The 141,274-nt window shown below is 39.1% G+C and overlaps 1 protein-coding gene across 1 annotated transcript; it reads right to left on the bottom strand.

The window, feature by feature from the left end:
* Positions 1–59,184: 59,184 nt before the first annotated feature.
* Positions 59,185–108,566, bottom strand: LOC129476122 (HCLS1-associated protein X-1). Its single transcript, XM_055268737.2, has 2 exons — positions 108,484–108,566; positions 59,185–60,268 (listed from the first exon to the last, which is right to left on the bottom strand). Exons 1-2 carry the CDS (start codon positions 108,533–108,535, stop codon positions 59,364–59,366), a joined length of 957 nt encoding a protein of 318 aa, XP_055124712.2. The 5' UTR covers positions 108,536–108,566; the 3' UTR covers positions 59,185–59,363.
* Between the last annotated feature and the right edge of the window lie 32,708 nt (positions 108,567–141,274).

Here is a 141,274-nt window from a genome sequence, read left to right on the forward strand (position 1 = left end):
TGAACCGAGAAACTTATCAGAAGCTTCCATTACTGAGCAGAAACTCTCGGATTTGGGATGTGATCCACTTGTTTCTTTTATGTAATTTTTGCTCTCTTTGCAGCCCAGCTGTATTCTCCCAAGAACGTGTGGTTGTTTTTCTCAGTATTTCCTTATTTCAGATTCCAGTGATACATATGTGTGAGACTTTAAAAAATTCTTCTTGTGCCATGTCCTCTTAACATATAGCTAAAACTCCTGGGCATCAGAAACAGTAGGCGAAACTTGAATCAAATCAATTTTTTTTTTTCTATCTGAGAGATCTGTATTTCACAACAATAGTAAAGTAGATGGTTTGGAAGCAGAACATGACATATGGTCCTCCAAACATCATCCAACCTTCTCTATGCAGTACATAGCATGAAACTTGGCATAACACACCTTGGACCAGGTCCAATGGCATTCAATTGCTGGCAATGCTAGAAACACTTTGATGAATCATGGACTCACTATTACCAAACAATTTCATGGCCCTTCCCTAAGGATGGTGTAATAGTGGGACTTCAGTGTATTATATAAAAAGAAAAAAAAATACATATGGGAATATATGGAATAGTCTTGTTTAACCCCTCCACACACACACACACACACACACACACACACACACACAAATGATGAAAACACACTCTTCTTTAGTCCTTCCCATTTGTCCATTTGCAGACTAGTATTTCTGTTTTTTTCAGTGATTGTGTGACTCTTAATGCCCACTCGAAATCAATTTCAGGAAAAAAATCATTACATTCTGCCATCACTGGCAAGGCTACATAATAGGTACTCAGTAAGTATGCATTTGAGTAGTGAATGACTGCATCTGTCAAGATGTAAATAAGGTTTTCCAAATTAGAATCATTTTGTTGGTCTTTCAGCTTTGGTACCTGTAAGTTATTTTTGTTCTTTGAAAATTTGATGGCAAACAATATTGTTATCATTTCCAATTTAAAAATCTTTGACTCATATTAATTGAGAAAATGTATATATGATGTGTCTTGCATGGTTCTTGATACGTGGTAGGCAGGCAGTGTTAGAATGCAAATTTGTTGAAAATAGTGTGATAGGTTCAATTGCATTAAATAAAATGAAAACATTAGAAGGTTACTGATTATAGCACCTGTAAGCTGTAATTCAAACAATGGAATTGTAGGGATACAGATTAACCTTATACCATATAGAATAAAAAGTGAAGGGGAAGAAAATCGAAGAAGAAAGAAGAGAGGGAAGAAGATTGGTTAAATCTCCTATTTATTAAAATTCAATATTATTTTGGACAAAAATAAATGTTGGACTTTATAATTCTTGTTATTTAATATTTTAAAAACTGTGATAAAATACACATAACATAAAATTTACCATTTTATTCATTTAAAAGTGTACAATTGAGTAGCATTTAGTACACTCATAATATTGTGCAATGGTCACCACTCTCTAGTTCCAGAACATATTTATTACCCCAAAAGGAAAGCCCATGCCCATGAAGCAGTCACTCCCCATTTTACCTTCACCCGGTCCCTGGAAACCACTAATTTGCTTTCTGTCCTTATGGATTATCCTGTTGTGGATATTTGATATAAATGAAATCATATAATATGTGGCTTTTTGTGACTGACTTCTTTAACTTAGCTTAAAGTTTTTGAGGTTCACCCGTGTTGTAGCATGCTCATTACTTCATTCCTTTATAGGGATGAATGATATGCCATTGTATAAATAGATGACATTTTGTTTATCCATTTATCACTTGATGGACACTTGGGTTGTTTCCACCTTTTGGCTATTGTGAAAAGTGCTGCTATGAACATTTGTGTATAAGTTTTAGTTTGAACACCCATTTTATATTCTTTTGAGTAATATACATAAGGAGTGGAGTTGCTGGGTGTGATGGTTAATTTTATGTGTCAACCTGACTAGGCAAAGGGATGCCCAGATAGCTCCCTTACTAATATACAGGATCACATGATAATTAGATGTTTGGCTTATGGGGGAACTACCCTAGTGTTTTCCACAGTGGATGCACCATTTTACATTTCCACCAGCAATGTAGGTAGGTTCCAATTTCTCCACATCCTCATCAACAATTATTATTTCTCATTTTTCTTGTAGTCACCCTAGTGGGTGTAATTTTCTTACTCTAAATTTCCTCCCATATTCCACATTGGAAGTATGCAATATTGTACAGGGCAAAGATGAAGTATCATATACTACTAGTGCTGGCTGAGGGCCAAATACTGAAGGAAGTGCTGTTTGACTTTCACGCCTCTACATTCCCATTCTGTATCCTTCCTTTATCCACCTTTGGTGGTGCCTCTTCTTTTTTCAGGTCCTTAGTGTCTGCCTTGGTCAAGGTATGACTTATTCACTTTAAGAGACCTGTATAACATCTCACTCATGTTGGGAGTATTTATATTTTAATAGACAAACTAAACTTCTGAAATTGCCAGCAATTAGCAGGCATGTATTTTAGGAGGCACAGGGTAGACAGTAGGCTTGTTATGAGTCTCTATCATAGATAATGGATGTGAGCTCACAGTCTGTTGACTGATGCTGAGTGTGAATAATGTTCACATAATAAAGCACATGAAAAGGAGTCAATTGGTCAACTCTCAGGAGGGTAGTCAGTCATTCATTTGATAAGAATTGGTCAAATGCTTATTTTGTGCTAGGTACTGGGAATGGCATTGTGGGTTGAATCTGTACTGCATCCTAATTTCAAGGAGCTTATGTTAGAGTGGTGTTTACAAGCAGTAGGGCTGATGTTATAGGGACCCACATTATCCTCTGATAAGGCTACCTTGTGACTAGTGGACAACATGTATGCAGTAGCTGACTAGGTATACAAATATAGTCTGTGCTCCTGAAAACAGCAAAATGAACTTAGGAATACTCACCATGCTCCTGTGACTCATACGCTAAAGTTTTAGGCCCCTATTGCCCACATCTTAGACCTGAACTGTCCAATACAGTAGTCGTATGTGACCTTCAACACCTAAAATGTATAGTGCAACTGAGGAACTTATTAAAATGAATTTCGATTGATTTATATTTTAAAACCGGTACTTGATTCAGTTATTGGAAAACTTTCACATGCTTGGAACAGCATGGGCATATGAATCTACTTTGTCAACTATAAATGTTATTAGCTCTAAATAGAGATAAAATATTTTCAATGAACATTTAGCATCCAAATTGGGGTGTGCTAGAAATGCCCACCAGGTTTTACAAAAACAGACATATAGACCAACAGAAAAGAATAGAGAAATCAGAAATAAGATCAAACTCCTACAACCATCTGATCTTTGACAAGCCTGACAAAAACAAGCAATGGGGAAAGGATTCCCTATATAATTAATGTTGCTGGGATAACTGGCTAGCTATATGCAGAACATTGAAACTAAACCCCTTCCTTACAACTTACACAAAAATTAACTCAAGTTAGATTAAAGGCTTAAATGTAAAACCCAAAACTGTAAAAAAAAAAACCCTAGGAGAAAATCAAGGCAATACCATTCAGAACACAGGCACGGGCAAATATGACGAAAACGCCTAAAGCAATTGCAACACAAGCAAAAATTGACAAATGGGATGAAATTAAACTAAAGAGCTCTTGCACAGCAAAAGAAACTATCATCAGAGTAAACAGACAACCTACAGAATGGGAGAAAATGTTTGCAATCTATCCACCTGACAAAGGTCTAATATCCAGGGTCTAAAAGGAACTTAAACAAATTTACAAGGAAAAAACAAACAACCTAATTAAAATGTGGGCAAAGTACATGAACAGACACTTCTCAAAAGAAGACACATATGTGGCCAACAAACATGAAAAAAAGCTCAACATCAGTGATCATTAGAGAAATGCAAATTAAAACCACAGTGAGATACCATCTCACACCAGTCAGAATGGTGATTATTAAAAAGTCAAGAAGTGTCTGTTCATATCCTTTGCCCACTTTTTGATGGAGTTGTTTGTTTTTTTTCTTGTAAATTTCTTTAAGTTCCTTGTAGATTCTGGATATTAGCCCTTTGTCAGATGGATAGATTGCAAAAATTTTCTCCCATTCTGTAGGTTGCCTGTTCACTTGGATGAGAGTTTCTTTTGCTGTGCAGAAGCCCTTTAGTTTAGTTAGATCCCATTTGTCAATTTTGGCTTTTGTTGCCATTGCTTTTGGTGTTTTACTCGTGAAATCTTTGCCCATGCCTATGTCCTGAATGGTATTGCCTAGGTTTTCTTCTAGGGTTTTTATGGTTTTAGGTCTTATGTTTAAGTCTTTAATCTATCTTGAGTTAATTTTTGTATAAGGTGTAAAGAAGGGGTCCAGTTTCAGTTTTCTGCATATGGCTAGCCAGTTTTCCCAACACCATTTATTAAATAGGGAATCCTTTCCCCATTTCTTGTTTTTGCCAGGTTTGTCAAAGATCAGATGGTTGTAGACGTGTGGCGTTATTTATGAGGCCACTGTTCCATTCCATTGGTCTATATATCTGTTTTGGTACCAGTACCAAGCTGTTTCGGTTACTATAGCCTTGTAGTATAGTTTGAAGTCAGGTAGTGTGATGCCTCCAGCTTTGTTCTTTTTGCTTAGGATTGTCTTGGCAATGCGGGCTCTTTTTTGGTTCCATGTGAAATTTAAAGTAGTTTTTTCTAATTCTGTGAAGAAAGTCAATGGTAGCTTGATGGGGATAGCATTGAATCTATAAATCACTTTGGGCAGTATGGCCATTTCCACCATATTGATTCTTTCTATCCATGAGTATGGAATGTTTTTCCATTTGTTTGTGTCTTCTCTTATTTCGTTGAGCAGTGGTTTGTAGTTCTCCTTGAAGAGGTTCTTCACATCCCTTGTAAGTTGGATTCCTAGGTATTTTATTCTCTTTGTAGCAATTGTGAATGGGAGTTCATTCATAATTTAGCTTTCTGTTTGTCTATTATTGGTGTATAGGAATGCCTGTGATTTTTGCACATTGATTTTGTATCCTGAGACTTTGCTGAAGTTGCTTATCAGCTTAAGGAGATTTTGGGCTGAGACGATGGGGTTTTCTAGATATACAATCATGTCATCTGCAAACAGACAATTTTACTTCCTCTCTTCCTATTTGAATACCCTTTATTTTTTTCTCTTGTCTGATTGCCCTGGCCAGAACTTCCAATACTGTGTTGGATAGGAGTTGTGAGAGAGGGCATCCTTGTCTTGAGCCAGTTTTCAAAGGGAATGCTTCCAGCTTTTGCCTATTCAGTATGATATTGGCTGTGAGTTTGTCATAAATAGCTCTTATTATTTTGAGAAGACATTTATGCAGCCAACAATCATATGAAAAAAAGCTCATCATCACTGGTAATCAGAGAAATGCAAATCAAAACCACAATGAGATACCATCTCATGCCAGTTAGAATGGCGATCATTAAAAAGTCAGGAAACAACAGATGCTGGAGAGGGTGTGGAGGAATATAAATGCTTTTACACTGTTGGTGGGAGTGTAAATCAGTTCAACCATTGTGGAAGACAATGTGGCAATTCCTCAAGGATCTAGAACCAAAAATACCATTTGACCCAGCCATCCCATTACTGGGTATATACTCAAATGATTATAAATCATTCTACTATAAAGCCACATGCACACGTATGTTTACTGCAGCACCATTCACAATAGCAAAGATTTGGAACCAACCCAAATGCCCATCAATGATAGACTGGATAAAGAAAATGTGGCACATATATACCATGGAATACTATGCAGCCCTAAAAAAGGATGAGTTCATGTCCTTTGCAGGGACATAGTTGAACCTGGAAACCATCATTCTCAGCAAACTAACACAGAAACAGAAAACCAAACATCACATGTTCTCACTCATAAGTGGGAGTTGAACAATGAGAAGACATGGACACAGGGATGGGAACATCACACACCAGGGCCTGCTGGGGGATGGAGGGCTAGGGGAGGGATAGCATTAGGAGATATACCTAATGTAGATGGTGGGTTGATGGGTGCAGCAAAACACCATGGCACGTGTATACCTATGTAATAAACCTGCACGTTCTGCACATTTGTCCCAGAATTTAAAGTATAATTTTTAAAAAGTCAAGAAACAGCAGATGCTGGTGAGGATTCGGAGTAAAAGGAACACTTTTACACTGTTGGTGGGAATGTAAATTAGTTCAACCATTGTGGAAGACAGTTTGGCGATTCCTCAAAGATCTAGAAGCAGAAATACCATTTGACCCAGCAATCCCATATACTGGGTATATGCCTAAAGGAATATAAATCATTCTATTATAAAGATACATGTGTGTGTATGTTCATTCCAGCACTATTCACAATAGCAAAGACATGGAATCCACCCAAATGCCCATCAGTGATAAACTGAATAAAGAGAACGTGGTATATATATATATATATATATATACCATGAAATACTATGTGGCCATAAAAAAGAAGGATATTATATTCTTTGCAGGGACATAGATGGAGCTGGAAGCCGTTAACCTCAGCAAACTAAGACAGGAACAGAGAACCAAACGCCACATGTTCTCCCTTATAGCTGAATGATGAGACCACATGGACAGGGTTGGGGGGTGGGGGTGGAAACAACACACACTGGGGCCTATTGGCGGTGGAGGTGGGGTTAGATAGAGCATCAGGAAGATAGCTGAGGGATGCTGGGCTTAATACCTAGGTGACGGGTTGATCTGTGCAGCAAACAACCATGGTACACGTTTACCTGTGTCACAAACCTGCACATCCTGCACATGTACCCCAGAACTTAAAATAAAAGTTGAAGGGGGAAAAAAATAAGTACCTATCAGGTTTCAGAAACTTATTATGAAAAAGGAATGTAAATTGGCTCTTTAATAATTTATACATAGATTACATAGTGAAATATGATTTTGAATTTGTTTAGAAAAATTAATATTAAAATCAATTTCTGTCATTTTCTTTTACTTTTTGAGAATGTGGCTGCTAGAAAATTTTAAATTACTTCTGTGACTCATAATGTGATTGTGTTTCTACTGAATAACACTGCTCTACAAGATTAGGGTTATCTGAATCTATTTTCCTTTTACTGTAATCTATGCGTCTTTTCTTTGTTTTCATTTTACTCCACCTTTATTAAGGTATAATTGACAAAAATTTGTATATATTTATAGTGTACAGTGTGATGTTTGATATATGTACACGTGAAATAATTTTCACAATCAAGCTGATTAACATATCTATCACCTCACATAGTTATTTTTGTGTGTGGTGAGAATATTTATGATCTAATCTCTTAGCAATTTTCAAGTATGGCATACGTTATTATTAGCTATAGTCACCATACTGTACAATAGATATCCAGAACTTATTTATCGTGTGTAACTGAAATTTGATACCCTTTAATCAACATCTCCCTATTCTTCACCTTTGCTCCCAGTCCCTGTCAACCACTGTTTTACTCTCTGCTTCTATGAATCCAAACTTTCTAGATTCCACATATAAGTCAGACCATGTGGTTTTTATTTTTCTGTGCCTGTATTATTTCACTTAAGTTAATGTCCTCCAAGTTCATACATGTTGTCACAAATGACGGAATTTCCTTCTTTAAGGCTGAATAGTATTCCATTGTGTGTTTGTGTGTGTGTGTGTGTGTGTGTGTGTGTGTGTGTGTATACACACTAAACTTTCTTTATCCCTTCATCTGTTGATGGACACTTAGTGTGATTATATCCTGGCTATTGTGACTAGTGCTGCAATGAACATGCAAGTAGATTTGGCATAAAACTCCCCCTTTGGCATCCCACCTTCTTTCATCACAACTCCCAAGGATACCATCACGCTTCTGGAGGCTGACATCCAGCAAATGGCAAATACATGAAGAAACATCTGGGACTTTCTCACAGCCCTCTTTCTAAATACATTTTTTCCCTTTCGGTCCATGGCCAGGTTCACTTATAATTACAATACACTCAAGTCATGCTCCCCTAGGCTTTACTTAAGTGACAAAACCATCCAATAGAGTAATTTACACTAAAATGATCTTAGTTTGATATGTTCTTCCTCTCAAGGGTATTTGCATTTTAAAATTTGCTGCCTGCAGAGAGCAACAGTTAACTCGAAGGGAAGAATTTAAGAGTGATATTTTGAACACTATGACTAGTAAACTTGATCTAGTTTCCTAGTTATAAACAAAACAAACAGACAAAAATCTTAGGTCTTCCTCCATACATTCTCTCCCTGTTCCCCATCTTCTCCCTGAGTAAGTAGCCATTGATAGAAAAATGATCCTTGACTGTAGGTAAATTTATCAGTTTCATACGGTAAAGTGAAATATTTATGATCGATCAGAGGTAAGTTTGGAAACAAATTAATGTGCCTTTTATTTCTTTCTTTGTTCTAGATGTGATAATAATGAGCAGTTTCTCTTTCATAAGACTGTCAGCTCCTCTAGGGTTGGCTGCTTGGAATTGAAAATACCAAATCAGTGTTCAGTCAATTCACTTGATTTTATTATGAGCTCATTAAAAAAAATACAACCAATCTCAGTAGAGCACAACTTATTAGCCCAAAGAATCCAGCGGAAGGTATTGGTCCATTCTTTGGTCTTCCCAAAGAGATTTATAGCTGAAAGAACTAGAAGACTGTTCTGCTGTACAACCTACAGCATGTATTTCTATCTCTTCATTTTATTAGGAAATATTGAATATGTTATCATAAGTATAACAAAGTGGATGTAGTTTCTCCCAGTGTAAGGATAAACGTGTAATCTAATTATGTTTATGAATTTTTCTTACTTGAAATTATCTCTTTTGATAGAAGACTGATACGTTGAATTGTTCTCTGAAAGTCGACAGGGAGTGAAAGAATTTAAGCTTCTCTTCTTTAGGCTGAAATGGGAGGACCCCTTTGAACTGGAAAAAGAGGAACTGTCTTAGGAGTTTGTAAATATATTGTGCCTATCAAGAATACAGGAATGTGATTTTGGAGTATCCCAGAAAGTGCTTATTTTACTGCCCCATTGCCAATGGAAAACTTGAGACAGAATAGGGTTAAGCAGTTTCCCAGTGTTCCACAGTAAATTGGCAGTTGAATTGGGATTAGAATCTAGGTCTCCAAACCTTGGGGACTTCTCTATTAGCTCAGATCATGTACGGCTCAGCAGTTTCTTTCACAAGATCCTCCTGACATGACACATGCCATCAGTCTTATTTTATAACAGATGTTTTGAGGGTGGAGCAGATGGTCTCTTCCCTTCACCCTCCCAGCCCTTGACTCCAGAGAGTCAGAACATGTCAGATATGGCACTCATAGCCTTCTTTCCCCCGGGGTCTCTCTCCCCTTCTGCTCATCCTTCTCATATGCTCATCTTTCCCATAATCAAGAAAATGCTGTTCCTATGGTTTCCTTTTTTGATGAGGCTATGTACTTTTCCCATCAAGTTTTTTTTTTGTCATTTATGTTCTTGTTGTCCTGACTTTCCTTTAATTTTTGTAGTAGATAGCATTGTCTAGTTGGTGGGAAGAACACTGTCCTCTAAGACACTGGCCTCCACGTCACATTATGACTCTTAATATAGCGGATGACCTATGGCCAGTTGCTTCCTACCTTTGTGTTGTGTACATTTTGGACTATCTTTGATCCCCTGGAGTACCCCTATGGATTTCACTTGGGGAGCCACTGTCCTAGAGTACTTAGAAATTTGGAGAAAAAGAAGAAGGCCTCATCAACAAGTTCCAGATGCTCCACTGTCTTTGTCACCCATGGTTTACATGTAGCTTACTCTCTGTATTACCATTTTTATTCTTCAATGCTTTTCTACTATATTTTGCTGCTTTAATGTTGTTAAATGGCCTTCTGACATTTATTTCTTTTTTCTAGCTAACCAGAGAACTTTATGTCCTGAGGGAACCCAGTGTTAGATGTATATGTGTGCATTTATACGTACACACATGTGCGTGTGTGCCTGCATGCACATGTGTTCATGCACTTCTGCAAATTTCAGTACATTGTATTTAATGGCAGAAACATTGACTCTGGTGTCATAGATGCTTTTATTTACCAGCCTTGACATATACAGGCTGTGTGACTGTGGGCAGGTCATTCTACCTGTCCTGTAGAGACACCCAGGAAATCACTGCTGCTGTGGAGAAGCAATTGAATACACAAGCTGTGTTAAAAACAATGAAAACCAAAAAGAAGAAAGAAGGTTCTTCACTTGTGAACCATTGCCCCAAGGATGGAATAACTGCCAACTGACCCATCCCCTTGCCTCAAAGTGAGCAGTCCTGGGAAGACTGAGCAGCTAGGTTCATGTGAACTTGTTCCATTCTGGGAAGTCCTCTAAGGGAAACTAGTCAGTTTTTCTTTCAATGCTGCAGACAAGCTACCTCATTTACATTTTAATGCAAGAAATGAATGGAAATGATGGCCATTCGCTTCTGACCATAGCCAGAATCATTTAGTTTTTTTTTAATTTTGCTATGTTATTACTAACAAAACAACCTTATAATTAATCCCAATGTACTTTCCTGTATTGGGCTGAATGGATATAACCAGAATGACAATGTAGAATTATAAACTGACAGATTCTTATTTTCCTGGTGAGTCTATCACGAAGCTCTCCTGTGCCTTTTTGCCATAACATAGTGCAACACTTTTATCTGCAGCCAGTAACAGGCCTGCCTTGTTTTTATCTTCTATCCTAACTTGGGATTCAGTTGCCTTTTACTCTCTTTATCTCTGTTTGAGGAAGTGCAGAATGCAGATGGCGAATGTTGATTCTCCTTGGACATAACCTTGAAGTTGGACCCTAGAGGGTCCTAGGAATTTTCCAATTATTTATTCCAATGTTAACATGTTTTATGATCTCCCTGGGCTTTTCTCTGCTCACAGTAACTCTGGTTAGGAGATTGGATTAAGTGACCTCTCATTAAGTGAATACCATTGCCCTTGGTTTCTTAATTTGGCCACTAGCCAACATCTGTCCCTTTCTACCTTGGGGTCTAAAGTCTCTCATCTTTATATCCAAAGATGATTCTGAGATTATTCCAAGTAAGAAAGTCTATTTAAAACAATTGAAGGGACCAATTTGTTTTAAACATTTCATCTTATTTTGTCATTGCTTTATCCACTTTTCAGTCTTTTAAAATAAATACTGGTATAATGGCAGCAAAATCTTGTGAGAATATCATCTCTCCTAAGTGTACAACTTCCTTGAAATATACTGACTTTTGTATGGTCCTAGAACTAGAGGAAATTTATGAGGGCTTTGAACCCAGCGTCTATTTTTAAGGCTTCTTCCTCTAAATTCTCCATGATAGATGATTGCTCACTAGGGGTGGAAAATTTTATAATAAAATTTGATGGCCTATTCCAATGTCTGGACAGTTGTTCAGTGGATACTCCTAAGACGTTGCTGTGTTACATTGAAAATCACATTAGACTTTTGCTCTTCTAATTTGTTTGAGTTTACAAAACACCAGCCAATATTCTGTTCACAGAGCCTCAGATGTGAGGGCTATATCATGTATCACCAGAGTTGATTCACCTGCTCTAGCTGACTAGAAGGCTGTCCCCTTCCTCCCTCACTTCTCTGCACTTAGCCAAAGAGGACAACCTTCTCAGATACTTACAGTATTATTTGTACACCAATTGTAATACCAGTTGTACCAATTGGTACTTGGTAGCAATACTAAGCAAGCATCAGCCTGTAAGCTTGAGTTCACAAAAGTCGTTATACTACATTAGAATATGCAAGGGTTTGAGTTCTCACAAGGACCAGAAGGGCTGCATAATGATGCTGTACTGCCTATGTTGACTCCTGTGGAATGCATTTTGTGTACAGTTTTCTAATGATGCTTTAGGGACTTTCCATTCCATTAGTCCTTTGGCACCTTCTAATATATTTACTGACTTAGGACATGCCTCAATGCCCCCCAAAAGGGTTAGAATTGGTTTCCATGGGCAAGGCTGCTTGGTGGGTAATTTAATTCTTTGGAAGTTTTTCATGCTGTTCCTCTTAATTTCTACAACTTTCAATGTTCTCTGTGAGTGTCATCACAAGGAGAAAAATTGAGAGAACCTTGAACATTGCTTTATTTCTTCTACACTCTTGAATGTGGAGGAAATAAAAAGATGGTTGGTTGTCCCAAACCTGGCTTTGGGTCATAGGGTCCCAATTTGCTTCTCAAACCTCTTCTCTTCTCATTTCCTATACTCTGGGCACCAGGGATCTTCCCACCACAGACTTTCACACCTGTTTTTTTTTTTTTTTTTTTTTTCCTGTTTCTCTGTTTTTGATGCTTTTTTTCTTCCTTATTATTTGGCAATTCTCTCATTGGCCCAGCTAGCTCCATGGTTTTGACTTAAATGTCACCTCCTCGGAGCTGCCTTTCCTAGCTCTAGCGATTATGTCAGGCCTTTCTGGACCATTTATCTCCTTAGTTGCGTTTGTCAGAGAGGAAAATTATACCTTTACTTGCAATATCACTTCACATGCTGAAGAATAGAGCACAGCAAAGCTACCCTCAGAGGCAGACGCTCAGTCAGGCAAAGGGATCTGCTTTCCTGTAGCTCATGATATTAACATATTTCTGGATGTTTACTGGGCCACTCAAATCTGGCATTAAATCCATGAATGGCAACAGTCTTTGAGGGTCTGCTGAGTGACTTTAATCTTAATGACAAATTGAGGAACATTTGATCCATTTGATATCAAATTAAATTAATGATCATTTGCCAAACACCCATGAGTAGTATTGTGTTAAGTGCCTTGAAGTAAAAACAAATTTATAGAACATGCTACCTACCTTGTGATCTGGTTGTGTAAGCCTGTGATCTGGTTAAGATGAAACAAACTTCACACACAAAAATTTAGTAACTTCCCCTCCCCTGGTGATTACACAAGTCCTCTCTTCTTGAATATGTCAAACTTAGTTCAGGGCACCACATGTGAGGATACATTTAGCAAATTTTACAATCTTTAGTGCAAAGCCACAATAATTAAGGTAAGAGGCGTGGAAATCATGGCATGTGAGGAACAGTTAAGACAATTGCAGATACTTGGCTGAAGAAGTAAGAACATCAGATGGGAAGTAATTACTAGGGCTCAGGTATGTGAAGATGTGTCCCATGGAAAAGAAGCCCTGCTCATGCACTGTTGCAACCCCATAGGTTAGTTGAACTGGGAAGCCAATGAGTGGGAGATATTGGAAGACAAATTTTGCTTGGTGTAAGGAAGAGTGTGTTTATGGTGATGGTAGTGTGGTTAACAATTATAGCTGCTTTTTGCTCCATGAGGTAGTAGTGAGTTCCATTTCACTTGAGGTGCTTAATCGGAGAAAGGCAACCACTTTTTAAGGATGTAGTAAAGAGGACCTCTTCATTTAAAATGCTTATTGTACAGTTAGGAAAGAGGACAGATACAGAAGATACATATTAACAAGACACTATGCCAAGTGTCAAATGAGATACAGACAACAAATCAAATATACACTATTTTAGAGAAAGAAGTTGTCCTGAAGGCCAAGCAATTAAAGAGGACTTTGTAGAAGAGACTGTATTTGAAAGAAGACTTAAGTGTTGGATAAGTGAATCCAATAAGTGTGGGATATTTCATACGTGAGTAATAGCATGGACAAAAGGGAAAAGTACATTCCAATCTACAAATTACTAGGCCCACCTAGCCATCTCCTGTTTAAAATCACAATGAGCTGCATTCTCTATCTTTGCTTACCAAGTATTTCTGCAGGTGCTCTGCCCAGGTACCTCCCGTCTTTGTATTCATACACCTCAACTTCTTTCTGAGCGTAGAAGTGCATAGACTACCAGAAGCTATTGGTAGATGTGTGTCTTTGGTTTTTTTTTCAATTATAGAAGAGACTATGTCAGAGCACACTAGCTGAAAACACAGTCATTAGTCATGTGCTTTCCCAGCCTAAGCAGTGAATTAATGTGAAATTTGAACACATTTCTTAGCGTCTTGATTTTTTAATTTCTGCTACAAAATGATGATGCTTCTGGGTTTCTCATTGAAACCTCAGGGTGCCGAGTATTAACTAAAGAGAAATAGCAGTTACTGGCACACTCTGTGTTTATTCTATTACCAAAGATGTCACCAACGAAAACAAATCCTAGACCTTCATTCTCATCCACTATAGTGGGTTCTTTAAAGAGCTAGAATGCCAGGGAGGGAATTGATGAAGAATAGTGATGAAGTATTACTTCTTCAGATGAAAAAAAGAGCTCCTCCCATTTCAAAATGAATTCTTGCCTTCTAACATTAGGTAAGTTACTGATTTATGGAGTAGTTTTTGACAACACTGAGGCTTAAAACTCTCTTCACAGCATAGACACCAGCAGCCTGAACTTTTCCCTACCCTATTTCTAGGAACTTTGACCCCAGAGGATCATCCTCTTACCTCCAAAAGGAAATGCATATTTCATTTTATGCTGGCAGAACATTTTAAAGCTAAATAATGTAATTTAATGTCACCTATCTGGAAAAATATCCATTTGAGTAACAGCCAGATCTTTCTAAATATATCATTTTTTTAACTGATTTAAAATTTAGAACTGTCTTTTATTGAGGAAGAGGAAGGCTGTGTCTGGGCCCCTAAATGAATGGCCTTTATTTAAAACCTTTCTCCATATTAACTTCCTTTGACTTTCATGTCAATGTAGAAGACTTCATGAAGTAGTTGTTGCTGATATTTATGTTTTTATCCCTGAAGTCAGGCAGACTCCTTACACTCTCTTAACTTAGATGAGGTAAACTGCCTTATTATCATGAGCTATTTTTAATGGAATGGGCTTCAATCCCATAGAATAAACACAATTACTAATTGAAGGCCAGGGTGTAACCATAGGGCTATTGCCACTAAAGGCAAACGGGGAGGTCTGTACGAGCACTACAAAATAAAGAGATGAATATAGGTGGGCCAATAGTGACAGAGTGAAAATTCATTCTCTACTATTTGAGCTAACCTAAATAAGTTTGATCTGGCAACACCTAGATTGGCAGACAGATATCCTCCTAGTAGGTAAAGCATGGTTCTTCAATGATGAAATACCATTCTTTAGTATTGAAACAATAGTAGGGAGGTTAATGAGTACAGATATACAATTAAATAGAAGGAATAAGTTCTAGTGTTTGATAGCACAACAGGGTAACTATGGGTAACAGCAATTTATTGTGTATTTTAAAATAGCTGGAAGACAAGATAAGAAATATTCTCAAACACAGAGAAAAGATGTTTGAGGTGATGGATATCCTAAATATCCTGATTTGATCATTACACATTGTATGTATGTGTCAAAATATCACATGCACCCCATAAATATGTACGATTATAATGTATCAATTAAAAATTTAAAAGATTAAGATGGCAAATTTTACATTATGGGTTTTTTGCCACAATTATTATTATTTTTTAAAGCAAGTTTCAGAACACTACTGCAAGTATGCTAGGTCAAATCTCTTGGGTAAAGGGACTGGGAATGTGCATTTTAACAAGCTCCCTGGGGATTCTCAGGCACACCCTAAGGTCTGAGAAGAGCTGTGCTTGGCCCCTACAGTTCACAGAGATCTATTCACCCACATCTTCTCATTTAACCCATACCAACTCTGTAGGTGGGTGTTACTGTAATCACTATTTCGCCAATAAGGAAATTAAGGCTCAGAAAAGCTAAGCAAATTGCTTTGGATCATAGAGCCAATAAATGGTGGAGCCAGGGTTCAAATCTGGGTCCACCTGCATCACGTTGATTTTGTTTCATTGTGTATTTCAACTTGTTTCTTATCCATGGACGTGAAAGTTAGACTGAATCCGCCTTCACGTGTCTGACAAAGTATTAAATGTCTCAAAACAGTATTTATCTGATCTTTTGTGGTTATTCCTATTAGCATTTTTAGCAGGTGCTCATTCTTGTTTAGTGCTGTCTGATTTGTCACTCACTCTGATGCCCAGGTATTATTCGATTGAACCGAACCAAGTTTTTCTTCTATTTGGATCAATGCTCTATATCTTTAGCCACCCGATGTATGTATCTTGTAAAATTCCCTATGTAGATTCACCTGCGGTTTTCTGTATTTATTTCCTCTAATTTCAAGATATAACTTTGAATTCTGTTGATATATCTCACAAAAAGTTTATTGAATTAATTAATATTGATCTTCTGCTCACAAATCTTTAGTGGCTCCTGAGTACCAAATTGTCTACTGAGTAATGTTCAAATTCCGTAACTTTGTATGTGAGACCTCTATAATCTGCTGTCAAGCTACCTTTCTAGCCTTTTCTCCTCTACATGCCTGATATTACATCCAATTGGATAAAGAGTATTTGTCACTTTTGACTATATACATTGAACTTTTCTACCTTCTTGCTTTTGCTGCTGCCATTTCCAGTGTTTAGAATGCCTTTTCCAACCATATTTACCGATCTTTAGAAATTTGGCCCAATTCTTTCTGCATATGATCCCACCCTCAGTGACTTCTCGTCTTATGTATTTTTAATGCATTTAATTTGTTTTATGCATAAGACAAATTTTTTCAACTGCCTTGTATTACTGCAATTTGCATTTGTGGCCAATTTTTGCCTATGAGATTATAAGGACTTTAAGACAGACCATAAACTCGTAGTCCTTAGTTTAGCATTACTTTTGAACCTACCGTGTGTCACCCACTCTTCTAGGCACAAGGATCACTGAGATAAAAGAGAATTCCTGCCCTCGTGGGGCTCACAGCATAAAAGAGGGGACAGAGAGGTAAACAACTTTATATGTCATACAAGTATAACTCCTCGCATTCACCCTAAGAATTGCCACTCTGTACCTATCTTTTAAATTCAACAGAATGGTCAGCAATGCAATTTCTTTGATAATTAATGACATATTTCAATCAGATGAAAAACTATTAGCCAACAATCACATAACTTCTTAGCTAAAACCAAATATAAATGGAATTTCACATAACTGGCCTGAGATATTTTAATTCATGTGTCTGAACTTGGATGGGACCTGCTAAATCCTCTTCAATAGTCAATAAACATTTTGCAATGAAAAATAAACATATGACGGTGATTTAGTGAGTGTTTCTTATGTCAAGAGAAGGCTGTAGGTTTTGTGTTCACTTATTTAGTGGGGTTTTCTTTGTCACCTATGATTATACTCATCTGTAACTATGAAAAAAATCAATATGGAATTGGATTGGTTTCGAATGGGAGGGGATGGATTAGAGAATAAGAAAATAACATACACGAACACAGTTACTTTGTGATAAAGAATTACAAACAGAAAATACAGGATGATAAAGCCTTAGAATGAAACTGAAATTATTCCTGCATTCACTTGGTATTCTGTAGTATTTATAACAAAGTTTAACAAAGCCTTTGTTAGCCCCATGGACCATATACTTAAGATAAAATGTCTGCCAGTTGAGGAGTATAAGTGTATTCTAAGTGATGAAGTTTATTGTAACCTAAAATAACAAGAAGCATGGAGCATTTGGGGACCCTTGTTATTGAAAATGACAATAGGTAGTGTTCTTGGATGTTACCTTGATTTTTCTTTAGAAAGAGCCAAGCCGTCATTTGGGCTCCTGGCCCTCTGAAGGAGATGGTTGTCTCTATTACCATGCATTTGCTTAGCACTCCATGCTGTCAAAGCCCTTTCTTTGTTCACCTGCTGGATACGTCAGATGTATTACTGAGATGATTTTAGTCACAATTCATTGGTTTCTTTCCATTTTTGGATCATGATTAGTGTTAAAGGTGGAATTACAAACACGGTCTGGGTATAGGATCACAACAATATCTCTAATTAATGGAGCACCTTGGCAAACAAACACTTCAAACACAAAGAAAGCTGTATTTTGTGATACTCTTCAGATTACTGAAACTCTCTTAGAAAGATTTTCCCAGGGAAACTGATTCCTTTTTAGGTTTCATTTTGTCAATTTGCATTTGGTTTTTAATACGCTTTGTTTTAATTTATGAAGTCTAAAGTGAATGAATGATGAATAAATATGTTTTCTTATGCATTTTAACCCGCATATAAGTATATAAGTCTCCATATGCATATGCATATGTGCGCATATACATGAACCTCTTTTGTTTTGGCCCTGGCCCTTCAAAATCAGATAACCCACCTACATGCCCCATATCCTGAAATTGTGGAAAAGCTTAGAGGATTCTTTATATTCCAGTTGTTGCCTAGGCCTTCTACTTGCCTGCTCCCCATTTGATCCTGATCGTGGCTCTTCTCTCCCTCATTCTGTACCCTGCCTCCATACGTTTCTCTGGCCACCTTTGGTTTTGCCATTTTTCCTTCTAGATGTTCCTCTCACTTCTGCATTTTTGCATATTGTGGCTTTCACAAAATGCTCTAGTCTCTGTGCCTCTCTTGATTTTGGTGTTTTTGTTGCCTTATAAATAAACTCCCTATTCTAACATTTCTCGTTGAACCAGATCCTGGTGTGAGAAAATAAGAGGAATAAAGGGTGGAAAAATATGGCATTTTACTTTGTGTGAAATTTATATTTAATCATTGAGAAAATATTGAGCTGAATGACCGTATGCAGTGCTCTCCTCCTCCCTCCAGTCCAAGTCACAATCCTCTTTTGTCTGAACTACTGCAACACTACTGTCCTCTGAGCTTTAACCCTTGTTCCCTACAATTCATGCACCATGGAATCCATGCAATGGAATGACCTTGTAACATATAAATCAGATAATGCCGGCCGGGCGCGGTGGCTCATGCTTGTAATCCCAGCACTTTGGGAGGCCGAGGCGGGCGGATCACGAGGTCAGGAGATCGAGACCACGGTGAAACCCCGTCTCTACTAAAAATACAAAAAAAAAAAAAAAAATTAGCTGGGCATGGTGGCGGGCGCCTGTAGTCCCAGCTACTTGGAGAGGCTGAGGCAGGAGAATGGCGTGAACCCGGGAGGCGGAGCTTGCAGTGAGCCGAGATTGAGCCACTGCACTCCAGCCTGGGCGACAGAGCGAGACTCCGTCTCAAAAAAAAAAAAAAAAAAAAAAAATCAGATAATGCCATTCATCTGGGTCAAAACTCTCTCCAGAGAAATTGGATAAAAGTAAATTCTTGACCATGGTCTATGAGGCTCTGTATTATATTTCCCCTGCCTACCTTTCTGCCTTATCTCCCAACATCCCTCCTCTCTGCTTCCTCTGCTTCAGCCTCATTGGCCTTCTTGCTGCTTCACAAAAACACTACACTCTTTCACACTTGAAGGCTTTGCACCAGCTCTTTCCTCTTTCTGTAATACCCTGATCCTTGATCTCACAAACTGATTTTTTCTTGTCATTCAGGTTTCAAGTCAGATATCACCTTTTTGGAGAGTTTGCTGGCTTCACAATTGGATGTGTCTCCCAGCACTCTCTACCATATGATACTGTTTTATTTTCATTATATGTTCTTGCTCATTCATATATTTAGCTGTTTACTATCTGTCTTCCCACCGTTAGGATGTGAATTCCATAAGAGCAGGGATCTTGTCTGGCTTGTTCATTTCTGAAAACCCAGCAACTAGAACAATGCCTGGCATTCAGTGGAACTACATAAATATATGTTTATTAATATTTTGGCCTTTGAGTGAAAGCTAGAATATATATATACTTAACATATATTAAGTAAGTGTATTAACACACTTAACATACATTCATTCATTACTTCTTGCGATGGCCTTGTCAGATAAATGACATAATCTGCATTATATAGATGAAAAAAACTAAGGTCCAAAGTGTAAAGTGACACACATATATAGGAAGCAGTGATGCTAGTATTGGACCCAAAGTCTATATGATGCTGTATCAGTCTTCTGTTGCTGCATAATGAATTACCACAAGCTTCATAACTTAAAACAACACTCATTTATTATCTCACAATTTCTAAAGTTTAAATATCCAGGCATGGCTTTCCTGAGTTCTCTGCTCAGGGTGACACAAAGCTGCAATCAAGGTACCAGTTCAATTGTATTCTTGTCTGGAGGCTTGCCTAGGGAAGGAGCCACTTCCAAGCTCTCTCAGATTGTTGGAAGCATTTCTTGTGGCCATAGAATTTGTGGCAGCATGCTTCTTCATATCCAACAGTGGAGAGACTGGATTCCTGGTATGAGAAAATAAGATAGATAAAGGGTGCATTATAAAGGTCTGCTCCTTTAGTCTCTGACTTCCAGGAAGGTCTAGATCCTCTTTTAAAGGATTCACCAGATTAGATCCAGCCCACCCAATATAACATCCATTTTTGATTAACTAAAATGCAGTGGATTAGGGATCTTAATTATGTCTGCAAAGCAGGTCCTACCCAAACTCAAGAGAAGGAGATTATACAGGGTTGTGAGACATTAGGGGTCATCTTAAAATTTTGCCTGTCATATGGTACAAAAGATCTTTCTATTTCTACTCTAACCTACTTTGGGTAGAAGATTGGGTGCAAGATCCTTTAGAGTTTTAAGATACTATAATTACATAAATACATAGAAGAAGGAATAACTCCCAAGTGAATAAATAGTTAAGAAGAGATTACCCAAACCATTGCACTTGAAAATGCAATGCAAATCACAAGAAATAAACAGAGCATTGTATGTGATCAAATCTGAGATTGACCCTCATCTCTCATGTTGGATCACAGTTTGCTTTGCAATTCTCTGCTTCTCTTGGCCATCCCATTTTGTCATTCAGAATGGAGACACTCCACTTGAAAGGTGAACTCATGTTGTCAGATATGTGCCTTACTGAAGCAAAAAGATGGCTTTCTATGGAAAGTGAACAGATTTAATCAGGCAGCTGCATTAAAGACATGCCTTTGAATTGTCTTTTGGAATTTTCTGCTGTGGAAACTAGGAAAAAATGGATGAGCCATGTCTCGAGAGTCTGCATGTATTCATTCACTGAACTTCTACAGAGCATCTCTCGGGTGCTAAACTCCATGGAGCCTAGGCACAGAGGTCCAAAGATGCACAGAAGAGCGTTCCTACCTCAAGGAGCTTACAGTTTAATGGAACAAATAGACCAACAAGCTGAGTAGTATAAAGATGTGTGTAGGCTTAGGCATTGGAGTGGGGGTAGAGAGCAACCACTGCTGCCATGCTGAGAAACAGTTTCCAGAGGACAAGCCAGGTCATGAAAGATGCATAGGTGCTCACTTTATAGTTTAAAAGGGCAGGAGCTTAAGAGACATTCTAATAAGGGGGAACAGCATGTGCAAAGGAGTAAAGACCTGAAAGGGCATAGCATTTGGGGTACTGTGTAAGATTCAGAGGGGAGAGCAGAGAGTGAGTGTGGGGGACAGGAGAACTGAGGTGAGAAAGCTAGTTACAGTGTGTGAGTAGCACTGTCGTTGTGGTATAGGTGGCTTCATTCAGAGGAAGGCACCCCGATCAGACTGGAGGATATGATGTGGTCTGCCATCATATGCCTCTATAAGCAATATTTACTAATGTCAGCAGCATAGTGCAGACCCTACCAAAGGGCCCCCTATAAAGGGTATATGATGTCTAGGACTTTCCCCTATATAGTTAGTCAGTGAAAACCTGAGAAACTCCTACTGCTGCTTTTGTTTTTCATATTATTTTAATGGAAATTATGCATTTGCTTAATTCTAAATAACCAACATTGAATTTTATAACATTGGAGTGTATGGGAAATTAAAAATCCATTTTGTTTTTCTTCATTTTTTTTTACCCAATGAAGACCAAAAAATGTATCTTTTAAAACTTGTAATATTAAATGTCTTTCAGAATGACTATTTTTATATTAATATGAAGCATATGAAATTGGTGCAAAGAACTGTAAGAACAAGCAAGTCTCTTGTATGCCTTTCAGTTCTCACAAGGTGGTTCTGATGGTAGTGCTGTAAGTGAAGTGCCCATCTCGTGTTTAGAGTGTGGGTTTCCAATGATGCTAGAACAAAGCCCAAGAGGCCAATTGCCTTGGTGTACGCGTGTACATTTGCAGGGGTGGGAGAGGATAGCAGAAGAGTTGAAAGTAAACTCAAAATACATAGCTTCATCATTTGTAAGTAATATTCCACAAGGATTACTTTTATTTTTATTTCTTAAATAATAATTCATAATTTACAGATAACTTTAAAATCTGATAAGGTCAGGATTTGGAGCTAGCCAGATCTGGATTCAAAGCCAGATTCACCACTTCCTAGCTATGTTTATTTGTAGATTTGAGTGAGTGGCTCACCTTCTACAAATTTCACTTTCCTTATTTCTCAAATAAGAACACAGTAATTAAATTATCTTGAAGTTTTACTAAATAAATTATGTGAGGGAACAAATATGAAATGTGTAACATCAGGAGCAAGAGATAGAGATTGGGTCATGGAAAAGACAGCATGTAGAGTGGTAGGAGCACACATTTTGGAGTTATTCATTCAGTAAGCACTGATTGAGTCAGGCATTCAGTAAGTGCTAGGTATTGGGTTAGGTTCTACATGCGCAATGATGAATAAGGTTACTTGATCTGTCTTAGAGCTTGACCCTGGTGATTAGAGCACCATCTCTGCCACTTACTAGCTGTGTAAGCTTGGTGAGAGCCATTTCTTCTCTCTGATCTTTGGTTTGCACATGTGTAAAGTGGGAATAATAATACCCGCCTTGCAGTATTCTTGTGAGGTTCAATGAAACAACGTGTGTAAAATGTTACATTTATGGTAGCTGCACAGTAAAACAAGGCAATAGATCCTCATTGTCATCATCATCAGAATCTCATTATTGCCAAAAGAAATTTAAAGTAGTTGGTTCACTGAAAGATATTTGGAGCTGAAACTACAGACTCTTCCGGATTTAAGCAAGTTCTGTGGATTTTCTAATGTCTTTTCTGGTGTTGCAGCACATTGAGTCCCCACCTCCCCAACCCTGCCTTCAGCCCATTTTAGCTTGGGAGATAAACATTAACTTCAACATTATAAGACCATTTAATTGTAGCTCTTGCAGAAGCTTAATCCAGAATCTGTTCCAACCTCCTTAACTGACCAGTGAAAGCAAAGACCGGTTATTGCCATTCAGGAGCAGAGCCCAGCTTTTCTGACTCCAAGCTGAATGCTCCTTCTACTTTCCCACTGCTGCTTACAGAATGAAGAAGCAATGAGGCAAATGTACCTGCAGACTGCACATAACATAAAGGAACTTGTCTCCTAAATGTAACTGAGAGTGGACAGATGGCAAAAAAGAAGGATTGCTTTATAAAGGTATTTTTGTCATCAATATTATTGTGGATGACAATCTTAGTTTTGTAGGTCTTGTGTTGGGAAAGTCAATGTGTAGCCAGTTTTTTTTTTTTCTGTATAGTTATTGGGTTCTATGACACAACAAAAGTCTGGTTTATGATTAGCTGATTTATATTTTCTCCTGCATATTTTACTTTGATCTTTACTTGTAGAATAGCACCATGGAAATACAAAGGTTCTGCAGCTAGTGATAGAGCTAGTGTTAAATCCCAATTCTGTCATTTATTATCTATGTAAGTGACTGGAGGCATGAGGCATGCCACTTGACCTCTCTGAACCTCAGTTTCCTCGTAAGTAAAAGGATGGTAATAATAGTCTTTATACTGCAGGGTTGTTGTGAGGATTCAATGAGTTAATCTGTATAAGATGCTTAGAATAGTTCCTGATACCTAGTATGTGCTCAGTAAATATAAGCTATGTACATATTATTTACAATATTACATTTTGTAATATATGTTCAAAACCTTATCAGTTGGCAGTTGCTACCATCTTAAACTGTATGCAAATATTGAGAAGCCTGAGACATTTAAAATAATTTGCTATGATATCACCTTATACTTGGATGACACATTAACTTTCCAATCTTTTAACATATTAATAAATACTGATTGAGAGCTTGTTCTGTGCCAGGCACTGTTTTATCCCAATGAAAGAAGCAGGATCAGTATAAGTATCTCCATCTGAAAAAGGAAAAAGCACATGTACATAGATGTTAGAGTATTTGCTTCATGTCATGTTGCTTGCTAGGAGTTCAGGAGGACTGGAGCTCAGATCTTTTGAGTTTTTACTCAAAGCTCTTCCAGCTTTATTCTGCTATTGTGTCTGGTGCAATGCGCCTGGCCAGTGTCATGCTGAGTGAGTAACAGGAATGCTCCTTTAAGAGGCAGTGCTGTGTACTTAAAGAGGAGGCTGATTTTTTTTTTTTTAAAGGCGGCCAGGAGGCACCAAGAGCTAAAGGAGAGTCCAAAATCCGAAGTTCAGGAGAGAAACAGAGTTCAGAGCAGCCGGGAGCAGGCAGGTTTCAGGAGCCCACTGAAGGAGCACAGCAAGGTGCAGCCAAGCACTCTTATAGATGGCCTGGCTGACTTGAATGGGCTTCCTGTCTGTGTGGCAGTTTTTGTCCCGGGGCATCGTCAATGCAGTGCTGGGCTTCTGTTCCAGCGAGGCTCTTTCTTTTCCTTGAGATGTTTCTCTGCATGAAGGCAAATCTTTTCTCTTAAAAGGGTGTCTATTGTCTTGATTGTGATAGTATACGCTAGCATCATTGTAAATCAATAAAGCTTGTTGTAACAGGTAGTCAGGTAAGTGCAGGAACTTCAAAGAACTTTGGCAGAAATGATGCTTGTGGATGAAATTTAGTGTGGGAAGTGGAGAAGACAGCAAAAATGAAAATGGGCTCCCCTTTTTATACCAAGATGGCCCTCCTGACTCCTGGTCATTCCTTCTCAGCCACAAGGATGGATTTGCACTGGTCTAGCTACATTTTCTCCTTGACTCTTCTTGTGACCAACAGTACCATTTGCCAGATGATTCAATGGGCGAGAGTAGAGCATGGGACTGTGACATGGCCAAGTTAACTGACCCATGTGGGAACTGGACTGATAGTTTTCACATAAGGCTTCCAGAATCTCATTTCTTATAAACTATAGCATTAAACAAAAGGTTATATAAACAGATCAAAACCAGTTGACTTTGGAGTAAAAAAACGGCATTTGTTCTGACTTGTAATCCTCATCCATTTTTTTAGACAGATGTCTGGGGTTAGGAGTTTGAATGAAGACTTAATTTGAAAATGACAAGGCACTCATATGGACAACAGGAGGACTTTGGTACCTATAAATTGCTGGTGAGAATGTACTATTGACTCTGAGCAGGCAACTTTAAATGTTAAGAGTTTCAGGAGTAAAGGGCTGAATAGCCCCTAAATCAGAGTCTCCAAATCTCAAGATCCTCAATATGATCTACCGCCTCCACTGAAGAAAAATACTAGATTTAAAGAACTCCTTGAATTTCTTAATGTATAAAATTTTTTTCCAGGTTGAAAGTTACTTTACATTTCTGTGCTTCAAATCTATGGAAGTATAAGAATCAAAGTTAGACATAAAGTCATGCGTAAAGTTCAAGTTCCACGTTTTGCTGCAGATAACGAGTCGAACATCTGACAATGCTGCTTTGCAGTTACCTCTGGCTCTTTCCTAGTGACATTGTTAGTATTAGTGCTAACAAAAGTGCCAGCACCATTTTTAGGTTTTCTGTGGTGTTAGCGTCTATCCCTCATCACCCCCCTCCTCCTCTCCCCACCCACTGACTTGCAAGGGTATAGCCTGTTGTTGTAATACACTTGTCCTTCCATTTCTATAAAGAATTTTTCTCCTTTCTTTCTCTCCATTGTCTCTGAATCTAGCCTGATTTTCACAGTAAGGCTCCCACCTGCTTTCGGTTGCAGAATGACCTTGGAATCTTTTGCTGGGGGAGAATCGCTCTCTTGCCTTCTAGCTAGTAATTAGTGTCAGATGATGTAAACTGCATGGGTTACAAATATAGCTAGGAAAGGTCAGACGTGCCTATTGGTTGAAAACATTCACATCATAGAATTGTTGGAAAATTTGAGTATTGAGCCCTTGTATATTACATATATAGTATGAATATATATATATATATATATATATATATATATATAAGTAATTTGTAATAAGATGTGGATGGAGTGCAACTCCTCACTCTCCCATTTTGGAGCTGAATTTCTTTACACTGCAGTATTCGTTTTGATAACCGTGCAGAGACAGATGGCATTTTGTCCGCCTTCCAGAACAGAGGAATAGTTTGCCTAGCTATAGCTAGTATAATGAGAAGCCGTGTAAGTTGAAGATGAGGTAAAACCAGAGCATCTGTCAGTCCTCGCGTGCCAGATTGGAGATGCTGCAGACGAACTAATATTTCAACAAAAAGTTGAAGCGAGTATAGATTTGTGACCAAAATGATTGCATTTGATAACAATGCCATAGCAGATGTCCTAGAGTTCATGCTTGGTTTTTATTACTGCTCTGTGAGTGTTTTTGGAAGCGAGACCTACCAGCACAGCTTGTATGGTGCATGTTCATTATAAAATTTTATTTTACAGAAGACAATGAGATGGAAAATTTGTAGCTAATTTGGTACTTTCCTACTTTATCATGTTTCTTTACTTATTATTTGGGAAAAGGTTCTATTCTTGTTTCATTTACATTGGCGTGTTCTAGCATAATGAAAGAATATCATGTTAATTGGAGGTAGAGAATGAAAACCCAAATGAATGTCCATTATCTAATATTATGTTTTCAGTATGGACCACAGGAAGATATGTTCTAACCTATCTAGGGTCCTCCTTTTCATCTATTTTCTCTTTTTTGTGTGTGTGTTATTTGAGGGTAATTTTTAAAAAGTCCTTTAGGAATCCTGATTAGGAGAGAAACAGGAAATATATTTCAAAACATCATGTAATACATGATAAATATATACGAAGTTTATTTGTCAGTTTAAAAATTAATTAATTTTTAAAAAAGAAAGAAAGAAAAGAAACAGGAGCACAATGGTTTGTTTGCTAACATCTTTCTTCAATAGTTAGATTAGTAGTTAGTATTTCCTCAAGAAAGGAATTGCTTTTGACTTAGATGGTTTAAGTTCTTTATATATTGTGAAGAATGTGTTTCTAAGTGTGCATGATGCTTGCTTGGCCTCAGTGCTATATAAACGGTGTTAATGTGACTCGATTAAAGAAAGTCATGGGCTCAGAACCCAAATCCCACCACATGTGCCTTATATGAAGGACAACTTCTCTGGGTTTTAGTGAAATGGGAAATAGCTATATAACCTGATTGCCTTAAAACATATCCTTATTGGGAGAAGGCAATTATTTTCAAAGGTTGATGTATGTTAATAAAAGGTTACATATAATAGTCAAAATGTTATAGCATCGAGTTTACACACAGAAAGACAGTCCAATTACACACAAAAATACATCCTATTACAGAAGCTGTTAGGACGATTTCTCTGCCATGTCTTGTAAGCAAATTGTAGTTAAGGACAAGTGTTCCTGTCTCCCTGCAACTCAATGGCTCTTGGGAAACATATGGTTTTACTTCTGGCACTCCTCTTTTTGCTTCCCTTCAAGGTCTTAACTCAGATTATTCCATTTCCTAGCAGTTTGTGGTGTTGGAGGCTTTGGGTTACATGGAAACCAGTAGCATGATTTTGGGTTTGCCTGCATGGGTTGGCATCTGCAGTTGTTTTGGAGAGTGCTAAACCACACTCCTGGGGAGTCTCAGTTTGAATTAAAAATGTTGATATAGTAACACACTAGTGTGTTAAAATAGATATGTGTGTAATTAAATAAACATGCCTAGCCGAAAGAAGAAAAAGAACCTATTCAATTTAATCTCATCTACTTAAAGGTAATCTTGCTTGTCTGCTGTCCTTATATTGCTTATTTTCTCAATGCCCTTTTTAAAAACAATTTTCTTATTTTTAAAGGGAATTGAATTTCATATTTTTAAAACATTAAATCTATTATAAATAATTATCAGATAATCTAATGTTCTGAATGGCATATCTCAGATATTAGGCTTCTGAGATTTTAAATTGATTACAATGTTTTAAGAAATATGTACATCGTATTGCAGAAAATTTTAATTTTTTTTTTTTTTTTTTTATTATACTTTAGGGTTTTAGGGTACATGTGCACAATGTGCAGGTTTGTTACATATGTATCCATGTGCCATGTTGATTTCCTGCACCCATTAATTCGTCATTTAGCATTAGGTGTATCTCCTAATGCTGTCCCTCCCCCCTCCCCCCACCCCACAACAGCCCCCGGAGCGTGATGTTCCCCTTCCTGTGTCCATGAGTTCTCATTGTTCAATTCCCACCTATGAGTGAGAACATGCGGTGTTTGGTTTTTTGTCCTTGCGATAGTTTACTGAGAATGATGTTTTCCAGTTTCATCCATGTCCCTACAAAGGACACGAACTCATCATTTTTTATGGCTGCATAGTATTCCATGGTGTATATGTGCCACATTTTCTTAATCCAGTCTATCGTTGTTGGACATTTGGGTTGGTTCCAACTCTTTGCTATTGTGAATAGTGCCGCAATAAACATACGTGTGCATGTGTCTTTATAGCAGCATGATTTATAGTCCTTTGGGTATATACCCAGTAATGGGATGGCTGGGTCAAATGGTATTTCTAGTTCTAGATCCCTGAGGAATCGCCACACTGACTTCCACAATGGTTGAACTAGTTTACAGTCCCACCAACAGTGTAAAAGTGTTCCTATTTCTCCACATCCTCTCCAGCACCTGTTGTTTCCTGATTTTTTAATGATGGCCATTCTAACTGGTGTGAGATGGTATCTCACTGTGGTTTTGATTTGCATTTCTCTGATGGCCAGTGATGAGGAGCATTTCTTCATGTGTTTTTTGGCTGCATAAATGTCTTCTTTTGAGAAGTGTCTGTTCATGTCCTCTGCCCACTTTTTGATGGGGTTGTTTGTTTTTTTCTTGTAAATTTGTTTGAGTTCATTGTAGATTCTGGATATTAGCCCTTTGTCAGATGAGTAGGTTGCAAAAATTTTCTCCCATTGTGTAGGTTGCCTGTTCACTCTGATGATAGTTTCTTTTGCTGTGCAGAAGCTCTTTAGTTTAATGAGATCCCATTTGTCGATTTTGGCTTTTGTTGCCATTGCTTTTGGTGTTTTAGACATGAAGTCCTTGCCCACGCCTATGTCCTGAATGGTATTGCCTAGGTTTTCTTGTAGGATTTTAATGGTTTTAGGTCTAACATATAAGTCTTTAATCCATCTTGAATTAATTTTTGTATAAGGTGTAAGGAAGGGATCCAGTTGCAGCTTTCTACATATGGCTAGCCAGTTTTCCCAGCACCATTTATTAAATAGGGAATCCTTTCCCCATTTCTTGTTTTTGTCAGGTTTGTCAAAGATCAGATAGTTGTAGCTATGCGGCATCATTTCTGAGGGCTCTGTTCTGTTCCATTGATCTATGTCTCTGTTGTGGTACCAGTACCGTGCTGTTTTGGTTACTGTAGCCTTGTAGTATAGTTTAAAGTCAGGTAGCGTGATGCCTCCAGCTTTGTTCTTTTGGCTTAGGATTGACTTGGTGATGCGGGCTCTTTTTTGGTTCCATATGAACTTTAAAGTAGTTTTTTCCAATTCTGTGAAGAAAGTCATTGGTAGCTTGATGGGGATGGCATTTAATCTATAAATTACCTTGGGCAGTATGGCCATTTTCACGATATTGATTCTTCCAACCCATGAGCATGGAATGTTCTTCCATTTGTTTGTATCCTCTTTGATTTCATTGAGCAGTGGTTTGTAGTTCTCCTTGAAGAGGTCCTTCACATCCCTTGTAAGTTGGATTCCTAGGTATTTTATTCTCTTTGAAGCAATTGTGAATGGGAGTTCACTCATGATTTGGCTCTCTGTTTGTCTGTTATTGGTGTACAAGAATGCTTGTGATTTTTGTACATTAATTTTGTATCCTGAGACTTTGCTGAAGTTGCTAATCAGCTTAAGGAGATTTTGGGCTGAGACAATGGGGTTTTCTAGATATACAATCATGTCATCTGCAAACAGGGACAATTTGACTTCCTCTTTTCCTAATTGAATACCCTTTATTTCCTTCTCCTGCCTGATTGCTCTGGCCAGAACTTCCAGCACTATGTTGAATAGTAGCGGTGAGAGAGGGCATCCCTGTCTTGTGCCAGTTTTCAGAGGGAATGCTTCCAGTTTTTGCCCATTCAGTATGATATTGGCTGTGGGTTTGTTGTAGATAGCTCTTATTATTTTGAGCTACGTCCCATCAATACCTAATTTATTGAGAGTTTTTAGCATGAAGGGTTGTTGAATTTTGTCAAAGGCCTTTTCTGCATCTATTGAGATAATCATGTGGTTTTTGTCTTTGGTTCTGTTTATATGCTGGATTACATTTATTGATTTGTGTATGTTGAACCAGCCTTGCATCCCAGGGATGAAGCCCACTTGATCATGGTGGATAAGCTTTTTGATGTGCTGCTGGATTCGGTTTGCCAGTATTTTATTGAGGATTTTTGCATCAATGTTCATCAAGGATATTGGTCTGAAATTCTCTTTTTTGGTTATGTCTCTGCCAGGTTTTGGTATCAGGACGATGCTGGCTTCGTAAAATGTGTTAGGGAGGATTCCCTCTTTTTCTATCGATTGGAATAGTTTCAGAAGGAATGGTACCAGTTCCTCCTTGTACCTCTGGTAGAATTCAGCTGTGAATCCATCAGGTCCTGGACTCTTTTTGGTTGGTAAGCTATTGATTATTGCCACAATTTCAGAACCTGTTATTGGTCTATTCAGAGATTCAACTTCTTCCTGGTTTAGTCTTGGGAGGGTGTATTTGTTGAGGAATTTATCCATTTCTTCCAGATTTTCTAGTTTATTTGCATAGAGGTGTTTGTAGTATTCTCTGATGGTAGATTGTATTTTTGTGGGATCGGTGGTGATATCCCCTTTTTCGTTTTTTATTGCATCTATTTGATTCTTCTCTCTTTTCTTCTTTATTAGTCTTGCTAGCGGTCCATCAGTTTTGTTGATCTTTTCAAAAAACGAGCTCCTAGATTCATTAATTTTTTGAAGGGTTTTTTGTGTCTCTATTTCCTTCAGTTCTGCTCTGATTTTAGTTATTTCTAGCCTTCTGCTAGCTTTTGAATGTGTTTGCTCTTGCTTTTCTAGTTCTTTTAATTGTGATGTTAGGGTGTCAATTTTGGATCTTTCCTGCTTTCTCTTGTGGTCATTTAGTGCTATAAATTTCCCTCTACACACTGCTTTGAACGTGTCCCAGAGATTCTGGTATGTTGTGTCTTTGTTCTCGTTGGTTTCAAAGAACATCTTTATTTCTGCCTTCATTTCATTATGTACCCAATAGTCATTCAGGAGCAGGTTGTTCAGTTTCCATGTAGTTGAGCGGTTTTGACTGAGATTCTTAATCCTGAGTTCTAGTTTGATTGCACTGTGGTCTGAGAGACAGTTTGTTATAATCTCTGTTCTTTTACATTTGCTGAGAAGAGCTTTACTTCCAACTATGTGGTCAATTTTGGAATAGGTGTGGTGTGGTGCTGAAAAAAATGTATATTCTGTTGATTTGGGGTGGAGAGTTCTGTAGATGTCTATTAGGTCCACTTTATGTAGAGCTGAGTTCAATTCCTGGATATCCTTGTTAACTTTCTGTCTCATTGATCTGTCTAATGCTGACAGTGGGGTGTTAAAATCTCCCATTATTATTGTGTGGGAGTTTAAGTCCCTTTGTAGGTCACTGAGGACTTGCTTTATGAATCTGGGTGCTCCTGTGTTGGGTGCATATATGTTTAGGATAGTTAGCTCTTCTTGTTGAATTGATCCCTTTACCATTATGGAATGGCCTTCTTTGTCTCTTTTGATCTTTGTTGGTTTAAAGTCTATTTTATCAGAGACTAGGATTGCAACCCCTGCCTTTTTTTGTTTTCCAGTTGCTTGATAGATCTTCCTCCATCCCTTTATTTTGAGTCTATGTGTGTCTCTGCACGTGAGATGGGTTTCCTGAATACAGCACACTGATGGGTCCTGACTCCTTATCCAGTTTGCCAGTCTGTGTCTTTTGATTGGAGCATTTAGCCCATTTACATTTAAAGTTAATATTGTTATGTGAGAATCTGATCCTGTCATTATGATGTTAGTTGGTTATTTTGCTCGTTAGTTGCTATAGTTTCTTCCTAGCCTCGATGGTCTTTACAATTTGGCATGTTTTTGCAGGGGCTGGTACCGGTTGTTCCTTTCCATGTTTAGTGCTTCCTTCAGGAGCTCTTTTAGGGCAGGCCTGGTGGTGACAAAATCACTCAGCGTTTGCTTGTCTGTAAAGTATTTTATTTCTCCTTCACTTATGAAGCTTAGTTTGGCGGGATAGGAAATTCTGGGTTGAAAATTCTTTTCTTTAAGAATGTTGAATATCGGCCCCCACTCTCTTCTGGCTTGTAGAGTTTCTGCTGAGAGATCAGCTGTTAGTCTGATGGGCTTCCCTTTGTGGGTAACCCGACCTTTCTCTCTGGCTGCCCTTAACATTTTTTCCTTCATTTCCACTTTGGTGAATCTGACAATTATGTGTCTTGGAGTTGCCCTTCTCGAGGAGTATCTTTGTGGCGTTCTCTGTATTTCCTGAATCTGAATGCTGGCCTGCCTTGCTAGATTGGGGAAGTTCTCCTGGATAATATCTTGCAGAGTGTTTTCCAACTTGGTTCCATTCTCCCCATCATTTTCAGGTACACCAATCAGACGTAGGTTTGGTCTTTTCACATAGTCCCAAATTTCTTGGAGGCTTTGTTCATTTCTTTTTATTCTTTTTTCTCTAAACTTCCCTTCTCTCTTCATTTCATTCATTTCATCTTCTATCAGCGATACCCTTTCTTCCAGTTGATCGCATCTGCTACTGAGGCTTCTGCATTCTTCGCGTAGTTCTCGAAACTTGGCTTTCAGCTCCATCATCTCCTTTAAGCCCTTCTCTCCATTGGTTATTCTAGTTATCCATTCTTCTAATTTTTTTTCAAAGTTTTTAACTTCTTTGCTATTGTTTTGAATTTCCTCTCGTAGCTCAGAGTAGTTTGATCGTCTGAAGCCTTCTTCTCTCAACTCATCAAAGTCATCCTCCATCCAGTTTTGTTCCGTTGCTGGTGAGGAACTGCGTTCCTTTGGAGGAGGAGAGGTGCTCTGTTTTTTAGAGTTTCCAGTTTTTTTGGTCTGTTTTTTCCCCATCTTTGTGGTTTTGTCTACTTTTTGTCTTCGATGATGGTGATGTACAGATGGGTTTTTGGTGTGGATGTCCTTTCTGTTTGTTAATTTTCCTTCTACCAGACAAGACCCTCAGCTGCAGGTCTGTTGGAGTTTACTAGAGGTCCACTCCAGACCCTGTTTGGCTGGGTGTCAGCACCGGTGGCTGCAGAACAGCGGATTTTTGTGAGATCACAAATTCAGCTGTCTGATAGTTCCTCTGAAAGTTTTGTCTCAGAGGAGTACCCGGTTGAATGAGGTGTCATTCTGTCCCACTGGGGGGGTGCCTCCCAGTTAGGCTGCTCAGGGGTGAGGGACCCACTTTAGGAGGCAGTCTGTCCGTTCTCAGATCTCCAGCTGCGTGCTGGGAGAACCACTACTCTCTTCAAAGCTGTCAGTCAGACAGGGACATTTAAGGCTGTGGAGGTTCTCGCTGAGTTTTTGGTTGTCTGTGCCCTGCCCCCAGAGGTGGAGCCTACAGAGGCAGGCGGGCCTCCTTGAGCTGTGGTGGGCTCCACCCAGTTCGAGCTTCCTGGCTGCTTTGTTTACCTAAGCAAGCCTGGGCAATGGCGGGCGCCCCTCCCCCAGCCTCGTTGCCGCCTTGCAGCGTGATCTCAGACTGCTGTGCTAGCAATCAGCAAGACTCTGTGGGCATAGGACCCTCCGAGCCAGGTGCGGGACACAATCTCCTAGTGTGCCGTTTTCCAGGCCCGTTGGAAAAGCGCAGTATTAGGACGGGACTGACCCGATATTCCAGGTGCCGTCTGTTTTCCCTTTCTTTGACTAGGAAAGGGAACTCCCTGACCCCTTGCGCTTCCCGAGTGAGGCAATGCCTCGCCCTGCTTCGGCTGGCGCACAGTGCGCTTCACCGACTGTCCTGCACCCACTGTTAGGCACTCCCTAGTGAGATGAAACCGGTACCTCAAGCAGAAATGACCCGTCTTCTGTGTCGCTGGGGCTGGGAGCTGGAGACCGGAGCTGTTCCTATTCGGCCATCTTGAGGATTTCTAGAAAATTTTAATTAACATGCTGCAGAGAATTTTCTCATGCATCCTTCTGAATCTGATCAGATCAGTTCCTTGCTTACAAACTTTCAAAGTTCTAGAAGTGAAGCATCTTTTTATGACATTCAAGGTCTTTCATATGTCTTAAGATCCAGTCCTGTCTCCCATTGCTCTCCTTACCCCTTTCTCACACTGAGCTCTAACCCTCAAAACCCAAGAAGATGTTTATGTAGCCAACAGACACATGAAAAAAATGCTCATCATCACTGGCCATCAGAGAAATACGAATCAAAACCACAATGAGATACCATCTCACACCAGTTAGAATGGCCATCATTAAAAAGTCAGGAAACAACAGGTGCTGGAGAGGATGTGGAGAAATAGGAACACTTTTACACTGTTGGTGGGACTGTAAACTAGTTCAACCATTGTGGAAGTCAGTGTGGCGATTCCTCAGGGATCTAGAATAGAAATACCATTTGACCCAGCCATCCCATTACTGGGTATATACCCAAAGGACTATAAATCATGTTGCTATAAAGACACATGCACACGTATGTTTATTGCAGCACTATTCACAATAGCAAAGACTTGGAACCAACCCAAATGTCCAACAACGATAGACTGGATTAAGAAAATGTGGCACATATACACCATGGAATACTATGCAGCGATAAAAAATGATGAGTTCATGTCCTTTGTAGGGACATGGATGAAACTGGAAACCATCATTCTCAGTAAACTATCGCAGGGACAAAAACCAAACACCGCATGTTCTCATTCATAGGTGGGAATTGAACAATGAGAACTCATGGACACAGGAAGGGGAACATCACACTCTGGGGACTGTTGTGGGGTGGAGGGAGGGGGGAGGGACAGCATTAGGAGATATACCTAATGCTAAATGACGAGTTAATGGGTGCAGCAAACCAACATGGCACATGGATACATATGTAACAAACCTGCACGTTGTGCATATGTACCCTAAAACCTAAAGTATAATAATAAAAAAATAAAATAAAATAAAAATAAAAAAATGGATAAAATGCCAGAGATAGAATTAGGGGGACTTTTTTCTTTTTCTATTTTCTATGTGTTTCTGAGCATATATGTAGACATAATACAAATAAATGTACATTATTTTATATATATTTTTTAAAATAAATTTAAGGAAAAAATGAAAAAAAAAGAATATTTTGCAAGTGTTCTATCAGGAAGTAATATAGTTTACCAATAAAAGAGCAAAAATAAGGCTAATCTGAGACATTTTCTCTGTAACTCTAAACACTAAAGAAAGTCTATAGAGTGTTATTAATAAAAACATTGTATTATAATTTAAGAATTAAAAAAGAATATCAAGTCAGGAAAATCTGTACAATCTGCAAATCATTGGAGAACCATAGGATGTATATATATTTTATGTAAATTGTTACATACTTCATGATTACTTCTGTAATCTCATCATTCAAAAACTGAAAAAAGAAAAGAAATGGTTGCAGGCATATTTTCATGTCAAAAAACATCAGCATTTTTTTTATTGGCTGCTTTGTACTATGAGATGTAGCAGTTGTACGTTAATTTATTTAACCTGTCCTTATTGAGGTACATTTGGATTTCTTCCAGCTTTTCACTATTACAAATAATGCTACAACAAACATTCACAGAAATACTGGTTTTTTGTGTGTGCATTTTTAAAAAACGTTAATTTTAGATTTCAGGGTACATGTGAAGGTTTGTTACATAGGTAAACTCATGTCATGGGGGTTTTTTGTACATATTATTTCATCACCCAGGTATTAAGCCCAGTACCCAATCTTTACTGCTCCTCTTCCTCTTCTCACCCTCTACCCTCAAGTAGGCCCCAGTGTTTGTAGTTTCCTTCTTTGTGTTCGTAAGTTCTTATCATTTAGCTCCCACTTATAAGAGAAAATGTGGGTTTTGGCTTTCTGTTCCTTTGTTAGTTTGCTAAGGATAATAGCCTCCAGCTCCATCCATGTTCTCGCAAAGGGTATGATCTTTTTCTTTTTTATGGCTGCATAGTATTCCATGGTGTATAGGTACCGTATTTTCTTTATCGAATCTGTCATTGATAGGCAGTTAGGTTGATTCCATGTCCTTGCTATTGTGAATAGTGCTGCAATGAACATTTGCATGCATGTGTCTTTATGGTAAAATCATTTCTATTTCTCTGGGTATATACCCAGTAATGGGATTGCTGGGTCAGATGATAATTCTGCCTTTAGCACTTTGAGAAATCACTGTACTGCTTTCCACAAGGGTTGAACTAATTTACACTCCCACCAACAGTGTGTAAGTGTTCTCTTCTCTAGGCAACTTTGCCAGAATCTATTAATAATAGCCATTCTAACAGGTGTGAAATAGTATCTCATTGTGGTTTTCATTTGCATTTCTCTAATGAGCAGTGGTATTGAGCCTTTTTTCATATGCTTGTTGGCTGCACATATGTCTTCTTTTGAGAAATGTCTGTGCATGTCCTTTGCCCACTTTTTAATAAGGTTGTTTTTCTCTTGTAAATTGGTTATGTTCCTTATACATGCTGGATATTAGACCTTTGTCAGATTCATAGTTTGCAAAACTTTTTGCCCATTCTGTAGGTTGTCTGTTTGCTGTGTTGATAGTTTCTTTTGCAGTGCAGAAGCTCTTTAGTTAATTAGATTTCATTTGTCACTTTTAAGTTTAGTTAGATCTCACTTGTCAATTTTTGCTTTTGTTGCAATTGTTTTTGGCATCTTTGTCATGAAATCTTTGTCTGTTGCTATGTCCAGGATAGTATTGCCTAGGTTGTCTTCCAGGGTTTTGATAGTTTTGGATTTTACACTTAAGTCTTGATTTTTTGAGTCTACATCTTGAGTTGATTTTTGTATATGGTGTAAGGAAGTGGTTCAGCTTCCATCTTCTATGTATGGCTAGCTGGTTATCCCAGCACCATTTATTGAATAGGGAATCCTTTCTCCATTGCTCATCTTTGTCAGCTTTGTCAAAGATCAGGTGGTTGTAGATGTGTGGCCTTATTTCTGGGCTGTCTATTCTGTTCAATTGGTCTGTGTGCCTGTTTTTGTAGCAGTACTATGCTGTTTTGCTTACTGTGGCCTTGTAGTATAGTTTGAAGTCAGGTAACATGATGCCTCCAGCTTTCCTCTTTTTGCTTAGGATTGCCTTGGCCATTTGGGCAGTTTTGGTTCCATATGAATTTTAAAAGTTTTTTTCTAGTTCTGTGAAGAATGTTATTGGTAGCTTGACACAAATAGTGTTCAATCTGTAAATTGCTTTGGGCAGTATGGCCATTTTAATAATATTGATTCTTCCTATCCATGAGCATGGGATGTTTTCCCATTTGTTTGTGTCTTCTCTGATTTCTTTCAGCAGTGTTTTGTAATTCTCATTGTAAACATCTTTCACCTCCCTGGTTAGCTGTATTCCTAAATATTTTATTCCTTTTTTTACTATAAGTTCTGGAATACATGTGCAGAATGTGCAGGTTTATTACATAGGTATACAAGTGCCATGGTGATTTGCTGCACCCATCAACCCGTCATCTATGTTAGGTATTTATCCTAATGCTATCCCTCTCTTAGCCCCCTACCCACTGACAGGCCCCAGTGTCTGATGTTCCCCTCCTTGTGTCCATGTGTTCTCATTGTTCAACTCCCACTTATGAGTGAGAACATGTGGTGTTTGGTTTTCTGTTCCTGTGTTAGTTTGCTGAGAATGATGGTTTCCAGCTTCATCCATGTCTCTGCAAAGGACATAAACTCATCCTTTTTTAGGGCTGCATAGTATTTCATAGTGTATATGTGCCCTATTTTCTTTATCCAGTCTATTATTGATAGGCATTTGGGTTGGTTCCAAGTCTTTGCTATTGTGAATAGTGCTGCAATAAACATACGTGTGCATGTGTCTTTATAGTAGAATGATTTATAATCCTTTGGGTATATACCCAGTAATGGGATTGCTGGGTCAAATGGCATTTCTGGTTCTAGATCCTTTAGGAATCACCACACTGTCTTCCACAATAGCTGAACTAGTTTACACTCCCACCAACAGTGTAAAAGCATTCCTATTTCTCCACATGCTCTCCAGGATCTGTTGTTTCCTGACTTTTTAATAATCACCATTCTAACTGGTGTGAGATGGTATCTCATTGAGGTTTTGATTTGCATTTCTCTAATGACCAGTGATGATGAGCTTTTTTTAATATGTTTGTTGGCCACATGAATGTCTTCTTTTCAGAAGTGTCTGTTCATATCCTTTGCCCACTTATTGATGGGGTTGTTTTTTTCTTGTAAATTTGTTTAACTTCCTTGTAGATTCTGGATATTAGTCCTTTGTCAGATGGATAGATTACAAAAATTTTCTCCCATTCTGTAGGTTGCCTATTCACTCTGATGATAGTTTCCTTTGCTGAGCAGAAGCTCTTTAGTTTAATTAGATCCTATTTGTCAATTTTGGCTTTTGTTGCCATTGCTTTTGGTGTTTTACTCATGAAATCTTTGTCCATGCCTATGTCCTGAATGGTATTGCCTAGGTTTTCTTCTAGAGTTTTTATGGTTTTATGTTTTATGTTTAAGTCTTTAACCCATCTTGAGTTAACTTTTGTATAAGGTGTAAGGAAGGGGTCCAGTTTCAGTTTTCTGCATATGGCTGGCCAGTTTTCCCAACACCATTTATTAAATAGGGAATCCTTTCCCCATTTCTTGTTTTTTCACGTTTGTCAAAGATCAGATGTTTGTAGATGTGTAGCATTATTTATGAGGCCTCTTTCTGTTCCATTGGTCTATATCTCTGTTTTGGTACCAGTACCATGCTGTTTTGGTTACTGTAGCCTTGTAGTATAGTTTGAAGTCAGGTAGCATGATGCCTCCAGCTTTGTTCTTTTGGCTTAGGATTGTATTGGCTATACAGGCTCTTTTTTGGTTTCATATGAAATTTAAAGTAGTTTTTTCCAATTCTGTGAAGAAAGTCAATGGTAGCTTAATGGGGATAGCATTGAATCTATAAATTACTTTGGGCAGTATGGCCATTTTCACGATATTGATTCTTTCTATCCATGAGTATGGAATGTTTTTCCATTTGTTTGTGTCCTCTCTTATTTTGTTGAGCAGTGGTTTGTAGTTCTCCTTGAAGAGGTCCTTCACATCCCTTGTAAGTTGGATTCCTAGGTATTTCATTCTCTTTGTAGCAATTGTGAATGGCAGTTCACTCATGATTTGGCTTTCTGTTTGTCTATTATTGGTGTATAGGAATGCTTTGTTATTTTTGCATATTGATTTTGTATCCTGAGATTTTGCTGAAGCTGCTTATCAGCTTAATGAGATTTCAGGCTGAGACGTTGGGGCTTTCTAAATATACAATCATGTCATCTGCAAACAGAGGCAATTTGACTTCCTCTCTTCCTATTTTAATACACTTTATTTTTTTCTCTTGCCTGATTGCCCTCGCCAGACCTTCCAATACTGTGTTGAATAGGAGTTGTGAGAGACGGCATCCTTGTCTTGTGCTGGTTTTCAAAGGGAATGCTTCCAGCTTTTGCACATTCAGTATGATATTGGCTGTGCATTTGTCATAAATAGCTCTGATTATTTTGAGATATGTTCCATCAATAGCTAGTTTATTGAGCGTTTTTAGCATGAAAGGTGTTGAATTTTATTAAAGGCCTTTTCTGCGTTTATTGAGATAATCATGTGGTTTTTGTCATTGGTTCTGTTTATGTGATGTATTACGTTTATGATTTGCATATGTTGAACCAGCCTTGCATCCCAGGGATGAAGCCAACTTGAGCGTGGTGGATAAGCTTTTTGATGTGCTGCTGGATTCGGTTTGCCAGTATTTTATTGAGGATTTTCACATCGATGTTCATCAGGGATATTGGCCTGAAATTTTCTTTTTTTGTTGTGTCTCTGCCAGGTTTGGGTATCAGGATAATGCTGGTCTCATAAAATGAGTGAGGAAGAGTTTCAGAAGGCACAGTACCAGCTCCTCTTTGTACCTGTGGTAAAATATGGCTCTGAATCCATCTGGTCCCAGGCTTTTTTTGGTTGGTAGGCTATTAATTACTGCCTCAATTTCAGAACTTGTTATTGGTCTATCCAGGGATTCAACTTCTTCCTAATTTAGCCTTGGGAGGGTGTATGTGTCCAGGAATTTATCCATTTCTTCTAGATTTTCTAGTTTATTTGTGTAGAGATGTTTATAGTATTCTCTGATGGTAGTTTATATTTCTATGGGATAAGTGGTGCTATCCCCTTTATCATTTTTTATTGTGTCTGTTTGATTCTTCTTTTTTCTTCTTTATTAGTCTGGCTAGTGGTCTATTTTGTTAATCTTTTCAAAAAACCAGCTCCTGAATTCACTGATTTTTTTGAAGGCTTTTTCATGTCTCTATCCTCTTCAGTTCTGATCTGATCTTAGTTACTTTTTGTCTTCTGCTAGATTTTGAATTTGTTTGCTCTTGCTTCTCTAGTTCTTTTAATTGTAATGTTAGGGTGTCAATTTTAGATATTTCCCACTTTCTCCCGTGGGCATTTAGTGCTATATATTTTCCTCTAAACACTGCTTTAGCTGTGTCCCAGAGATTCCGGTTCGTTGCGTCTTTGTTCTCATTGGTTTCAAAGAACTTCTTTATTTCTGCCTTAATTTTGTTATTTACCCAGTAGTCATTCAGGAGCAGGTTGTTCTGTTTCCATGTAGTTGTGCTGTTTTGAGTGAGTTTCTTAAACCTGAGTTCTAATTTGATTGCACTGTTGTCTGAGAGACTGTTTGTTATGATTTCCTTCTTTTGCATTTGCTGAGGAGTGTGTTACTTCCAATTATGTGGTCAATTTTAGAATAAGTGTGATGTGGTGCTGAGAAGAATGTATATTCTTTTGATTTGGTGTGGAGAGTTCTGTAGATGTCTATTAGGTCCTCTTGGTCCAGAGTTGAGTTGAAGTCCTGAATATCCTTGTTAATTTTCTGCCCCGTTGATCTTTCCAATATTGACAGTGGGGTGTTAAAATCTCCCACTATTATTGCATTGGAGTGTATGTCTCTTTGTAGGTCTCTAAGAATTTGCTTTATGAATCTAGGTGCTTCTGTATTGGGTGCATATATACTTAGGATAGTTAGCTCTTCTTGTTGCATCAATTCCTTTACAATTATATAATGTCCTTCTTTGTATTTTGTGATCTTTGTTGGTTTAAAGTCTGTTTTATCAGAGACTAGGATTGCAACCTCTGTGTGTGTCTTTGCACATGAGATGGGTCTCCTGAATACAGCACACTGATGGGTCTTGGCTCTTTATCCAATTTGCCAGTCTGTATCTTTTAATTGGGGCACTTAGCCTGTTTACATTTAAGGTTATTGAGTGAATTTGATCCTGTCATTATGATGCTAGCTGGTTATTTTTCCCATTCGTTGATGCAGTTTCTTCATAGTATCAATGGTCTTTACAATTTGGTATGCTGTTGCAGTGGCTTCCATATTTAGTGCTTCCTTCAGGAGCTCTTGTAGGGCAGGCCTGGTGGTGACAAAATCTCTCAGCATTTGCTTGTCTGTAAAGGATTTTATTTCTCCTTCACTTATGAAGCTTAGTTTGGCTGGGTATGAAATTCTGTGTTGAAAATTCTTTTCTTTGAGAATGTTGAATATTCGCCCCCACTCTCTTCTGGCTTGTTGGATTTCTGCAGAGTGATCTGCTGTTAGTCTGATGGGCTTTCCTTTGTGGGTAACCCAACCTTTATCTCTGGCTGCCCTTAACATTTTTTCCTTCATTTCAACCTTGGTGAATCTGATGATTACATGTCTTGGGGTTGGTCTTCTCGAGGAGTATCTTAGTGGTGTTCTCTGTATTTCCTGAATTTGAATGTTGGCCTGTCTTGCTAGGTTGGGGAAGTTCTCCTGGATAATATCCTGAAGAGTGTTTTCCAACTTGGTTCCATTCTCCCCATCACTTTCAGTTACAACAATTAAACGTAGGTTTGGTCTTTTCGCATAGTCCCATATTTCTTGGAGGCTTTATTCGCTTCATTTAATCATTTTTTCTCTAATCTTGTCTTCATGCTTTGTTTCATTAAGTTGATCTTCAGTCTCTGATATCCTTTCTTCTGCTTCATTGATTTGGCTATTGATACTTGTGTATGCTTTGTGAAGTTCTCGTGTTGTATTTTTCAGCTCCATCAGGTCATTTATGTTATTCTCTCAACTGGTTATTCTAGTTAGCAATTCCTCTAACCTTTTTTCAAGGTTCTTAGCTTCCTTGATTGTGTTAGAACATGCTCCTTTAGCTCAGAGGAGTTTGTTATTACCCACCTTCTGAAGCCTACCTCTGTCAATTTGTCAAACTCATTCTCCAACCAGTTTTGTTCCCTTGCTGGCAAGGAGTTGTGATCCTTTGGAGGAGAAGAGGCATTCTGGTTTTTGGAATTTTAAGCTTTTTTGCGCAGTTTTATCCTGATCTTCGTGGATTTATGTACCTTTCGTCTTTGTTGTTGGTGACTTTTGGATGGGGTTTTTATGTGTACCTCCTTTTTGTTGATGATGATGCTATTCCTTTCTGTTTGTTAGTTTTCCTTCTCAGTCAGGCCCCTCTGCTGCAGGTCTGTTGGAGTTTGCTGGAGGTCCACTCCAGATCTTGTTTGCCTAGGGTACCACCAGCGGAGGCTGCAGAACAGCAAATATTGCTGTCTGTTCCTTCCTCTGAAAGCTTCATCCTAGAGGGTCATCTGCCAGGTGCCAGCCACAGCTCTCCTTTATGAGGTGTCTGTCGACCCCTCTGGGAGGTGTCTCCCAGTCAGGAGGCATGGGGGTCAGGGACCCACTTGAGGAAGCAGTCTGTCCCTTAGCAGACCTTGAGCACTGTGCTGGGAGATCTGCTGCTCTCTTCAGAGCCGGCAGGCAGGAACTTTTAAGTCTGCTGAAGCTGGGCCTACAGCCGCTCCTTCCCCCAGGCCCTCTAGCCCAGAGAGATGGGAGTTTTATCTATAAGCACCTGACTGGGGCTGCTGCCTTTCTTTCAGAGATGACCTGCCCAGAGAGGAGGAATCTAGAGAGGCAGTCTGGCCACAGTGGCTTTGCTGAGCTGTGGTGGGCTCTGCCCATTTTGAACTTCCTGGCAGCTTTGTTTACACTGTGAGGGGAAAACTGCCTAATCAAGCCTCAGTAATCGCAGACACCCCTCCCCCCACCACGCTCGCACATCCCAGGTTGACTTCAGACTGTTGTGCTGGCAGTGAGAATTTCAAGCCAGTGGATCTTAGCTTGCCAGGCTCCATGGGGGTGGGATCCTCTGAGCTAGACCAGTTTGCTCCCTGGCTTCATCCCTTTTTCGAGAGGAGTGAATGGTTCTGTCTCTCTGGCATTCCAGGCGCCACTGGGGTATGAAAAAACAAAACAAAACAAAACAAAACACACCTGCAGCTAGCTTGGTGTCTGCCCAAATGGACCCCAGTTTTGCGCTTGAAACCCAGGGCCTTGGTGGTGTAGGCACCTGAGGGAATCACCTGGTCTGTGGGTTGTGAAGACCATGGGAAAAGTGTGGTATCTGGGCTGGAATGCACAGTCTCTCACGTCTTCTCTTGGCTAGGGAAGGGAGTTCCCAGACCCCTTGTGCTTTCCAGGTGAGGTGACACCCCACCCTGCTTTGGCTCAACCTCCGTGAGCTGCACCCACTGTCTAACCAGTCCCAGTGAAATGAGCTGGGTACCTCAGTCAAAAATGCAGAAATCATGCACCTTCTGTGTTTATCTTGCCAGGAGTTGCAGACCGGAGCTATTCCTATTTGGCCATCTTGCCAACCACAGGTATTTTATTCTTTTTGTGGCAATTGTGAATGGGATTGACATTCTTATTTGACTGTGGTTGGTGTATAGGAATGCTAGAGATTTTTGTACATTGAGTTTGTATCCTGAAACTTTGCTGAAGTTGTTTATCAGCTGAAGGAGCTTTTAGGCCAAGGCATGTTTTGATTATCTTAGGGTTGGCCTTATTCAACTTTGCTAATCTGATAAGGGTGAAACGATATCTCACTGTAATTTTTATTTGTGTTGTTCAAATGTTACTGAAGTTGAATACCCTTTTGTATGCTTAGTGTCGTTTGCTTTTATTTTCTCATTTCAGAAGGTACCCTTTGCCATTTTTTCTATTATAACCTATTTTTGTTCTTTTAAAAAATTTTTAGTTTATAAGAGCTTATTGTATATTAAATAATATATTCTTTTCTCTTATCATATGTAGCTGAAAATATTTTCCACAGTTTGTCACTTTTTAAAAAATTAGTTTGAGGTGTTGTTTGACTAAATGTAATTTTTAATTTTTAGGTTTTTTATATTCAAATTTTCCAGATCTCAAGTTTATGGTTCCTGATTCTTATGACATGTTAGGAATTTCTTACCCTAAGATTTTTAGAAAAACTCAACTAAAGTATATTTTATAGCCTTTGTGGTATTGCTTTTTTAAATTACATTTCTGATACACCTGACTTCAATTTTGATATAAAAAGGTAGAATTTCAACTAGGAATGTAGCTTTTGATTTCATTCTATACACAAACTAGTGTAGTAGGGGTTAAATGTTTTCTAATCTTAACCTTTCCCCCAAGTTGATATCTTGTTGACCAAATATCATATATTAAATAATATTTCATCTTTTCCCGTGATTTTTATCATATACTGAATTACCACATATATTAAGTTCTACTGCTAGATTATATTTAATGAAATACTCATTTAATTTAGGAGGCTGTGTCACATATAGAAAAAGTATAGCTTTGAGGCCAGATTCACGTAGGTGTATGAAATCATTTTGAAGAGAACTTATCTTTCTTGAGCATCCACTATTTGCTAAGTACCTTATATATAACTCTATTATTTCCAAGCTGTCTGACCTTTAGTTAAGTACTTACCATCTCCTTTCTTCTTCACCTGTGTAATTTGAACTGTATACCTATTCCCTAGGGTTTTTCTGGGTTTCAAATGAAATACTGTAAGGCAATTCATGCTTTGCACAATAGTGCAGTTCCATAAAAATGACTGTGTAAACTGAAAACATGTATGGTGGTCCCATTGATTATTGAGAAAAATTATTGTTTTGTGTCTTTTAAAAATTTGGCAAAATGTCATCACAAACTCTTACTGTTTGTTATACATGTATAAGGGAATGCAATAAAATTATGAAACTAATATTTACTCATACACTATAAAACATTAGAAATATTGAAAATTAAAGTGTTTTATATCTTTGTAAAAAAAACTGTTGTATCGGGAATAGTGTGAATAGTGTTCACCTTGTCTTACAGTAACTTTCAATATGGATCAAGAATCTTTTCTACACCTTGATGAGTTGTCATACTCTTTTCCAAGTTTGAATCAGCTTCAATGTCTTATCATTTGCACTGTCAATATTGTGAAATATCTCCAAGAGTTTCTTTAATGTGACAATTTTCACTAGTGTCATTTCTTCAGGGACCGCCCCATCTTTTTCTTATGATAACTTTCCTGATTTTTGTTGATTAGCTCACCTTCACGAAGTTCTCTCTGGCTTCATATCTAGAGTCTCTTGATTGATGGCAGTGTCATACTTTCCATTGTCAGATATTTCTTCCATAAGTCCGTTTATGTTTGATTCTAATTTCACTTTCTGTGTTATTATTTATTGTTTCATTGCTTCTCTTTGTCTTTCTTGGCCAATTCCCTGTTTCAGTTATCATTCATTTATTTCACTCCATACACGTTAGTGTTAGTTGGAGTTAAATATTTCTAATCTCGATTTTTCTCAAAGTTGCCATCTTGTTGATCAAATATCATATATCAAACACTATTTCATCTTTTCCCAAGTGATTTTTATCATATACTAAATTACCACATATATTAGGCTGTTATTATAGATTGTATTTAATGAAATACTCATATTTAAGAGGCTGTGTCACATATTGAAAAATATATAACTTTTATAGATATATATCTATTTTCATAAAATGTCATGGATGTGTCACTGAGAGACAAGGGGACAACACAGCTACACATCTTGCCATATATGTATGAACTGAATAACAGATGATTAGTGACCAATCACTGGCAGACATTGAAAGAAGTGATGAAATAGATCACTAGTCATGATGCACATTGTTATTACATAGTAGATTTGTAGACTGAAGAGCCAGCAGTGAGATTTGTACTTAATGCAATTATTCACAGTATACCGTGAGAACTGAAATCTGAACTGTGCTCTCAGGGAGCTAGTGTTCTTTAAATAAACTGTGGAATCTGAAATATATGTATATCAGAATTGTGAAAAGTTAAGAACTGGATGCAAAGTATATCCCACAGTCCTTGACACAAAGTAGGTGCTCATAAAAGTTAAGCTCCCTTTTATTTTCCCTTTAGATGAATCTAAACAGGCCTACACAAATTTTAGTGTTAACCCCAGTTAGTCATTGTGTCCTTCAGCTACTACTAACCTCTCTACTCCATCCTATAATCATAGTTTCCCTCCCAGTTTGGGGCTCTAGTTATATCTGACATTTTCAACCATTATTTATAAATATGTGAGTTTTAAAATTAAATGTTCTCCCTCAAAAAATGTTCACAGATCACTTAGGCATTGATAATGAAACAAGTGAGTCTTATCAATGAGAGTAGCTTTAGGTAGATGACCAAGCAGAAAGTTCATTCAAGGGTTGATGTTTTAAATTTTTACTTCGAATGATGTTGAATTTGAATTATTTATTGGCTCTAGGAGACTAGGATGTTGAATTTATTGTAGAACCTTGAAAAGTGTTGTTACCTCCTTTTGCTAGCACCTTAGTACAGATACAGCATTGTTGCAGTGCCACTTCCTCTCTTAGAGGTCTTCATTGAGTATGTGAAATGACTCCGAAATACCAATTTCAGACATGCCCATTTTAGGTCATAGTTTATCTTTCACAAAGGTAGGCCACCATTTTGTCATTCTTTAGCAGATGCCAATTGCTGTTAAGCTAAACTTGCTATAAACAATAGTAGTTCTCTGGCATGATGACTCTTATGGCCATCTGTTAGGGTGGCACTGTGCCCACCCATAGGGTGGTATGCCAGTTTCAACAGGGCACAGGTGCCAGCCAAACATAGGTTTAGAAGGCTAGCCTGCAAGAACTCAGCAAGGAGATCCTCCAAGTGGTTAGTGATGCCAAATTAGACCCACATGCTTCATTACAAGGGATCACATCTGTTGATGCTTGTGGGCATTATATTGTCAATTAAGGCTTTTCTTTCTGTTTCTTTATCCATTCCAACTTTGGAATGGGAATACAGAAAATCAGGAGCAAAATTACTCCTTGGCCAGATAAATAATCAGTATTTCCCATGTCATCCCCTGATGTCAGTTTTCTGCAGTTCCAAACGTTATTCTAAATTATGTGAAAACCGAAAGACACATGATGCTAACTTATGATGCTCTATTATTAAAGATGACATTTAGGAAACAACCAGCTAACTCTATCTCTGATTATCAACAACATTTTAAGAATTTATCTGCTGGAAACAGATTTTAACCATAGTTAAGTGTGTGTCTCATGTATCATCTGTTATTTCTTTATTGAAGGATTATTTTCAACCAAAGACAAGATGGACCACAACGAGTCATTTATTATCCAGTGTTCTCTTTCATGTCTGGGCTGCAGTGCATGGCTTGACTCCAGAATAGTGTTATTACACCTTTGTGTGTTTCAAACTACACTACAGGTTAGGTACATGAGACATAAGGGAAATACAGCTACCTATGCCACATAGAAACACAGAAAGAGTTTTTGGAGATTTAGGAACAGAGGCAGGGCTGAGGTTGGAGAGCTTTCTTGTTGTATAATAGAGACCGTGGTAGTGTCTTAAATATGGGATGGTGTTTAAAAGTTCACATCAGGCCGGGCACGGTGGCTCACGCTTGTAATCCCAGAACTTTGGGAGGCCGAGGCGGGCGGATCACAAGGTCAGGAGATCGAGACTACAGTGAAACCCCGTCTCTACTAAAAATACAAAAAATAAGCCGGGCGTGGTGGCGGGCGCCTGTAGTCCCAGCTACTCGGAGGCTGAGGCAGGAGAATGGCGTGAACCCGGGAGGCAGAGCTTGCAGTGAGCCGAGATTGCGCCACTGCACTCCAGCCTGGGCGAGAGAGCGAGACTCCGTCTCAAAAAAAAAAAAAAAAAGTTTACATCAGTCATTTTCATTTCCCCCAAATGTTTATGCACCTAGATTACAGATACATTCATGAAGAATTAATAATACCATAGCTTGTCATGTAAAATAACCTAGAGGACTTTGGAATACATGCTTGACTTTTGTGATTGCTAGCTTAACATGTGTATTTTCCCTCTCTCACTCATTTCCCATGATAACACTAACAAACAGAAATCAAAACTGGGCATAATGTTCCATCCCAGTGTATTATTTCCTCATGGTACTGAGCATTCAATCTATCAATCCTAATTATCAGGCAGATTAGAAGTAACCAAAGCAGGATATATCCCACAAAGGCGCAGAAATTATAGCATGGAAACAGCATAAAGGGACGTGGGCGATGGTGGGGAAGAGGAAAAGATTAGAGTGGTGAGTGCACAGGCATTGAGGTCACAGAGACCTGGGTTGGAATTCCACCTCTACTCCTAACTCTTGTTACTACTACCAGTTACTACTAGCAGATGTGTAAGCTTGGGCAAAACATTAAACCTCTCTCATCCTCATTTTTCTCACCTGTAAAATAAAGACAATTGTGCACACACACACACACACACACACCTACTGGCACATAGTGGGCACTCTGCAAATGGTTGTTATTAACAATATGATTACTATTATTATGGTGTAGAGTCAAGGAAAGGAAGGGGTGGCAGAAGAACAATCTTATTTTGTCAGCGTAATGACTCAGAGGGCCCACCAGGTGCTTCTTCAGAATTATTTTGGAAAGCTAAATGTATTATGATTTCCCAGCATACTCCCCACAGTGGCTGCCCTAAGTGCCATTATTCTCTCCTAGCCCCTAATCCCATCATAATGCCTTCACCATGCACAGCTGACCATCTTTCCTCTCTGCATAATTAACCTTTCTCTCTTTTAGGATTATATTTAACACATACAAATAAATATGCATATATATATATATATATATATATATATATAAAATTTTGGGGGGGTTATCCAGTGCCCCGTGGCATGTGGTTTTCTTTTTTTTATTATTATACTTAAGTTCTGGGATACATGTGCAGAATGTGCAGATTTGTTACATAGGTATACATGTGCCATGGTGGTTTGCTGCACCCATCAACCCGTATCTGCATTAGATATTTCTCCTAATGTTATCCCTCCCCTTGCCCCTGCCCCCTGACAGGCCCTGGTGTGCGATGTTCTCCTCCCTGTGCCCATATGTTCTAATTGTTCAACTCCCACTTATGAGTGAGAACATGTGGTGTTTGGTTTTCTGTTCCTGTGTTAGTTTGCTGAGAATGATGGTTTCCAGCTTCATCCATGCCCCTGCAAAGGACATGAACTCATTCTTTTTCATGGCTGCATAGTATTCTATGGGGCATATGTGCCACATTTTCTTTATCCAGTCTATCATTGTATATAATTTTTATATTCAGTATAAAGAAAAGTGTGATGAACATGCATATACCCACCCTGAAGCTTAATGATCCAAGGTTACAAACATCACTGAAGTTTCCTGTGTGCCACCCCTACCCTCATTATGCCTCCTTCATCCCCATGAGGGCAAACACTATTCTGATTTTATCTTTTCTTCTTTTTCATTGTTTTCTGTTATACTTTTATCACATATGTGTCAATACTTAAATAATACATTGTCAGTGCTTTTGAGCATTATATGAATCGGTGTCATACTGCCTGTTTTTCCCTCTGCAAGTTGCTTTTTTCACTCAACATTATGTTTGTGCAATTCATCCATGTTGATGCATTTTTGTAGTTCATTCATTCTCATATAAATAGTATTTCATAGAATGAATGAAACATAATTTATTCATTCTTCTTTTGATGTCTATCTGGATTGTTTCCCACTTTTTGCTACTAATGAACATTCTTAAGCCTGTCTCTTCATGTACATGTGCAAAAGATTATTTAGGTATATACCTGGGAGAGAAACTGCTGACATTTAGGGTCTGTTTAACTTCAACTTTTCAAGACAATGTGAAACTTTTTTTAAAAAACTATGTTAATTAATACTTTAACCAGCAGTGAACATAATTCTCTTTGCTTTACATCCTGACTAGATCTTAGTATCATCAGACTTCAAAATGTTTGCCAATCCAGTGGTATAAAACTATACCCTATTCCTTCTAATCTGTGTTTCCCTTATTACTAATGAGGGTGGGCATCTTTCCATGTTTATTGGCCATTCATGTTTATTATTCTGTGAAATCCCTGTTAAATGTTTTGCCTGTTTTCCTCCTGACTTGTTAGAAGTGACCCACTTTATCTTAGTAACACTTTTTGCCTTAAAGTTGACTTTATCTAATATCAGTAAACAATTTCAGCTTTCTTTGAGGTGGTATCAGCGTAATAAAGTTGATCACTTTCTGTTACCTTCAACCTTTCTGTTATCCTGTTTTAGGTGAGTCTCTAATAGCTAGCAGATAAACGGATTTTTAAAAATTCAGATACACGATCTTTGTTTTTTAACTGGAACATTTAGTTCACTTTTACTTAATGTAATTAATGACATATTTAAATCTACTGTTCTTATATTTTCAATTAGTCTTGGCTATTCTATTTAATTTTCCTTTCATTAATTGTGGCCTTTTAGAGTGATCACGTGTTTGTATTCCATCCCCCTTCCTGTACTGGTTTAGAAGTTATATATGCTTTATTTGTTATTTCAATTATAAATATATATACTTTACTTCTATTATTTTCAGTTATACTATGTACACTTATTAAAGACTAATGGAAAGGAATAACTTTACCCTTCTCCTGTGTAGTACAAAGAGCTTAAGACAGTTTTACCCTATCATCCTTCAAACTTATATTACTATTAAATAATTTTATTTCTGTTTTTTTAAGCCCACCAGATATCATTACTACAGTTTTTAAAAATTGATACATAATACTTGTACATATTTTTGGGGTACATGTGATACTTTGATACATCCATACAATGTATAATTATTAAGTCAGGGTAATTGGGATTACCATGGTTTTATACAATCAGTGTTCATTATATTTGCCTACCCATTTACTACTACTTTTTTTTAATACTTCTTGTATGTCAGACCTTCTATCTGTGACTACTGTCCTTCTGCTTGAAGTATATCTTTTAAAATTTCCTTCAGTGAGGCTCTGTTGGTGACGAATTTTTTGTTTACTTTTAAATGTCTTTATTTCCCCTTTGTTCTTATAGTACACTTTTTTTCTAAGTATAGGATTTTTTGATTTTAGCACATTGAAATTTTTATTCTACTCTCCTCTGGCTTCCATAGTTAGTATTTCTCTGGGTTAAAGGTTTTCTTGTTGTCCTATGATGTCTCTGGGTATAGATTTCTCTTTGTTTTTGCTGTTTTCCCTATTTAGGAATTGTTGTGTTTTTGGAATCTGTGAATTAGAATTTGTTAGTTCTGGAAAATTATCAACCATTATTTCTTCAAATATTGCCTCTATTCTTTCCAGTTTTCCCTTCTGGGAGTCTGATTAGACTTATGCTAAACCTTCACATACTGTAATCCATATCTTTTAGCTTCCCTTTCATATTTTTATCTGTGCTCCAATCTAGGTAATTTCCTTAGATACACACTAGTTCACCATTTCTGGCTTCAGCTATATGTATTCTATTTGTTGCTTAAGCCATCCATTAAGATTTAACATCAGTGGTTATATTAAGTTTTTTCTATTTTTAATTCTCAAATATTTATGTTCATTGTTGATGATCTCTTGTTTTCTGCCCGTTTTTCTTTTATTTCTTTGAAGATCCAGATTATTGTGCATTCTATTTTTTTCTTTATCAGTAACAGTTAAAATTATTGGTTGGGTGCAGTGGCTCACACTTGTAATCCCAGCACGTGGAGAGGCCTAGGCTGGAGGATCACTTGAGCCCAGGAGTTCAAGACCAGCCTGTGCAACATGGCAAATCCCTGTCTCCACCAAAAAAAAAAAAAAAAAAAAAAAAATTGGCCAGGGGCAGGGCAGGGGGTTGGGAGGTGGTGGCACACACCCATAGTCCCAGCTATGGGGAGGAGGGGACTGTTGCTGAGGCCAGAGGATTGCTTGAGCCCAGGAGGTCCAAGCTGCAGTGAGCTGAGATCCTGTCACTGTACTCCAGCCTGGGCGATAGAGGGAGGCCCTGTCTCAAAACAAGAACAACAACAACAACAACAACAACAGATACTTAAAATTCTTAAAGGTTTAAATCTGTTCTTTCTTGTTTCTTCTGAGTCTTATTCATGGTAACTTGTTTCCTTATGTGGTTAGTGATTAAACACTTGTTTCCTTATGTGTTGTGTGCTTCTATTTGGCTAAACAGTCTGTGAGGCTCCTATAGGTCTGGGTTGAGGATGGTTTTTTCACAGATAATTTTATGTGCTTTTGCTGGCCAAAAGGGATGCTGCTATACTGGAATAACTTCCAGGCTTGGTGTTTTTCAACCATGCTGGTTGAGTAAATTTAAATCCCAGTTTCTTCTAAAGGAGATCTCTGGAAACAAATTTTTGGGTTTGGGGTGTAGTAGAGATTCCTACTATTATTATTAATTCATGTCCTTCTGCAGCTGTGGTGAAGAAAAGTTTCCTTGTGGGCTTGCTCTAATGGCTGACAGATTTTGTTTCTGGCCTATTTTTCACTGACAATGTAGCACCTTGAAGAGAGCCAGATGTACCTGATTATCTCAGGTACCGCTTCTTTATTTGCCTAGGTCCAACGATTAGGATTTCATTTCCAACTTCGAAAACTCTACGTTACTGGCATGAATATCTTCACACTGGGTTTTCTTTACTTTTACATTGTTTACTACCCAGTTCTGGTTTCAGCTTGTTCTTCCTTCTTTATCTACCTCCTACCCCCACTTCTGTTTTTCCCTCCCTGACTACCTTCGATTCTTCTTACTTTCTTCTGAGCTCGGCAATGCATTGTAAAATATATTGTTATAAGTCATCCACAGCATTTAGAATTTTCAAAGTAGTAGGGCTATTTAGAATATCTTGTTCACAATGTTACCAAAACAGTTTTCCTTCTCTTAATTTCTAGTTCTCAAACTATAATGTCTTTTTTTCTTGCAAATAACACCTGTTTGTGTTACTGATCTTATCTCTGCCCAACTCCTCCCAAACCTGGTTCTATTATTTGTCCTGTTAGTCTGTTTCATCTTCGACATTTTTCCCTTCTGTATCCAAATACCTCTGGGTATCCTCTCTCCCAAGAAAATCTTCCCACAATCCTAGTAGCTCTCAACCTACTATTTTATCTTTCTGATTACTGTAACTAATCAATCAAATATTATCTTTCTATGGCTCACACCTGTAATCCAAGCACTGACGGAGGCCAAAGTGGGTGGATCACTTGAGGTCAGGAGTTCGAGATCAGCCTGGCTAACCCCGTCTCTACTAAAAATACAAAAATTAGCCGGGTGTGGTGGCGCATGCCTGTAATCCCAGCTATTCTGGAGGCTGAGGCAGGAGAATCGCTTGAACGCAGGACACGGAGGTTGCAGTGAGCCGAGATCGTGCCACTGCACTCCAGCCTGGGTGACAGAGTAAGACTCCATCTCAAAAAAACAAAACTAAACAAATAAATAAATATTATCTTTCTAATAATCTCCGTAGTGGCAGCATTCTTTGACACCAACACTCTTTCTTCTCTGAACCTTGAAACTCTTGGACTCCTCTCTCAATTCATATACAGGCTGTTGCCCAATCCTATATGATAGGGCTTGCTCTGGAACATATTTCATATCCATTTTTTTCCTGTCCCGGGACACAGCCCCAGTTAATTATTGCAACCTTCTCTAACCAGTCTCTCCAGCTCAATCCTCACCAAAGCTGCATCTTCAATTCAGTAATGGGCTGCCTGGGTTTTCCATTAAAATCACCTGAGGTGCTTTAAAAAATGTTAATACCCAAATCTCATCCCCAAGATTTCTGATTTGATGAATATGGTAGGGGGCTTTGTGCATCAGGCTATTTTTTTTTTTAAAGCTCCCAGGTGATTCTAATATGCAGCCAAACTTGTGATCTATTGTTCTAACCCAGTGGTTCTCACACTTCAGAGTGCATCTGAAACCTCTGGAGGGTTTATTCAAAGTGAGTGCTGGGCACCACCCCCACAATTTCTAATTCAGTAAGTCTGCAGCAGGCCTGAATGTCTCACAAGCACTCAGGTGAAAATGATGACGCTGGACCAGGGACCACAGCTCTAATTCTATATCCGTAACTAAACAACAGATCTCATAATATCACTGCTCTGCTCTAAATCCTTTAAGCATTCCCTATTAACTATCAAAATAAGTACAAGTCACTCTTTATATGGCCTTCAAAGCCCTTTACCATCTCTTCCTAGATTCCTAATTCCTGCTATATTTTCTATTACTTTCCCTATGTACCAATCAAATGGGACTACTGGCTCTTTTTTAAATCCAACAAGTATTATCTCTTGCCTTCATATATTTGCTCATATTGTTTGTTTGTTTTTGAAAAATAAACTTTATTGTGTATATTTGAGGTATATGGCGTGATGTTTTATATATATAGTATAATGGTTACCATAGGAGAACAAATTAACATATCTATCATCCCATTCTTTCCTCTCTGGCAAGAGCAGCTATAATCTACTCAGGAAAAATCCCAAATACAATACACTATTATTAGCTATAATCCTCATATTGTACATTCGATCTTTCAACTTGTTCATCCTACATGTTTTTTATTTTGTACCCTTTAACTGACATCTCCCCATTTCTTCCCCCCACCCTGCCACGACCCTCTAGAAAGACTGTTTTATTCTGTCTCTGTATATTTGACATTTTATTTAAAAAAAGATTCCACATATAAGAGATATCATGCAATGTGATTTTTCTTTCTGCATCTGGCTTATTTCATTTAGCATAATGTCCTCTAGATTCAGCCATGTTGTGGCAAATGGCAGGATCTCTTCCTTTTTTAAGGGCAAATAATATTTCATTGCACACAGACACACACACACACACACACACACACACACACACAGTTCCTTTACCCATTCATCCATTGATGGACGTCTAAATTGTTTCCATATCTTGCCTATCATGAATAATGTTGCAATGAACATGGGAGTGCAGATATCTTATATTAAGTGGTGATTTCCTCTCCTTTGAGTATATGCCCAGAAGAGGGATTGCTGGTAATTGACCAGCAATTACCATAATCATATGGTAATTCTGTTTTTAATTTCTTTAGGAACCTCTATAATATTTTTATAATGGCTGAACCAATCTACATTCCCACCACCAGGGTACAAGGGTTTCTTTTTCTCCACACCCTCAGCAACCCTTGTTATCTCTTATCTTTTTGATAATAGCTATACTAACAGGTGGGGAGTGGTATCTCATAGTGATTTTGGTTTGCATTTTCCTGATAATTAGTGATGTTAAGCACTATTTACTCATATTGTTATCCTGGCTGGTGCTTATGTGTTCACCTGTCAAAATTCTATCTATCCTTCAAGGTTTATCTCACATACCTCCCTCAATGATATTTCCTTTTTCTCAGTCCCCAACTGCCAACACATACTCACACTCACTCACTCATTAACTCACTTATTTATTCAGTATCACAACAGGGTCTCCCCACAATCTTTCTACTATCACAGGCTGCCAAACGATGCACCTCATATATGTGAAAGTCTTTATGCTTAACCACTTCTACAATTCATCCAACTAAATTTTAAATGTCTTGAAGGGAAGGAATGTATTGTATTATTAATACCTTATGTCCTTGCTATTCAAAGTGTGATCCAAGGCCAAACAGCATTGACATCACCTGGGTGCTCAATAACGATGTAAAAATCTCAGGTCCCACCCCAGAACTTTTGAATTAGAGTCTACATTTAAAGGATGTGCAGGTGATTTGTATGCACATTAAATCTTGAGAAGCGGTCTGTAGTACCTAGAACAATGCTTGGCAAATAGTAAGTACACTTATGTGCCGCAGAATGACATTTTGGACAATAATGGACAATATATACGACAGTGGCCCCGTAAGATTATAATACTGTATTTTATGTATCTTTTCTATGTTTGAATATTATTAAATAAACATTTATTATACTATTACAGTTGCCTACAGTATTCAGGACAGTACCTGCTGTACAGCTTTGTAGCCTGGGTGTATAGTAGGCTACACCATCTAGGTTTGCATAAATGTACTCTAGGATGTTTGCACAATGGTGAAATCACTTAAAGATACATTTTTCAGAACGTGGCCCATCAAGTGACACATGATCATACGTGACGAATATATGTTGACCTGAATCATTTAGAATAGGAAATACAGCAGAATAGATCTATGTTTTTTTCTGACCTTCCTCAGGGATACAGCTCATCAAATTGCATCCTGTATCATTGTGCAGTAAACAATAGGATTCACTGAGTCAAGATTGAATCAGAAAACAAGAGTAGGTACACAGAGATGATATCAGAAAGTAGGAACACTTCTGTGGAAGAATTTGTAATCTAACTCAGCAGACTAGACAGACTCACTGAGAAGATAATCTCAGTTTGGAGTGACTAGATAACAACCTTGTTGTAGGACATTTCTGCTGAAATGCAAAGCCCCCACCACCTGTGGGGCAGCAGCATGGTGAGGACTGCTCAGTTCCCAAGAATTTCTTTCTCTCCTTATGGAGTTTTGGGTTCCTTTATTCTTGAAAATTTAGACTTTTTAGTTTGAATCCTAGGAGAGAAAGATTGGTCAGGAGGAGTATTGCCTAGTGTTATTAGTCACTTCAATGTAAGCGACCACCTTGAATTAGTGCACAGGTCAGTGAATCATGATTATCTGGCAGACATTTTATTATCCCATACTTGATGGTATATTTTGTGTATATAGTCCATTCCCACTTTCACTGACAGGAATTAAATGATCATTTATCAATCATAATTTTAAAATATTTATATCACACTTCATTCTGCAGAGGATTTAAGGCCATTTACAACATTTATATATACATGAATCAGATATGGGGGAAATATAAATCAAAATTTTAAAATATTAAGATTATAGAAAGAACAACACTTGTACCTAGATAAAAAAGATCAACAGAATTGTCATAGTTGAATTTCAAATTTGCATCTGAGCTCCCTGGAAGCTAAAGTGAAAAAGGGAGGCATCAGTTCTACCAGTTGTTTTTACACACTCAAATAATGAAAAGTGCCCTTTAAAGGGAAAAATAAATTACTACAAAACTTATCTGTTAGCCTACTTTTACTATACTGTTATCATACTATGGAAAAAATAAAAGTGAACACAAACTTCTCATGTCTATGGTCTTAAACAACTATAAAACTGAATATATATATTATATATTATATATATAACATATATATATAAAGCAAAACTACAAAACCAATGACATCCAAAATAATTACATGAATTTAATGGACAGAAGATGATGTGCTGAAACTAAATTTTGAATGTTGGGCCAAGTAGAGAAAAGATGTATTATCATCCTATGTTTTCTGCTTGTTTGTGGATTTGATCTTTCGGTTTTCTGCATGATGGACCATCATTTGGGTCATCATTGTTATCATGGTCATTATTTTTCTTCTTTAACAAGGAATTCCTTTTATAACCACCCAGCCATTTTGTGTTAGGCAAGGAAATTTAACAGTGCATTCAAAAATCTATGAATGATTTACCAAAAATAGAATTTAAATTAAAGTTATTCACTGCATATTTTTTACAACTCTTACAGTGAATGAATTTAGAGAGTGGATGGAGTACATATTCTCCAAATATGCTGCACTATGTGGCATGGCATAATGCTGAAAAGCCAGGGTTTGAAGTTTCAGGAGTAGGGTTGAATCCTGCCTCTAATATATATGAGCAGTGCAACTTTGAAATTACTTAACTTTTCTGCTCCTCTGTTTCATCATCCGTAAAATGGAGGTAATGATAATACCCTATTATTAAGACTGTTGAAAAGAATGAATGAGATAATGCATGTAACATGCTTGTATCAGTCAAGATTTAACCAGAGACCAGAACCAGCAGGAGATATATACTAAGAGAGTCACTGCAAGGAATTGGTTTGCATAACTGTGGGAGTTGGCTAGACAATTCCGAATAAATAGGGCAGGCTGTTAGGAAGGGCCTGGAACCCTTGGGCATAGGCTGAAGCTGTGGCCCATAGACAGCAGAATTTCTTCTTCAGGAAAGCCTCAGCTCTGCCCTTAAGGCCTTTCACCTAACTGAATCAGGTCCACCTATATTATCTAGGATAATCTCCTTTACTTAAAGTTAACTGATTATGGACTTTAGTCACATCTGCAATACATCTTCATGGAATGCATGGGTTAATGTTTGACTAATTGGGGACTGTAACCTAGCCAAGTCAACATACAAAACTATCACAGTGCCAAACATGGAGAATGACTTATAATGACTACTTGGTAGATGGTAGACAGAGATACTGTTGGAATGCTTCACGACCATGAGCAAGACATAGAAGTGTTTTGAGAAGTAGCCTGGGGTAAAACATGAGATTCGGAGTTGGAGAGACCCGAATTCAGATCCTGTTATAGCAATTTACTAGCTGGATACATTCAGGCAAATGACATTTCCTCTCAAAGCCCTTGTTTCCTCATCTGTAAATAAATGTGAGATAGTACTCCTGACAGCTGCCCTGTGAGGTAAGTGTTACATGAGATTAAGCAAAATGCTTAGAATGTATAATAATTCAACAATGGTAGAAATTCCACTTTTCCCATTTGTTTTCTTCTTAACCTCTCTGGTCATCTGCCTTCTTATCTATAGCATGAGAAAAAATATAATACCTACTAATAGTTTTTTAAGGCTTGAATGAAATAATGCATTGGATCTTTAAATGTGTATAGTAAGCACTCAATAAATGTTAGCTGTAAATATTCATATTTTTTAGTGTAAATAAAGGTTTTATTGGTCAGTTTGGGTGAGTGACAAACTGACATGCCCCCAATTCACTATTCCACATATCCAAGCCCCTGAGGGGGAAAGAGGAGAAGCTAAGCTTATTGATGGTGCACAATGGATGAGAGGTGGAAAGGACTTGAAGGCCTCTGAGGGTTAACAAGGCTACCGGGACTGGAACCAAAGTCCTAGGAATAAGTCCAGGATGGAGAAGGCATCATCCAGGGCTGGAGGTCTTGGTGATTCTGGATCATCCTAGGACTGCTATCTGCTTCGTGTTGGGTTATGGTGGTCTCTGTCTGGCCCTCACTGTCCACCACAGTCCAGTGCTCCTCCACTGTCCCATCTGGCTTAGTGATCTTGGTCACAGAGATGCTCTTGAAATAGAATCTGGGCTGGGGCTGTAGAACCGGGCCAAGACCCTCCTGGGAAACCCGGGAATCAAGATCATTGTCCTCTCTGGCTCTAGGATGGGGATCCACAGGCCATACGTCATCAAACCTGTGAAATGGTCTCTGGGAACCCCAGTCTGGTGCTGGTTTGGGGGATTCACTTCTTGCATCACTCTCCAAGACCCTCTCAAAGATCCTGGGCTGGCGACTATCTGGATACTTAAGCATTGATTCTCGAAGTGCCTGTCCCTCCCGCAGTCTCTCACCAGGTGTCTCTGACTCAGAACCTGGAAGTTCAGGAGGATGGAAAGGCAAGGTCCAGGCCCCCGTATTGCTGAAGATGCTATTGAAATCTTGTACTAGGTCATCAAAGCCAAAGTTATCATGGAAACGTATCCCTCCTCCTGGGCTGAAGCTGAAGCCAAAGCCAAATTCCTCGGTGGGGTGGGGGGGAGGGGCGGGGTGCTGAGGACTATCGAACCTTGGGTTCCCACAGCCCCATGAGCCCCCTTCTTCCTCTTCTTCCTCATCATCATCTTCATCTCGAGTCATCCCTCCAAAAAAGGGATCTCTGTGGCTCCGAGGTCCAGGAAAGCCGAAAAAGCCCTGGAAGAGATCAAAGAGGCTCATTCCCATATTAGGACTCGAATCTTTGAACCCCTCCAGTGGTCCATTCGAAGAAAGGGGAAACCTGCGCAGCCCTGTGGGAAATTGAGCGAGGTGGCAGCCCATATTACTATTCTCTAACCATCGCTTCTTGCAGTTGGGCTTCCAATAAGCACAGAATAGCAGATAGCTTGAGATTGTCCACTCAGAGGAAGCCTGGAACCAAGGATTTCTATGTTGCTAGTTGAGGGCAGATTCATATGCTTAGGGATCTAACCAAAACCTTGTTTTCTTATGTGAAATTGGGGACCTGCCTTCAAAATTGTAGATATTTTACCTCCTTGTATAGTATCTACAGGCAGAGACAGATTTTTCCCTTAGGAGGTAGTTAGGAAGTTTCCCTTAGGAAGTACTTCAAGTGAATAAGTTTTTAGGATTAAGTCATGGAAGTTGTATCTCATGAGGCTCTTCCCAAACTAGGGCACAATTTCCTATTAAAATGAAACCAATATTTTGCAGATTAACCATGCACACCAAACCTGAAGCCTCCTCTCCCCTATCCCTTATTTCAAACCTATTCCCAACTCTTATAGATTCCCCCTACAATATACTCTGAATCGAACAATTTCTCAGCCCTGCTGCTACCACTGTAGGCCAAATCTCTATTGCCTCTGACCTAGCTGCTCTCTGCCCTCCACTGTAGCCTCATTCTAATCCATTATTTACAAATCAGCCAGAGGATCCTCTAGAAATGTAAGCCTGATCATGTTATTCCCTTCTTCCTGCTCAACAGCCTCTGCAGGTTCCTTACTGCACTTAGGATAAGGGCTAATGTCCTTTATGACACACAAGACCCTTCATGGCTTGGTCTCTGCCGACCTGTAGTGGACATTGTTGGTTTGGAGCAGCTCAGTATTCATTCTTTCTTCCTAACTACATTCCACTTCCTAACTACATTCTACTTTTCTTTTAGGAAATGATTTCTTTCCCATTGGATATAGTCTGGGGGTACCATCAGACAGGCACTCTGTCCTCCCCTAGGTGGGGGCAAGCTCATATTGAAAACAAGACAATTAGGATACTCCAGGAACTGGAGCAGAGGGACAAAGAGGCAGAAATTGGTTAAAGTTGATTCATCCAAGTGGGTAGCACCCAGACCTGGCAATTTGTATGCTGATACTCTTCCTGGACTTCCTACTCCCTAGCTCTTTGAAGCTTTCTAAATCCTGTTCATTTGAAAACTTTTCTATCAATCCTTTAAGCTCCCAATATCCTTCCCCAAACTGTTTCTCCTCTGTCATTTGTATCACTTTTCCTCTTTCTCACTCTGATCCAGTTATATTGCTTGTATTAGTCTGTTCTCATGCTACTATGAAGAATACCGAGACTGGGTAATTTATAAAGAAAAGAGGTTTAATTAGCTCACAGTTCTGCATGGCTGAGAAGGCCTCAGGAAACTTACAATCATGGCAGAAGGGGAAAAGGCACATATTACATGGTGGCAGGCAAGAGAAAGCATGTGTGAATGCAGTAAAAACTACCATCTATAAAACCATCAGATCTTGTGAGAATTCATTCACTATCCTGAGAACAGCACGGGGGAAACTGTCCCCATAATCCAATCACTTCCCCCCCTCCATATGTGGGGCTTACAATTCAAGATGAGATTTGGGTGGGGACACAGAGCCAAACCATATCAATATGCTACATTACCTTTGCTCAGAATCTTCTTTCCCCACCTACTTTAGTCAGGTACTCACTCTCAAGATCTCAGCTCAAAGTTATTTCCTTATGATGCCTTCCCTAATTTCCCTCATTAGTTCAAATCCTTCTATTGGAGGTCTTGTGGAACTCCGCTTTTCCTCTACGTAGCTCTTAATGCAGCTGTTATTTTACTGAGTTGTGTGAAACTTTGTTTCTCTTGCTCCTAGAATGCTAATTCCAAGAAGGCAGACATTATATTCATTTTGTTTACTGATGCACCCTTGGTAGTGGGGCAGTGCCTACCATATACAAGGCTCCCAATAAATATTTGTTAAATAGATGAAAGCAAAATTTGTGTAGAAACTTAAGCCAAAATATGATACTTCTAAAACAATTCATGCTTGTTGGCAGTATAGCCATAGGAAAACACAGTCAGGCTTTTCTATAGCCAGGGGTACCTTAGTGGAAAAAATTAAGACATACTGAAATAGTTGTGACTCACCTCAATAAGACAAATGCTTGGAGATTATGCCCGCAGAAGTCATATTTCTTCATTCATTCATTTACTCATTCCTTTATTATCTACTCATCCATGTAGTCAGCAAAAATGTGTTTAGAACTCAATTACTGGGGCTCCAAAGATGAATAGTGAGATCAGATAAGCTTTGAGTATTAAATATGTATTTTTTGTTATAAATATAACCAGTTAATACAGAGAAAATATAAGTTATCTAGTTATTTGATGTAGAAATGGATATGCAAATAACTGATATTTTTTTCCTAAGATAATTGCCCTCATACAGTCATCAAAATAATGTTCATTGGGTTACTATTTTTATTTTCACTTTTAAGACAACCTTCCTAATTATTTTCCCAATATCATGGCTCTTTATCTCAGTATTAGCAGAGACATCTCCAGCTTTCATTACGTGATATCCCCAAGTGTCTCCAACTAGATTGTGGAACATTATGAAGGTTTTTACCATGTTCATGCTACATAATTTTCATTGGCCGTGTTTCTTAAAAAAAAACACACACACACACATACTGCATATTTTAAGAGAGGAGATAAGTAAGTTATCAAATAAAATAACAAGATAAAGTTCTGTACTCCAAAAAGATTGGAAATTAATCATGTTATCTTTTAAGAGTCAGCTTCCATCTATGATTTTTCTAGTCTCTCTCTCTCTCTCTTTCTCTCTCTCCCTCCCTCCCACCTTCTCTGTCTCTCCTAGGGTTTTAAAAATATTCCAGCCCAACTCTGTCCATACACAATGAACATGTTACTCTAAATTCAATAATATTGCAGTTTTTAAAACAGCATAAGTGATTGCTTCTTTGTTGTTAATCACTTGCCCTGCTTCATTCATTCATTATACTCAGAGACTCTGAGATTAAGCCCCCAGGCTGGAGAGCTTCATATGAATCCTTTCTTTTTTATCTGTTCCAAGTTAGATTAAGTCTAGGTCCTGTTTAATGAGGTGCCACTGCTGGGTTTTCATGCAGAAAGAGTTCCTCATCCTCAGTGGTATGTATATACCAAATAAATTATCTTTTATTTCTTGAATCTCTGACTACTGCTTCCTGTATGAAAGACTATGATTATGAGCTCCCTGGGATCTGGGCAGCTGGATTTCTTTGATATGGATTTTTTTTCCTTTTCATCAAAGCCCTATCTTGTTTTTTTTATTATATTTAGGGTGTGTGAGATTATGAAGAGTTTTGTAGACAGCACCAAGTGCCATGCCATGATGAATTGAGTCAAGTTATTGAGTTAGGACTCTCCATGCTCCAGTCAATTTATATTCTTTGCTATAATCTGTTTATAAATGAGCAAAACTACTTTATGTTTCTGCCACAAATTTTATTGTGTGTGTGTGGTCACATGTGTGTTTGTGTGTGTTTTGGTGGGAGGAATTGCTAATGTTTTTATTTTTCTTGCATGGCTGTGCACACAAATTCAATAATTTAATTTCCCCTTAAATACTGCTTTCCCGAACATCCAGTTTCCAGATTAAAAAATGCATATGTAGGAGTGTTTGCAGTGTGCACTACATTCCTTGAAGACTAGTCTCACAAGGCTCTCTCATCACAACTAAGAGTTGTCATCCTGGCACTACTAAAGTGTTCACTGCTGCTGCTGAGATAATGGTACTGCTTCCCCATGGGCCTGCTTGGATAGACTGGGACTCAGCAGCCCCATAGTAAGGTTAGGAAATAGTCAGGGAGGTGAAGAAGACAAAAAAAAATAGAACAAAAGGGTGGGTGGTGGAGGTAGAAGGGAGGAGAAGAAGTTCCCATGGAAGGCAATAACACATCAGTACTGCCAACACATTACCCCCAGTGGCACCATTCCCAGCCCACAGTAGACAATCTGGATCCACAAGTCTGCTTTTTGGGACAAATTAATGTGTTTGGTAAGAACTCACTAGTAATGAGGCCAGTGTCTTGGGTGATGTTATCATACGGTCCACTTGGCTTTGTATAGAGGAAAAATAGTTTCCACACACTCTTACTGCTGCTAATTACCAACAAAGAAAACCAAGACAGAGAGTAAATGGCAGAGTACAGATTTCTACCAATAACCACAAATCAAATGCTGCAGCAGGTTATATATAATTACAGCCTATCCTTACAAAACCAATTATAAGAGAACAGGTGGATTTTACCAAGCTTAATATTCTGCTAATTTAGAGCTCTGTTGCAACACCATGCCAGAGCAGTGAATCTCAAACTTTTTCATACCATGCAGCAACAAGAATGCCTATCCAAACTCTTTGAGTAACCACATGAGTCTGTTCATGATTAGAAGCTACAGATCCGGGGGCTCCAGCTGTCCCAGGTCTCACCCAACCAATATGAGAACTGAAGGAATGAATATAGGGCCACCACTGTACCCTACTAGTTAGATGATCTCTGTTCTAGACCTTTTCAGCAAAATGGGATTCTACCACTTCATTTTAAAGTCAACTTTGATGGAATTACTCTAATAAGCACGTTTATCGATTTAAACTCTTGGATATGTATGCACGTGTGTGTGTGTGTGTATTTCTGTGAAAGCATTTCTATTTTTTTTTGTTGTTGTTAAATCATTTCTCTTTCAACTTTATACTTCCAAGACTGAGTCATAAGGCTTATTGCCCCAAGGGAGGAGAGGACAAAACCTGCTCCAAACAAAGAGGTTGTTGATCAGCTGTAAGTCTTAAAAATTGACTATTTTGAGACCATAGAAAGACCATTGTCTTGAAAAACCAACTCTGTTGACAGATACAATTATTTGCTATTTTTTTTTTTTTAGTTCTCATTTAACATATGACAAACTGGGCATAGCTGCCTGGATCATGGAGGTTTACTATATTCTAAAAATAGAGAAAACTCAGGAAGTGAGAAAAAAAGTTGAAATAGTTTTTTCTGTTCCTAGTTAGTAAGGGAAAAAAAGAGAGAAGAGGGAAGGAGAAGGAAGAATTCACATGCTGGAATGTTTCTTGTCCCTACTCTTGACATACTTTGGATTGGCCTTGGGACTCTTGCACAGGCCCACACAGGGCCACATCCAGCATGCTTCAAAAGTAATAATAATACGGGATGAGCAAAGTAAGGAAGCTGGCCATGTGTGCTGAAGGCAGTGATCAAGGATCCCCATGGACTGGATAAACTGGAAGATTCAACATATCCTGGTGAGGGAGTGAGGAGGGGCTGAAAATGCCTGTAGTTGGAACAAAATTGTCTCTATGATTGAGGACTTCCAATCTGAAGAAAGGTGATTAAGACTATGGACCCTAGTGCTGAGTGTCAGCTGGTTGCCTCGAAAGGTCAGATGGAACTCACTGTACCTTAGATGTCACTAGTCCAGGGGGCAGAATACAGCACGGAAGTCTTCCCTTAGCCATGGTTTCACTTTCTATGGTTTAACTTAGCCACCATCTACCACAGTTTAAAAATATTACAATATTTTGAGAGAGAGAAACCACTTTCATATAACTTTTATTACAGTATATTATTGTAATTGTTCTACTTTATTATTAGTTATTGTTGTTAATCTCTTAGTGTGCCTAATTTATAAATGAACGGTTATCATAGGTATATATGCATACAATGTATTATGTATTCGATTTTATACTATCTGCAGTTTCAGGCATCAACTGGGGGTCATGGAACATATCCCCAGCAGATAAATGGGAACTATCATAGCTGTTCTGTTACAGACACTAGCTAGGATCTAGGAAACATCATGTGGACTCAGAGACGCTATCTCCTCTGCCACCTTAGAGCAGATTCTAAGGTGGCCTTCTATGATTCCCAGCTGCTGGTGGTCACAACCTTGTGTCATCTCCTCTAGTTGATTATGGGCCGTACCTGTGACTTGCTTCCAACCAACAGAATGTGCCAAAGGGGATGGGGTGTTTACTCCCATGATCACATTATGTCATATGTCAAATATGAAGGGATCTCACTCCTGTGATTATGTTATATTATACAACACTCTGTCTTGCTAGCAAACTGTCTCAAGAGTCTCTTATTTTCTGCTGTTGGCTTTGAAGAAGCAAGCTGTCATGAACCCTACTGCCACAGAGAAATGAATTATGTCAACAACCTGAGTGACCTTAAAAGTGAATCTTTCCCCAGTGGAACCTACAGATTAGAACCCAGTCTTGCTCAGTACCCTCATTTACAGCCTTGTGAAACCCTGAGCAGAAGGCCCAGTTAAGCTGTGCCCAGCTCTCTGATCCACAGAAACTTTAATACGTGTGTGTTGTTTTAAGCCACAAAGGTTGTGATAATTTGTTATGCAGCATAGAAAACAAATATACCTAAGGTCACATAAGCCTCGGCCCCCTTGTATACCTACAGACCACCTTCTTTTTTTTTTTTTTTGTGAGATGGTGTCTCGCCCTGTCGCCCAGGCTGGAGTGCAGTGGCTGGATCTCTGCTCATTGCAAGCTCCACCTCCTGGGTTCATGCCATTCTCCTGCCTCAGTCTCCCGAGTAGCTGGGACTACAGGCACCCGCCACAATGCCCAGTTAATTTTTTTTTGTATTTTTAGTAGAGACGGGGTTTCACTGCGTTAGCCAGGATGGTCTTGATCTCCTGACCTCGTGATCTGCCCACCTCGGCCTCCCAAAGTGCTGGGATTACAGGCGTGAGCCACCATGCCCAGCTAATACCTGCAGACCACCTTGAAGAAGAGGAGAGGAGGAGAAGCTCTGAAAAAGAAAACATTTATCCAACAGAGACTGAATTGAAAAAAGACCATTAAAAGCAGAAGACATTGAATTGGACTGGGTTTACTCAACTGCAAGACATTTTTCCTAATACCCAAGAGTGTGGGGGTTGCCAAGCTCATGTGGATGTTTTGATAAACTATAGAGAAATAAGGTACTTTTTTTATGTCTGAGTCTAGTGAGAGTAGATTAGTGATACACACACATACCTGCATACACAAACGCTTCAGACACACTATCGTGGTTATCTTGAAATTTATGTTTGGAGTCATTTTTGGGAGTTTCAATTCTTCTTGGATCCAGAGCATTCATGTCTATGATAACTCTTTACTTTAACCTGATGTTAAATCGAGATCAACTTGTGAACATCGAGGAGAACAAAATATATTAATGAGCCCAATAAAGATCCTGTTTCTTTTCTTTCTTTTCTTTTGTTTTTTCCCCCTGAGGCGGAGTTTTCCCCTGTTACCCAGGCTGGAATGCAGTGGCATGCAATCTCGGCTCACTGCAACCTCTGCCTCTGGGGTTCAAGCAATTCTCCTGCCTCAGCCTCCCAAGTAGCTGGGATTACAGGTATGTGACACTATACCTGGCTAATTTTTTTTTTTTTTTAGTAGAGACGGGGTTTCACCATGTGGGTCAGGCTGGTCTCGAACTCCTGACCTCAAATGATGCACCACCTCAGCCTCCCAAAGTGCTGGGATTATAGGTGTGAGCCACCGCACCCAGCCCAATCCTGTTTCTTTGAACACAGTTTAATAAAATGAATAAAGCCTGGTATCTATGACTTCTGTTTGTGGGGTTTGGACTACTCAATATAATGAGCCTTCATTTGGAAAACTATCTTCATCTGTAAGAAACTTTAAGATATGGAGGAAGCATTAAAATGGCCCAGTTGATTAATTATACTTGGACGGACTTCAGAATTGTTTATGGCAACGCAGCTGGGAAACAGCCACTGGCAGAGTTCAGGTGTCCTTCGGCAGCCACACGGCTTGTGTTGACAGTGTGAAATGAAAGGTTTGCATTCTGACAGGGAAACTGGCATAGGTCACAGGCACCATCCAGGATATTGTTCACTTGAAGTTCCCTGAGTGGACTCAAATCTCTCCAAAAAGAGATGCACTAGTAGAGATTGTTAGATTCAATCTAACAATCTTGCCTCTAACATTTTGTTAGAGGCAAAATGATGGTTGGCACAGTATTTGTCTTTCCTACTCAGCTGTGCCAGAGCCGATCATTCATAAGTAGCTGCTCCCCCATCACTTTATAGCAGGGGAATTCCCTTGTTGTGTACCAGATACTTTGCTTCCCTGATCCCTTATTCAGTGTGGGCAGGACCCATTGAATTTCCATCCATTTGATACATGAGGAAAGATTCATCTCTACACTCCTCAAATGAGGACCCAGGACTCCTGTGAGTCCTGGGCTAAGAAATGCCTCTGGGCAAGAATAGGCCAGAAGGAAATAAAAGGATATATTGTTTTCCTTCCAGAAATGGACATGAGGATGGGTGCAGAGTTCATCTGTCTTTAGGAGTGAGGTCTTGGCAGTGGTCACACAAGCAGCTGGCCACTCCAAGGGGTTGGCAAGCTGCAGGTGCAGCCCAGGGCTTTAAATACAACAATGCCTACAGTGCAAGGAGAGAGGAGAAATCAAACTGCTGGTAGTGTTGTGAGGTTCTTCCTCTTCTAGTTCATTTTCAGCAAAATTAAATGATCAACTGCTCATTTGATTTTTCTCACAAATGCATAAACCACTAACAAAGAAGTTATGGAACACAATAGATATGCACTGAGTTCACTGAGTTATGCTAATTTCCTCAAAAAATTGTGCCTTTTGAAAGAGAAAATAATCATTCTTAGGACAGTGTGGAACAACTTCCTTTAATAAATTTAAATCTACTTTTAAATATAAAGTTTTAAGTTGAGTAGAGTGGGCATGGAGATAGGGAAAAGGGAGAGAATTACTTATGTCCATGAGTTCGTGTGTGTGACTGTTTTCTTGAAACAGACACGGTGGTTTGGCTACTGCCCCATCCATATATTATACTTCCTAGAGCTTAGGCAGTCTACTTTTTCAAGAGGAATAGCAAACAGTTTGCATTCCTCTACATCTGGGTATATATTGGGGGCACTGAGCAGGAGGCCTTCTTCCCACTGACTCCTTTAGAGAAAAGAACAGTAACATTTCAGCTCCATAGTGGGCTGTTATCAAACATTTTGAACGATAATCTTGTAACTGCTATTAATGTTGCATTAAAAGATTATTTAATGAAGGAGATCATGCCAGGAACAAGCATTATAATAACTCCAAACAGCCTGCCTTCCACGTACCTAGAAAAATTCCCTACTACAGTGGAAAGTGAAGATGAGCACTGCTTGCCAGTTCTAAATAATAGGCTTCACACCAGAATTATTAAGACCTGTTGCTTTTGTCATGTGCTCGCACACGTGTGCACATGCATGCATACACACACACACCCCTCATAGACAGAAGTACAAAATTGATACCAGTGGCTCACGACAAGTCGAACAGAAGTTTCTAGCTTCAACTGCAGTATTTAATCTGAGATAGTGGGGTAAGAACTTTATATAGAGAAACTCTATGGAGTCAACCTTAAAGTATGTTTTATGTACAAAAAGATTTCCTCTGCCCATCTCTCCCCAGTTTCTAGGTCCTCTTTTCTTTGGCAGCTAGGTTTTCAGAGGCTTGCATCTAAATCTGGAGGAAAAGCCATGTTTGGACTGAGAAACTGGGTGGCAAAGCAGAAGAATTACCTGATTGCAAACTAGTATAGGTATTTCTGGGTGGCAAAGCAGAACAATTACCTGATTGCAAACTAGTATAGGTATTACCTGATTGCAAACTAGTACAGGTATTTCTGGGTGGCAAAGCAGAAGAATTACCTGATTGCAAACTAGTATAGGTATAGAATTACCTGATTGCAAACTAGTATAGGTATTACCTGATTGCAAACTAGTATAGGTATATCTTTTTAGGACACACATCTGGTTGGTGTATTTTACAACCCTTGCTTTGGAAAGCTACTTTAATCTTCACCTGTGTGGAAAAGCAAAACTGAGACTGAGAAACAAAATTTCTGTACAGCAAACCAGACTTTGGCTTCTGTAAGCAAGTCCCTCAAACACCAAGAGCTTGTCTGTAGTTACCAAAGAAAAGGAACTATCCTTTATCGAATTTTTGTCATGCTGTAGGCTTTGAGATCAATGCCACATACATATCTGACTAGGGCAAGGTTTCCCAACCTCATAATTATTGACATTTGGACTGGAAAACTCGAGGGGCTGTAGTGTGCCTTTTAGGATGTTTAGCGTCATCCCTGACCTTCACTCACTGGATGTCAGTAGCACCACCCTCCCCCCAGTAATAACAACCAAAAATGTCTGTAGACATTGCTCAATGTCCCCTGGTGAGGAGCATATTTGCCACCAGTTGAGACCCACTGCTTTAGTGTGATTCTCAAATCCTATGCATCAGGTGCTATCATTATTCCCATTTAACAGATGGGGGAACCTGAGGCACTGAGAGGTAGTGGCTCACCCAGGATCATATGAGTAATGTGTGTCAGAGCTCCCAGCTTCTTCTCTTCTGTGCTGTCTCCAGCCTATTAGGTGATGAGAACAGCAGAGTGGATGATATGGTTGGGCTCTGTGTCACCACCCAAATCTCATCTTGTAGCTCCCATAATTTCCCACATATTGTGGGAGGGACCCAGTGACATAATTAAATCATGGGGCGAGTCTTTCCCATGCTGTTCTCATGACAGTGAATGGGGCTCACGAGATCTGACAGTTTTTAAAACAGGAATTTCCCTGCACAAGCTCTCTTCTCTTCTCTGCCACCATAAGAGACATGCCTTTTGCCTTCTGCCATGATTGTAAGGCTTCCCCAGCTATGTGGAACTGTAAGTCCAATTAAACCTTTCCTTTGTAAATTGTCCAGTCTCAGGTATGTCTTTAACAGAAACATGAAAACAGACTAATATAGTAAATTGGTACCAGTAGAGTGGGGTGTTGCTGAAAAGATACCTGAAAATGTGGAAGTGACTTTAGAACTGGGTAACGGGCAGAGGTTGGAACAGTTTGGAGGGCTCAGAAGAAGACAGGAAAATGTGGGAAAGTTTGGAATTCCCTAAAGACTTGTTGAATGGCTTTGACCAAAATACTGATAGTTATTATGGATGATAAAGTCCAGGTTGAGGTGGTCTCAGATGGAAATGAGGAACTTGTTGGGAACTGGAGCAAAGGTGACTCTTGTTATGTTTTAGCAAACAGACTGGTGTCATTTGGCACCTGCCCTAGAGATTTGTGGAACTTTAAACTTGAGAAAGATGATTTAGGGTATCTGGCAAAACAAATTTCTAAGCAGAAAAGCATTCAAGAAGTGACTTGGATGCTGTTAAAGGCATTCGGTTTTATAAGGGAAGTGGAGCATAAAAGTTCAGAGAATTTGCGGCCTGACAATGCAATAGAAAAGAAAATCCCATTTTCTGAGAAGAAATTCAAGCCAGCTGCAGAAATTTGCATAAGTAACAAGGAGCCAAATGTTAATCCCTAAGACAATGGGGAAAGTGTCTCCAGGGCATGTCAGAGACCTTTGCTGCAGACCCTCCCATCACAGGCCTGGAGATTTAGGAAGAAAAAATGGTTTCCTGGGCTGGGCCCTGGGTCCCTCTGCTGTGTGCCCTGCAGCCCAGCTGCTCCAGGTGTGACTAATAAGGGCAAAGGTACAGTTCCGGCTGTTGCTTCAGAAGGTGGAAGCCCTAAGCCTTGGCAGCTTCCACATGGTGTTGAGCCTGCAGGTGCAACCTTTCTTTTGGAAATTGTCTAGTCTCAGGTATATCTTTATCAGCAGTGTGAAAAGAGATTAATACAGTGGGCCTGACCATCAGTTTGGGGCCATCTAGGAAGTAGGTTACTTCACATGTTGACACCTGAGTTTCTGTCCAAGCTTTAAAGGAAGCAGCACTAGAATTATGGCTGGAAGCCTGAGGACCTACCCCAGAATCCTTTGCTTCACACTCAGCAGTGACCATTATCATCATCATCATCATCACAGGCATGGAAGAGATTTCAGGTTTTGAAGATTATCTCTTTTCTAGCGCTAGGCCTCATTATCTTTCTGGATGTCTGGGTTTCAACTACAGCCAAATAGAAAGAAAAGGAGTGAAACACCAGGAAGATTGGGTTCTGATCTTGTGTAACTTTGGACAAATCCTTGCCCTTCTCTGTACCTCATTTGGACATGTGTGCAAGGAGAAGGTTAGACCTTATTATCTTAAAAGGCCATTTTAGCTCCAACATCTTATAAGATAGCTTAGCCAATATTAACTGTAACTTGTATTAGGTGCCCTTGGGACTCAGCATTGCTGGCTTAATGGCTATGAATTTGGTAAATGGTTTGGAGAAGGCTTATTGAAAGCATCTCAGAAATACCTTCCTTCTGCAGACTTAGGAGGACCTAGGCACAGACTATTTCCGAGGGAGAATACAGAGAGAGGAAAATTCCTTGTCACTGCTTATTTTTCTACATTTTAAAAGCCACTGCCACCAACCTGGGGAAATGCCACTGATTTGGCATCATGAAAAGAGTATAAAGACTTTTGCTCACAGTGCTATGGCTTTTATTAGATTTCTGGGGAAAGAACAGCAAAGCATTCCTTATTATATATCTTCAGGTCAGAATTGTATTGCTTTTGGCCAAAGGCCATTGCAAGACTTATAGAGCAAAGGGTAGATTCAATGTGATTTTTAGAAGAAATTGTAAAGATCAGAACAGAACTAAGTTAGAATAAGTCTCTGAGTATAAGAATTATCAACATTATAGTATTTTTTCCTAAAAGGAATAATCATTCTTTGCTGTTTGAACAAGGGTCTACAATAGCTTATGCTTCAGTATTTGAATAATTCAACACAAATAGACACTTGGAATATATGTCTGCAAAATGCCATAAGTAGTTAAAATTAGCCCCCAAACTTTTGAGCTATATTCAGAAACAGATGACTTTGTGTACAACCATGGACTTAGCTCACATATACATGTTTCCCAAACTAGGAGATTCTGGCTGGTTCTGCCTTCAATCATGAAAGTTAACATGCCTTGGAAATAGAGTGCTGTAAAGGACTGGTTCTCCACCTTGACTGCATGTTTGAAACACCTGGGAGAGCTTTAGAAGCTACTGTTGCAAAGGTCCCACTACCCAGGATTCTTACTCAATTGGCCTGGCATGTGGCTTGGGAATTTGGGGTTTTTAAAAGTCCTGCAGCCGAATGAGCAGGCAAAGTTAAGAACTACCCTGTAAAGGCTTTTCTGGAAGGTAAGTTTTTCCAAGTGATTCCTTTTTACCATCCCACAACTATCTGGGAAATTATATGTGGGAATGAAAACAGTTTGGGACATGCAATAAGTACTCAGTCAGTGTGTGCTCAATATGAATCTGAATCTGGAAGAAATATGCCTTTAACATAGCCAGGCCATCAAATGGAGTGTCTGATGAAATATAGTTTTCCATATTTTCTTTTTGCCTCCACTTCTCACCTCAACTCCAGGTGTATACATCCAGTTGTCCAATGGACATCTCTTACAAGTCCCATGAGGACCTCACTTCCCATACACCTAGGCCTGGACTTGTGCTTGTCTTTCACAAAACCTGTTTCTCTTCCTCGGTTCTCCATATTGGCAGTGAAAGACACCCGTCTAACCAGACACATAACTCATCTCCCTTCTCCTCTCTCTTCCCCACATCCACTCATGTATAGCCTTTTAAATTCCACATTAGAAATTTCTTTTTAATATGCCTCCTCCCTCCTTTTCTCTTTTTTTCTCCATCACCATCATCACTACTTTAATAGAAGGACTTCTCATCCCTTATTGCCTTCCAGAGGCTCAGGATATTTCAATGCTGGCTGCTAAATAGAATCATCTGTGGGAACTTTGAAAACATCCTGATGTCTGAGATCACCTTCAGATATTGGTTTCAAATGTTCTGGGATGGGTCGGCATATAGACTATTAAAAAGTAAACTCCCTGCTTTATAATATGTGGCTGAAGGTAAGGATCTCTGCATCTTATAGACTTCTCTTAATAACTTCCTGCCTCCAAACATGTGTTATCTGCTACCTGCTGATATAATCTTATGAAATTCCTGTTTAAACCCTTCAGTTGTTCCCTATAACCTCTATGGTAAAGCCCAGAGTCCTTTGCAAGGCACTGGTGGTCCTTGGAGATCTGATCCCAGCTGATTTTTATGCTCCATCCCTTACCAGGTCCCTTTTGCATATTACTTCATCGGCTCACATCCCTTGAGTTTGTTCACACTGCTCCCTCCCCTGAGTGCCTTTTCCTCCTTCTCTGCCCAGCAATAATTCATCTGGATCCTTTTCTCCTGGGATCCCCAAAATACATTGTTTAATCTTTGTTCTAGCACTGATCACATTGTAGACTAATCAAAATTGCTTAAGTGTTTGTTTCTCTACCTCACTCTGCTTCAAATTTATTTTTATCTCTTTGAGGACAGGGACCATGTCATACTCATCTTTTATCCCTACTGTGTGGGCATTGTAAAGATTCAATAAAGTGATTAAACCAATAGGCCAGTGCCTAGTTCAACCCTGTACATCAAAAGGAATAATATTGACACAATACAAATTATTTATGAAATTTGTTCTTCCTATTATGAGGCTGAGCCCAACATAAATTTGATATCTTGTTCTCAGGGGGAAAAAATGACAGTTTCTTTAGGTATTTTATTATGATCTCACAAATACAGTTTCTGATGTGAGTTCAAAATGACCATATTAATGTTTGCAAGGTACTGGAGAGGTGAGGGTAAGGGTAAATATAAGAGTGCTTTTAGAAAACTCTTTTGTAATGTTTCCAGGTTTGCACTCTGTTCATTATCCCAGCCCCATTCCTTTATTCAGATAGAATTTGGGTCACTGAATTACAGTATGGAAGAATTTTAGAGGAAGATCGATTAAGTGGCCCCTTTTGGTGCAAGAGAACTTCAGTCTGGCTCCTATGGCTTTAGTAACTTTGGCTTTTACTATCTTACCATGTCATTTCCAGGAAAGTGCTTAGTTAAAATAAATACGTAGCTATTTAAATACCCAGTATCAATCAACTGACTGACGATATGGAGCCCATCAAATTGTCATTTGTCCCTCTCCCAATCATCAATTTTTGTGATAATTAATATTTCATGATAATTCCTTAAGTGAATTATTCTATGCAGATATATATTTGGGTTCCTTGGTGAGTATTTTTGTATGTATTTATATTATACCTCATTTCACAAAGGAATTAAGGTAACTTGTAAGAGGACAAAAAATTACATAAAAATTAAGAAAAAATTCCAGGGTTATAATGGTTGTAAGTTTTAATAAAATATTGGCAACCACAGGGATAGAGGTTTCTAGGGTCACTTGAGGGAGGAAAAATAATGCACAAGATAGCTTTTGAAATTTTGATATTAGATTGTTATCTTGGATTTTATAGAACAAAAGTAAGGCATGTATTTTTTATAAAATATTTACTATAAAGGAAAAAGTTTCATGACTGCTTATTCTGTACTTTACTGATTTTATGTTAAAAATGTAAACAAAGATTATCAGCAGTATTTATTACAAATATTTCTAGGACTCTGTTATCAAGTAACAAACTGGAACATTATCCAATAATACCTCGGCAGGACAGACCAGAGCCCAGGATTACCTTACTTTTTAAAAATGGCAGAGAATGGGAGGAGAACACAAGTATACAAGGAGAAAAGTCACTAGGGACAGCCAACACAGTAAATAAACAGAATAATAATAGCAGGCCAAAAACTTAGTTTATTACTTGTACACAGCAGCAATTTAGAATTTGTGCAGAGATAATGAAATGCCCTATAATCTGATTTCCAGATTAAGTGTGTCATTAAGATAAAGGTTGAATAGAAGCAGGACTAAGGTATGCCCTTGCTTCACTCATGGTCAAAGAACTGGCAATTCCTACCTTTATTTCATCTGGGGTGCCGGCGAGAACCTGTTGAAGCAGAACTGAGAGACGCCTATCAATGATGATGCAAGGCTATTTGTCCAGAGCTGATTTCTTGTGACACAGCCAGAGGCTGCAGCAAAATCTACAAATGCAGCAGGGTAGTGTTTAATAGGGCTTCATATACTTTGTTGTACAAAATAATAAAGACGTTTTATTATGTGTAAAATTCTTGTGCACTGAGAGCAAGTCATACTAAACTAAACTTAATGCCCTAACCATCTATTTAAAAAGAGTTTTCAAAGTGTTATTAGAGTCATTTGATCAGGAGATTGTTATAGATGTAATACATCTGGTTTTCTGCAGTGTTTGATATTTACTCATTCAACAAATATTTGTCGAATAGCTGCTATCTGCTACTCCATGCCAGGCACTTCTCTAGGCACTGGGGAAACAGCAGTGGACAAAACAGTTAAAAACCCATGTTTCTTGGAGCTGACATTCTAGTGGGAAGGAGAGAAAACAGTCAAGTAAATAATATAGTGTATCTGCTGATGTCAGTGCTGGGGGTTACAGAATACTTGGCCAGTGGGGCCTGAGATGGGATGGGGGATATTATTTAATATAAGATAATCAGGGCAGGCCTCTCTAATTAAGTGACTATGAGCAGAGACTTGAAGGAAGGAAGGGAGAAAGTCATGTGGCTGTCTGGGTAGAGTATCCCGGGTGGAAGGAACAGCAAATGCAAAGGTCCCAGAGTACAAATGTTAGTGTTTGAAATGTGGCAAACATTTCTGGACTACAGCTGATCGTGCCACGAAGAGAGCGAAAGGAGAGAGGAGGAAAGAACAATGGCAGGAGGCGAGAGGAAGGGCTCAGTTGTAGTGAAGACCTTGGGGTTCACTGGGAGCAGAATGGGATGTCATGTTGTCCTCTGGCATCTTGAAGACGGAGAAATGAAAACTGAATAGAAGTACAGGTAAGTGAATTCCTGGCTGATGAAGCCACTACATCTGAAGTGATGATTAATGGATCAATGTAACAATGGAGCGAGGTCTCCAAGTGGCCTATCATGGAGTTCTGCACTTGGCTGTACCATCATATGCAATTCCTTTGACTTGGGTAAGTAATCATGATTATATTAATAATAGCTAATACTTACCCAGCACTTACTGCAAGCCAAGCACAGTTCCAATTGTTTTACATGTGTTCCCTCATGTAATTCGCACAACAGCTTTATGATTAAGTGCTGTTATAATCATCACTGATAAAGCTATGGAAACACTAAGATGCAAAATAAAGTGCCCTGCCTGGGTCACAAGGCTAGCATGATGGTGACCTGGTTCCAGAGTCTGTCCTCACAATCATTATACCACACCCTCAACATAGAACACATACATGGTCACCAAATTTTCAGATAAAACAAAGCTGCCATAAATGATAATATGTTCGCTGACAGAAGCAGGGTTCATAGGAGACATATTTTTCCGTGGTGATCTAGAACATGAACACACACACACACACACACACAGACAAGACTTATATAGCAGTATTCACTTTTACTATGTGAGTTGTACTCTATCTTTTCTTTTTCTAATGTTAATTTTTTTAAATAAGACATGACAACCAAACAAATTTTACATCTCAATAACAGGTCCCAGCCCACAGTTTGAAAAACAGTTACCTACAACAATGTATTAGTGAAACCTAAGTCCTCCCAGAATACAAAGTTTCACTTGCATTTATCACCCAACTCACCTATATACATATGTGTACCCCCTGTCCAGATATTCTCTGGTAGTTCTACTCTCTAACTGAATAAAGAAGAGCCTTATGAATGGGCTGTGGGGCAAATGGTATTCTGGCTATATTAAAAAGTTGACCCACAGAATAGAGGGACAAGCGCCCAGCTTTTTCATTAGGGAGAGCTCACATAACTGAACCAATGGGCAGATAGCCAGAAGGCAAGTTCTATGTCCAGCTGTATAGCATAGACTGGAGCATGGAATACATTGTTCACTGACGTGTCAATGACTTTGTGGTTGCACTTGACAGAAATTCCCCCATTATTTTGGAAACAGGTTTGTCATCAGCCCTAGTGTTCTGTGAGTTTCATTTTTTCTTGAGTGTCTTTATACGTATTTTAAGAGAAAAACTGCATCAAGAGCTGATAATCTTAACCATGATGTGGTAGATAGTTTTTGCTAAAATTCAAATCTTATTATTGAATAGTAGGAAAGATAAATTTTATGTTTTATAATCCCCTTCCTTCATGTCTTTTTTTTTTCTTTTTAGCATAACACACTATCATTTGGGTCCTGGTCATTTATTGTCACTATTTTTCATTTATGACAGGGAACTAGATCTTAGATGATCATTGATTTATTTTGATGAAACAGTAAATTTCCTATCCCTAAACACAACATAGAAATATAAAAATACCAATTAGGCCAGGTGCGTGGCTCATGCCTGTAATCCCAGCACTTTGAGAGGTTGAGGCGAGTGGATCACGAGGTCAGGAGATCGAGACCGTTCTGGCTAACATGGTGAAAACCTGTCTCTATGAAAAATACAAAAATTAACTGAGTGTGGTGGTATGCGCCTGTATTCCCAGCTACTTGGGAGGCTGAGGAAGGAGAATTGCTTGAACCAGAGAGTGGGAGGTTGCACTGAGCTGAGATTGCACCACAGCACTCTAGCCTGGCAACAGAGTAAGACTCCATCTCAAAAAAAAAAAAAAAGAGAAATTCATCTTTACATATTTAAACTACCATTAATGTAATGACTTGGGAAGTACATCTTTTTGCAATATGAATTGGTCTGTCTGCTATGCCACAGGCTCTTGAGAACTTGCCATGCCTGTAGAACAAAGGCCACATGTCATCTCAGTCCTCTTACCTCTCTCTCTTCCCCTCTTTGAATGACTCTCTTTTCTCTTGGTCTTTCATGATAGCATTTGCCCTTCACTTGGTACCAAAGCTCTTGTATAAAAATGCAAGTTCTGAAAGTTATATTAGCATTTAATTACAAGGTGGCCACTAGATGAAAGTGATACTTTTATAATAATAAATGAAAATATAAAACTAAATAATTTTTATAAAACTTCAAGATCCCTGAAAATTTGTCATTTGGTTCCAGTTTGAGAAACATTGAGTTACACAATTGATATATTTCTAATGAAAGATGCTACTATTTATTCAAAGGAAATAAAGTATTTTATGGTGGGAAATGTTAAGTTTATCCTGTGGCTTTCCAGGGTGAAAACAGCAAAAACAAGGCTGATGTTATATAGTTCTTTCTCATAACAATATGAGCACACCAAAAGTGACTTTGGTGGAGCAAAGGCAATGTGGTTCAAGCAGGGACCATTCTGGTGGCCAGGCTTAATCCCAGGGAAGAGTGTAAAGAAGCTAGTAAGGTGGCTAGTGGACTACAGGTCCTTCAGCTTGGTGTCTGGTGTGGCACTGTGCTTAAGAGCATAAGCTGCCAAAAAGAAGCACGGACTAGAGAGTCACAGATCTGGATTTCAATCCTGGCTCCACATCCTGTGCTGATTTCTGTTATTTTCTCATTAGCCTGAGGTATTTAAAATATTTCTAATTGGCAGCAGTGTGGCTGTAAACACAAAAGCCAACATGGGCACTAAAATCACAAAGCAGTGCCCAGTTATAGGGGGTCATCCAGATGGTTTCTAAAATTCTTACCCTGATATTAATATTTTAGATCTTCTATCAAAGTTAAAATCCACACTTTAAAACATTGTTATGTAACTACAGAACCTCGAGAATATAGCGGTGGACCTTAGCTTAGGAAAGTGGGTTCAGGGAAGTCCCAACATTCTGTAGTAAACCTCAAGTCAGATTAGACCTTGCCTTATTTGAGGATGAAGTAACTGAGCACAAGATCTAAGAAAACAGTATATCTAAACAGGACTGAGACAGAATGTACCTTACAGCCTGTCTACTCACACTGCAATATGCATGATAATCCCGGTGTATCGTGTAAAATGCAAATTGCCATTCTGCAAGACTAGGCTGGCCTAAGATCGTGCATTTCTAACTAAGCTTCCAGGTTATGCCATGCTATTGATCTGCAGACCACTCTTTGAGTAGGAAGGGATTAGAGCTCTGGTTCTCAAATTTGGCTACATATTTGAATCCCATGGAAAGATTTAAAAAAATACTTACAACTTGGGCCCACCTTCTGAGATTCTGATCTAATTGATATGGAGCCTGAGCTAGGCATCATGGTTTGTAAAAGCTCTCAAGGTGATTTTTATTATGCAGCCAAGTATGAGAAGCACTGCTTTAGAGAAAGCACCCAGAAGTAGGTGAATAGAGGGGTGGCAAGAGGTCTAGAAATCATTCCACATAAGAGACAGCTGAAAACAAACCAGGTTATTTAGCCCAGATTAAGAGAAGTATGTGTGTGCATGTGTGCATATAAGGTCTCTGTGTTCTTATATTTGATGGCAGATAAGTAGACTGAGTCTGATTGTTGCAGAGGGTACAGCTAGGGCTGAAGGATGAAAGCTACAGATTAACCTGATTTCAGCTTTTCAGTTTAGCACAAGTTTGTGCTTTCTGACCTATTGGGCTGTCCAGTAAAGGAACAATCTCTCTGACAGAGTAGTGAGTTCCCCACCTGTCAAAGTGGAAGCTAAGTGCTGGTCTGCTGGCTGGGTTTCAAAAGGCTCTGTATTAGTCCGTTCTCACACTGCTATAAAGAATCACCTGAGACTGGGAAATTTATAAAGCAAAGAGGTTTAATTGACTCAGTTCTACATGGCTGGGGAGGCAGGCCTCAGGAAAATTCCAATCATGGCAGAGGGCGAAGAGAAAGCAAGCACATCTTTACATGTCGGAGCACAACAGGGGTGGGGAGTGAGGGGTTGGGGGTGGTTTGAGGTGGGTGGGGTGTGCCACACTTTAATACCATCAGATCTCCTGAGAACTCATTCACTATCGTGAGAACAGCAAGGAGGAGGTCCACTCCCGTGATTCAATCACCTCCCACCTGGCTCCTCCTCCAACACGTGGGGATTACAATGTGAGATGAGATTTGGGTGGGGACACAGAGCCAAACCATATCAGGCTCACTGCAAAGGTTGGGAGTTTGAGCTATCTGACCTCAAATTTTCCTCCAGAGGGGCACGGCTCTCAGAAGCCCCCTGATTGGACCCTAATGTCTGCCCTAACCATGTCAGGGTGTGATTCTGGAAGTTACTTTATTCTTTAAAAGTTTGAGCAACTGGAGAATAGATATAGCCAAAGAGACCTCATTATATGACTAGGGCTTTAATTATAAGATGACTTTTTTCCTTTTAAATTTGAATAGTACATCATTTTTATGCAGTTGATCAAATAATAAACCTACCTTCTCACCCTTATTTGTGATTGCATTCATAAGCCATGAATAATTAGAAATAATATTTGAAACAAAGGTCTTCTGGGCTTATCTCATAAAAAAATAATTAAACCATAATGAAATTTCATAAGAATAATCAGCCTCCCTACCCCCATTCCCAAAGACCCCCCCCCCACACACACACACACACACTATATTTAATATTTCTCAAAACCAGGAGAATTAGTGTGGGTTGTTTGTTCTTCCATGTGTCTCAGCATAGTGCTGTGCGTGTGTGTCTGTGTGTGTGCATGTATGTGTGTAGTCTTTGGGTGATGTTGTTTATCTCTGTTAGATTTACCCTCATTTTGTGTTGACCAAGTGGTCAAATCTCAGACCTCTCAACAGAGGCAGTGTGGGGAAAGCAAATGGGCTTGGGAGTCAGAACAGGGGTCAATCCTGGAGCTGCCATTCCCTAGCTGCCCCATGATCTTGGGCAAAGTGCTCTAAGTCATGATAATAATGCCTTCCGTATAGAGCTGTGGCCGTGATCGCTAAGATAACACCTTTTAAGTGCCTAGTGCAGAGCAGTGCTGGGCACATTTAGGGGCTCCACAAAGGGCAACTATTATTGATATACTGCCAGTATGATTTATAAGCCCCTGACTCCCAGGCACTACATACGTATAAATGAGTAGTATGTAATCGTGAATGGGCAGCTGACATTCCCCAAAATGGCAGCTGTTTTGTGTTTGCTGATCCAGAATGCCTGAAAAGTGATTTACCTACAGACAACGCAATTTTTGGAAAAATGTGGAGAATTAACAAATCCAGATATCTGAGATTCTCTGCCACCACTCAGTCCCTTCTAGCTCCCACTGTTGCAGATGGTAAAAATGATACTAATGATGACCTGCGCAGCAGCAGCAGCTATGGAGATGACATTTCTTGAGCTCTTACCACATGTCAGGTACTGCTCAAAGCTTTCCATGCACTGGCTCTTTAATATGAAGTAACTATTGTTGACTCCATTTTACAGATGAAGAAAATGAGGCTCAATGAGATTGGAAAGTTGCCCGGGACTACACAACTGATATGTACATGAAAGTATGAGTTCACAATCCCTTGTCTGCAATTCTGAAATCCAATATGGATTAGGAACTGAATTTCTTTTTGCAAGTTTCCAGCAAACTTCTTTGGTGTCCTAACTCCTTCTGAACAGACTGTATAGCTATTTGCAGCCTATTTATTCTACTTAATCTGACCATTCATCTGCTTCACGTCAGAAAAATTATTGTCTTGATTCCAGGGTGCTACTCCTGACTCCGCTAGTGGTGTTACATCACCTACAGTTACATACATTGGATTGCATTTGTAAGACCTAAACAATTCTGATTTTTGAAACATTAGGCACCAAGTGTTTTGGGTGAGGAATCACAACCCTGCTGTTGAAAATAGCCATATTTAAGTCACATGTGCATTGATTAACCATTTGTGAGTTCGACTGGTAGGCTCACCGTGGAAGGGATTGACTTACTAATGGACTTCTGCAACACAGCCCTTCTCTAAGCTTCTGCATATAAAAACCAAGGAAGAGAAATTGTCAAAGCCCTGCCCACTGTGATATGCTGGTGCTATTTGGGGGAAGCGCCTAGAAGGATACAAGGCTAAGGACAAGGAAACCTAACTGGAGAACAGCTGCAAACAACACAATCTAATTTCCATAATTAACGTTAAATGAGACATTTGGGAAAGGTGAGAAGCATAGTTCCATTCCCCAGCTCCTTGAAGTACTTTTACATTTCTCTTTCTCTTTTGCAGCCATGGTTGGTGGAGAAGCTCAGTGGTGTGTGGAAAAAGGAGGCCCCAGAGCTGTCCTTCTTTATCCCAGGGCCACAGCCGTTCCTCAGCTCATAAACAGCTGAGTCTTGGGGATTCTTCAGTGCCTCTGCTTGGACTAGGCACTAGAAAAATTTGCTGCTGTAAGTTGCCACAACCGGACCACGGCTATCCTACATTTATCCTTCTGTTGCACGACTTCAAAGGTAAGTGTTTGTTTGAAATAGATAGACTTTTTAAGGGAAAGGGAAGGCAGGACATAGAAGAGGGGCCGCACAGAAAAGACATGAGCAGAAATATCTTCCTGATGATTAATCAATTCCCCAAACGCAGACGGAATTCTGTATTTTCCCACCACAGGTGGTATTGCCCTACAAAATATTGGTTTTATTTTGCTTTTTCCTCTTATTTTCTGATGCAATTTGGCATGACTTACTTTGTGTTTCAGATGACAGGATGCAGAGAACTTAACAACTTTTGGGAAAACACAATAAAATCAGAATGAAAATTGAACGTGATTTCTTGTGATGCCCAACCAAGAACCAATATCCTTAGCCCCTTCTGGTACAATTTTTTTCTAACTTTTTAAAACATAAAAATAACTAAGTTGTATTTGTGCCGACCATGTGCCAGGCACAGTACTTGGCATTTTGTTAATTTATGCCACGACCACCTCATGTGGTGAGGCAGTAATTTTTTATTTTTTAAAAACTTTTAGGTTCGGGAGTACATGTGAAGGTTTGTTACATAGGTAAATTCATGTCATGGGGGTTTGTTGTACATATTATTTCATCACCCAGGTATTAAGACCAGTACTCAATAGTTTTCCACTCCTCTCCCTCCTCCCACCCTTCACCCTCAAGTAGACCCCAGTGTGTATCGTTCCACTCTTTGTGTCCTTGAGTTCTCATCATTTAGTTCCCACATATAAGTGAGAACATGTGGTGTTTGGTTTTCTGTTCCTGTGTTAGTTTGCTAAGGATAATAGCCTCCAGTTCCATCCATGTTCCTGCAAAAGACATGATCTAGTTCTTTTTTATGGCCTGAGACAGTATTTTAAAAAACTATTACTATTACTGAGACAGTATTTTAAAAAACAGATTTATTGAGGCATAATTCACATGCCATAAGATCCACCCATTTAAAGTCTACAATTCAATGGTTTTTATTGTATTTACAGATATGTGCAATGATCACTGCAATGAATTTTAAAGTAATCCATCACTCCAGAAAGAAACCCCATACCCATTAGCAGTCATTCCCTATTCCTTCTCCCCTCCGCCCCTGGAAACCTCTGGTCTATTTTCTGTATTAATGGATTTGCCTTTTCTGGGCATTTCATATAAATGGAATCATACAATATATGGCTAATTCTGAGTGGCTTCTTTTACTTAGCATCATGTTTTGGAGGTTTTCCATATTGTTGCATGGATCAGTACTTCATTGTTTTTAAGACTCAATAATATTCCATTGTGTTGGTAGATTTCATATTGTTTATCTACCCATCCATTGAAGGACATTTGGATTTTTTCCAGTTTGGAACTATTATCAGTAATACTGCCATAAACATTCGTATACAAGTTTTTGTGTAAACATATGTCTTTATTTCTTTTTGGTATAGACCTAGGAGTGGAAGAGACAGTACATTTATTGTCTTCATTTTACAGGAGAAGGAACATAACCACTGAGGTCATATATCTCTATTTCATCAGAAGGTCAAGGCATTTAGTCAGCTGATCTAGTTGAGCATAGTGGCTTTAAAGTCACACTGATGTGGGTTCAAATTCTGGCTTTGCCACTTAATCACTTTGTGACCTTTGGTAAGTCAGTTAATCTCCATGAAGCTTGGTTTTCTTTTCTGTGGAATGGCAGTGAAAACAATAGTAGCTATATCATGAGTCACTGTTGTTGTGAAGATTAAAGGAAATATTACATGTGATGTGCTGAGCATAAGACTTGCCTAGCACATAGTGCTGAGAAGGTTTTAGCTGCTATTATTATTAGCCTCTCCTGAAGCACCTAGAACATTACTGATAAAGCCTAGTTCAAAGTGATATTAACAATGAGCTCTGTGGTGTATGAGTTGTCGCTGAGTCCAGAAAAGGGTGAGAGTCTTCAGAAATAATTGCAGAAACTAAAGTAAGCATCTTCTAAGCTTAGAGACTGACATTTGGAAAGACATGCATGACTCAGAGTCAGGCTGACCCAGGGGCAGAACAGCCCACGACTAAACTGTCTGGAAGCACCACTCCAGATGGATTTTGTGGGCATGAACAGGGCCAGGAAGCCAACTCTATAGCCATCATAAAGGCTTCCTCCCAGCAAACCAGTGTTTCAGGACGTCCAGACACATTGGTGAGGTTTCTCTTACATATTTGATAGGAGTGAGGTTGTATAGTGCAGTGACTAATGGTAGGAACCCTCACACAAGACCACCTGCATTTAACCCTGCTTTACCACTTACTCGCTATGGGAGGTTGGGCAAGTGACTTTATCTGTGCCTCAATTTCCTCATCTGTGAAGTAACTAATAACAGCCCCTACCTCACAGGGCTGTTATGAGAATTAAATGAGTCCATATACGTAAGATAGTAGGAACAGTACCTGGCACAGTGTAAGTCCTATACAGGTTCAATGTTGCTGTTATTACTATTGTCCTCTTGTCTTGTAGCTGAGGGTCTTTCCAAGGGCCTGTTGGCCCAGAGAAATGATGCTTATGTGGGTTGCTTCTTACTTCTATTACCGTTGCATAACAAGTGATGCCAAAACATAGTGACTTAAAATAACAACCATTTCATTAGATTCATTTGCTCCCTGTGGCATCAATTAATGTCATTCAGTAATATTCAACTTGTATATGGGCTAGTATGAAGAATTCATGATACCTTTATTCCCATATCTGGTGGCTCCTGAGGATGACTCAAAGATCAGGACTACCAGCAGAGGACTTTCACCTGGCCTGTCCTTGTGGCTTGGGCTTCCTTACCCCATGGCAGACTCAGGGTAGTCAGCCTCCTTCTATGGAAATTCAGGGCTCCTAATGCAAATGCCCCAGTGGTTGGGCAGAAGCCGCATGGCATTCTATGACTTAGTATTGGAAGTCTTGCAGTGTCACTTCTGCCACAGAGCTTGTAAGTAAATAAGCCAGGATTTGAACCCAGGTCTGTTTGTCAGCAGAGTTTGTATTTGGAATGAGTCTTTCTCCTTACTCTGCGGAAAAATGGGATGTGTAGAAAGATGTCTCATTGGTATGGTACAAAGCTAACTGCATATGGCAATTTTCACTGAAATTATTCATTTGGTTTCCTCCCATGGTCACTTTATTACAAATAAATACAGCTGATGTCTCCACAGCATGTGATATGATTCTGGTAGAAGGGAAAGGAAATAAAAGAAATTCCTTTTTCTCAAAGACAATCAGGTTTATTCTTACTCCCAGAGAACTCATAGTTTTCACTTAACTCAAAAAGAAAAAAAGGAAAAGTACTAACCAAGAGCCAACTTGAGGAAGCAGCAGTTGGGAGCCATGAAGACATTTCTCTGAATTACCAAGTGTTGTGTGTAGGGGGAAAATGGATTTATTGAAATGCAAAAATATACAGTACACATTATGCTGAAAATTGCCTATGTTGTAATTTAAATTTAAGGATGCTATAAAAAAATCAAATGTGGAGCAGGCCCACTTTCTCCACATTCAGATTGAGTCTGCCTTATTACAATAATTACAGTACTATACAATCATTATTTAAAGGGATCAATGATTTTAATGTGACTGATGTCATATGTAGCACAGTCATTGGAAAATATTATGCTTGTGAATGAAACAAGGCCAAGAACTATTGAAATTCAGATATAGGCAGCTTTCTTTGTTTCATTAAGATGGCCTTGTCGGATAACATGGAAAAATGACAATTCATATCATCTGTTCCACTCTCTTAGTGCTTTCAGTTATGAATGTGAGTTTTACCAAGCTCTCAAGAAGAAGAGAGCTGAGAGTTTAAGGTTATTGTATTATCTTAGGTTATGGTTCAAGAGAAATTCTCAGTAGATTCAGAGTCGGGTTATATTTATTTAGTACCTTTCCTGTCCCCGGCACCATGCTAGGCATTTTTACCTCACGTTTGCTTAATTAATCTTCCTAACAAACTGTTGGTGATCAGTATCCTTAGCTCTCGTTTTATAGATGAGGCAACTGAGACTCAGAGCACCTTTTGGAGGGAGGGATACTGTGGCTTGTGCCCTGACCAAATTTATCTCTATCACTCTCATTCTACCCTTTCCCCATTTTCAACTGCTTCAGAATTCTCAGTTCTTCAGTGCACTCTGTTTATTTTCAGTTCTTAGCTTTAGACCTGTGGTTTCCTCTGCCTGGAAGGCTGTTCCCATCTTGCGGAGATCCTTTAAGTTTCCATTCAAAATGACTGTTGTCAAAGCCCTTCTCTGGTTCCTCAGATGGAGTTAGGCCTATCCTCTACCTGCTTCCAGAAAGCTCATGGTCCATATTCATTCCCAGTTCTTTGCAGACATGTAAGTATTAAAGTATCTGAGTGACTCTTTAGATGTTAGTTTGTTTCCCGCATTAGCATTATCACTGTAATAAGGCATGGGGTTTTGTTTACCTTGTGCTTCACCACACCCTTGTACCTAGTGCATTTCCTGGCACACAGTAAGTTCTCAATAAACATAAATTGACAGGCTGATCCAGAGAAACTATTGACTTGCCCATAAGCACACAACTGGTTTCTGCAACAGGGAAGAGCAATGAGCAAATTCATGATTCATCCTCCCATTTATACTCTAGCAAACAAGCTGATAGTTTTAGGATTAGGTTCTGCCTGATTAGAAGTATGAGTGTAAGTAGCATTGGCTGAGTTAGATTTTCTGCATGAGAAATTGAAATAAAGTTTACCTTTTAAAGTTATTCATGGTAGATTAGTACAATGGTCTGGAGCACAGTTTTTGGAGCCAAGCTGTCTTGGTTTGAATCAAGCGATATGTGACCTCAGACAAGTTACTTAAACCTCACCGTACCTTACTTTCCTCATCTGTAAACTGGGGACAATAATAATAGTATCTGTGTCATAGAAAAGTTGTAAGGATGAAGTGATTTAATACAAGTAAAATGCTTAGAAACATGCCTGGCACATGGTAAGTGCTACGTAACTTCTGTTTGTAATGCATAGTATCCATCAGAAAAATCAAGTCCACCTAGAACCTCAGAATGTGATCTTATTTGGAAATAGGGTTTTTTGCTGATGTAGCTTGTTAAGAACCTCGAGATGAAATCATCTTGGATTTAGGATAAGCCTTGCATTCAATGGTTGGTGTTCTTGTAAGAAAGAGGAGAAGACACAGGCACACAGAGATGAAGGCCATGTGAAGACAGTGTCAGAGATTCGAGTAATACATCTATAAACCAAGGAATTCCAAGGATTGCCAGCAACTGTCAGATGCTACAAGAGAGGCCTGTAACAAATTCATCCCAGTGAGGGTGAGAGAGGCCAGAGTGCCATGTGGTGACCTGAGGCCAGGTGCTTCCCCTGTTACCTCACTATCTCTGCCAGGGCCCAACTTGCAGGCCTCTCTGGCCAGAGGTTGTCTGCCCTCTTTTCTCAGCAATCCTGCTCTGTGTTCCCTTCTCTGCTTATCCTTCCTTGGTAACTTTCCTTCCAATGTTTCTTCCTTAGGACCTTTAGAAGCCTGGTCCTGAGCTTAACTATTTTCCTTATCTAACATCCTTAACTAACACCTTTCACAGAATGTCTGCCCAACTCCTGCCTTGCTTCAAATCTGTTTCCAGTGCAGGCTGCTGGTTTTCCATGGGGATGGCAGCTCTTTCCTCAGACCCCCATTGACACTTGTTTCCTATGGCAGCTGTAACAAAGTTGTACAAATTACGGGCTTAAAACAAAAGAAATTTACTTTTCCACAGTTCTGGAAGTGAGAAGTTTGAAATAGGTTTTACTGGGCCAAAATCAAGGTGTCAGCAGGGCTGGACTCCCTCTGCAGGCATTCAGGGAGAATCCTTCCTTGCCCCTTCCAGCTTCTGGTGGCTGCTGGCATTCCTTGGTTTGTGGCCACATCATCCCAACCTCTGCCTGTTGGGCACATTGCCTGCTCATCTTCTGTGTCTCTCCCTCTGCCTCTCTTATAAAGACATTTGCAGTGACATTTGGGGCCCATATGGATAATCCAGGATCATCCCCTCATCTTAAAATCCTTAATTTAATTACATCTGCAAAATCCCTTTTGCCAAATAAAGTCACAATCACAAATTCTGTAGATTCAGATGTGAGCATGTCTTTGGGTTCCATTCTCAGCTTCCTATAATCCTTCCGACCCTCCTCTCCTCCTTTGTGGAAGATGTCCTCACCTTAGTACTGGACCACCTGCTGGCTGCAGTCATCTGTGGTGCCCTGCTCGTGCCCTCACAGCTCATTGTTTGGGGTCTTCCTGTCCATTATAAGGTCTGCCATCATCCTTCCTGGGTGGCTTCAGTGTTCTTGCAGAAAGCCTACCCATTACCCTGGTCTCACAGCTCTCAGACCCCTTTTGTTCTCATGACCTCTGTACTCCAGAGGCTTCCATCTTCATGGTTAATTTCTCCTTTGAAATTTGAAATTTCAATATCTCATTCTCTTGCCACAACTACCAAACTATTCTGGTTTCTCATGTCCTTACTTCCCTCTTCCTGCTTTTATGATCTCAATTTGATCTCTGGTCCAGTTAGCCCTCTCTGACTTCACTGTCTTCCCTGTTCAGAAGTGGCCTAGCACTCCAATAATCCATTTACCTGTTGCCAACTATGTATTGCATTTTTTATTTTGTGGTACAGAACTCCAACTCTGGGAATCTGAACTATCTGGAGGTTTTATACATCAGAAACCTTGACCCCACCCATATCTTAGCCTACACTGTCTCTAGGCTTTAGATATTCTTAGTAGTTTTAATCTTTCCTAATGTACTTTTTATAAGGAGTATTTACATTTTTATAAGGAGCATTTACATTCCCATTATCCTTAGAGGAAAGTAGCAAGTTTGTCCTATTAAAATACAAAACAATGAAGCTGAACTGTGTGATATTTGAATACCAGCAGAACTTGGGTAAGGATTCAAATACTTTGAATCTAAATGGGCTGCTTAGTCTGTCCTTTTTATGAGAGGAGAAAAATAAACATGGTTAGAAAATGGCAGTTCTGTTTGAAAATAACTTTAACACCATCAGTAGGTTTTTCCAGGTCGTGTTTGAAAAACTTCCAAAGAAAGATTGTTTCTTCATTTTGCAACCTCATTGTACTGATGGAACGAGAAGTGGGAATGTTGGAGTCCAAACAGTTTTCAAGGCCATGTGAGCAATGAAGGGCCACAATGCCATCCTCTGTCCCTTTGTCCCACCTTTACTACTGTAAGTGGCATTTTGAAACAGCCCATGGCATTTTCATTGTATAATCTTGCCTCATCCCTTGCTATCCCCATTCCTTGACTCACACACGGGGGCATTCCAACAAATAGGACAAAATTAACCCAAAGAATCCCTGAGGCAGTAACATCAGGCATCTGAGACCAACTTGGAAGGTTGTTGCCCTGGCATTTAATTCACCCTCCCCCTTCCATTCATCCTGCCAAGAACAGGACTTCAGCATTCTGGGGCTTCATGGAAGCTCCTTTTAGAGCTTCACTCCAGGATATGGATTTAAGTGTCTGTGTTGAGGTTAGGATTTACCTTGTGCAAAGTCCTGAGCTGGGTGCACAGAGATAATTGAGGACACAGAATCCTTCAGGGAGTTTACATAGTGATGTGGAGAGTGGAGACAGTAGCATGCTGGAACTGCCTTAAAGAGATTACAAGAGCTAATCATTACATTTTTAAGAATTCTGAGAGCTGGTTGTTAAATGCAATCACTATTAAAAATTCAATCATATAAACATATAATGAAATGCATTTTATTAAAAACAAAGTAAATTCTTTACTTTCTAACTATTTTATGATATTATTTGTGCAATTGGGATTATTTACATCTATTGGTGTAGTGGAAACAGTATATAGTCATTAACTACTGTGCAATCCTCACAACCCTACATTCAGTGACATCATATTGGTAGCTTGAAATTGACCATGGAGTCATGGTAGGAGTATTTACACCATTGAAATCAGCAAACACTATAAATCAGGACTTTTTTCCAGAAAGTCAGTTATTCAACATTTATAGTGTCACCCCTGGTTGGGCAGGGAGGGAATGCCTTAGTAATGACTGAGTGCAATAATAGAAGTTCAAGCAAGTTCTCTGTGTTGGGAAAATGCTTCAAAATGGTGATGATATTTGAGAAAGACCTTGAAGGATGAATCACATTTTATCTGGCAGAGATTGATAGGTATGGTATCCCTGAAACACAGAATAATGAGCAAGGTCATGGCAGGGATAAAGCATTGGACGTACTTGAGCAATAGCCAGGAATGTATCTGGCTGACATACATGACCTGTGTAAGGCAGTAAGAAAATGAGGATGAGAAAGCCAGTCAAAGACTAAATATAGAGGGTTTAAAAGCTACAGTTAGGAGCTGGAATAAAATTCATAGGAAAATAGGGGGCCAGGGGAGATTTTAGAGTGGAAGCAAAGCATCTTGAGAGCTGTGTTTTGGAATATTACTATACCAGGAGCATGCAATAGGGCCAGAAGCAGGAGGCTGATTAGGAAATCACTGCCTCTGTACTGTGGAGCTAACAAGGACCTAAAGTGGGATTCTGACTCAGGAAGGAGAAAGGAGGCTTCTGATGCAAGAGACATTTTGAATGTGTATTTCACAAATCTTGGCTAAAGTGTTGTTTCTATCTTTGAATGCTTCCAACGCTAGCTTTTGTATAAGTTTCTACTGTTATCTGAGTGGTCTCTTAGCCATGTGATAAAAGAAAAAATATATAGGTAGATATAAAATTCATGCTTTTAATGGCAACAATTGACAAGTGTTTCACTAGGTATTTTCTGATTCAACTTCCCTAAGGATGTGCCTGATATCTTCAATGTGCATTCAGGAGGATAAATAACAATATTTTAAATGTTTCATATGGTTAATTTAATTATAGGAGCCAGTAGCCAAGTAGCAGTGTAGTAGGCAGCTTCTATGACAATGGTTTCATAGCTTGACCTCTAGAAAATTAGTATAGAAAAAGATTAACCTGAGGCCAGGAAAAAAATCTCTCTCTCTCTCCCTCTCTGTCTCTCCCCCTCTCTCCCTCCCCCTCCCCCTCCCTCTCTCCACCTCTGTCCCTCCCTCTCCTTCTCCCCTCTCTCCCTTCCTCTCCCTCTTCCCTCTCTCTTCTTCTTCTCTCTCTCTCCCCCTCTCTTCCTCTCTCTCTCTCTCTCTCTCCCTCTCCCTCCCCTCTCCCTCTCCCTCTTCCCTCTCTCTTCCTCTCTCTCTCTCCCCCTCTCTTCCTCTCTCTCTCTCTCCCTCTCCCTCCCCTCTCCCTCTCCCTCTTCCCTCTGTCTTCCTCTCTCTCTCTCCTCCTCTCCCTACTCCCCTTCTCCCTCCCTCTCTCCTTATCTCCAAAAATTAAATGAATATATTTTTCATTAGCAATACTTATGAAATTTTGCTGTGGAGACATGGAATTCCAGGAGAGAAGTTTGGTTTCCTCACCATAGTCTGAGAGGGAGACCTGCATCCAGTATGAAATACTTCAATCTAGGAAGGATCATTTAGAGACAGGGTCTCTTTCTCTCTCACCCAGTCTGGAGTGCAGTGACACCATCATAGCCAGCAGCCTCAAACTTCTGGGCTAAAGCAACCCTCCCACCTCAGCCTCGCAAATAGCGAGGACTACAGGCATGCCACTACAACCAGGTAATTTTTAAATTTTTCATAGAGATGAGGTCTTACTATTTTGCCCAGGCTAGTCTCGAACTCCTGGCCTGAAGCAGTCCTCCTGCCTTGGCCTCCCAAAGCACTGGGATCACAGGTGTAAGCCACACCCAGCCCCAATTTTTCTGTCTTTCCCTTCTCCCCATCCCCTGTTCTTTATTGAAAACCTGGGTTTCTCAGTTGTTTCAAAAAGTGCCTGAAAGCCTTGCAAAGTTGTGGTTTAGAAAACTCGTGGTTGGACTTCAGCAGACTTGAAGTTGGCACATCAGACACCCAACCCTTAAAAACACCAAGTTCAACACCTCACTTCTGAGATTTATCAGAAAAGGCAGCTCCCTACGGTCTTCCATCTTGAAATATAATGGAGATAAGGCTGCTACTGACACCGATTAAAGATGGTTGTGATTAAACTTGCTGATGTTTGTATGTGGAATTTACATTCCTCTTGGGGGGCGAGAAGAGTGTGTGGCAATGTTTCTTTTCAGTTGCAGAGGGAGCTTTGAAAATGCTGGGTGGGTTGGAACAGGGATACCTGAGGATATTCAGAAGAGGCAATGGAAAAGATTGGAGTGGATGTTCTAGAGGTAGAGTGGATAAGAACTGGAGAAGAATGGATTGGATGTAGTGTGCTGTGGATGATGAGGGCCTGTGGTGTGGTGAGAGGCATTGGGTGGGCATGGATACTGTTCAGGAGGCAGTTAAATAATTGCTTTATTTCTTGCTGTCAACTTTTTGGGGGTGATACTGGGAAAAGACTATGAGAATGATCTGGCCCTGGACATAGTTTTTCTTAGAGAATGAGTCATTTATAGAAGATTACTCTGAGAAATAAATTGGAGGAAAGATAACAATGGGTGCAGGTAGAACAACTGGGGAACTATTGGTGACAGTTTTGGTGAGAGATGATGGGGACCTGGGGCTAGTGTATTGATGATGGAAATGGAGAACCTCAAAGGTGGAAGGCAATTGTGAAGATAGATGCTGAGTGACATGAGGGGAAAAGAAATTTAAGAATGAAATTTTAGAAAGAAGGCCTCTGATACATTTATTTGATGCCAAAAAGGGTCAGCTTCAGACAAAAAGCTGGGAACCTTGGCACCAGAATGGAGTGATTTGGGGTAATTACTCTTTCTCAGTTGTGGTCTGTGACTGTCAAAGCTCACAGGCAATGGGCAATGTTTGAACCCCATTTTCCTCTGAACTCTTCAGGAGCAGATGTGTTTCCAAACGTCAGTCTCTTCTGTAGTGGGCAACAACCTTTTCCCCTTTGTGTTTTGTTTTTTCCAAAACTTACCCCAAGACCTCGCTTCACATAGTTTTCTAACCTTCTGATGTCAGGGGCTGTGCCCTGGAGAGGCCCAGAAAGCCTCAGCTGGGGAAAAGAGGGGTCTTTGATTGGAGCAATCTCCAGCACAAAACACCTTGTCTTCCATTTGTATCTCGCTGGCTTTGGGAGCTACATGCTAACTTCCGCGGACAATTCAAGAAAACCTTTTTGTCCGTGGTTTTCACAGGTAACCTAGTGACAATGTTCTCTTTACCTGAAGAAAGACTTGTGCCTATTGTCACTGTTTATAATTCAAAGTACAAGCTTCACACCTCTGATTCTCATAGTAAAACTACCATTGCAGTGGAAATCTTTATATGACAGGATTCCCAAGCCTAATCAATGGCACACTTATTCCAAGTAGCAGTTGATGTGATTACTCTCAGGACAAAAAAAGCACTTGGACTACATCTAGGACTTCATAATAATGAAATTGGATATAAAATGAACCAATGCCAAGCCAGCTTTAATTCTCTGCTGTTTCAGACCATGGTTCTAACCGGGGGTTAGAGGGGATATCCCTCACATTCTGTCCTTGAATGGTAACTACTGTATGAAAGTTTACCTTTTCCAATATCATGTTAAATATTGGAGATAGTCACCAAGTAATCTTTAGTATATCCTAAAGCCAAGCCTTGGACTGGCTTGTGTTAGTCCAAGGGTAATAACCAGGGAGCAATGAGAAGAAAGGAGGAGCTTGGCAGCAAGCAATATTAGTGGAAATTTTCTCCTCAGCAGGAGTTGGGAGCAAAAAGGGGGCCTCTATACGGATGTTTGTTTCTTGATCCTGGACATTTCAAAAACTGGGAGCCAGGCAAGCCAGTATTGGAATTCTGATGGCATGACCAGAGAATCAGTTTTCCTATCAATAAAACAAGGATATAACATTTTCTCACAGTATTCTTAGATTCCCCCATTCCATCACAAACTTATTCTTCCCTCAGTGCCTCATTGCTTCCCATCTCAGAAAATGGTACTACTGTCCAATCAGTTGCTCAATCCCAAAACGATTTAGTCCTTTCTTGTCCCTCCACCCACATCTAATTCATCAGCAAGTCCTGCAAATCCCACCTCCAAAGCATAGCCCAAGTTTACCTACTTCTTGTGAAAGATCCGTATAATGAAAACTATAAAACACTGATGAAAGAAATTGAAGAGGACATCAAAAAATGGAAAGATATTTCATGTTCATGGATTGGAAGAATCAGTATCTTAAAAACGTCTATACCACTCAGAGCAATCTACAGATTCAGGGCACTCCCTATAAAAATACTAATGACATTCTTCACATAAATAGAAAAAACAATCCTAAAATTTATATGGAATCATACACAAAAGACCCAGAATAGCCAAAACTATCCTAAGCAAAAAGAACAAAACTGAAGGAATCACATTACCTGACTTCAAATAATACTACAGAGCTACAGTAACCAAAACAGCATGGTACTGGCATAAAAACAGACACAGACTAATGGAACAGAGTAGAAAACCCAGAAGCAAATCCACACACCTATGGTGAATTCATTTCTGACAGAGGTGCCAAGAACATACACTGGGAAAAAGACAGCCTCTTCCATCAATGGTCCTGGGAAAAGTGGATATCCATCTGCAGAAGAATGAAATTAGACCCCTATCTCTTGTGATATACAAAAATCAAATCAAAATGAATTTAAATACATACATCTAAGATTATGAAACTACTACAAGAAAACATCGGGGAAACTCCAGGACATTGGCTAGGCAAAAATTTCTTGAGTAATAGCTCACAAGCACAGGCAACTGAAGCAAAAATGGACAAATGGGCTCACTTCAAGTTAAAAAGCTTCCACACATCAAAGGAAACAATCAACAAAGTGAAGAGACAAACTACAGAATGGGAGAAAATATTTGTCAACTACCCATCTGACAAGGAATTAATAGTGAGAATATATAAGGAGCTCAAACTTTAAAGGAAAACTAGTAATCTGATTTAAAAACTGGAAAAAGATTTGAATAGACATTTCTCAAAAGAAGACATACAAATGACAAACAGGCATATGAAAAGGTGCTCAATATCATTGATCATCAGAGAAATGCAAATCGAAACTACAGTGAGATATCATCTCACCCCAGCTAAATGACTTCTACCCAAAAGAAAGGCAATAGCAAATGCTGGCGAGGATGTGGAGAAAAGGTAGCCCTTTTACAATGTTGGTAGGAATGTAAATTAGTACAACCACTATGGAGAACAGTTTGGAAGTTCCTCAAAACCTGAAAATAGAGCTACCATATGATCCAGCCATCCCACTGCTGGGTATACACCCAAAATAAAGGAAATCAGCATATCAAAGAGATATCTGCACTCCCATGTCTGTTGCAGCACTGTTCACAATAGCTAAGATTTGGAAGCAACCTAAGTGTCCATCAACAAATGAATAGGGAAAGAAAATGTGATACTTACACACAATGGAGTACTATTCAGCCATATAAAAGAACAGAATCTAGTCATTTGGAACAACTCAGATGAAACTGGAGGACATTATATTGCATCAGATAAGCCAGGCACAGAAAGACAAACTTCACATGTTCTCACTTATTTTGGGGAGCTAAAAATTAATACATTGAACTTATGGAGGTAAAGAGTAGAAGGATAGTTATCAGAGGTTGGGAAGCGTAGTAGTGTTTGGGGGTGGAGGTGGGGATAATTAATGGGTATAAAAAAAGTAGAGTGAATAAAACCTAATATTTGATAGCACAACAGGGAGATTATAGTCAATAATAATTTAATTGTACATTTTAAAATAAGTAAAAGAGTATAACTGGATTGTTTTTAACACAGAGGATAAGTGCTTGAGAAGATAGATACTCCATTCTCCGTAATGTGATTATTATGAATTGTATGTGTGTATCAAAACATCTCATGCACCCCATAAATATATATGCCTACTATGTATTCACAACAATAAAAATTTTAAAAATTTAAAAAAATTATTGTTGTAGACAAAAGTTTACCTACTTTTCTTCATCTCCTCTAGCCATACACTATCCAGTTCCTGGACATATCTCACCAGGTCTCCACCCTGACTGTTCTCCATTCACCCACTCTTATCCCCCTCCAATCTATTTCCCAGAGTAATCTTCTAAGAATTCAAATTGATTTACAATCCTCCAGTGGCTTGCCATTGCACTTAGAGTACAATCCATATTCCACACTCCTTTCCACTGGTTTCAAGGCCCTCACTAATCAGTTCCTGCCTGTCTCTCTGGTTTCATCTCATGTACACTTCCATCTGGCTTGCTAAGTTCCAGCCACCCTGGTAATATTCGTCCAGCTGCAGGAACACAGGTGACTCTTTCCTACATGAAAGCATTTGCCTGGCTGTTCCCTCCACCTAAAACACTCTTGTCCCTACACCAACCCACCTCCCATCTTTGCATGACTGGCTCTTTCAGGCCTCAACTCAAATATAACCCTCATCCATATACACTCTATTGAAAGGAGCACCTGTACCTTGATACAATCTATGGCATCACCCTATGTCAGTTATATTCATAGGACTTATGCTTTGTACATATTTTTATTTGTGTGATTTTCATGTTTATTGCTGGCTTCTCCTCAGACCATATGCTGTATAAGAACAGGGACCTTAACTGTCTTATTCCCATGGCTTTTCCAGCATCTAGAATGGTGCCTGACACATAGGAGGTACTGTATACATATTGGTTAGAAATGAATGAATGAATATAAATGAGTAAGATGAATAAAATTTCATGAGGATCAAGTGAAATAATCGAGGATGAAATCACCTGTAAACTGTAGAGTTCCATATTTTGCAGTCGTTTTTCTTTGTCCCATTATAATCCTTGCACTGCTTATTCTCAAGAACTCCTCTCCACGGAAGATGGAGAATGGTCAATTCTTTGCTACTGCTTTCTGCCTTATGCATTGGCCACACATGCTGTTAATTTGTTTGGTGAATTTTCAGTAGTTGCTTCTTCCGGGCCTCAGCATATCCAGCATTTATTTTGGCTTAATGATCCATCAGCACATTTTATATTTCTGAACACTGTAATGCCTGAATTATTAGGGGAAAGAATTAGAATTTACTTTAGGGGATAGTTTGTTTATCCATTCACAGTGATTTTCTGTCCCTTTTCTAGGTAAGCTGGTTTAGAGATGCCCGAGGCCCATAAACTACAAATTTTAAGATGAACTGTGTCAACAGAGCCCTTTTTTCTTCCATGGTAGATAAAGTGACCAGTTGATTCTCTCTGTTAGAGAGGGTCTTTCAGAGAGCAGCTTAAAGACAAACCGCTATCATCTTTGTTTGAATAAATATTAAAAATCCTAGGGCTCTTCTCCCAAGAGTGCTGCTTATGCCTCCCAATTGTGTCCTTCCCCAAAGCATGGAATCAAGTACTTCCAATTGGTTGCTGAGTCATCTGCCATGGGCCTCTCCAAATAGTAATTCTTACCTTAGCTTTTTCAGCCAAGCCAATTCCTAACCTCATACCTAAAGGTACTGGTTGAGACGATGGCTGCTGCTGTCTTGAAAGGTAATGAGGGAGGCTGGGCTGCCTGGTAGACTCAACATCATCACAGTGGCAACAGTGATAGTGCCATGTCATCAGTATCACCGAGAATCTCATGTGCTTTCCAAAGCTTTCCCATAAACTGGATTTCCTCAAGGACAGTTTGAAGAAGCTGCCTCCAGAAAAGGATAGCTGGGCTATTTTCTGCCTGCACAGTGTATCAATAAGGGAAACTAATTGCGTATTTCCTAAAGCCTCTAACCTTTGACTATGAGAAAAATCTAGAAATCCTAATTTCCAGCACTCAGGTGTTTGCTGCTCAGGGAGCAAGATTATTTTTCTTGTTGGTCTTAAATTTCTGTTTACATCTCTATAGATATATTTGTCTCATTTGTTTGAATTTAGGTGTATCTCTCAGGAATTAGATTTTCTTTTGCCTGATTCCTTTGGTGTTTGTTGTTGTTACCCATGGTAATCCTTACAGAAAGACATGATATCAGTTGCAGGATTGTGTTCATTTTCGATGAAATAAAAGCAGAGAATACCATAAAACACAGGCAGCCCATGATGTGAGCTACAAATTTCTTATAACCTTAATTATGATCTTTTGTATTTTTCATTGTTTATCACTTCTCAGATGACATTGTCAAATCAATTAAGACTCCTACTAACTTAAACATTTAAAAATCCTATTCTCTATCTGAAGAGACTAACAAATGACATCATTTATTCTGAGAGCCGATTGGGTTTGGGCTTCTCAGTCAACATATTTGCAATCATCTCTTGCCTTTTGACTGTTAATTTTAGGGATTACCATAGTTAGCATTCTGCCAGTCTTCACTAGAGAAATAAATGTCCCTCATGAAAGAGAAAGTGTACACTAAACTGGAAACTGCTGCCTAGCTATAAAGATTCTGAGGGTCAGGGAAACAAAAATCTGAATGTTTGCTAAAGCAAGCTGTTCTGATCTATTTGCCACGAAATCTCTCCTCACTGTTTTCTCTTAACCCCAATCTTGTTGTATATCCTTAAGTCAAATGCCTTATTGCTGTGAATAAGAAATCCTCTTTTATAATGTGCATATATCCTTGCAGTCAGGAGACAGCCTGGCCTGGCTATAGCTGCAGGGGCCTCTGCAGGTCTGAGGTTAGTGGGAGGAATGTTTCATGCCCAGAGTATCTGGGACTAGGGAAGTCAAGGAAGGGTAGCTGAGGTCAGTACACCGAAGGGGAGTAAACAGGTTACCAAAAGGGGAGAAAGGTTGAGATACCACTGTGGAGATAGAGAAGAATAGAGCTGGGGAGAAGAGGATTAGAGGCCATGGGTCGAATGCTAAGTGAATGGGTGGGCCTGGGAACATTCTTTGTGGCAGAGGTACTGGGCTATGACTTGCATGTGGCTTTTTATTTGAATTCCTTGTTATTTGCATGGGAGAACCTGATCAACTATATCCTGGACATGGCAAGAACATGCCTTCCTCTTATGATGAGCAAACTTTTGTGCATAGGGAAGAATTATTTTGGAAAATAAAGATATTCATCATATTAAATATTAACTATTTCCCCATTAAAAATGAAAATTGCTATACAGTCTCATGGCAAAAATGCAAATACTTACAACTTAGATTACCTACTTTATTGAAGAGCTTCAATGAGAAAATTGGCGTTACTTTTAGTCACTGAAATTAATATCTGGATATAAGCATTCCCTTTGAAAACTGGCACAAGACAGGGATGCCCTCTCTCACCACTCCTATTCAACATAGTGTTGGAAGTTCTGGCCAGGGCATTCAGGCAAGAGAAAGAAATAAAAGGTATTCAAGTAGGAAAAGAGGAAGTTAAATTGTCCCTGTTTGCAGATGACATGATTATATATTTAGAAAACCCCATCGTCTCAGCCCAAAATCTCCTTAAGCTGATAAGCAACTTCAGCAAAGTCTCAGGATACAAAATCAATGTGCAAAAATCGCAAGCATTCCTATACACCAATAACAGACAAACAGAAAGCCAAATCATGGGTGAACTCCCATTCACAATTGCTACAAAGAGAATAAAATACCTAGGAATCCAACTTACAAGGGGTGTGAAGGACCTCTTCAAAGAGAACTACAAACCACTGCTCAACAAAATAAGAGGACACAAACAAATAGAAGAACATTCCATGCTCATGGATAGGAAGAATCAATATCGTGAAAATGACCATACTGCCCAAGGTAATTTATAGATTCAATGCCATTCCCATCAAGCTACCAATGACTTTCTTCACAAAATTGGAAAAAACCTACTTCAAAGTTCATATGGAACCAAAAAAGAGCCCACATTGCCAAGACAATCCTAAGCCAAAAGAACAAAACTGGAGGCATCACGCTACCTGACTTCAAACTATACTACAAGGCTACAGCAACCAAAACAGCATGGTACTGGTACCAAAACAGAGACATAGACCAATGGAACAGAACAGAGCCCTCAGAAATAATGCCGCATATCTACAACCATCTGATCTTTGACAAACCTGACAAAAACAAGAAATGGGGAAAGGATTCCCTATTTAATCAATGGTGCTGGGAAAACTGGCTAGCCGTATGTAGAAAGCTGCAACTGGATCCCTTCCTTACACCTTATACAAAAATTAATTCAAGATGGATTAAAGACTTACATGTTAGACCTAAAACCATAAAAACCCTAGAAGAAAACCTAGGCAATACCATTCAGGACATAGGCATGGGCAAGGACTTCATGACTAAAACACCAAAAGCAATGGCAACAAAAGCCAAAATTGACAAAAGGGATCTAATTAAACTAAAGAGCTTCTGCACAGCAAAAGAAACTACCATCAGAGTGAACAGGCCACCTACAGAATGGGAGAAAATTTTTGCAATCTACTCACCTGACAAAGGGCTAATATCCGGAATCTGCAAAGAACTTAAACAAATTTACAAGAAAAAGTCAAACAACCCTATGAAAAAGTGGGCAAAGGATATGAACAGATCCTTTTCAAAAGAAGACATTTATGCAGCCAACAGACACAGGAAAAAATGCTCATCATGACTGGTCATCAGAGGAATGCAAATCAAAACCACAATGAGATACCATCTCACACCAGTTAGAATGGCCATCATTAAAAAGTCAGGAAACAACAGGTGCTGGAGAGGATGTGGAGAAATAGGAACACTTTTACACTGTTGGTGGGACTGTAAACTAGTTCAACCACTGTGGAAGACAGTGTGGCGATTCCTCAAGGATCTGGAAGTAGAAATACCATTTGACCCATCAATTCCATTACTGGATATATACCCAAAGGATTATAAATCATGCTACTATAAAGACACATGCACATGTATGTTTATTGCAGCACTATTCACAATAGCAAAGACTTGGAACCAACCCAAATGTCCATCAATGATAGACTGGATTAAGAAAATGTGGCACATATACACCATGGAATACTATGCAGCCATAAAAAAGGATGAGTACCTGTCCTTTGCAGGGACATGGATGAAGCTGGAAACCATCATTCTCAGCAAACTATAGCAAAGACAGAAAACCAAACACTGCATGTTCTCACTTATAGGTGGGAATTGAACAGTGAGAACACTTGGACACAGGGCGGGGGACATCACACACCTTGGCCTGTCGTGAGGTGGGGGGATGGGAGAGGGATAGCATTAGGAGAAATACCTAATGTAAATGACGAGTTAATGGGTGCAGCAAACCAACACGACACACGTATACATATGTAACAAACCTGCATGTTGTGTACATGTACCCTAGAACTTAAAGTATAATAAAAAAAATTAACTACTCATATTAAAAAAAGACTTTTTGAAAGTCGTTTTAAAGTATACATACACACACATGCACACACACACAAACAAAAGAGAACCTAATTTCAATGGGGTTAGGTCTAAAATTTTAAACTAATTTCAGTGGGGTTAGGTTTAAACATTCAAGTGTTTCATTGGCTACAGGATAATGTACAAAAAAAATGGCCACAGGTTAATATACAACAGCGTAATTACAATAAAAGGAATGGAGAGCACTGCCCATACAGATTCTGATGGGGATGGCATCCCTGAAAATTGGGCAGTATGGTAGCCCTGAGTGAGCCTTAGCAGGTGCCCTGGGTGAATGACCAAAGTAGATAAGGATAGTGATTCTGCATTCTTCAACTCTTCATTTACTCTTAATTTCTGAGAGAAGTATACATCAGGAGACACAATGAAGACAAATATGTGTAAAGGACTGATTGACCTATTAAAATTGGAAGTTTCAAACTGCTAAAAGTAAAAAGGAGTGCAATTAATAGATGCACAGGGCCAAAATCAACTAGCACTGTTTCAGAAACTGGAATCTATGTTCACCCTAATTAGCATCCTCTGTAGCAAGAAGTCTTAACCAACCTTGACAGGAAGGAGAGTTTCAAAAACAAATGTGATTGATTCACAATGAATTTCTTTTCAGCACTTTTACCTCTAAAGTAGTTTTCTGTGGAAATTTATGGCTTTATATTAATTATCAAGTTAAGAGTCGGTCTCTATATAAAAAATCTTGAGAATTATTTTATTTAACACATATTTCTTCCATATCTCCCAGGAGAAAATATCTAGCAATTTCTTTTTTGTGTTTTTATTTTTAAAAATAAACTCACTTTCATATACACACATATCTAGGGATTCCTAAAAGAAAAATTCAAATCATAAATTTCTGGGACCTTATCTATTCTTTCCTTGATTATCAGAATATTAAATGTTGATGATTTAAAAAAAAACATCTGGACATATTTGAGAAATAGCACACTGGGAGGCAATCTTCTAATATTTCTCCTGAGATGAGAGAACATGTCATAGTAAGGACAGAAGCCCACCATTGGCCTACCAGTCCTGAGTTGCTCATCACTCTTGGGTATACTAGAAGGAGTGATGGATATACTCTAAAATGGTTCCTGACCAGATGCTGGGACATGCAGTGATTTCCAGAGCTCTGGAAATTAGATCTCATAGAGCAGGTGCCATTTGAGAAAAGACTTACAGCAAGTAAGGAAGTGAGCTAAGGGGTTATCTGTAGATGAATATCTGAGACAGAGGGACCAGTAGGTACAAAGGTCCTGAGACAGAAATTTGACTGGCGTGTTTGAGGAACAGTAAAGAGGCCAGTGTGTTACGTCCCCCAGGCATTATTCAGGTAGATGAGAGTGCTGCCAAGCAGGAAAAACCTTTGGCCACATTACTTTTCATTGCTGTCGGTGGCGCCCTCTGAGGAGGCCCTCAGTGGGTGAGAAATGCAGGACTCTAGAGATCACGGGTGACAGTTAAAGGGAACATATATAGAAAATTGGGGTAAAAACCAAAGGCTTTGTAATTTTTTAAGTTGCTCTGAAGAGGACACTGTTAAGAGCATGAAGAGACAAGCCAAGACTAGGAGAATATATTTGCAAGTCACATATTTGACAAAGAGCTTGTAAAGAAACACACAGAAACTCAACAACATAAAAAAAAATTAAGAAGGCAAAATATTTAAACAGATACCTCACCAATTAACAAAAAGTTTAAGAGGGCAAAATATTTAAAGAGACACCTCACCAATTAACATATGCAGATGGCAAAAAAGCACATAAAATTATGCTCACCATCATTTATCGTTATAGAATTGTAAATCAAAATCACTGTGAAATACCATATATACCTATTAGATTGGCTAAAATCCCCAGCACTGACAACACCAAATTTGGATAAGGATGCAGAGCAGCAGGAACTTTCATTCATTGCTGGTGGGAATGCAAAATGGTATAGCCATGTTGGAAAGCAGTTTGGCAGTGTCTTACAAAGCTAAACTTTAGTCACTTTAATGTTACTTCAGCAATCACACTCCTAGGTATAATCCAAGTGAATTGAAAACACATATCCACAGAAAAACTCGTGAATGTTCATAACAGTTTCATTCATAATCACTAAAAACTGGAAGCAACGCAGGTGTCCTTCAGTAGATGAATGAATAAACAAATATGGTCCACCCATACAATGACATACTATTAAATCAGTCTGAACAGGCGTGCTTCCATTTATATTATACTCTGGAAAAGGCAACATTTTAGAAAAAACAGATTCTTGGTTTCCAGGGATTGGGGAAGTAGGGAGGGTTGAATAGGTGAAGCACAAGAGATTTTACTAGGGTGGTAAAATTAATGTGTGTGAGTTGTATTGGTGCATTTCACACTATGCATTTGTCAAAATCCACAGAACTTTATGGCATGAATAGTAAACGTTAATGTATACAAATTTTAAAAAATCATTTTGGAAATCAGAGAATCCCAGAATGGAATAGAGAACAGGACAGAAGAACCCAACTGTATTATAAATGTATGAAATAACCTTACTGAAGGGAATGGGGGAAAATGTGCTGCCCTAAGTAACAACGGAAATGGAGTCTTTAAAAATAAAGGCCAAATAAACTGCACCTAAGCACTAACTTCTACTTAATAAAGTCATTCCCCATAGAGGTATAGATTAACAATTATGACACTGCTATACATGTATACTTGAACAACTAAGTAAATTTATGGTAGATGATGGGAACCAGGATTTTCACTGTTGAAATGGGAGCTTACAGATAAGCAATGGGAAGAAGCTAGAATGATCCATCTGATAATGAAATGGAGTTGAAGACATGGTATGAACTCATGTTTAGCTTAATTTAGATACAAATGGTTACATATAGAACTATATGTAGATATGTATATATACAGGCATTAGTAGAGATATACACCTCCTTGCTCTGTTGGCTGAGAGTGCCAGTAGCAATGAGCATACTTAGTGCTCATATTTCAGTTTCTAATACCACCCTCCAATACAAGGAACCCAGAACTCCTTTGAGAGATAGCTGATTCTAGAACTGGGTCAGGAAATATCTTAGGGTGACCCTGGGGCATTTCATAGTAACAGAAATTAAGGAAATACTTGAACAAATTTGATAGGTATATTTCAAAGGGGCACAGGGGCCAAATGAAAGCACCCCTAATAGCTAAAGCCAGAACAATATAGCCAACAAAATAAAGTAATATTGGATTATAACTCAATGGGTAAAGTAAATATCTATGAGTCCATACTGATAAAAATTAAAAGTTGTATAGGTAAATAGGGAGAGAGACAATTCTCCCATTCAGAAGAATTCTCTGGATACTCTGTTCTCCAAGAGGTGGAGCATGACTACACACTCCTGCAGTGGGTGAGGAGTGGCTTTACAGTGGAAAAACTTGATATATGCTACATCAGCCAGGTCATCAAGGTGAACATCAACAATGATAAATCATGTTGATAATATGCTCCATCGATATGATGTGATAAGAATGGCACTTTACCTCTGTGGTCTTCCTCCCAAAAACCCATAACCCCAGTCTACTCATGAGAAGAGCATCAGAAAAATCCCAATTGGGAGACATCCTGCAAAATACCTGATCAGTACTCTTCAAAAATGTCAAGATAAAAAAAAAAAAAAAAAAAAAAAAGGAAAGCTTGAGAAACTGTCACAGCCAATAAGATCCTCAAGAGACATGACCACTAAATGTTATTTGGTATCTTGGATGGGATCCTGGAGCTGAAAAAGAACTTTTAGGAAAAATCTAAGGAAATCTGACTTAATAATAATGATGTGTTTATACTAGTTCAGTAGTTGTGACAACTGGATTATACTAATGTAATTGGAAAACTGGGTGTTGAGGGTGGGTATACACAGGAACTCTTCATGCTATCCTTGCAAGTTTTCTGTAAATCTGAAAACGTTCTGAAGTAGAAAAGTTTATTTAAAATAAACAACAACAATAAAGCCCACATAAGGCTTCTGGAGTCAGATTCACCTAGGTTTAGATCCTCCCTCTGCCACTTACTAGCTCTATGAACTTGGGCAAGGTACCACATCTCACTGGGCCTCTGTTTCCTCCTGCATAAAATGGAATATGAAAATCGACCTGATAGGGTTGTTGTGAGAAATGTCATGAGGTAAGTGTGATAGCATATATAATGCACATGGCTATTAGTTAGGAAACACTCAGTGAATGGAAGGTATGGTTAAAAGCCAAGTGTGCTTTTGCTACCTGGTGGGGAGGCAGCAGCTTGCAGGGTTCCTGGAGTATGGCAGAAGAGATCAGTAAACTTTAGAAGAGAGCTGAAGCAGGAAAGAGAGCCAGCCAGGAGCATCTACCAGGAGCCAGAGTGTGGAGCTAGGAAATGGGAGCACAGTTCAGATGAGAACAAGCAGCATAAGTCAAAGGGGCTCTCAACATGAGGCTGAGCTGTTGCCCCAGACTCATTTTTAGTTTCTCTCCATATTTTCGAACATGGGAAGGCCACCTGTGTTTAAAATCTCTCAGGTGGTGTAAGCCAAGTGAGGCAAACCCTTTAAAGTGGCACTGTCATTATCTTCATTGGTATTTCTCTCACCCGCTCCCCTCTTTCATTAGTTCAATCTTTTGGTCTGATTCAATCTTATGCCAACTTTTCTAACAGGATGAAAATAAGCCATGGCTTAGAGATCTGAAGATATGTTGCTTATTGATATTATTTGAAAGAAAGTGTCGTTGATATTATATTATCCAGTCCCATCTTGGGAAATAGTAGATAGGTTCTCAAAGTACATGGAGGCCAGGCTACAAATTTGCATGTACAGAGTTACTCTCTGAAAATGAGCTCTAGTAGTCCCTACTTCATTAATTTTGTGGTGCTAACTTCATTTACTAATTTAGTTTTTGCTTTATTAATTTGCTTAGAATTGCTTTAACATTTTAAATGCCAGTAGCAATTCCTCTTCCACAACTATACAATGAAAACGCGTGCTTGCATTTTCCCTTCCCATTTACTCTCTTACTTCTGCAATCTCATATACATGCCACACTTGATTTTCCAGTTTGCTAATTATCCATGGGAAATATTTGATCTCATGTTTATTCTCACTCTCCTTAACACAGGCTTCTAGCGGTTTTTATTCTTTTCCCTCTTTCTTTCAGGGGAAGAACCTAAAGAAGACCTAAAATGCTTTGGCTTTAAGATCAATACCTCTCAATTAGATGTTTCTGAGACCTTTGAATATGGGTGATTACCTCTTCTAAGAAAAGAACTGTGACATATTGCTCTTTTGAATTCACACTGTGACAACGATGTGATACACGCACAACTACTACGCAACAGGCACTAGATGCTACCATCACAAAATCCAAAGCTAACTAGTAATGGGAGAAGGGAATTATAGAAAAACTCAGAGTCTGTACTTGGAAATGATGTGCAGGCTCTACACTTTTCCATAAAATGTATGGCACTGGGCATGGCTAAGAGAAGATACAAAATAGGGAGAAGTCAGTTGTTCAAGTTTGGTGCTGCATACCTATATGCGCTCTCCCTGTAAGACAATAGCTACTCTGGAAAATGTGCTGGTATATTCGTCCATTTTCACACTGCTGATAAAGACATACTCGAGACTGGGAAATTCACAAAAGAAAGAGGTTTAATGGACTCACAGTTCCATGCAGCTGGGGAGGCCTCACAATCACGGCACAAGGTGAAAGGCATGTCTCACATGACAGCAGACAATAGAAGAGAACTTGTACAGGGAAACTCTCCTTTATACAACTATCAGATCTCGTGAGACTTATTCACTATCATGAGAATAGCATGGGAAAGACCCGCCCCCATGATTCAATTACCTCCCACCGGGTCCTTCCCATGACACATGGGAATTCAAGATGAGATTTGGGTGAGGATACAGCTAAACCATATCAGCTGGTATTCTTAGCTCTCAGGGAATTCAAGTTGCCTAGGAGCAAAAAAAATTCTCATTCTCTCATTACTGTACAGCAGATGCTGTTCATTGATGGCCGAGCTGAGCTATGAGGAGTCTCAAGACCTTCTTCAGTGGGCCTTCATAATTTAGACTTAATTATATACTCTTAGTGCTGCCTGGTACTTTTTTTTGAAAGAACATTTTTTTGATGCAACCCACAGCTGAAATACAAGGCTCAATTTAGTGTGTTTCTAATGAAATATCATATATTTGAGGAAATTACTAAGGGGAAAGCCCAAATACCATACTGGATGGATGACTTGTCTGACCACGTAGGGGCTTCCCATTTGTGCAATAGACCACTGTAATGTGTGTTTCTTGGCAGGGCTGGTGTCTTAGTTTTTTAAAAAAAAAACACCTAGTACATATGAGGGCACTCAATCTTTGAAGAACAAATGAAGCTATCATAGAAATGTGTTTATGTAACATATGTAAATATGTTACAGAAATTGGAATATTTAAAAAGTTTTAAACAAATTTGCTTCCTAGCTAAAGACAGAATAAAGAAAGAATAAGTAGCAGAGTAATAAATTTCTTTGTTTTTTTCTTCAACTTTTAAGTCCCAGGGTACATGTACAGGATGTGCAGGTTCATTACATAGGTTGACATGCGCCATGGTGGTTTGCTGCACATATCAACCCATCACATAGGTATTAAGCCCGGCATCCATTAGCTATTCTTCCTGATGCTCTCCCTCACCCCACATGCCCCTTCCTACAGGCCTTGTGTGAACCCCAGTGTGTGTTGTTCACCCCCATGTTTCTATGTGTCCTCATTGTTCAGCTCCCACTTATAAGTGAGAATGTGCAGTGTTTGGTTTTCTCTTCCTATGTTTGGCAAAGTGATAAATTTCTATCCTGTGCAAATGACAGCCTGTGCTGAGGACAGCCTCTTAACAATGATAGCTGCTTTATTTCCTAAGTAAGTTTGATAATCACAAATCAGGCATTCATAATAAAGCCAGGATCATCCCATTTTTCTTTGGTTTAAGACGTTTCATAAGGCAGGAGGATATAGTTAAACAATGATTGGCTTTTGGACTAAGAATATACTCACAAACACCGTGAATTAATTAAAAAAACAAAATAATTTGAGCATTTTTTCCTGCTGTGGCTAATATTTGACATTAGGTACATTCATTGTAAAGTTATCAATTCCAATTTTTACTGCAAACTGAAGTGGCTATTTTATTTCTCTTTCTTTCTCTTTTTAATTTTAAACAAATGTACCAGTATTATTTTCTTTCTAAATGAGTATTATCCTTCAGACTAGTCTCCTTACTGAAAATACACTCATTCCAATGATGTCCCAATTGTTCAAATAGTTTTTGTTGCTACTGTCTTCATTCATTTATTCCATAAGTGTCTGTGCCAGACACTATGGTACATCCTGGAGACAGAGTGGAGAGCAAGGCTTGGCCTCTGACTTTCCAGAGTTTTCAGTCTAGTCTCATGGTGCTGCCCTCCAGACAGTTGTGGTTCTCATAAGAAAACCACTCATTTAATAGTTTCTTTCTCTCACTAAATCCTTTCTGTCAGCCTGATTACAGAACCGATATACGTGTATCTGAATGAGTTTTTACAAATCAAATAAAACCAAAAAAGCAAACTACCTGCCACCTTAGTAGCCTTACTTCTATCCATTAGTCTCCCTCCTCTGAGTTATCCCCACTGGTCTCCCTGCTCACTATCTTAATCCACTACCATTTAAAACCCTTTAAAATTTTTATTTCTTCATTGTCCTTAAGAGAGGGTCAACACTACCCTTCTGATCTCATCTCTTGCCTCATCTCCTTCTTTTCATGTTTGGTAATCTAGGCTACCTCTGTGATGGGCATTATCTGAGACCTTGCAGATCTCAGGCTATCCTTCTGTTGCTTTTTACATGTGAAAGACAGGCTTTGATGGCTCTAAATCCTTAGGCCACTGTCATCGTCCCTGAAAACCTTGTAGACATTGCTCCTTTGTCTTTTGGTGTTTTTTTGTTGAAATGGACAAATAATAGATAACTTGATTTGAGTCTTTGCTGCTTGAGTGCTAACAGGAATCTTTTTAATAATAATTTATCAGGTTGTATCTGGATTATATATTGATCTTAGTTCAATTTTGTCTGAAATGTGGAAAATGGCAAACCTCTCCAAATCCAATTTCAGATAATTTTTCTGAACTGAAAATTTTCTTCGATTATAACTTTGATTGTTGTTTTTAATCCATTTGCTCCATTTATTTCCTCAGAAGCAACTGGTACTGGTAGGTCGAATATGTCACCTGTCTTCCACAATGGTCATTTTGTTCTCTAATCCCTACCAAGCATTTTAGAGACGTTTTTCGATATATTTCTCTGTTTCAATGATTCAGCTTTCTGTTGTGTCAAGTCTATTTACTCCTTTTGATTTATTCTTTCATCTTGATTATTGCATTTTTCTGTTTGGTTGCATCACGGGAATCTGGGATGGAAGACTGTATACATTCCTAAATGATCATGGAATGTGTTTGCTCCTTTATTTTCACTTTTATTGCAGATAAACCTCATTTTTTTTCTGATTGTCTCATACCTGTATTAAAGGCAATTTGGGAGGTTTTCTGGTGACCTCACTCATCTCACTGTCTTCCTGGAGGACAGATGTATGCATTTAAACACAACATAAATGCTGAATTCTGTGAATTTTGTTAGCATATCTTTAAAAGCACCAACATGCATTTACTGCAACTGCATTAGCCATAACCTGGATAGGTGTCCCATATTTTGTAACTATGTTCACAGTCCTTTTCTATAAATTGTAGTACTTTATGTTGATTCTTATTTTTAAATTACAAAATGCATAACTAAAACTCATTTTTCCTCTCCATGTTCTTGATGTTTTCTTGTTCTTTCCATGTCTCTTTACCATGTCTCTTAGTAAATGTAGCACCTTATATACATCTGCTAATAGCTCAATTAAAACACTACATTAAATTTTGGTCATTAATTTTATTTCCTTCAAAATGAAGATAACATTTTTTCTGATCACAAAAGTAATACATACTCTATAAAAACTCGGGCAATATAGAAGCAGGTCACATGTTTTGAAAAGAAGTTCATAGAAGGGAAAAATGATATAGGTGATAATCGTTCAATTTCTAGGGAGAAATTGATGGAACTAAATTATGCCGCCTAGGAAAGAAGTAGTTAGACCTGTAGGTGCTGTTTTATTCATTTTTTGAAATTCTTAAGATAATGTCCAGGCTCTTAGAAAAGGAAGAAAATCTTTTGCCTGATAACTCTCAGAAACTGCTAAATACTTAGGAAATACAGTTATTCAAGGCTCAAAGAATATGTAGTTCAACTATCCATTTAAAAATCAGATGTTGTACATGTTTCTAACTATCTGAAATGCCTGTATGTTTATGATAGAGGGAGCATTTAATGGGGTTGGACAGACCGGATTTCCAGACTCCAAAATACAGATGATGAATTGCAAATTCCTTCTACCTTATCCCTATGGGCTATGGTTTCCTCCTTAAAAGCTGTATTTGAATGATATATAGTGGCTGGTAGTAGCATCTAGCTCCAACCTTGGAACTCCCTTTGGAACTCTGTAAAGCTGATGGTTTTTGTTCATATTCGTTTCTTTTAAAAGAATAGATCCCATATTCTATTCTGAAGGACTGTTAGTTGGAGCAGCAATTAGTAGGACTATTAATAAGTCCTTTCAAATATAAATGTGTATGTATGCAGTTACAGATGTGACTATAAATGTGAAATGCATATATAAATAATGCATATTTTCAAGAAAAATGCAAACTTTTCTTTTTAATTTTTTTAAATTAATAGATACAACTGTACATATTTGACATGTGCAGCATGATGCTTTGGAGTATACCTACATTGAAGAATGACTAAATCTAGCGAATTAACATATGCACTACCTCACATAGTTATCATTTTTGTGCTGAAAACATTTTGCATCCACTCTCTGTATTTTTCAAGAATACATTATTAACTATATTCACCATGTTGTACAATAGATCTCTTGAACTTATTCCTCTTATCGAACTGAAGTTTTATATCCTTTGACCAACATTTCCCCAGCCACACTATAGCCACCTCAGCCTCTGGTAATTACCATTCTACTATGTTTCTATGAGGTCAACTTTTTTAGCTTCCACATATGACGGGGATCGTGTGGTATTTGTTTTTCTGTGTCTGGCTTATTTCACTTAGGTAATGTCCTCTAGGTTCATCCGTGTTGTTGCAAGTTACACGATTCCTTCTTTTTTATGACTGAATAGTATTTGTTTGTGTATATACCACATTTTCTTTATACAGTCATTAATTGGCAGACACTTAGGTTGACTCTATATCTTGGCTATTGTGAATAATGCTGCAATGAATATGGGAGTGTAGGTATCCCTTTGACATACCAATTTCATTTCCTTTGGCTATATACCCAATAGTAGGATTGCTAGATCATCTGATAGTTTAATTTTTTGAGGAATCTCCATATCATTTTCCATAATGGCTCTACTAATTTACATTTCCCCCAGAGTATGCATGTGTGTCCTTTTCTCCACATCCTTTCCAACACTTGTTATCTTTTGTCTTTTTTATTATAGCCATTCTAACAGGTGTAAGGGGATATCTCATTGTGGTTTTAATTTTCATTTTCCTCATCATTAACAATGCTGAGCATTTTTTCAAGTAACTGTTGGCCAGTTCTATGTCTCCCTTTAAGAAATATCTACTCGGGTCTTTTGCCCATTTCTAAATTAGATTACTTTTTTTTTGCTTTTGCTATGGAGTTGAGTTCCTCATATATTTTGTATATTAACCTCTCATCACATACATAATTTGCAAATATTTTCTCCCATTCTATAGATTGTCTCTTTACTTTGCTGATTTTTTCCCTTGCTGTGCAAAGCTTTTTAATTCAATGCAATGCCATTTGTCTATTTTTGGTTTTGTTGCCTGTGCTTTCAAGGTCATATCCAAAAATTATCGGCCAGAACAATGTCATGGAGCATTTTTCCTATGGTTTCTTCCAGTAGTTTCACAGTTTTGGGTCTTTCATTTAAGTCTTTCATGCAGGTTAAGTTGATGTTTATATATGGTGTGAGACAGGGCCTAATTTCATTCTCCTGCATGTGAATATCCAGTTTTCCCAGCACCACTTATGAGACTGCCCTTTCCTTGTTTTATGTTCTTGATACCTTTGTGGAAAATTAATTGGCTATAAATGTGTGAATTTATTTCTGAGTTGTCTATTCTGTTCCATGTGTCTGTTTTTATGCCACTCCTTTGCTGTTTTGATTACAATAGGTTTATCATATATTTTGAAGTCAGGTGGTGTGACGCCTCAAGTTTTGCTCTTTACAGTGAAGATTCCTATGGCTAATCAGGACCTTTGTGTCTCCCTATGAATTTAAGGATAGTTCTTTGTATTTCTGTGAAGAATATCATTGTTACGTTGATAGAAGTAGTGTTGAAACTGTAGATAACTTTGGGTAGTACAAATGTTTTTAAAATATTATTTCTTCCAATTTGTGTACAGGTGATATCTCTGCATTTATTTTTGTCTTTTTCTTTCATCAATATGTTGTTGCTTTCAGTGTACAGATGTCTTACCTCCGTGGTTAAGTTTATTCCTAAGTATTTGTGGGGTTTTGGAAATGAGATTGTTTTCCTGATTTCCTTTTCATATTGTTTGCTGATAGTGTATATGAATGCTACTGATTTTTGTATGTTATTTTGTATCCTGTAACTTTACTGAATTTGTTTATTAGTTATAGCAGTATTTTGGTAGAGTCTTTAGGGTTTTCTATATATAAAGTCATGTCATCTGCAAACAGGGATAATTTCAATTCTTCCTAATTTGAATGCCTTATTTTTTTTTTTTTTTGTTTTATTGCTCTAGCCTCAGACCTCTGTTACTATATTGAATAAAAATGGCAAGAGTGGGCTTCCTTTTCTGATATGGTGATATGGTTTGGCTGTGTCCCCACCCAAATCTCATCTTGAATTATAATCTTCAAGTGTCCTGAGAGGAACCTGGTGGGAGGTAATTGAATTGTGGGGGCAGTTTCCCCCATGCTGTTCTCATGATAGTGGTGAGTTCTCATGAGATCTGATGGTTTTGTACATGTCTGGCATTTGCCCTGCTGGCACTTCTCTCTCTTGCCACCATGTGAATAAGGACATGTTTTCTTCCCCTTCTGCCATGATTGTAAGTTTCCTGAAGCCTCCCCAGACACGTGGAACTGTGAGTCAGTTAAACCTCTTTTATTTATAAATTACCCAATTTCAGGTATTTCTTCATCCCAGCATGCGAACGAACTAATACAGTAAATTGGTATTAAGGTAGTAGGGTGCTGCTATAAGGATATCAAAAAATGTGGAAGTGACTTTGGAACTGGGTAACAGGCAGAGGTTGGAACACTTTGGAGGGCTCAAAAGAAGACCGGAAAATGTGGGAAAGTTTGGAACTTCCTACAGACTTGTTGAATGGTTTTGACCAAAACGCTGATAGTGATATGGACAATGAAATCCAGGCTGAGGTGGTCTCAGATGGAGATGAGGAACTTGTTGGGAACTGGAGTAAAGGTCACTCTTTCTATGCTTTAAGAGACTGGAGGCATTTTGCCCCTGTCCTAGAGATCTGTGGAACTTTAAACTTGAAAGAGATGATTTAGGGTATCTGGCAAAAGAAGTTTCTAAGCAGTGAAGTGTTCAAAAGGAAGCAGAGCATAAAAGTTTGGAAAATTTGCAGCCCAACAATGCAATAGAAAAGAAAAACCCATTTTCTGAGGAGAAATTCAGGCTGGTGGCAGAAATTTGCATACATAATGAGGAGCTGAATGTTAATCAACAAGACAATGGGGTAAATGTCTCCAGGGCACATCAGAGACCTTCATAGCAGTCCCTCTTATCAAAGAGAGAAAAATGGTTGCCTGGCCAGGCCCAGGCTCCTCTGCTCTGTGCAGCCTCAGGACATGGTGCCTTGCATCCCAGCTGCTTCAGCTCCAGTGGTGGATAAAAGGGGGCAAGGTACAGCTTTAGCCATTGCTTCAGAGGGTACAAGCCCCAAGCCATGGTGGCTTCCATGTGATGTTGAGCTTGTGGGTACACAGAGGTAAAGAATTGAGGTTTGGTAACCTCCACCTAGATTTCAAAGGTTGTATGTAAATGCCTGGATGTCCAGGCAGAAGGTTGCTGCAGGGGTAGAGCCCTCATGGAGAACCTCTGGTAGGGCAGTGCAGAAGGGAAATGTGGGGTTGAAGCCCCCACACAGAGTCCCCACTGAAGCACTGCCTAGTGGAACTGTGAGAAGAGGGCCACTGTTCTCCAGACCCCAGAATGGTAGATCCTCTGACAGCTTATACCATGCACCTGGAAAAGCAGCAGATACTCAATGCAAACCCATGAAAGCAGCTGGGAGGGGGGCTGTACCCTGCAAAGCCACAGGGGCAGAGCTGCCCAAGGCCATGGGAGCCCACCTCTTGTATCAGGGTGATCTGGATGTGAGACATGGAGTCAAAGGAGATCATTTTGGAACTTTAAAGTTTAATGACTGCCCTATTGGATTTTGGACTTGCACAGGGCCTGTAGCCCCTTTGTTTTCACCAATTACTCCCATTTGTAATGGGTGTATTTACCGAATGCCTGTACCCCCATTGTATCTAGGAAGTAACTAACCTGCTTTTTATTTTACAGGCTCACAGGTATAAGGGACTTGCCTTGTCTGAGATGAGACTTTGGACTTGGACTTTTGAGCTAATGCTGGAATGAGTTAAGACTTTGGGGGACTGTTGGAAAGGCATGATTGTGTTTTAAAATGTGAGAACATGAGATTTGGTAGGGGCCAGGGGCACAATGATGTGTTTTGGCTGTGTCCCCACCCAAATCTCATCTGAATTGTAATCCCCACAATCCCCACATGTAGAACCTGGCAGGAGGTAATTGAATCATAGAGCTGGTTTTCTCCATGATATTCTCATGATAGTGAGTGAGTTCTCATGAAATCTGTTAGTTTTATAAGTGTCTGGCATTTCCACTGCTAGCATGTCTCTCTCCTGCCACTATATGAAGAAGGATGTGTTTGCTTCCCCTTCTGCCATGATTTTAAGTTTCCTGAGGCTTCCCAGCCATGTGAATCTATGAATCAATTAAACCTCTTTTCTTTATAAATTACCCAATCTTGGGCATTCATAGCAGCATGAGAATGGACTAATACATTTTCTTATTTTGAATCTCTGGGGAAAAGTTTTCAAATATTCCTGTATGAGTGTGATGTTAGCATATAATATATGACCTTTATGATATTGAGGTATACTGCTTTTATATCTAATTTGTTAAGAGTTTTTACTATAAAAGGACGTTGAATTTTTTCAAGTACTTTTTCTGCATGTACTGAAATGTTTTTTTCCTTCATTCAGTTAGTGTGATATATCACATTTATTTATTTGCATATGTTGAACCATTTTGCATCCCTGGTATGAATCCCACTTAATTATGGTGAATGATCTTTTAAATGTGCTATTGAATTCAGTTTGCTATAATAGTATTTTGCAGAATATTTTTGCATCTATGTTTCTTAGGAGTTTTGGCCTGTAGTTTTTTTTTTTTCAATGTCTTCATTTGACTTTGGTATCAGGGTGATGCTGGCCTTGTAAAATGATTTTGGAAGCATTCCCTCCTATTTGATGCTTTTAGATGATTTGGGAAAAATTGGTATTTAAAAAAAAATTTGGAAAGATTCAGCAGTGAAGCCATCATTTCCTGGGCTTCACTTTGATGGGAGACTTTGTATTATTGATTCAATTGCTTTACTCATTGGTATGTTAAGATTTTTTATTTCTTCACAATTAAGTCTTCGTAGGTTGTATGCATCAAGGAATTTATCCATGTCTTCTGGGTTGTCTCATTCATTGGTGTATAAGTCTTCAAAATAATCTCTTACGATCCTTCGCATTTTCATGTTATGAGATGTAATGTCTCCTTTTTCTTTTTCTCTCTCTCTCTTTTTTTTTCTTTATACTTTAAGTTCTGGGATACATGTGCAGAACATACAGGTTTGTTACATATTGGGAGAAATTCAGCCCCGATATTTCACGTAGGTTCTCTTCTAATTTCCCTAAGTGTTGGCTGGTCTGAGAAATAAAGGGACAGAGTACAAAAGAGAGAAATTTTAAAGCTGGGTGTCCGGGGGAGACATCACAAGTTGGCAGGTTCCATGATGCCCCCAGAGCCGTAAAACCAGCAAGTTTTTATTAGTGATTTTCAAAATGGGAGGGAGTGTACGAATAGGGTGTGGGTCACAGAGATCACATGCTTCATAAGGTAATAGAATATCACAAGGCAAATGGAGGTAGGGTGAGATCACAGGACCGCAGGACCGGGGAGAAATTAAAATTGCTAATGAAGTTTCGGGCACGCATTGTCATTGATAACATCTTATCAGGAGACAGTGTTTGAGAGCAGACAACTGGTCTGACCAAAATTTATTAGGCGGGAATTTCCTCGTCCTAATAAGCCTGGGAGCACTACGGGAGACAGGGGCTTATTTCATCCCTACAGCTGCAACTGTAAAAGACAGCCAACCCTGAAGCGGCCATTTCAGAGGACTACCCTCAGGGACACATTCTCTTTCTCAGGGATATTCCTTGCTGAGAAAAAGAATTCAGCGATATTTCTCCCATTTGCTTTTGAAAGAAGAGAAATATGGCTCTGTTCCGCCTGGCTCATCAGCAGTCAGAGTTTAAGGTTATCTCTCTTGTTCCCTGAACATTGCTGTTATCCTGTTCTTTTTTGAAGGTGCCCAGATTTCATATTGTTCAACCTCACATGCTCTACAAACAATTTGTGCAGTTAATGCAATCATCACAGGGTCCTGAGGCAACATACATCCTCCTCAGCTTACGAAGATGATGGGATTAAGAGATTAAAGTAAAGACAGGCATAGGAAATCACAAGGGTATTGATTGGGGAAGTGATAAGTGTCCATGAAATCTTCACAATTTATGTTCAGAGATTGCAGTAAAGACAGGTGTAAGAAATTATAAAAGTATTATTTTGGGGAACTAATAAATGTCCATGAAATCTTCACAATTTATGTTCTTCTGCCATGTCTTCAGCCAGTCCCTCCATTTGGGGTCCCTGACTTCCCACAACGTCTACATAAGTATACATGTGCCATGGTGGTTTGCTGCACCCATCAATGCATTATCTACATTAAGTATTTCTCCTAATGCTATCCCTCCCCTAGGCCCCCACCCCCCAACAGGCCCCAGTGTGTGATGTTCCCCTCCCTGTGTCCATGTGTTCTCATTGTTCAACTCCTACTTATGAGTGAGAACATGTGGTATTTAGTTTTCCCTTCTTTTGTTAGCTTGCTGAGAATGATAGTTTCCAGCTTCATCCATGTCCCCACAAAGGACATGAACTCATCCTTTTTATGGCTGCATAGTATTCTATGGTATATATGTGCCACATTTATTTTATCCAGTTTATTATTGATGGGTATTTGTGTTGGTTCCAAGTCTTTGCTATTGTGAATAGTGCTGCAATAAACATACGTGTGCATGTTTCTTTACAGTAGATGATTTATAATGCTTTGGGTATATACCCAGTAATGGGATTGCTGGGTCAAATGGTATTTCTGATTCTAGATCCTTGAGGAATTGCCACAGTCTTCCACAATGGTTGAACTAATGTACACTCCCACAAACAGTGTAAAAGCGCCTCCTATTTCTCCACATCCTCTCCAGCATCTGTTTCCTGACTTTTTAATGATCACCATTCTAACAGGCATGAAATGGTGTCTCATCGTGGTTTTGATTTGCATTTCTCTAATGAGGTGATGCTTAGCTTTTTTCATGTGTTTGCTGGCTGCAAAAATGTCTTCTTTTGAGAAGCAGCTGTTCATATCCTTCAGCCACTTTTTGATGGGGTTGTTTGTTTTCTTTTCTTATAAAGTTGTTTAAGTTTCTTGTAGATTCTGGATATTAGCCCTTTGTCAGATGGATAGATTTCAAAAATTTTCACCCATTCTGTAGGTTGCCTGTTCACTCTGATTACAGTTTCTTTTGCTGTGCAGAAACTCTTTAGATTATTTAAATCTCATTTTTCAATTTTGGCTTTTGTTGCCATTGCTTTTGACATTTTAGTCATAAAGTCTTTGACCATGCCTATGTCCTGAATGGTATTGCCTAGGTTTTCTTCTAGAGTTTTTATTGTTTTCGGTCTTAGGTTTAAGTAGTTAATCCATCTTGAGTTAATTTTTGTATAAGGTGTAAGGAAGGGGTCCAGTTTCAGTTTTCTCCATATGGCTAGCCAGATTTCTCAACACCATTTATTTAATAGGGATTACATTTATTGATTTGCATATGTTGAACCAGCCTTGCATCCCAGGGATGAAGCCAACTTGATCATGGGGGATAAGCTTTTTGACGTGCTGCTGAATTAGGTTTGCCAGTATTTTATTGAGGATTTTTGCACTGATGTTCATCAGGGATATTGGCCTGAAACTTTCTTTTTTGGTGTGTCACAGCAAGGTTGTGGTATCAGGATGATGCTGGACTCATGAGTTAGGGAGGAGTCCCTCTTTTTCTATTGTTTGGAATAGTTTCATAAGGAATGATACTAACTCCTCTTTGTACCTCTGGTGGAATTTGGCTGTGAATCTCTCTGATCCTGGGCTTTTTTTGGTTGTTAGGGTATTAATTACTGCCTCAATTTCAGAACTTGTTATTGGTCTATTCAGGGATTCGACTTCATATTGGTTCAGTCTTGGGAGGGTGTATGTGTCTAGGGATTTATCCATTTCTTCTAGATTTTCTAGTTTATTTGTGTAGAGGTGTTTATATTATTCTCTGATGGTAGTTTGTATTTCTGTGGGATCAGTGGTGACATACACTTTATCATTTTTTATTGTATCTATTTGATTCTTCTCTCTTTTCTTCTTTATTAGTCTGGCTAGTGGTCTATCTATTTTGTTAATCTTTTCAAAAAACCAGCTCCTGGATTCATTGATGTTTTTGAAGGATTTTCAGCCTTTTTGCACTGGTTTTTCCTCATTTTTTGGATTTATGTACCTTTGGTCTTTGATGTTGGTGACCTTCAGATAGAGTTGTTGTGTGGATGTCCTTTTTGTTGATGTTGATGCTATTTCTTTCTGTTTGTTAGTTTTCCTTCTAACAGTCAGGCCTCTCTGCCACAGGTCTGCTGGAGTTTGCTGGAGGTCCACTCCAGACCTTGTTTGCCTAGGTATCACCAGCAGAGGCTGCAGAACAGCAAAGATTGCTGTCTGTTCCTTCCTCTGGAAGCTTCATCCCAGGGGGGCACCTGCCAGATGCCAGCCAGAGCTCTCCTGTATGAGGTGTCTGATGACCCCTATTGGGACGTGTTTCCCAGTCAGGAGGCACCAGGGTCAGGGATCCACTTAAGGAGGCAGTCTTTCCCTTAGCAGAGCTCAGCATTGTGCTTTGAGATCTGCTGCTCTCTTCAGTGATGGCAAGCAGGAACATTTAAGTCTGCTGAAGCTGTACCCACAGCTGCCCCTTCTCCCAGGTGCTCTTTCCCAGGGAGATGGGCGTTTTATCTATAAGACCCTGATTGGGGCTACTGCCTTTCTTTCAGAGATGCCCTGCCCAGAGAGGAAGAATCTAGAGAGGCAATCTGGCTACAGTAGCAAAGCTGCAGTGGGCTCCACCCAGTTTGAACTTCCTGGTGGCTTTGTTTACACTGTGAGGGGAAAACCCACCTAATCAAGCCTCAGTAATGGTGGATGCCTCTCCTCCCCACCAAGCTCGAGCATCCGAGGTCCACTTCAGATTGCTGTGCTGGCAGTGAGAATTTCAAGCTAGTGGATCTTATGTTTTTGGGCTCCATGGGGATGGGATCCACTGAACTAGAGCACTTGGCTCCGTGGCTTCAGCCCCCTTTCCAGGGAAGTGAATGGTTCTGTCTCACTGGCATTCCAGGCACCACTGGGGTATGGAAAAAAAAAAAACTCCTGCAGCTAGCTTGGTGTCTGCCCAAAGGGCTGCCCAGTTTTGTGCTCGAAACCCTGGGCCCTGGTGGTGTATGCACCCAAATGAATCTCCTGGTCTGCAGGTTGCGAAGATCGTGGGAAGGGTGTAGTATCTGGGCCAGAATGCACTGCTCCTCATGGCACAGTCCCTCATGGCTTCCCTTGGCTAGGGGAGGGAGTTCCCCAACCCCTTGTGCTTCCTGGGTGAGGTGGTGGCCCACCCTGCTTTGGCTCACCCTTCATGGGCTGCACCCACGGTGTAACCAGTCCCAATGAGATAAGCTGAGTACCTCAGTTGGAAATGCAGAAATCACCTACCTTCTGCGTTGATCTGGCTGGGAGCTGAATTTTTCAGGTTTAAGATGCACAACCAATAAGTATAATGTGAATACTCCAAAACTGGTCCCAAGCATTTTGGATAAGGAATACTCAGCCTGTTTAAGTAGAACTACTCTTGTAATTGTAAATATCTATGAATCCAATGTTGTAATATCTTTTCTTATCCCTTTACTATGTCTATTTTATTTATTTATATTATATTATTTATTTATATACTATTTTGTGTATGTGTGTCCGTAAAGGTGAAATGAGTTTCTTGTAAGCAACATATAGCTGGGTCATATTTTAAAAAATGTATTTAACCACTCTGTGGCTTTTGATTGGAGAATTTCATCCATTTATATTCAAAGTAATTATTGACAGGTAAGGAATTACAACTACTATTTTGTTAATTGTTTTCTAGTTATTTTACATATTCTTTGTTTCTTCCTCTCTTGCTGTATTCCTTTGTGACTAAATGATATTCTCTTGTAGTGTGTTTTGATTCCTTGTGTATCTACTATAGTTTTTTGCTTTGTCATTACCATGAGGCTTATAGAAAACATCTTATTGTTATAACTGATTATTTTAAGCTTGTGACAATTTAACACTGACTGCAAAAAGAAAACCCACCTTTATACTTTTAGTGCACTCCCTTTCCACATTTTGGATTTTTGATGTCACAATTTACAATTTATATCTTTCTATATTTCATATATCATAACAAATTATTGTAGCTATTATTGTTGTGTTTAATAGCTTAGTCTTTTAATCTTCATACTAAAAATATCAATGATTTAAACACCACTATTATGGTATTAGAATATTCTGAATTGAATGTGTGCTTACTTTTACCAGTGAGTTTTATACTTTTAGATGTTTTCTTTTTCATTAGTGTTATTTTTCTTGTAGCTTGAAGAACTTTCTTTAGCATTTTTTTGTAAGACAGGTCTGGTGGTAGTGACCTCCTTTAGCTTTTTTTCATCTAGGAAAATATTTATCTCTCTTTCATTTCTTAAGAACAGCTTTGCTGGGTATAGTATTCTTGATTGGCAAGTTTTTCTCCCCTTCAGCAATTCAGTATATCATCCCACTCTTTAATGGCCTGTAAGGTTTCTGTTGAGAAGTCTACTGTTAGATATATTGGATATCCCTTATGTCATTGGCTTCTTTTCTCTTGTTGCTTTTAGGATCCTTCCTTTGTCTTTGATCTTTGACATTTTAGTTATAATGTCATGAGAGTCTTATTCAGATTGAATCTTATTGGAGACCTTTGACTTTTGTTTACCTCAATGTTTATATTTTTATCCATGTTTGGAAAGTATTTTTTCTATTATTACTTCAAATAAGCTTTCTACCCCTTGATTTTTCTCTTCTCTTTTTATGAGACCTATGACTCAAATATTTGTTCTTTCGGTGTTCTCCCATAAATCTTTTACCCTTTCTTTATTCCTTTCCGCTTTTTTCTCTGACTGTATAGTTTCAATAACCTGTCTCTGAGTTCACAGATTCATTCTTCTGCTTGGTCAGTTTTGCAGTTGATGCTCTCAATAGCATTTTTCATTTTGTTCATTGTGTTTTTCATTACCAGGATTTCTGTTTGATGTTTTTCATTGTTTCAGTCTATTAAATCTTTTGTCCTGATCACTTACTGCTTTCCTTTTTTGTTGAATTGTTTCTCTTTATTTTCTTGAAGTTTGATGAGCTTCCTTAAAATTGTTGTTTTCAACACTTTTTCAGCACTTCATACATCTCAATTTCTTTAGAGTCAGTCACTGGCACCTTATTTGATCCCACTGTGATGTCATGTTTCCTTGATCCTTGTGGTTGTGCATTGATGTCTGTGCATTGGAAGATGAAGATACTTATTCCAGTCTTCACAGACTGGCTTTGTCTAGGAAAGTCCAGTTGCAAATATGTCACTTAGGTGCATCAGAAGCCTGGGGCAGCTGCAACCAACATGGCACTGCCAGAAACTTGGGGTACCCTGTGGAAGGCACAGCACTGGGTTGGACCAGAAGCCCAAGGAAGATGCAGCCAGCATTAGACTGGGACACAAATGAATCCAGGGGCCAGTGAGGCCTGCCTACTGCGAGGGCCGCCTGAAGCTGAGGGCTGTTGATGATGGCCTGGCCGTGGTACAGGCTAGAGATTGGGTTTGCTATGCAAGGCTGATGTCTAGAGGAGCTGTGTGGCACTGTCTGGCACTGGGACAGGTCTAGAGGCTCAGTTTGTGGGTACTGGCCTTGTATATGGGGTCATGAGGATCTGCCCAGGTCTAGGTTCTACTGCAGCAATCCCAGTGTTGGGATCCCAGAAAAAGTCCTGCACTCACTGACATCTCTTTCCCCCAAGTAAAGCGTATCTTTCTTTATATTGTGCTGCCTGGTGTTGGCAGAGGGTGACCTGGCTAAGGTAAAACTGTCCTCCCTGTCCTCTTCAATGTGTCTTTTATTATTATTGTGCTAAAACCAGGTACTCTGATATCTCACCTGTTTTCCTTAACTCTTGTGAAGGTATTTTTTTTGTTGTTGTTTGAATAGTTGCTTAAATTGATGTTTCTGCAGGGGGGCAATTACTAGAGAGTACTACTCCATCATCTTGCTCTGTCCCTTCTCAAACTTACCATTTACTAGTCAAATGATATCTTAGTACTGAGCAGGTACCCAATGAAACCATTCTTATTTTCATGTAAATGGATATCTTTAGTTACTTGGCCGATTGTCCATAATTTCCAAGAACATAAACTTTACTGTGAGGAAGTTGTTTCAATACTCATTCATTCTTTCACTCATTCACTATTTTATTGAGAATCTGTTGTGTATCAAGTATTGTACTAGCTTCTGGATAAATAATAACAAAAAGAGTAAAAGAGGCTTTGTTTCCTATGAGCTAGTAATACTCCAGTGGAGTCTACAGGTAATTATAAAATTGTACAATAAGTACAAGGACAGAAATGGCTACATGGTGCCAGTAGAGCACATAGTATAGACATCTTACTTAGAGGGATGGACTAGAATGTAAAAGGCATGTTTATCAATGATATACATTGGCTCAGTTTCTATCACAAGGAGGGTTTTATGCTGAATTCTGAGTATTCAAGAGGTATATGACCTCAGTGGGCTTAAGATCAAATTGGTGAGAAGGAATATTTACATATTTAGGGAATAACAAGAAGACAGAATTCTTGTAGGACAGGAGTAGGAAATAGAGTTGAAGAGGTAGTTTGGAGCCATGTTGTAAAGATCCCTGAATGCTACAGTAAGAGGTTTTAAAATTTATTCAATGTACTAATGAGTAAAAAAGGGCATTGAAGGATTTTAAGAAGGGATGAATGAAAATGTCTAACTTCTCTGCTATAATATAAGCTCAAAGAATCCAGGAACTGTGTGTCCTGTGTTTGGCACTGTCAATCCAGAGCCTAGCTCAGTTTTTATCCTATAGCATGTACTCAATAAATGTATATTGACCAACAGCCTATATACAAAGTGCTGCCTTAGAAAGATAACTCTGGTTGGCCGGGCGTAGTGGCTCACGCCTGTAATCCCAACACTTTGGAGGGCCGAGGTGGGTGGATCACAAGGTCAGGAGATCGAGACCATCCTAGCTAACACAGTGAAACCCCGTCTCTACTGAAAATACAAAAAAATTAGCTGGGTGTGGTGGCAGGTGCCTGTAGTCCTAGCCACTTGGGAGGCTGAGGCAGGAGAATGGTGTGAACCTGGGAGGCGGAGCTTGCAGTGAGCTGAGATTGAACAACTGCACTCCGTCCTGGGCAACAGAGTGAGACTCTGTCTCAAAAAAAAAAAAAAAAAAAAAAGAGATAACTGGCTGTGGTTAATAGCAAGTATTGGGTGGCAGACTAAAGTCAAATGAAAAAAAAGTCTGGCTGTTCTTGAGTAAAGTAATGAATGTCTGGGCTATAGAGAAAATATTGGAAACAGAATGAGGAGATGCTTGCAAGGAAGAAGTGGGTAGCACTTAATGACTGGATAGGTTAATGAGCAAGGCAAATGTTGGAAACAAGGGTTATTATAAGGTTTTAAGAGGATAATAGCAAAGAGCTGTTGGCAGAAATAGGGGAGTCTAGCAGAGAAACTAATTTGGGGAGAAAAATTATGAGTATGGGCTTTAAAAATACAAATACACTAGTCCAAAAATTGTCAACTAATTTCCAATAGACTAAGTGTCTAAGAGATTGTAGACAACTAGTTTGTCTGTTGTTATACTACATAGTGGTTATGTTCAAGCCATCAGTTATAGTAATGGTCTTATGCCAAGGCTATAATATTTTCCACACACATCAATAGGCAGGAACTCCACTATGCCTTTTAAGATGGAAGCTTTTTGAATGTGGAGTGTCTTAGTCTGTTTTGTGCTGTTATAACAGAATACCTGAGACTAGGTAATTTATAATGAATAGAAATTTACTGGCACACAGTTCTGGAGGTTGGGAATTCCAAAGTCAAGATCTTTCTTAAAGGACCTTGGCAAAAGCCTTCTTGCTGCATTATCATGGCTGAAGGCAGAAGGGCAAAAGCACAAGAAATGAACCCATTCCTATGAATACCTTTTATGTCAGCATCAATCCATTCATGAAGGTGGAGCCCTAATGACCTAAACACCTCCCATTAAGCCTTACCTCCCAACATTTGTTGCATTGAGAATTAAGTTTCCAACACATGAATTCTGGGGAACACATTCAAACCACAGCATGGAGCAAATGAATCAATCAAATGAAAGTGTAAGTGACTTCAACAGCAACTCAATAATAATAATAATAAATCATACAGAATTTTTGAAATACCTAACTATTGAAATACTATCTTTTTAAATTCAGTACTGCAATTTCAGGGTCCTGTTTCATTAACTAAAAATAATGATATGTATGTCCTTGCAGAGAACAGGAGTTGAATGGTGTTTAAAAAAATAGTAATAAAATACAATAGCAATTTACTAAGCCAATATGTCATAACTTTGATTATGCAAAAAGTGAAGTGGAGTGTAGTGCATTTGAGGTCAACTTTTCAAACAAGTCATCAGGGAGAAAGTAAGAAAAATGGCAAAGAGCTAAATATGCATGAAGCTGCTATTGAAGTTTAATGGAAAAATGGGGCTCTTGTCAGCTAGCTGAGTACTTAATAATGTTAACACCACTACAAACAAGTTGTGGTTTATTGCTTCAATTTCCTACTTACTGGCAAGAGAATTAACAAGACTGATGCACTAAGATCTTAGATTTCAGTCAAATTAGGTGACTAAGAGGGTGATGAAAAAACACTTGTTCTTGAAGGGAACACAACTCTATCAGGAACTTGTTACATTCTGCATCAGATCATTGGATAAGCTGCTGATTTAACAGTTACACTGAAAAAAAACCCTTTAATCAGTCCTTTCTATACAAGAGTTATTATGTGTTACTTTATTTAAAGGAATCATATGCAGAAGTAGGAAATTTAAGTACATCTTTAAATATTTGTGTGTGGATTCAGAGATGAATAAAATACAATGAGTTGGTGAATATCCCTGATTCATTCAGAGTGTAAGATACTAGTGAAGTAGACTTTTTAAAGGTGAATGTACTTTAGTTTTCCCTGAGATTTAATGGAGGCTCTCCAAGCAATTAAACGGCTCACCTGTAATGTCTTAGTCAAATAGAAACTTTCTCCTTCAAGCTCTTTCTCAGCACCAGTATGGATACTACCCAATGACAATCATCAGTGTTCGTATCTACCTTTTCTGGCTCATAAACCAGACAGAGAAAAGAGACTGGTCCATTACAAAATAGCAAGTACAGGCCAGGCATGGTGGCTCACACCTGTAATCCCAGCACTTTGGGAGGCTGAGGCTGGTGGATCACTTGAGGTCAGGAGTTCAAGACCAGCCTAGCCAACATGGTGAAACCCCATCTCTACTAAAAATACAAAAATTAGCCAGGTGTGTTGGCAGGTGCCTATAGTCCCAGCTACTCGGGAGGCTGAAGCAGGAGAATCACTTGAACTCGGGAGGTGGAGATTGCAGTGAGCCAAGATTATGCCACTGTTCTCCAGCCTAGGTGACAGGGCAAGACTCCATCTCAAAAATGAGTAAATAAAAATTTAAAAAAAATCAAAATAACATATACATATGGCCTCTTTAGAAAAGAGTAAAACAAGAGGTAAAAATATGAGCCCAATTGATGAAGAGCTAAAGATGTTGCTGAGGAAGTATCACCGCAGCTTCAGCTTATTCAGTGAAAAATATCCATATTGGGTATACAAACTGATTAAAAGTCACCTAATAATAGTATATGGAGAAGAAACAGACTGTCATTGTTTAAAATATTAAGTTTTTCCATAGAATATGGGATGCTTTTTTAATTTGCAAGTTGATTTTTTTTTTTTACTTTAAGTTCCTGGATACATGTGCAGAATGTGCAGGTTTGTCCCATAGGTATACATGTGCCATGGTGGTTTGCTGCACCTATCAACCCATCACCTAGGTTTTAAGCACCGCATGCATTAGGTATGTGTCTTATTACTCTCCCTCCCCTTGGCCTCCAACCCCTGACAGGCCCCGGTGTGTGTTGTTCCCCTCTGTGTCCATGTGTTCTCCTTGTTCAACTCCCACTTATGAGTGAGAACATGTGGCATTTGGTTTTCTTCCTGTGTTAGTTTGCTGAGAATGATGGCTTCTAGCTTCATCCATGTCCCTGCAAAGAACATGATCTCATTCTTTTTTATGGCTGTATAGTATTCCATGATGTATATGTGCCACATTTTCTTTATCCAGTCTATCACTGATGGGCATTTGGGTTGGTTCCAAGTCTTTGCTATTGTAAATAGTGCAAATTTACAAGAAAAAAACAACCCCATCAAAAAGTGGGCAAAGGATATGTACAGACACGTCTCAAAAGAAGATATTTATGTGGCCAACGAATATGTGAAAAAAAGCTCATCATCACTGATCATTAGAGAAATACAAATCAAAACCACAATGAGATACCATCTCATGCCGGTCAAAATGGCGATTATTAAAAAGTCAGAAAATAATAGATGCTGGCGAGGCTGTGGAGAAATAGGAATGCTTTTACACCGTTGGTGGGAGTGTAAATTAGTTCAACCCTTGTGGAAGAGAGGAGTGTGGCAATTCCTCAAGGATCTAGAACCAGAACTACCATTTGACCCAGCAGTCCCATTACTGGGTATATGCCCAAAGGATTATAAACCATTCTACTATAGAAACACATGTACATCTATGTTTATTGATATTTTTTCTTCAGAAGATTTACCTGGTTTGATTCTTCTATTGGAGTAGAGGTTATAGATTCATTGAATGATAGGTTATTAGACCTTAGAAATCCAGTAGTTTAAAACTTTTAGTCATGGAATTATTTTTAAAATGAAATCTTATGTGAAAGCCCAATATATCTATGGATGAAAACAGAGCTGCTTGGGTAAAAGTGGGGAAAGGAGCTGGCCCCACCAGCCGTCCCTGCCATCTCTGCAGCAGCCACTCCTAAGGCACATTAGAGGATCCCTAGAATAGTAGGTGTGATTAGAAAACACATAAATTTCACAAATAATAAAACTAAGGCTCAGAGGTAATAAAATGACTTGGCCAAGGTCACACAACCAAGAAGGCAGAGGTAGTATTTAGGTCTTCCAAGCTGGGCTAAAGTCAAGATGTTTATAGCCACCCACTGGATGGTAAAAGGTGGCTTACCTCATCAGGCCTCTCAAACTATCACTTTTTGGCAATTTTTAGAAATAATTAACACAAAAGAGAAAGTTACATTAATTTTCCTCCCATTAAATATATGGCTTAAGAGCAAAAGGCAAAACAACTTTTGTCTAGTGCTTGGTAGCTCTCAATTCCATGGAGGAAAGGAAGAGGCTAGGCACAGTCATTAGGAGGGCTTCTTACAGAAACCGAAGTTGCTTGGGAAATTACAGAACCATTGACTAGAATACATCAAGTACAAAAGGGATATGCAATAATAGAAAAGTAGTTATGCACCTAAGTCCTGAAATGTAGTATTACATCCATCCTGAGAGGTAATCACTCCTGTCATTGCTAAGCTCTGCAATCATTCAGTCTAGCATGATAGATGGCTTCGCACTCAATCCCATCACAGGCAGATCTTGCTTCAGAACCCTGGGCTCTTATGGCTCAGCTGAGGTTCAGGCAGAAGAGAGAAATAGCCATCCTGGCAGTTTTTCACTAACCTTTAGGTATTGGTTATTGGCCTACTTAATTGAAATAAATGATTTTTTTTCATTAGTGCTTTATGGAGCCATTTAAAATTATAATCTTTCCTGTCTCAGAATTAGCTTAATATGATCCACTATGATTACCTCTAATTGGATTTAATTTAGATTAAAATGTTTGAGCTCGTATAATGGATAAGGCTCTACTGCAGTGTGTGTGGGGAGGGGGGCATGTGGGTATGCCTGCTTAAATTTCAGGAGATTGATTTTTCTTGCTATTGACTGCTGCAATTGTATGTTACTAAATCCTGGACTAGCAAATAGTCAGAATGTCATTTTACTGCAAAAATAGTTTGTCCTTGTTGAAAGTTGTAGTTAGAGAACACAGAGTGTACTAAAATTCTATCTTGAGAAGAAATAAAATAGAGGCATGCTATTTTCTTCTATCCCTTCCCCAACCCCCATCACTGAGTATATGCTGCAACTTTTGCCCTAAAATGTGTATTTGTACCTATATATCTCTCTAAAGCTCTTGAGGTTTTGCTGGCCATTCCTCACGTGGATACTGAAGAACCCTTGTTAATGGGCAAAATGGTAAATGGCATAAGCATTTGATTCAGGGAGTAATCATGGTAGAAACAGTCTCGGGCTCTAAACAATAGATGAAATGCTCCTCGTTGTGAAAGAGTAGGGGCTGATGGTTAGCATTGCATGAGAGCCCATTCCCGACACCTAACAGTGGTGTTTGCTTTCTGCTTGCTTCTATGCCCGGAGTGGATCCTTGCTCGTGTCTTGCTGCTTCCTTCCTCTATTAGGGCTATAAAATGACTTAGTTTTGCCATAATCAGGTGACTAAAACATTGTGGTGCTTTTCCCAACATGTATTTTTAAAGCCATTTACACAGTGACACTGTGTTTTAAGAGCTCAGTGTGACTCTCCAGGGGCCTGGCACTTGCAGCTCACTAATGCACTGGCTTAGTTCCCTTTCTAACAGGAGGCACTGGTTAAGAGCCTGCTCCCACCTCAGACCCATTGATTCTAAAACCTGACTGGCCTAAAGGAGCCTTATTTTAGTGATTAAGACTTCAGATGGATTACCCTTGACTTGAATGCTATGGATGGATTTGGTTATCACAGTGTGCAGATTTAAGGTTTGCTATTGAAAGCCACAGAGATGAGATATCAGAACTGTTCCCTGTAAAATTGGAAGCATTATATACTGACTAAACATGCGCTTTAAATCCAAAAGGGCAGGAGAAGCAAATCTGGTTCTAAACCTGATGAGCATAATGCCTCCTTCCTCTGGTTTCTTTCCAATCTTTCCTAGCATTCTGGGAGCCAGAATTTACAGCCTTGGGAACCTATTAAAATGAGTTTCAGAGTATTATGGAATTAAAAATGAGGAGTTAGGAGGAAAATTTGCTTGGAACCAGGCAAATTTATCAATACTTGCATTCACTTTGATTTTGTTCCACCTTGAAACATCTGAGCATAGAAGTGATAGAAAAATTGACTCGTCGGTACAAGTGAGATACTAATATTACAACTGAGAAGCTGACCTTGATAACCCTGAAGGGTGAGTTGGATGTTTGTGCTTCCTCTTTTATCCTTCATAGGTTGAGTCCCCTTAGAAACTGTTACTTTTGGGGTTAGACGTTGATTATAATCAGACTTTCCACTTGACTCTGGGTTGTTATTTTCTTGTTGAAGGATAGACAGGAAACATCAAGATAGACACCATTGTTGTCAAGAGGACTGGGTAATCCCCATTCACTATCAAGAGAAGGAAGGAAGTCCAGTTTTCATTTCCTTCTGTGAGATGGAGTATATAACAAATATAAAAACCATCAAAGAATCTATGGAGGCTTCTGTTTAGTCTACAGCCAAGAATAAGTTAAGTCTCAATGTGAAGAGTAAAGATACATCTTTAGTAACTCATATAATTTAACAAAGCAGCTCCTGAATGAAATAAATGTGAGGAAGTGTGATGTGAATCTTAATAGAAAAGAGGAACTGGTAGCACAAATAAACAGTTTTCTAGATTGTCAGGACACATGTGTTCATGTAAATCCAATCCAGAATATGAGCTAGGGATTCCCAACTCTCCTTTTGTGGCGGTACTCTCTTACTTAACAATCTTCTGTCCCAGCCCCATTCCTCTAAATAAAAGTAGTGAATGACATTTGTTTGTTATATAAGATCACTGGAGGCATTCTGAGGTGTCACAAAACCAATATTGGGAAACTAAACTAACTCTTCTGTTAAATTGGGTTTAAAGAGTTGGCAACTTTCAAATGTGTAATAAGTATGTTTAGAAATTATGAGGACAAACTTCCTTTGGGTTTTTACCAATTTCACCTTTCACCACAGCTCTTCCAACTCTGTGGCCATCTGTTTTGAGGTGGAGACTGATAAGTCCCACAGGAAACTTCAGATTCTTATCTATTCTTACTGATGCAAGAGACATCTCAGTCTCAGGGGAATTTTGTGGTCTAGTTCTTTAAATAATAGCATCCATATTAAAATGCACATTTGGTGATTTGGTGCATCTGAATAGACAAAATAAGAGGCTATATGGATTGGTTGATTGTTAGTACAGCCAGCCAAAGAGAGCACAGCGAGCAACCTACTACTGAATTTTGGAAAGGGTGAAAATAGCCAGTGGAAGCTGTTATCGTCCTTATTATTATTATCATTGTCATTGTTATAAAATAATTCACATAAAAATCTAATAAATAGTATAAAATTAAAAGTAAAGTTTTCTTATCTCTCCCCTCAACCCCAGTCCCATTTCCTAGAGAAGCTACTTTTAGCCTTTTTAATGATTCTAGAATATCATAATACTAAAAATATAGTGTTCTTTCTTGCTTTTTCATTGTTAGATAGTACATATTGGCAGTATTTTCTGCTGCTTTTATATATGAGGAATTTAGGAAACTACACTCGCTGTTTTCCACATTTCATCTCAACTTCCTGATTTTATTAGTTATATTATTTTTAAAACCACCAGTGATTTCATTTTCAAATTTGAACAATGTATATCCAGCTCTATTTCTTGTTTCATCAAATTTTGACACTATTTATTTACTCCCTACTTCGTAAACAAAATAAACTAACACATACACACATATCCCACGTCTCCTTCTCTCCTGCTGCCTCCTGTTGTCTCCTACATCATTACTCTCATGTTGTCAAGGTTTGTAACATTTACAACGTATTCTGTAACTACTGATTTGAACCATATGAAATTGTCATTTATGTTGGTCAAAAATAGTTAAATATCAGCAATTTTATGTGGTTCATTCCATGTTTGCAGATGATATAATCTTATATTTGGAAAAACCCAGAGTCCACCAAAAAACTATTAGAACTGATAAACAAATTCAGTAAAGTTGCAGTATACTAATACAATTATGTTTCCTTTGCTTGCCTATAGCTTGATTCTAAAAGTTGAAAGCCAATAGACATTCATAATATTAGATATATGTATGTTTCTCATGACAACAAAGTTTCATAAGATCCATGGTTTTAAATAGCATTTAATGACTTTCATAAATAAATTCCCAGTCTCAACCTGTTCCCTGTAGTACAGACTGATATCTAACTACCTACTTACCTGTGCATTCTAACATGCTATCTCAAACTTAACTTGTCCAAAACATCTTTTTCTCTTTTTTATTTATAATTTTTGTGGGTACATAGTAGGTATATATATTTATGGGATACATGAAATGTTTTGATACAGGCATATAAAATATTAATAATCATCGTCTGGGGCCAAGATGACTGACTACAAGCAGCTACGGTGCATGACTCTCATGGAGAGGAATGAAAAGGACGAGTAAATATGGCACCTTCAACTGAAACACCCAGGGACTCACATTGGGACTGATCAGGGAAACAGCTCGACCCACAAGGAATGGAGAAAAGCAAGGCAGGGCGACAGCCCACCTGGGAGTGACATGGAACCAAGGGAATTTCCCCTGCCCAGAGAAGCAGTGAGTGAATGTGCAACCCAGGGAAATCATGCTTCTCCCATGGATCCTTGCAACCCTTGGGTCAGGAGATCCCCTCATGAACCCACTCCTCTAGGGCCTTCAGTCTGACACACAGAGCTGCATGGAGTCTTGGCAGAGCAGCCACTCAGGCATGCATGGAGGCCCAGGAGCTTTACCTACTGTGGCACCGGGCTTCCCGGCAAAAAAGGCTGCCACTCTGGTAAGGTGGGAGGTGGGACCTCCATACATACCCCTACAGAGGGGGCTGAATCCAGGGGGGCAGAGCAGCGATGGTCTGCGGGCCCCACCTCCACTGTGTCCCACAAGATAAGACCCACTGCTTTAGAATTCCAGCCCCACCAGCAACAGTATTGAGCCTACCTGGGATGGAGTTCTAAGGCGCGGTGGAGGAGGAGGGGTGGGCTGCCATCTTTGCTGTTTGGGCAACTCAGCCATTCTACCCTGTGAGCTTTAGAGAGTCCAAACCAACTGTGGACCAAAGGTATCTCACAGCACAGCACAGCTGCTCTACCACAGCATGGCCAGACTGCTTCTTTAAGTGGATACCTGACCTGTTCCTCCTCACTAGGCAGGACCTCCCAACTGGAGCCTCCAGTCACCCCTATTGGTGTTCTCTGGCTGACAAATATTTGAATTCTCTCTGGGATGGAGTTCCCAGAGGTGGAGGTAGGCTGCCATCTTTGCTATTTGGGCAACTTAGACATTCCAGCCTGTGGGATTTGGAGAGCCCAAGCCAACCAGGGTAGAAGTGATACCTCAGCATAGCACAGCTGCTCTATGAAAATGTGGTCAGACTGCTTCCTGAAAAGGGTTCCCAATCCCATTTCTCCTCCCTGAGAGGATCTCCTAACCAGGGCCTCCAGCCACCCCTGCCAGTGTTCTCTATGGGATTGAGTTTCTGGGGGAGGGGTAGGCCGCCACCTTTGCTGTTTGGGCAACCCAGATATTCCAGTCTGCAGGCTTTGGAGAGTCCAAACTGACCAGGGGTGGAAGGAATCCCCCAGCCCAGCACAGCTGCTCTACCAAAACATGGTCAGACTACTTCTTTAAGTCTGTCTCCAATCCATTCCTGCTCACTGTGTGGGACCTCTCAACTGGGGCCTCCAGCCACCCCCACTGGTGTTCTCTGGCTGACAGAGATTTGAAAACTTCTTGGACAGGGCTCCCAGAGAGAGGGGCAGACCACCATCTTTGCTGTTTCGGGAACTCAGCCATTCCAGCCTCCACACTTTGGAGAGCCAAAGCCAACTGGGGGCAGAGGCAGTACCCCAGCATAGTGCAGCTGCTCTATGAAGGCGCAGCCAGACTGCTGCTTTAAGCAGATCCCTGATCTCCTTCCTCCTGACTGGGCAAGACCTCCCAAAGGGGGTCTCCAGTCACTCCGACAGGTGCATTCAGGCCAGCAACAGGTTCATACCTCCCTGGGATGGAGCTCGCAGAGGAAGGGATGGGCTTCCATCTTTCTTGTTTTGCAGCCTTCACTAGTGATACCTCCAGGTACTGGAAAATGCGAGGCAATTAGGGACTGTAGTGGAACCCCAGCAAATGGCAGCAGCACTATGGAAAAGTGGCCAGACTATTAAAAGAAAAAAAAAAAGCCATCCAAAGGTCAAGAACCTCAAAGATTAAAGTTAGGTCAGCCCACAAAGATGAGAAGGACTCAGTGCAAGAATGCTGAAAACTCAAAAAGCCAGAGTGCCCTCTTTTCTCCAATGACTGGATCACCTCTCCAGTAAGGGTTCAGAACTGGGCTGAGGCTGAGATGGCTGAAATGACAGAAGTAGAATTCAGAATGTGGATAAACACAATCTTCACTGAGCTTAAGGAGCACATTGTAACCCAATGCAGGAAAGCTAAAAATCATAAAATATTGCAGGAAGTGACAGCCAAAATAGCCAGTATAGAGAAGAATGTAACGAACCTGATGGAGCTGAAAAACACAATGCAAGAATTTCATAATGCAATCACAAGTATTAATAGCAGAAAAGACCAAGTGGAGGAAAGAATTTCAGAGTCTGAGGACTGTGTTTCTGAAATAAGACAGACAAGAGTAGAGAAAAAAGAATGAAAAGGAATGAACAAAACCTCCAAGAAATATTTGATTGTGCAAAGAGACTGGATCTGCAACTAATTGGTGTGCCTGAAAGAGATGAGGAGAATGGAGCCAATTTGGAGAACATATTTCAGAATATCATCCAGGAGAACGTCCCCAACCTAGCTAGGATAGATCAACACTCAAATTCAGGAAATGCAGAGAACCCAAGTAAGATACTCCATGAGAAGATCATTCCAAAGACACATAATCATCAGATTCTTTAAGGTTGAAATGAAAGAAAAAACATTAAGGGCATCTAGAGAGAAAGGTCAGGTCATCTACAAAGGGAAACCTATTAGACTAACAGCAGACCTCTCAGGAGAAATCTTTCAAGTCAGAAGAGATTGGGGGCCAATATTCAAAATTCTTAAAGAAAAGAAATTCCAACCCATAATTTCTTGTCCAGACAAACTAAACTTCATAAGCGAAGGACAGATAAGATCTTTTTCAGACAAGCAAATGCTGAGGGAATTCATTACCACCAAACCTGCCTTAAAAGAGATCTTGAAAGGAGCACTAAACCTAGAAGGGAAAGACCACTACCAGCCACTACAAAAACACACTGAAATACATAGACCAGTGACACTATAAAGCAACCACGTAAACAAGCCTGAAAAATAACCAGCTAACAGCATGATGACAGGATCAAATCCACACATATCAATACTAACCTTAAATGTAAATGGACTAAATGCCCCCAATTAAAAGACACAGAGTGGCAAGCTGAATCAAGAACCAAGACCCATTAGTACGCTGTCTTCAAGAGAACCATCTCACATGCAATGACACACATAGGCTCTAAATAAAGAGATGGAGGAAAATCTACCAAGCAAATGGAAAACAGAAAAAAGCTGGGGTCACAATCCTAGTTTCTGATGAAACAAACTTTAAACCAACAAGATCAAAAAAGACAAAGAATGGCAGTACATAATAGTAAAGGGTTCAATTCAACAAAAAGAGCTAACTACCCTAAGTATATATGCACCCAATACAAGAGCACCCAGATTGATAAAGCAAGTTCTTAGAGACGTTCAAAGAGAATTAGACTCCTACATAATAATAGTGGGAGACGGTAACACCCACTGACAATATCATCATCAAGACAGAAAATTAACAAAGATAGTCAGGACCCGAACTCAGCTTGGGATCAAATGGACCTGATGGATATCTTCAGAACTGTCCACCCAAAAACAACAGAATATATATTCTTCTCATTGCCACATGCCACTTACTCTAAAGCTGATCACATAATTGGAAGTAAAACCTCCTCGGCAAATGCAAAAGAACTGAAATCATAACAGCCTCTTGGACTACAGCATAACCAAATTCAAACTCCAGACTAAGGAATTCACTCAAAACCACACAATTACACGGAAATTGAATAACCTACTCTTGAATGACTTTGTGGTAAATAAGGAAATTAAGGCAGAAATCAAGAAGTTTTTGAAACTAATGAGATGAAAGATGCAACATACCAGAATCTCTGGGACACAGTGAAGGCAGTGTTAAGAGGGAAATTTATAGCACTAAATGCCCACATCAAAAAGATCTCAAGATAACAACCTAACATCACAAGTAAAAGAATTAAAGAACCAAGAGCAAACAAATCCCAAAGCTAGCAGAAGACAATAAATAACCAAAATCAGAGCAGAACTGAAGGGGATAGAAACATGAAAAGCCATTCAAAAGAGCAGTGAATCCTGGAGATGGTTTTTTAAAAAATATAATAAAATAGATAGACTGCAAGCTAGAATAATAAAGAAGAAAAGAGAGAAGATTCAAATAAACACAATTGGAAACGAAAAAGGGGATATTACCACTGACCCCACAGAAATACAACCAACCATCAGAGAATACTATAAACACCTCTATACACACAAACTAGAAAACCTAGAAGAGATGGATAAATTCCTAAACACATACACCCTCCCAAGACTGAACAAGGAAAAAATTGATTCCCTGAGCAGATCAATAATGTGCTCTGAAGTTGAGTCGGTAATAAATAGCCTACCAACCACAAAAATCCCAGGACCTGATGGATTCACAGCTGAATTCTACCAGATATACAAAGAAGAGCTAGTACCAGTCCTACTGAAACTATTCCAAAACATTGAAAAGGAGGGACTCTTTCTAACTCATTCTCTGAGGCCAGAATCATCCTGATACCAAAACCTGGCAGAGATAAAAACAAAAACAACAAAGAAAGAAAACTTCAGGCCAATATCCTTGATGAACATCGTTGCAAAAATCTTCAATAAAATACTGGCAAACTGAATGCAGCAGTACATCAAAAAGCTCATCCACCACGATCAAACAGACATTATCCCCAGGATGCAAGGTTGGTTCAACATATGCAAATCAAAAAATGTGATTCATCACATAAATAGAACTAAAGACAAAAACCACGCGATTATATCAATAGACACAGAAAGGCCTTCAATAAAATTCAACATTCCTTTTTGTTAAAAACTCTCAGGCCAGGCGCGGTGGCTCATGCCTGTAATCCCAGCACTTTGGGAGGCAGAGGCGGGCGGATCACAAGGTCAGGAAATCGAGACCATCCTGGCTAACACGGTGAAACCCCGTCTCTACTAAAAATACAAAAAATTGGCCGGGTGTGGTGGTGGGCACCTGTAGTCCCAGCTACTCGGGAGGCTGAGGCAGGAGAATGGCGTGAACCTGGGAGGCGGAGCTCGCAGTAAGCTGAGATCGCGCCACTGCCCTCCAGCCTGGGCGACAGAGCAGGACTCCGTCTCAAAAAAAAAAAAAAAACTCTTAATGAACATGGTATTAAAGGAACATACTCCAGAACAATAAGAACCATATGTGTCAAACTGACAGCCAATATCATAGTGAATGGGCAAAGGCTGGAAGCATTTTCCCTGAAAACTGGCACAAGACAAGGATGCCCTCATCACTCCTATTTCACATAGTATTGGAAGTTCTGGCCAGGGCAATCAGGCAAGAGAAAGAAATAAAGGGCATTCAAATAGGAAGACAGAAAGTCCAACTATGCCTGTTTGCAGATGACATGAGCCTATATCTAGAAAGCCCTGTCTCAGCCCAAAAGCCTCTTAAACTAATAAGCAACTTCAGCAAAGTCTCAGGATACAAAATATATATACAAAAATCACTAGCATCCCTATACACCACCAATAACCATACTGAAAGCCAAATCAGAAATGAACTCCCATTCATGATTGTCACAAAAAGAATAAAATACCTAGGAATACAGCTAACTAGGGAGGTGAAAGATCTCTAGAAAAAGAACTACAAACCACTGTTCAAAGAAATCAAAGATGGCACAAACAAATGTAAAAACTTTCCATGCTCATGGATAGGAAGAATCAATATTGTGAAAATGGCCCTACTGCCCTAAGCAGTCTATAGATTCAATGCTATTCCCATTTAACTACCATTGGCATTCTTCACAGAACTAGAAAATATTATTTTAGAATTCATATGGAACCAAAAAAAAAAAAAGCCCAAATAGCCAAGGCAATCCTAAGCAATAAGAACAAAGCTGGAGGTATCACGCTACCTGACTTCAGACTATACTACAGGGCTACAGTAACCAAAAGAGCATAGTACTGGTACAAGAACAGATCCATAGACAAATGGAACATAATAGAGAACCCAGAAATAAGACTGCACACCTACACCTATCTGATCTTTGACAAACCTGAAAAAAGCAGGTTTGTCAAAGGATTCCCTATTCAATAAATAGTACTAGGATAACTGGCTAGTCATATGCAGAAGATTGAAACTGGACCCCTTCCTTACAACATATATAAAAATCAACTGAAGATGGAATAAGGACTTAAATACAAAACCCAAAACTATAAAAACCCCGGAATACAATCTAAGAAATACCATTCAGAATATAAGCACTGGCAAAGATTTCATGATGAAGACAGCAAAAGCAATTGCAACAATAGAAAAAATTGACAAATGCGATCTAATTAAATTAAACAGCCCCTGCACTGCAAAAATAAACTATCAACAGAGTAAACAGACAACCTACAGAATGGGAGAAAATTTTTGCAAACCATGCATCTGACAAAGGTCTAATATCCAGCATCTATAAGGAACTTAAATTTGCAAGAGAAAAGCCAACAACCTCATTAAAAAGTGGGCAAAGGACATGAACACTTCTAAAGAAGACATACACGTGGCTAACAGTCATATATAAAAAAAAGCTTAACATCACTTATCATTAGAGAAATGCAAATCCAAACAACAATGAGATATCGTTTCAAACCAGTCAGAATGGCTAGTATTAAAAAGTCAAAAAATAACAGCTGCTGGTGAGGTTGTGGAGAAAAGGGAACACTTACACACTGTTTTGGGGAGTGTAAATTAGTTCTACCATTGTGGAAAGCAGTATGGCGATTGCTCAAAGAGCTAAAAGCAGAACTACCATTTGACTCAGCAATCCTATTATTGGATATATACCCAAAGGAATATAAGTAAATCTATTATAAAGACACACACACAGGTATGTTCACTGCAGCACTATTCACAATAGCAAACACATGGAGTCAACCTAAATGCCGGTCAATGATAGACTGGATAAAGAAAATGTGGTACCCATATGCCGTGGCACACTATGCAGCCATAAAAACAGGATCACGTCCTTTGCAGGGACATGGATGAAGCTGGAGGCCATTATGCTTAGTAAACTAACACAGGAACAGAAAACCAAATATTGCATATTCTCACTTACAAGCGGGAGCTAAATGAGAACACACGGACATAGAGAGAGGAACAACATACACTGGGGCCTATTGGAAGTTGGAGTGTGGGAGGAGGGAGTGTATCAGAAAAACTATTATGTACT

Source organism: Symphalangus syndactylus, chromosome X, assembly GCF_028878055.3.
Source record: "Symphalangus syndactylus isolate Jambi chromosome X, NHGRI_mSymSyn1-v2.1_pri, whole genome shotgun sequence".
Classification (NCBI taxonomy): Eukaryota; Metazoa; Chordata; class Mammalia; order Primates; family Hylobatidae; genus Symphalangus; species Symphalangus syndactylus.

Coding starts and splice junctions, on each gene's coding strand:
- LOC129476122 (XM_055268737.2), bottom strand. CDS start 108,535: ATGCCTTTCACCTTGTGCCGTGATTGTGAGGCCTCCCCAGCTGCATGG. Junction 60,269..108,483: donor CTCCCCAGCTGCATGGAACT/GTGAGTCCATTA, acceptor AATTTCCCACAG/GGCTGCGCAGGTTTCCCCTT.